Below are 144,179 nucleotides of genomic sequence, written 5' to 3' on the forward strand. Positions count from 1 at the left end.
GGGTTCAAACACCAATCTACAAACAGTTAACTTTTTTTTTTGTTACATTTGTACCCCCCACTTTCCCACTCATGGCAGGCTCAATGCGGCTTACATGGGGCAATGGAGGGTTAAGTGACTTGCCCAGAGTCACAAGGAGCTGCCTGTGCCGGGAATCAAACTCAGTTCCTCAGTTCCCCAGGACCAAAGACCACCACCCTAACCACTAGGTCACTCCTCCATTCCTTAACTATTTTGAAGTCAAAGCTTTTAAATTTCCCCACAAATTATATTTTCATCACTTTTTTTAAGTTTATATTAATTCAAATGCACTTGAAGTACTTTATAGATCTTCTTCAACTTATGTTAGGCAGAGCTTAAAACAAGCGGGGGATAATCTGCCTGACATGATCATGTTTTGCCACCCTTTACCCCCTACCCCAAGGAACCCTAATCTACCCTTTTAAAATGTCCATGGGTAAAAAATATAATCCACTCTGTATGCCCAAGTGGGATAGAAATATGCCCTATGAAGCACAGTCCTTCCCGCAATAGAAAATGTTTTCGCAGAAGACATGCTGGTAATAGGAATTCACAGGATCCCCTGTGCAAGTTTTGCCAGTTTTGTCTAGCACTTTTGCTTATTTTTCCATAAAATCAAAACATTGCTGTCTGCATCACTCAAACATAAATAACTTTCCAATTCATTAACAGCCTTCAAAAGAGACATTGATCCATAAAAGTTGCTCATAAAACTGCTAACATCCATTGTCATTCTTTTGGAGAGGGGCACTTCCACAGATGTGATGCTTTTGTGGTAATGTGGATTGTGGAGGATCCTGAGTTGTTGATGTTGATGGTCTCAAGCCTTCTATTTTGATCTGGGTTTGATACAACTGTCTCAAAGATTTGGTTCCCTGTGTTTTACATCATCTGGTAAGACAATTGGATTGTCTTTCAGATGTGGATTTAGAAAGGAACCAACACTGTGCAGTGGATGAACAAGAAAATGTCAATTAAAGTGTTAGAAATGCGCCTTGATGCCATCAACAATGGATGAATCTGTTGCAATAATAGTAAGATGCTTGAGCAACTGGGCATGTGGTGGATGCTGCAGATGGATCAGCAGACAAGACTCTTTGCCACATCAAAGGCAGACAAGATACAAATGCTGTCATTTAACAGTGCTTCATTTACATCCAAAAGCAGCTTCTGCAATTTTTTATCATTGAATTCAGTTGACAGGTGTCAAGATGAGTTGTTTTTATAGATACTGTTTCATCCAGTTGGAACAGCCTGTTTAAGGTTAGTCTCAAAACTTTTATAGAGTGACACATGGCAAAGTTTGTCCCCATTCCCACAGGCTCTGTCCCCATCCCATCCCTGCCCCATCCCCACGGGCTCTGTCTCCATTCCTGCTGTTACCGCATGTCCCTATGCCTGTGTCATTCTCTAATCCTTAGTTTCAGCAGAAGTACATTCCAAAGAGAAGATACTACAATATTAAAAGCTGTTTTATTTGAAGAAAACCAAAATCTTGAACAAAAGGATGGTGCTATAAGTTAGAATCGGAGAAAGTCATGCAGAATAAATGTTCTGTGGGAAATAAAATTCTCTGGCAATGAATTCTGTAGTTTAATTAATATTGAGTAAAGAAATATTTTCTCTGATTTGTTTTATGTACTACTTAGTAGCTTTATTGTGTGCCCCCTAGTACTTGTATTTTCAAAAAGTAAATAAGTGATTCATATCTACCCATCCATTCAGTATATTATAGACCTCAATCATCTCTCTCCATAGCCTTCTCTTCTCCAAGCTGAAGAGCTCTAACCTCTTTAGCCTTTCCTTATAGGGAAGTCATCCTATCCCCTTAATCATTTCTATCACCCTTCTCTATACCTTTTCTAATTCTGCTATATCTTTTTTATATGCGGTGCCAGAATTGTACACAATTTTCAGTGACCAGAGAGGTATAAGATTAATTAGAAGATATTAAATTATTTTCTCTCTATGTACTCTTCGTTTTTTTTATCACCCTCTCCAGCTGCCTGTCACCCCAGGCACATCTGTTGTTATAGTCAGTTGTCCCCAATTAAGAGGACAAGAAGGAAAATATCACTATAGGCTATTTTCATCAGCAATTTAATTTACCATAGACAATTTTGAGAGAAATAAATACAAAATAAAAATATAAAATGTATAGTTTATGGTGCATTAGAAACGGATTAACTGATGTATTTTTGTTGGGTTGTTAGATTTTAGGAAAAGGATGATCAACTTAGAATAAGAATGTCCAAGTCAGTACGTCACATATGGATGTCCATTCCTCAAGCATTTTAGCACAGGCAGTCCCTATTCTCAAATACATGAAAAATGGATGCCCAAGTGCTTGTATATTCTTGTTGTGATTATAGCTTGCTGCCTCTTGTGAAACGTGTCTCCATTTGGAAGGAACATTTCTGTTCGAAAGTATTTCTTTAAACACTATGGAGGGAGATCATCAAGGAGAGATGACTTACAGAGTCATGCAGCTGAGTCTTTATGGTGGTTATATTGGTAGCTGCTCTATTCATGTTTTGGATGTCTGAAAACCAGCATTTAGACATCTATATTTGCATGGATATCCAAATACTAATTTTATAAATCCAAGATATGGACACCTAAAACTGCAGTGCATCCATATGGCAAGGGAGTGTGTTCTGGGTGTGTTTTGGGAGGGATGAGAGTGAGAGATGAAAAGATGGTAGGTAGTCAATAGTTAAGAGGGGGATTAGAGGGGGGAAATGAGAGGTGAGATATTGTTTGATGTCTATTGCATATATTTAAAGTCTGGTGTCAGCTTTGTAGTAAACAGTAACACAAGCACATTCTACTACCAATCACCTTGTGGTAGTTACTAAAATCTGAAAATATTGAGGTTGTAAATAGATATTTAGGGCTTCTGAAGTTTTAAGCAATAGATACCTGTAAAACACCTCTGATTCAAAAATTTTAAATATGCATTTAGGGGTTATACTTTAAAAATCACCTAAAGTTAGTCATCAAGATGATGTGCACTAAATGCAAATTCTATATCAGCAATTGTGCACGCAATTGCCATTATAGAATATTAGACTAAGTCCACAGTTGCACACCTAACTTTAGGTGCGATTACTTACACCTACACACATCTAATTGTAAGCAGTTAAGCGTGTAACTGTTAGTATTCTATAACCCACATGCATAAGTACTAGGCATGCCCTGACCTGCCCATGCCCCTCCCACATCCATGTCCACTAGCAGTTGCGCACTATGGGTTTTGAGCGTACAAGTTGCAGAATCTTGACTAAGAGCAGATACATGTGTAACTGCTATTCTGTAGCAATCAGTGCCAATGTCAATTATAGACAATAATTGCTATATCACCAATTAGCTAATTATCATATTAAGTTATGTGCACAACTGACAGTTTTACATAACTTGCACATGCAACTTTGTGTGGTAAGTGTAAAATTGTGCCCACAAGTTTATAGAATTAGGGAATTATTGGATAAATAACAATAAACACCACTTTTCCCTAATGTTCCCCTCACCCCTCTCCTGACTTGTCTTATATGGTCTCTTCAGTATTTTAGGCAACAGCAGAGAGGAAATCAAAACCACAATGAATAAAACACAACAATAAAACAGTACAGTGGACCTCAAGAAGGGGTGGGACAGTTTTATTGAAGGACCTGATATGGGCCATGTTTCAGCGAGATGCCTGCGGCAGAGGTCTGTGGTAAAAATACTTGAAACATATAAAACATATGACTAAAACAAATCTATAAAAGGAACACATTAAAAATCAAGAATCAATGTATAAAAATAAACTTAAGTTCAAACAAATCCGCAGTCAAGCGGAGAACTCGAACGCCCCACAGGAGAACACAGATATAGAAAAAAAGTGGGATGTTTGACCACGGCAATACAAGACCTGGAGAGATGTATCTTAAAAATACTTGTTTATTGATGAAAAAAGACTCGTTAGGCCTGCATCAGGAGTCTCACTGATGCGTGTGTTGGGACATTCTATTTGTCTACGAGCAAGTTCCTTTGCAAAAGGTCGTCTTAAAGGCCCATTTCACAGATCAACACATTACGTGTTTCCCAACGCACTCAGCTGTTTTCCGGCATTCGAGACTCACTATACGGAACACCGTCGAGTAAGACTCCTGATGCAGGCCTAACGGTCGAAACACAACGGTTGTGTTGAGTATTTTTTCATCAATAAACAAGTATTTTTAAGATACATCTCTCCAGGTCTTGTATTGCTGTGGTCAAACATCCCACTTTTTTCTATACCTAAAAATAAACTTAAAAATAAACAAGGCAATAGTGGAGAGATGAAATGAATTCTTTGCTCTGTGTTTTAACAAGGTATATGTAACTGAGAAAACCATGTCAGAAATAGAATTTAATGGTGATGATTCTCAGAAATTGAAACAAATCTCACTGAACATGGAAGATATAATAGAGAAAATTGGCAAAGAATAGCAAATCTCCCGAACTGGATAGTATTTACTCCAGAATATTGAAAGAAATCAAACATTAAATTGTAGACCTGGAAAGGATCTGCCAACTTAGAGCCTTTTCTAAAGCACAGCCAAATCTATACTCACTGAAATATCTGTTTGGATTTGCACATGTAAATATCAGCTTTCCGAAATGGAATGCAATATACATGTATAAATGCTGGTATTTAAATATACAAATTGTGAATAAGCCTTCTAAAATAACCATCATAGTTCATCTAGATTTTCAAAAAGTGCTGATAAAGTCCTCCATTGGGAACTAGTTAAAAGCTAGAAAGCAGACAATAGGGCTAAGTTGTCAGTTTTATCAATGAAGAAAAATGAGTAGTGATGTGCCTAAAGGATCTATATTGGGACTGGTGCTTTTTAACATATTTATTAATGATTTAGAAAAGGGAACAATGAGTGATCACATTTGCAAATCCCAAAAAAAATCATTCAAAATTAAGTTTTGGAATTTATTGCTGAAGGATCTGTTAAAAGCAGTTAGCATAACTGAGTTTAAAAGTAATTTGGACAATTCCTGAAGGAAAAGTTCTTAAAGCATTATTAAGATAGATCTAGGGAAAGCCACTGTTTATGTCTAGGGTTAAGCAAAATAACATATTAGAAATGAGCACCCAGAACATTTTTGTGTTTCGTTCATTTGGAATTATTGTTGGTTCCAACAAATATTGTTAAGTGTGCCCTTTTCTTAAAGAGGGCTCATTATAGGCCAGATTTAAGTAACAGTACCCAAAGTTACGAGCCATTAAGATACAGTGTTGCGTACATCTGGTATCACTATAGAAATAAGTAGTAGTAGTTGTAATAGTATCCTTGTTAAGCAAGTATTCTGTAAAGAACACTCTCCACATTGTGCCCTTTAGGGGTATACTACCATAGTGCACTTCCCACACCTAACTTTGGACATGAGGACTTATGAGTCCCAAAAGCTGGTGTAAATCCTGGTGCTCAAATGATGACAGTTGGTGGTGCAAATCCAAGTATTCTATAACATTGTGCATAATTTCTGGGAATGCCCTTGCCCGCCTATGCCCCTCCTGTGGCCATGTCCCCTCTTGAATCGTGTGGTATATGAAATTAAGCACCCATGTAATAGAATAGGGTATAGGGCAGATGCGCATGTAACCCTCAATTAGTGTCAACTCCAATAATAATTGATTGTTAGCAACTAATTGAGGGACCCTTTTACTAAGATGCATGGAGGGGCATAATCGACCAGAAACGCCTATCTCCATGGGCGTTAATCTCCGAGAACGGGTCCGTGAAGGGGCGGAGTGAACCGTATTTTTAAAAAAAAAATAGACGCCCATGCTTTATTCGCCAAGGTGTGAGCTGGGCGTTTTTGCTTTTCACCGATAATGGAAAATGAAATCGCCCAGCTCAAAAACGAATAAATGCAAGGCATTTGTTCGTGGGAGGGGCCAGGATTCATAGTGCACTGGTCCCCCTCACATGCCAGGACACCAACCGGGCACCCTAGGGGGCACTTTTACAAAAACAAAAAAAAAGGTAAAAGAGCTCCCAGGTGCATAGCACCCTTCCCTTGGGTGTTGAGCCCCCCAAATCCCCCTCAAAACCCACTGCCCACAAGTCTACACCAGTACTATAGCCCTAAGCGGTGAAGGGGGGCACCTACATGTGGGTACAGGGGGTTTGGGGGGGGTTGGACGACTAGTAGCATTAAGCAGCACAATTGTAACAGGTAGGGGGGGGATGGGCCTGGGTCCACCTGCCTGACGTCCACTGCACCCCCTAACAACTGTTCCAGGGACCTGCATACTGCTGCTTGGGAGGAGGGTATGACATTTGAGGGTGAAAGTAAAAAGTTGTGAAACATCATTTGTTGTGGTGGGAGGGGGTTAGTGACCACTGGGGGAGTCAGGGGAGGTCATCCCCGACTCCCTCTGGGGGTCATCTGGTCATTTAGGGCACGTTTTGGGGCCTTATTCGTCAAAAAACAGGGTCCAGGAAAAGTGCCCTAAATTCTAGCTACAAACGCATCCATTATCGGCGAAGGGCGCCCATCTCTGTTCGGGTGATAACCACGCCCCAGTTCCGCCTTCACCACGCCTCCGACACTCCCCCGTCAACTTTGTCCGCATCCGCGACGGAGTGCAGTTGAAAGCGTCCAAAGTTCGGCTTTCGATTATGCCGCTTTATTTGTTTTTGTGAGAAGAACGCCCATCTCCCGATTTAGGTCGGAACTTGGGCGTTATTCTCGTTCGATTATAAGCTGTATAGGCTCCTACGTGCATCCAACAATCACCAAATTGGAACCACCACCCAGCTACCGCATGCCCTGGGCAGTAATTCCATTTTTGATGTAGGTCCAAAACACGCTGTGATAATTGGCAGTTTACGCACACTGGCTGCTTACCGCTCGGTTAACGTGGCGGTAAGGTCTCAGGCCAAAAATGGACATACACTGGTTTTAATTTTGCCGCACGTCCATTTTCAGCCACAAAAAAATGCCTTTTTTCCAGGCGCGCTGAAAAATGACCTGTGCACGTCCAAAACATGCACCTAAACCAGCGCAGATCTCTTTTAGGTGCACCTTAGTAAAAGGACCCCAGACTAATTAGTTCCATGTACATCTGAGATCTGCACCCAAATGACTTATACAGAATCTGAGGGTGGGTGCACGTACTGCATCCTCTTTGTGCATGGGGGAAATTCTAATTATGGCACCTCCATAAAATGATGCTGTTAGCATGATTCTATAAACTACACCTATGTTAGGTGTCGTTTATAGAATATGCTCACGCACCGTTCTTGTGACTAAAATTTAGACACACCCATTTAGACCATCTAAAACCAGGTGCGCCTAAGTTAGAATACATCCGATGATCGTCTGTTAGGCGCACATCAGGTGTATTCTATAATAGTGCACATAGCTTTTTGAAAAGCCCACAACCCACCCATTCCATGCCTATGGCCATGCCCCCTTTTTACTGTGCACATTAAAATTTACTGCACCGTGTTATAGAATATGCCTAGAAAGTTGTGCATATAAATTCTAATTAAAGCCAATTAGTGCCACAAATTGGTTAAGTACTAATTACCAGTGCTGATTGGCTTGTTAATCAATTAAGTTGTGCATACAATTTGTCTGTGTGGCTAAAATAGTGTGCACATCTTAAGGTGCCATATATAGAATTTGGAGGATACTGCACACTTTTTGCCAATAGGGTGTGCATATGTAATGGTTCACACACATGTGATAGTTTGCACATGCACCCTAGGGGAAAGTGTACACTATATGCAGAGAAGGTGCTCTATATGCATATAGGGGGAAATGCTATATATCAGGCTTATTTTCGAAAGTGATCACCAGGCATCTTCCAACATAAATCGGGAGATGGCCGGCGATCTCTCAAAAGCAGCGAAATCCGTATAATCGAAAGCTGCTTTTTTGACAGTATCGCTGCTTTCCCGTCGCCGAGCCGGCGAAAGTTCAAGGGGGCGTGTCAGTGATGTGGCAAAGGCGGGACATGGGCAGGCGTGGGTGTGGCTACCAGATGGCCGTCTTTCGCGGATAATTGAAAAAAAAGCGGCATTAATCAGTATTTCACCGGTTTTACTTGGTCCTTTTATTTTCACGACCAAGGCTCAACAAGGTGCCCCAACTCACCAGATAATCACCGGAGGAAATGGGGAATGACCTCCCCATACTCCCCCAGTGGTCACCAACCCTCTCCCACACTAAAAAAAAAAAAAATAAAAACCTTTTTTGCCAGCCTGTATGCCAGCCTCAAATGTCATACCCAGCTCCCTGACAGCAGTATGCAAGTCCCTGGAGCAGTTTTTAATAGGGGCAGTGGACTTCAGGCAGGCAGACCCAGGCCCATCCCCCCTACCTGTTACACTTGTGGTGGTAAGTGTTGAGCACTCCAACCCCCCCCCAAAGCCCACTGTACCCACATGTAGCTGCCCCCCTTCACCCATAAGGACTATGGTAGTGGTGTAGAGTTTTGGGGGAGGATTTGGAGGGCTCAGCACCCAAGGTAAGGGAGCTGTGCACCTGGGAGATATTTGTATATTTTTGTAACGTTTTTAGAAGTGCCCCCTAGGGTGCCCGGTTGCTGTCCTGGCATGTCAGGGGTACCAGTGCACTACAAATGCTGGCTCCTTCCATGACCAAATGCCTTGGATTTCGCTGGGTTTGAGATCGCCGGCATTTTTTTCCATTATCGCTGAAAAACAAAACCGGCCATCTCAAACCCGGCGAACTCTGCCATTTGGCCGGGCTAAACTGTATTATCTAAAAAAAAAGATAGCCGGCCAGCTATTGCACCGCCACCAAAATAGATCACCGACGACATTCGATTATGCCCCTTGTAAAGTGGATCCTCTTCCCTCAGCGATTGCAGCTCTCCACACCTGAAGAACACCTTCCAGTAATGCTCCTTTCTCCCTCAGAACAATGAAGGTTTTTATTGCCTAGGAGGGGCTTCCCTCCTTCCCTCAGTTGTGGCACCAAAACACAAAATAAAGCACGGTTATCATTCACCTTTCTCAATCAGGTTAGTTTCCCAGTCCAGGCTTCCACAGCTGCTTCCTCTCCCTCCCTCCTGGGGAAGAGTGGCAGCAAATAATAAAAAAAAAAAAAATACCCAGTTCAGTGTAGCGGGGTTTGCCAAAACACAGTTCACTTTTAGCCAAGCTTTACCCCCCTGCTCAGTTTAGCCAGGCTTTCAAAATACAGTTCAGTTTAGCCAGGCCTTTTAAAACACAGTTCAGGTGTAGCCAAGCTTTCCAAAACACAGCTCAATTTAGCCAGGCTTTCAAAAAAACGTAGTTCAGTTCTAGCCAAGCTTTCAAAACACAGCTCAATTTATCCAGGCTTTCAAAACACAGTTCAATTTTAGCCAAGCTTCAAAAACATAGCTCAGTCCAGCTAGGCTTTCAAAAAAAACACATAGTAATGGCTTTGCGCGGGGTCAAAGCCTAGGGTCCCACCCTCTTGGTCAGTCATACTCCTACCTGACCTCCTCCCGCTTGATCCGGCTTGGCCCCGCTACTTCCTTGGCTTTCGCTGAGCCAGAGCTGAAAAGTCCATCGGCTCTTCCAGGGTGTTCTCCGGTTCAGTCAACTCCATAGGGCAAGCCTCACTCTCTCCCTCTCTCTCCTCAGGAGCCCAATCCATATTCTCCTCGCCCCGCCCTTCTCCCAGCTGCTCACCCTTTCTTTCATTAAAGCTCTTTGGTGGCTCTTCTTTCTCCACCCACCTGTTCCACCACCTCTTCCACCAGGTTGGAGAATCAGCCTTATTCCTTCCCCTGCGGCCCTCCTCTGGAGACTCCTGGGAATGCACATAGTTTCTTTTATCCCCGGTCTCCCTTGGGGCATGCTGGGAGTTGTAGTTCTTTATTTCTAGTTTTTTCCTGGGGAATACCTGCCTATAACGGGGGTATTCTGGCCTATCCCAGGTTTCCTTTGGGGCCTGTCCTACATACTCTTTACACCCTCTATGGTGCCTAAATCTAAGCGCATCCATTCTCACTAAATAAAGGCAGAAATCCCAGCAGGTAGATTTAAGATCACCGGGCCATATTCTATAACTATGTACATAAATTTGGGAACGCCCATTTCCCTGCCCATAACCACAACCCTTTTACCTTTTACCTTTAGAAATTAGGCTCACTGTTGCAGAATATGCTTAGTGATTTGTGTGTGTAAATTCTAATTAGTGCCAAATAGTGCTCATTACTGCTTGTTAAGTGCGGTTCTCAGTGGTCATTAGCTTGATAAGCTTGTTAAGTTACGCACATTGATATAGAATCTGTTTGGATTTTGGCGCGGTTCTCTAGGCGCGCTAGATAGAATCCGGAGGATAGTGTGCACTCTGTAAGAAGAGGTGCACTATTACCAGCAGATGACATTTGTTTCAAATGATAACCCATCCCTATGAAATATAGCTACTTTTGGGGATCCTGCCAATATTTGTGAGCTGGATTTGCTGCTGTTAGAAAGAGAATACTGGACTTGATGAACCTATTATCTACTGTGCCCTGAGTCTGAAAATGTATGAAGAGAAAACACCCCCGCTGTGTCACAGTGTACAAGATGAATTTTATAACTATTTAGAAAATCACGAGTAACAGAAATTCAGTTAAGTCTCCTTTTATCAGATTCTTCAGGTATTCAAGCTCCTCTCCTCCCATATCGTTTCTGACCATCAATGAATAGTAGAGATGGGCTATCATTTGAAACAAATGTCATCTACTGATAAGAGTGTACACTATGGATAGGATAGGAGGGGAAGAGCTGCCACATGTCTTTTTTTTTTTTTTTAATAAAAGGTTTTACAGAGTGTGGCAGAAAAGCTGGAAGTAAATGGAAGGGGATATTGACCTATGGATACCTTTTTTTTGGTTTGTTTTGTTTACCATCTACTGTACATGAATGTAACTCACCTTGACCTATCAATGAAAAGATTTGAGCTGATAAAAATAAACAAGTCAGGAAGAAGGAAAGGGAAAGATCAGAACTTGTGGTGGAGAAAGGTAATATTGGAACAAGGAGAAGAAAGGAGGTATTTCTGGGTTATTGGGGCTTTTGTTTGAGGACTGCAAGGATGGGGAGTTATCAATATGGACTACCATTAAGATGTGTTATTTTACTCTTAATCCCAGTTATTAGTGACTAACTCATTGCATAAAATAGAACCTGTGCTAAGAAAGCAAGAGTTGGTGGTTCAATAGCACATTGATAACTACACCCTTTAATTGGTTAGTACTTTATTTTTAGCACAAAAAAGGTACATCTGTAAAGTTCACCTATTTTAGCTGCTTCAGCGTGCCTACTGGAAGCCTGTCTTCTGAATTTGTAACCTTTGGATCATCTTTCTCTGCACAAATCCAACAGACTGCTAAAACATGTAGTGGAGGAGTGGCCTAGTGGTCCTGGGGAACTGAGTTCGATTCCCACTTCAGGCACAGGCAGCTCCTTGTGACTTTGGGCAAGTCACTTAACCCTCCATTGCCCCATGTAAGCCACATTGAGCCTGCCATGAGTGGGAAAGCGCGGGGTACAAATGTAACAAAAACAAAACAAAAAGCAAGAGTTAGTGGTTCAATATTACATTGATAACTACACCCTTTAATTGGTTAGTACTTTATTTTTAGCACAAAAAAGGTACATCTATAAAGTTCACCTATTTTAGCTGCTTCAGCGTGCCTACTGGAAGCCTGTTCTATAAAGAAAATCAGGTGCCAACTTATATCAGGGGCGTAGCCAGACAACAGATTTTGGATTGGCCTAGGGAAGAACTGGGTGGGCACCAATTGTTATCCCCCCTCCCCCAACCACCACCCAAAAAAATATCTCAACTGGTGGAAAAACGCTTCTTTCCACCTTGGCAATCTGCAGCAGGCATGCGCTGAAAACTGAACATAACGCAGGTGCCGGTATCATGGAGAGTAGCATTTTCATTACCATCAGGAGGAAGTCTTCAGCTGGCCGAGCTTGGGATCCCACCAGCTACCACTAAACTTGTGCTACTGTTAGGTGGGCCTGAGCCCTAAGTGGGTGAGCCCCGGCCCACCCAGGCCCACCTGTGGCTACGCCACTGCTTTATATAATGTAACAATGCACCTTGTGAACATTCCTGGGTGTAGGGCCGACCTTTCTGAGAAGTTCTGAGAGAAGAGGACATTTCCCTGGTAAGTGAACACTATTTTGACTTGTGCTTTGGGAACCTAAAGATTGGGGTTTAAAGGAGGAATTGAATGTTAATGATAGGCAAAATAAAAATATAAAAAGCAAATTTTATCAACTAATCTCCATAGTCTTTTCCCTTTAGTTTTAAAAACTTTGTACCACAGCATTAACAGACTCTAGCAGGCATTGCATGTGTAAAGGAGAAAAGGATAGTGATAAGCGTGGACTACCGTCCACCTGGCCAGGATGAACAGACGAATGCAGAAATGTTAAAGGAAATTAGGGACGCAAAAAACTGGGCAACACAATAATAATGGGTGATTTCAATTACCCCGATATTGACTGGGTAAATGTAACATCAGGGCACACTACGGAGGTAAAATTCCTTGATGAAATCAAGGACAGCTTTATGGAGCAGCTGGTACAGGAGCCGACGAGAGAAGGAAAAATTCTAGACCTAGTCCTTAGTGGAGCACATGATCTGGTGCGGGTGGTAATGGTGCTAGGGCCGCTTGATAACAGTGCTCTTAATATGATCGGAATTAATATTAGCTTTGAAGTAATTATAGATAGGAAATCAAATACGTTAGTGTTTAACGTTAAAAAAAGGAGACTATGATAAAATGAAAAAACTTCGAGGAACGGCTGCGAGGGTCAAAAATTGACATCAGGCATGGATGCTGTTCAAAAACACCATTCTGGAAGCCCAGGCCAAATATATTCTGAGTATTAAAAAAGGAGGACAGCTGGCATGGTTAAAAAGTGAGGTGAAGGAAGCTATTAGAGCTAAAAGAAAATCCTTCAGAAAATGAAAGAAGGAACCGACTAAAAATAATAAGAAACTGCATTTGACTTGACATTCCTTATGCTAAGTGCTAATAAGGAAGGCTAAGAGGGACTTTGAAAAAAAGATTGCATTGGAGGCCAAAACAAATAGTAAAAATTTATTTAGGTATATTAAAAGCAGGAAGCCGGCAAAAGAATCATTTGGGCCGCTGGATAATAGAGGAGTAAAAGGGGCAAGCAGGGAAGACAAAGCCGTAACAATTAATTAAATTCTTTGCTTCAGTGCTTCACGGAGGAAAATTTGGGTGGGATACCGGTGTCGGAAATGGTATTCGAAGCTGACTAGTCAGAGAAACTTAATGAATTCTCTGTAAACCTGGAGGATGTAATGGGGCAGTTCTACAAACTGAAGAGTAGCAAATCTCCTGGACAGGATGGTATTCATGCCAGAGTACTTATAGAACTGAAAAATGAACTTGCAGAGCTATTGTTAGTAATATATAATTTATCCTTAAAATCGAGTGTGATATCGGAAGATTGGAGGGTGGCCAATGTAACGCCGATTTTTGAAAAAGGTTCCAGAGGAGATCTGGGAAATTATAAACTGGTGAGTCTGACGTTGGTGCTGGGCAAAATGATAGAGACTATTATAAAGAACAAAATTACAGAGCATATTCAAAAGCATGGATTAATGAGACAAAGTCAACATGGATTTAGTGAAGGAAAATCTTGCCTCACCAATCAACTACATTTATTTGAAGGGGTGAACAAACATGTGGATTAAGGGGAGCCGGTTGATATTGTCTGGATTTTCAGAAGGCGTTTGACAAAGTACCTCATGAAAGACTCCAGAGGAAATTGGAGAGTCATGGGATAGGAGGTTGTGTTCTATTGTGGATTAAAAACTGGTTAAAAGATAGAAAACAGAGAGGAAGGTTAAATGGTCAGTATTCTCAATGGAAAAAGGAAGGTAGTGGGGTTCCCCAAGGGTCTGTGCTGGGACCACTGCTTTTTAACATATTTATAAATGACCTAGAGATGGGAGTAACTAGTGAGGTAATTACATTTGCTGATGACACAAAGTTTTTCAAAGTCGTTAAATCGCGGGAGGATTGTGAAAAATTATAAGAGGACCCTACGAGACTGGGAGACTGGGCATCTAAATGGCAGATGACGTTAAATGTGAGCAAGTCAAAGTGATGCATGTGGAAAATAGGAACCTGAATTATAGCTATGTCATGCAAGGCTCCATGTTAGGAGTCACAGACCAAGAAAGGGATCTAGGTGTCATCGTTGATGATATGTTGAAACCCTTCTGCTCAGTGTGCTGCTGTGGCTAAGAAAGCAAACAGAATGTTAGATATTATTAGGAAAGGAATGGAAAACAAAAATGAGGATGCTATAATGCCTTTGTATCGCTCCATGGTGCGACCGCACCTCAAATATTGTGTTCAATTCTGGTCGCAGCATCTCAAAAAAGTTATAATGGAATTAGAAAAGGTGCAGAGAAGGGCGACGAAAATGATAAAGGGAGGAAAGGCTAAAGCACCTAGGGCTCTTCAGCTTGGCGAAAAGGCGGCTGAGGGGAGATATGATAGAGGTCTATAAAATAATAAGTGGAATTGAACGGGTAGATGTGAAGCATCTGTTTACGCTTTCCAAAAATACTAGGACTAGGGGGCATGCGATGAAGCTACAATGTAGTAAATTTAAAACGAATCGGAGAAACATGTTCTTCACTCAACGTGTAATTAAACTCTGGAACTCGTTGCCAGAGAATGTGGTAAAGGCGGTTAGCTTAGCAGAGTTTTAAAAAGGTTTGGACGGCTTCCTAAAGAAAAAGTCCATAGACCATTATTAAATGGACTTGGGGAAAATCCATTATTTCTGGGATAAGCAGTATAGAATGTTTTGAACTTTTTGGGGATCTTGCCAGGTATTTGTGACCTGGATTGGCCACTGTTGGAAACAGGATGCTGGGCTTGATGGACCTTTGGTCTTTCCAAGTATGGCAATACTTATGTACTTATGTACTTACTGGAGTCTCTCTTGGGCAGTCTCAGTCATACCCTGGAATAGTTGGTGCCTAGTGACTCTACTTGGGGAAGAAAGGTATTAGTGGGTGGGATTTCTCTCCTGCCCCCCCCCCCCCCCCCCCCTCTAAGAAAAAAAAAAAAAAAAAAAAGATCACAGGTGAACAAGGCTGGCTAAAATGTTAAACAATTTATAAAATTATATACAACTTATACTATATGAAAGCATTAATACATTTGTTAATGAAAAGTAAGCCTTCTGAGTGAATAGTGTTCAATAAATCAATGACTAAACAGCCTTTAAACAGTGCTTTTGAAACTAATTAATCTCCTTGCCAATGTGGCACTTTTAAACACATCTCCATGGTTCCTTGTTAGTCTTTTTATTGAAGTGGAAGTATTACCTATGTCCCCTTTGCTCCTTCACTGATTCTTTTCCCTTGTCCAACCTCACCAGGTCCCTTAGACCTTACCCTCCTGCTGGTGCACTCTGAACTGATGGCTGCTGAACATCCAATGACAGCTGAGTCAGGCTCTCAAGGTCTGCTCTGCCACTGGGCCTTGGTCATCGACTATGCCCCAGAGTCCTTCCACCTCACCATGCGTATGCTTCCAGAAGCCTATGCCCTGAGCCTGCTCCCAAAGGCTGCTCCATTTCTTGACCTCAGACACCGAATGTGCCCTCAATGGCCTTTTTTCTGCTATGAACTTTCTTCCAAGGGCCTCCTTGCCTTGAGCCTGCTGCCAAGGGCTGCTCTACTGCTACCCTCAGGAAGGGCTCGCAGGGGTCCCTTCCCTGCCAGGTTCAAAGCTGAGTCCAGCTCTTTTGTGAGTCTAGCTCTTTCTGATTCCAGCTCATTAGAGCCTGTGATCTGCAGTTCTAGCTTTCACTCAATAGAGGGGGGGGGGGGGGCATCCCCTTTCAGCCAGAAGGCCAAGAGACCAGAGATACTGCACAGAATCGTTGTAGCACTGAATGACTACTGGGTCTGAAAGCCAGAGAGGTCATGGCTAGACATATGTATGTTTTTAAACATAAGCATTTACACCTGTCAAAGTATGTCTAGATTGGGCAGATAAATGCACAAATAGCATTTTATAGTTTACACTCAAAAGTGTTTAGCCCATCCATTCACTACATAGACTCTGCCCAGATTTCACCCATGTGAATGCCCACCTGCAAAGAACATGCTATTGCAGCCCCCATTGTCTTTCTATTTTTTTTGTCTTGTTTTCTGTTACTCTTCTCTCTATATGCAGCAGGGGCGTAGCCAGACACCCAATTTTGGGTGGGCCTGGGCCCAAGATGGGTGGGCAGAAGAACCTCGCCCCGTCCCACAGGTGATTTGGTCTCTCCTTCTCTCGCCTGTATTCCATATGGTCTCTCAAACATCCCCCCTCTACCGTATACCTTTTAAATAGCAGATTTTCACCAGCAGCGAGCAGCAACTAATACACACTGCTCATGTTGGCCCCACACCCTTCCCTCTGATGCAACTTCCTGTTTCCGCCTAGGCAGAAATACATCAGAGGGAAGGCTATGGGGCCAGTGCAAGCAGTATGTATGTCACTGCTCACTGCAGGCGAAGATCTGCTACTTACAAGGTATGCAGGAGGGACACTTGTTGGGAGTTTTCGGCTGGTGGGGCTTGGGATCCCTGCCAGCCACATCATAGGTATGCTGCTACTGGGTGGGCCTGAACCCAAAGTGGGTGGGCCAGGGCCCACCCTTGGCTACGCCACTGATATGCAGGCTCAGGACAGAAAGAGGAAAGTGGATGAGGAAACAGCTAAATGCTTAAAGGACAAGGCATTTCTCAATAGATAAAGGAAAACACATTTCGAAATGTTTACAAGTTTGAAGGTGGACTGGTGGGGATGGGTGTCATTGACACACACTGTTCAGCAGTGTTGTGGCCCTGTATGGGAAGACAACTGTCCTTCAACTCATTAGAATCCAAAGTGGGCCCAGCTTAAAAGTTAATGAAGACCACTGCAATAGAACGTAGCAGGATTAATGGCATTTGTGTGTTTATATGCTTTTATACATGCGTAAATGACTATATGGTGATGGAAACGAGGGTAGGCTCGGTGCCCATGTAAGGCAGAGCCACATAGTAGTTGAAGATAAAGGGGAAGAGCATTTATTAAAGCTGGTAGGTCAGGGGACCTGTTCCATTCACAGGTAGGAGGAAAAAGGCAACATAAAAACTAGTCTGTAAATATAACAATGTCCTCGTGTGTCCTGCTACTGCAGGGCCGCTGTGTACCTTATAACCTTAGTCCAGCAGCACACTTTACTTGTCCCTTGCCTGGTTCCTCAAAGTTATCAGGGAAGTCTCTAGCACTTAGGTCAAAGTACAAAATCTGCAAGGTTCCCAGTGGAGCTTGGTCTACCTGACTGTAGCAGTGGCAGCTTACATATAAGTGGTAGAGGCACATGCCATAGGTGTAGCTGCTTCTCTCTGGACCTCCTTAATCTAGCTATGGCCTCAGCTTATATACTTCCTGGACCATGCCCTCCTTGTCCCACCCCTCCCAAGACACTTCCCCTTTGGGCGGGACTATGGGGTTTAAGGTGGCTCTGACACTGTGAGGGACTGAGAGTGCTAATAAGGGAGAGGAGCAGCATCCTATTGACTCCCTCACAGACTAGAATATCAGTATTTGTATATGTCCTTACCGCTTAAATCTAGGTGGCCCATTTAGAAAAGTCATCCAGTTGCATTAAATTTAGCTGGTCAAATTTCGACTGATGAGACCAAAGAGAATATTCAGCCAAAAAAAAAAAAAAAACTTAGCCAGTTCTCTTATAAACTCATAGGTCTCTGAATATTGATGTCACCCTTTTTAAAATAAATTGTGATTACTATTTGTATTTACAGTATATCTGACAGTTCTGGGGCATACATCTGGTTCACGGACAACTGACTGCTCCCGGTTAAGAAAGCAATGTATACATGAAGCCAACAGATGTGGAAATTTCTTGAATTTATTTGAAGACTCTTGTAATATTACAGGTACTGTAAAAACTAAATAATGTGCTATGAAGTCTATTATTCTAAAAGCATTTTAAAATACATTGAAATACATAGTTAGATGCTGTATTTAAGCACAGTAGGACTGATTCTATGCATTTATATAATCAAAACAAAGAAATATATCACAGCTATATTTGCCCTATATAATAACTTGACCTTTTTGATTAACATAGGGACCCTTTTACAAAGCTGCATTAGGTGCTAACATGAGCTAATGCAGCAAAAATAACCTAACACAGTACATGCTAAAGCGTTTTGCATTAGTTTTCCCATCTGCACATGCTAAGCCCACAGTATTTATTTTTGGAGGGGGCTGTGTCAGAGGTAGAGAATCGACATGGATGTGCTAATTGGCTAGTGTGCTGACATCACCATCACACCAACTGGTTAGTGTATCCATAACATGGGAGCCCTTATCACCTCATCAGTGGGAGGCAGTAACTGCTCCCATGTTAATTTTTTTTTTTAAATGGCCATATGCTAATGCAACAGTGCACAGCCATAAATGTAAAAAGTAGAAAAAAAAACCCTTTTTAAGGGTCACACTAGAAATGGGCTTAGCGCACAGGAAAGGCCCACATAAGAGCATACTAAATGTCACGGTTGGGGAAGGTGAGCCCTTGGACCGTGATAAGGTTGGCTGTACCTGTGTGGTGTGAGTGCCCCACAAGCCCTCATTGACAGTTATTGATGGGACCGACTGGCAGGGTCCGAGAGCTGGAGAAGGCAGGACCTGACTTAGACTGGCTGAAGCATAGGACTAGGCAGTGCCTAGCAGACTGGCTGGAACATGACAGGGACCATCTAGAGGTTAGCTCTTAAAAGAGCCCTTGGGGGCTGGCTTGATGGAGTCGAGGCCAGGGAGTAGCTGGAACAGCAAGGCTGGAGACAGAAACAAGCAGGGCTGGAACACAGGAACAGGCAGGACTGGAACAATCAAGGCTGGAAGCAGGAACTGGACAGGCAATGAACACTGGAGTATGAGCAACTCTGGAAGCCTGTTGCTGAAGCACTAGAGGAGTGTAGAGCACTTCCTTATATATCCCTAGCCAGGAAGTGAGGTCATCTGTCAATGCCCCATCTAGGGCTATAAAAGGGAAGTGCAGCAACTAGGAAGTAGAAGCTCACAAGGCTTTTAGGCACAGCATGCTCTATGACTGTAGCGGCTTCCTGAACCAAGTGAGGGGCATGAAGCTAAGCCCATTTAGTAACACAACTTAGTAAGAGAGAACCTTAGGTTTTTTTGAATGGCATGTTCATAGATAAAAAAGGGTTTTATGCTTACACCTATGCTGTGCCGAATATCAAATATATGAATAAATGTATGCAATCATGAGGGAAGAGTTCCCAGGGAAGGTGTTGGAGCAAAGAGTAAGTATGCCAATGACTTTTCATGGGAAAAACTACCCATGCTAATAAAAGATTTGTGCTCTTGTTTTTCCCAACGCAATTTCAAAAGAAAAAGTTTCCCTTTTAGTACTGATGTCAAATATGTAGGTAAAAAGTACCCCCAGAATTTTCAGCTCTTTGCTTGGTTTAAAAATTATCCCCAGTTTTCTAAATTGCGTACAGTAAATTGTTGTAATTGAGGCCTAAGTTATTTTCAAAAGTATCCTTAAAATTGAGGCAAGGTAGTAGCATAAGTAGAGAATAGTAAAGGACCAATAGACCAACCCAATCTGTCCACTTGTTCCCATATATCCTGATCTATTAAATAATCAGGTACAGACTGCCTTATCTAAAATTTGACCATGCCTATGTAATCCCCTGGAAAATTCAGTGTGAGAATTTCCCCAGGGGATTTCTAGAACTGGTGTAGAACTCTCCAGATTTACTGGGGGGAGGGAGAACAGCATGAAGGGGCGGGTGAGTAGCCCAGCCCAGATGGAGGTTTAGGAAAGAATAAGTGACAAGGGTTGTCATAGTTGGGGTGGAGTTGGAAGGATATAAAAGTGATAGGATTAGAGAGCACAAGGTCTTTGGTTGCCTTCACCTCCGCCAGGACCCATGAGTAGAGGGGGTATCCTGATCAGGCCCAATAACCTAAGGCTAACTAAGGAGTAATTGCTGTTAATAAAAGCTGTAACTTTGAGGAGTGCTCTGGGCTGGTAGACAGGGTTAACTCTCTGGGAGCAGAACAGGAAGGGCTTGTTTGGTGACAGAGGCAGCAGCTGGTGGAAGTATACCTCTGCAGGAAGGACAGACAGGGAGGTCTGGCCCTGAGTGGGTCTGGCGGCTGGGTTGGGACAGCTTGCCATGAAATAAGCGGGAAGCCACAGCCTTGGGTTGTTTTGCTAGAAAGGATGGGTATTGGAGGACTGGTGGATACTGTAAATATGTAAATAATCTACAATTTATGATGAGACTATTAACTTAGTGGTTGGAACTTTACACCAAAAGTCTTTGATACAATACCTCCTTTCAGCAAAGTGAACTGTTTGTTATAACAAAAGTATGAAGTTTGGATTATCTGTCTATTGCAGTGTTCCAGTAAAGTTGAGTTTGCGTTTCATATAAAACCTAGATAGAAGAGTTTCTTTGGAGTGAGAGTGAAATCAATTTACCTACAGACTGGCAAAGAAAATAAGCAAAAGTGTGGCTTAAAACCCTACAGCCTACTGGAATTATTCCGGCCCCATCTGCGCCCAGCTCAGTGAAAATAAAACTTTTGTTTTGTGGCCCTGGTTTGGGTACCTTACCTGAAGAGCTAGCCAGTGCCTGGAACTTTGTGGTGAGACCAGGGTTACACCTAGGTAGGCCAATGGGCTGGTCATGTGGACGTGGAGGCTATTATTATGGGCAAGATGCTCACCTTCTGCTTATCTCACTATGACCTAACCAGGCATCTATTTACCTTCTTCCTCTTTCTTCCACCCAGTGGTGGTGTTTTACATCAGATAAAGGCTGCAGGGCTGTACCTAGATCTGTGTAGGCAGTGAGGCCGCACAGGTCACAAGGCAGACAAGGGCAAAAAAAAAAAAAACACTCCCCATCCATGCAATGGCAATGTGCAGTGGATGAGGCAGGGATGCTAGGGGCAGTGGTGTGCTGGAGCCAGCTCGCACGGTTGTTAAATTTTTTACCAACTTGCGAGCCGGTTGTTCCTGAGGGCGAGCTGGCTCTCCCTCCCTCCTAAAGGGTCCTTCCGCTCACTCGCTCCATCCTACAGGGTCCGCTGTCCAGCGAATACTTCGAGGCAGGCAGTCTTGCATGCCCGCTGCCGGTGCTGACCCTCCCCCACTGCCGGATCGCTCTTAAAAATGCCCACCAAGACTTCCAGCGGCGGTCTCGCGAGACTTCTGCTGAAGTCTTGGAGGCCGCCCTTGTAAGTCTCGACAGCCATTTTGAACAGTGATCCGGCAGCGGGGGAGAGTCAGCGCCGGCAGCAGTCAGGAAAGACTGGGGATCTTTCCTGCCTGCCCCAAAGCATCCGTTGGACAACCTCGGTGGGTGGAAGGGGGGCAGGGGAGAGAAGGGAGTCACTGGACATGGGTGGCTGGAGGAGGGGGGCAGGGGAGAGAAGGGAGTCGCTGGGCATGGGTGGCTGGAGGAGGGGGCAGGGGGAGTCGCTGGACATGGGTGGCTGGAGGAGGGGGGGCAAGGGAGAGGATGGTCACTGGACATGGGTGGATGGAGGGGAGGGCAGGGGAGAGAGAAGAAATGCTGGACATGGATGGAGGGGAGGGAAGAGTGAGGAAGGAGATGAGATACTACTACTACTACTACTACTACTATTTAGCATTTCTATAGCGCTACAAAGCATACGCAGCGCTGCACAAACATAGAAGAAAGACAGTCCCTGCTCAAAGAGCTTACAATCTAATAGACAAAAAAAAATAAAATAAAATAAAGTAAGCAAATCAAATCAATTAATGTGAACGGGAAGGAAGAGAGGAGGGTAGGTGGAGGCGAGTGGTTACAAGTGGTTATGAGTCAAAAGCAATGTTAAAGAGGTGGGCTTTCAGTCTAGATTTAAAGGTGGCCAAGGATGGGGCAAGACGTAGGGGCTCAGGAAGTTTATTCCAGGCGTAGGGTGCAGCGAGACAAAAGGCGCGAAGTCTGGAGTTGGCAGTAGTGGAGAAGGGAACAGATAAGAAGGATTTATCCATGGAGCGGAGTACACGGGAAGGGGTGTAGGGATGGACGAGTGTGGAGAGATACTGGGGAGCAGCAGAGTGAGTACATTTATAGGTTAGTAGAAGAAGTTTGAACAGGATGCGAAAACGGATAGGGAGCCAGTGAAGGGTCTTGAGGAGAGGGGTAGTATGAGTAAAGCGACCCTGGCGGAAGATGAGACGGGCAGCAGAGTTTTGAACCGACTGGAGAGGGGAGAGGTGATTAAGTGGGAGGCCAGCAAGAAGCAGATTGCAGTAGTCTAAACAAGAGGTGACAAGGGTGTGGATGAGGGTTTTGGTAGAGTGCTCGGAAAGAAAGGGGCGGATTTTTCGGATGTTGTAAAGAAAGAAACGACAGGTCTTGGCAATCTGCTGGATATGAGCAGAGAAGGAGAGAGAAGAGTCAAAGATGACCCCAAGGTTTCGAGCTGAGGAGACAGGGAGAATGAGAGAGCCATCAACAGAAATAGAAAACGGGGGGAGCGGGGAGGTGGGTTTGGGGGGGAAAATGAGAAGCTCGGTTTTGGTCATATTTAATTTCAGGTGGCGTTGAGACATCCAGACAGCAATGTCAGACAAGCACGCTGAAACTTTGGTTTGGATGCAAGGTGAGATATCAGAGGTAGAAAGGTAGAAGATGAAGGAAAAGGAAGAGAGGAGAAAAACACACATGGATGAAGAAAATAGGCAGGAGCTGGAACCCAAGTCAAGTCTGCGGAGGACCAGAAATGAAGAAGAAAGGAGGAAAGGAAAGAAATAAATGGAAATGAAGCCCTGGAAACGGAGTTAAGAGGACAGATAGCAGCAGAATCGGATACTGGGCCAGCATGATCAGAAAAATAAAGTCACCAGACAACAAAGGTAAAAAAAAATCATTTTATTTTCATTATAGTGTTTGGAATATGTTCACTTTAAGCATCAGGTGTTCAACATTAAAAGTTTATATTTATTTGCTTATTTATGGCATTTTATCGCATATTAAACATGAATTAGATTGGAACCTGGGATCATTTAAATTTTTTTCCCTGAAGTAATGCATTGCCCCCCCCCCCCTCGGCTCTCTCCCGGGCTATAGCCATCTCTGCAATTTGGGGGGGGGGCATAGAGGGGGACCTGGGCGAGAGCCTGTTGTTAAACATTTACCAGCACACCACTGGCTAGGGGTGTGTCACCTATGGGGCAGTTCTGCTGGAGACACTACTGAAATGTTCCTTCAGCAGTAGGGAAGGCACTTCTTTTGACCGCCTATGGCTCACACCAGGGCCCTGCCAAGGGTCTCTGGTGCCCCCCTGTAGACTATCAGTTGGCGCTCCCCCCCCCCCCTCCCGTTTCTTCATTAGATGTTTCTGGGTTGCTACCTGTCTTTCCTTTAGACTGAAAACTACAGGCCCAGCCACACCCTTCAATGTCAAGCATATACTAGAAAACTGTAAATTAGCTTACACAGGAGAACAGTTTAAAAAAATAAACACAATTCCTGCTGTTTCTTAACACTGCTCTCCAGAGAAAGCACTGCCTTTATAAAGAGGCTTTTCAGTGGGACTTAGCCTATTAAAAACTATTAACATAATTAGGAATGGCCAGCCCTTGTAACTGCAGAGACCAAAGCTTTGAGTATGCATGTTCCTGTCTTTGTTACTGGGGTCTCTTCATCTCATTTACACCTTCTGACCTCCCTGGCTCACTGGGAGCCCAGTCTCTTGGAGTAGAACTGCTGGCTTTTTTTTTTTTTTCTTCTTCCAGAGATTATATCAGTAACTGCTAAGAAGGTCATGATAAAATGAAAAGCATAAACCAGGGATACAGCTGGGGACTTTCCTGTTCTTTTCTGTCCCCTGATTAGGAAATCAAAGCTGCCTGAATGATTCACACTTTTCACCTGATTTTGTCCTTTTTCACTAATCATGTAGCAATTTTCCCTTGACTGACAGTTTTCTTTATAATTGGCCCTGATCTAGTAGGGTTCTGATAACCAGAAAATCCCCTCTGTGGGTCCAAAGGCTCCAGCGAATCGTTTCTCTTCCTCTGGACCGTCTGTGGGATGTGGCAAACCCCTGTTTGCGCGAATAGAGGCTGCCTCATCTAAATGCTCAGTAATGGTGTGAATATTCTATAAGGAGTGGAGTTAAGGACTTGAGATAGCAGATTCTAATTACTCTTCACTTGCTAGAGTATCAAAGCGTAATTACTGTTCATTTTATGCTCCTGAGGAAAGGAGAAGTCAAAGCAGGGTTCTGGAGCCTCCCCTGGAGATCCTACACTAAGCCTTTATCTGTCTTTCTGTTTAAATAGGTTGAATGTAGCATGTTAAATTGCATCCTAGAAGCAAACACATTCCACAAACAAACACACTGCACTATCTTCTAAATAAAGAGTGGATGGCATCTGTAATGCCAAGCTTCTGCTCCCCCTTTTCTGGTTCTGATGTATCTTTTTAATGTGAGCAATAAATATCTGGAGGAAATGTAGTAAGCCATCCGCTTTAGTGCAGCAGTTCAGCTTTTGAAAGGATTTTCTCACCTTCCACAACGGAAGCTGCTGCACTCGCTATCTGCCACCTATTTGACAATTTCTGTCACCAATTAGCAGCTAAATCAACATCAGCAAAAACAAAAAAAAGTTAAGACGTCTGTGGCTTTTTGGCATATATGCACGTACATATATGTGTGTGTGTGTGTGTATATATATATATAATTCAGACCGGACAGACGTGTCACGTACTCCGCATCTGCGCGTGGGAAGAGCTGGGCGGTGCCAAAGAGCCGTGCGCAGGAAGGCAGTACAGCGCATGCGCATAGGCGCCGACACGGTAAGTTTTATTTTTTTTTTTATTTGGATTTTGAAATACAACTGGACGGCAGCGCCGGGCACGGTGCCCTTGAAGGCAGGCGCCCCCCTGCAGTGCTTACCCCGCTTACCGGGTTGGCACGGCCCTGGCTCACACAGTTCAGATTTCAGTTGTTTGAACTATGTGATCTCTGAAGATATAGTATGAGGTGCAGTACAACAACACAGAACACTGGAGGTTTGGAAGAAGCATCTCATTACTACCAAAAGAGCCTTTACCTGAAAAGCACAGGTGTTGAGTTGAAGGAAAAGCAGCATAATAAAGATGCCTGTGTGGTAGCATGGGTGGTGCCCAAGCATAGATCCCTACACATTTTGCACAATTGTGGGCACTGGGAGGTTTTTCTGACTAATGATGGCCTGCTGTTACCCTGTAAAAATACTTTATGACATTGGGTGTTCAGGTGTCTGAAATTTTTCCTTCCTTTTCCTTGTGCTTTATTTAATTATTGGTGGAATATTCACATTTAGTTTTGACTCAATATTTGCTGTGCTTCAGCAAACACAGCCACACAGAAGGTTGCAAGTAAACCAAAACACCTTATTTATTCAAAACAGAAAGCAAAACCTGTTCCCTTCATAGGCAAAAATAACCTGAGGATCAAAGTCTTTTGGAAATTGAAAACATAGAGTCCTGTTTACTAAGCCACGCTATAGATGCGCTAACATTAACATGTGCTAAAAATTAGTGCATGCTAACACTAGAGACACCCATAGGAATATATGGGTGTCTCTGGCATTTAGTGAATGCTAAAAATGCTAGCGCACCTTAGTAAACAGGGCCCTTAATCTACCTGCAGCCTGTCCTGACAGGCTGTACAGACTCCTGGCACCAGCTTACTGCTCTAATAGGAATGGTCATCATATCTGGAGCTGTCACAGAGTCTGGTATGTAGTGCCACTGTCATATCTTTAGGGGGTGGAAGAAGGACAGTGACCACTGGGGGATTAAGGGGGGGGGGGGGGGGGTCATGCCTTAATCTCTCCAGTGGTCATGTTATAGTCATTTAGGGCACCTTTTTGAAACTTAGTCATGTTTGAAACAGTTCTAGACAAAACCATCTCAATTTTTGCCCTAGACATTTTGGTTTTGTTCCATTGTAGCAGAAAAATGTCTAACTTTTGGGAACACATGAGTCAAAACACACCCCCTTAAAATTTGGACAAACTGCAGAGAAAAACATCTCAAATCAGAATTTTGAAAATCACGCAGCTTAGATGTTTTTCGGACATTTTTCTCTTTTGAAAACGATCACCTATGGGCAATAACATACTCTAAAAACGCCAGTATGCCTTTGTAAGCAGGGCCCCAAGTAATGAAATGGATGTCTAGACAAAAACAGTTTAGGGCAGCTCATGGTTCTTATGTAAGTTTTATTATGAGGAGATATAACCCATAACATCAGCATATACAGTAAATAGAACACATTTTAAGCAAGCATCTTCTTAGCTATAAAAAGGTTTCTCTATGCAAGCTATAAAGATCATTATCTCTGGTCCCCTCTTGTGGGATAAAAGCAAATATGCTCTCTGTTCGCTTCCAAGTGAATTAAACACCATTTCCCATGTTCCTGGCACAGCATCTCTGTAAAACTGCCCAGAAGCACATATCCAGTACCTCATTGTCTGTGAGGCACACCAGCTTTTAGGAATGCATACAAGAAATAGTTTAAGAAGCAACTCCAGCCAGGAAGGGTCCCAGTAAACAAGCCAGAGAAACAGACATTTTTACTTACAATTGTAGACAGAGAGAGAGAAGTTATAGTGGTGTCACACACTGGCAGTGGCATTCCTGGGGGGGGGGGGGCAGTGGGTGCAGTCTGCCCCGGGTGCACACCGCTGGGGGGGTGCCGCGCGCGCCTGTCAGTCGTTCGTTCCATGCTCCCTCTGCCCCGGAACAGGTTACTTCCTGTTCTGGGGCAGAGCGGGAGCATGGAACAAATGAAGGACAGGCGCACGCGGCACCCCCCTAGCGGCGTGCACTTGGGGGGGGGGGTTGTTTCGCAGGGGGGTGTCCTTTCGCTGGGGGGCGGAGCCTATCGGTGATCCGCCCCGGGTGTCAGCCCCCCTAGGAACGCCACTGCACACTGGTTAATCAGAACTTCTGCTTTTGTGATGTATCATTTTTATGGCAACAACTAGCAGATACAGGGCAAGGACAGGCAAAGGTTATATCTAACTAGCAAAGGATTATGGGGCTTTATGACAGCTTAAGGAAATACTGACATTCATGGTACTAAAATCTTTTAAAATTAACTTCTTAGTAAATCTCATGCAGAGTTGAGAGGTAGCATAATGGTTAGTGCAGCTGCCTGAAAACCAAAGGATCCAGATTCAACTCTCACTTTTGCTCTTTCAAATTTTTTTGTTATTAATTTGTGAGCTCTCCAGGGACAGAAAATACCTACGGTACCCAAATATATATAACACCCCCTTAGGAGCATTCCTGGGTTTTGGGCTTGACCTAGCAGATGTCCCCTTTTAGGCAGGCAGCATTGGTCCCTATTGGTCCCTGGGGCAGAAAGATGTTGATAGGTGAGATTTCTCTCTTTTCCCCCAGGGCAATCCAAACAAAATAACTCCGAGTTTAACTCTCTTAAGATTTCAGTCCTCTGTCATCTGTGTGACTTGCTGACTATTGGAAGAAAAGAAAAAATGGGAGAGAGAAGGGAAAGATGGTGACTCAGTGGGGGGGGGGGGGGAGATGCCAACTATGGGGGAAGAAGAAAGGAAAAGAGAGGGGGATGTTGACTATGAGGAGGAAGGCGAGAGAAATGGAGAAGATGCACTGTTAGGGATAGGTAATGAAGAGGAGACGGAGATGCTAGATTACAAATGTGGGGGGAGAGAGAGGGAGATATAAGATGGGCTACAAGGGTGGAAGTGGACAGAAGGGGGGAGAGAGAGAGAGAGAAAAGATGATGGGTTACAAGAGTATGGGGTGGAGAAAAGGAAAGAGGGAGAGAGGGGATGCTGAGCTACAAAGGTGGAGGGAGAGAAGATGCTGAACAGGATGAATCATGTGGGAGAGACCATGAAAGGTTGTCAAGATGAGCTAGAGGAAGATAGTGAGTACAGAGGGTTTAAAATGTGGCAACGGGGAGTGGGTGACAGATGGGAATAGGAGACTGAGGAAGGAGTAAGCAGAAACAGAGCCGCCGAGAGGCAGAAGGTTCTGCTCCCTCAGTCTGTCTCTCTTCTGCTCCTGTGGATCGGGACTCAGGTGATTGCGTAAACAAACTGAAGGAGAAGCAGATGCAGGTAAGTGCAGGGAGCGGTGTTGGCAGCGGCGGCCTGAGTGGGGGAGCAGGGGGGGGTGGAGGGGCAGTGGTGGTGGCAGTTGCGGTTGCAGCCTGAGTGGAGAGGCAGCCCTGTCCCAGGCTCGGCCCTGTCTCTTGGTGGCCCTGAGCAGAAATGGGAGAGTTAGAGACTGAGAGATGGCGATTGAAAGTTGATAGGTAGATGAGAGATGTGGTAGCCATGTTAGTCCACTCTTATAGGTTATCAATAGAAATCAAACAAAATAGAACATGGAAAAGAAAATAAGATGATACCTTTTTTATTGTACATAACTTAATACATTTCTTGATTAGCTTTCGAAGGTTGCCCTTCTTCCTCAGATCGGAAATCATAGGTAGATGAAAAATAAAAAGAGAAAGTGTGAGAAAGATGGTGACATTTGAGTGGAGAGAAAGGCAGAACAGAAAGGGAAGAAAGAAATAAAAGGGAAGGATAAATATGTCAGAGACATATATGAGGGAATAGAAGAAGACCAGAGGAGAAAGAAGAAAGGACAAATAGTAGCCACTGGAGAAAGTTGTCAGAAGACAGACATGTAGTTTGTGTAGAGATCTATAGACGTCCCACTTGTTCTGTTTGACCAATAGTAGGTATATTGGTGTTCTAGTGCTCAGTGTAATATTTGTAGTGCTGCCTATTCATAGGTAAGGTTCTTGTTGTTTGAAACTTAGGAATCAGCGCTACTATTTTATGACAGGTTTGCTACATGTATATTGAGTTGGGATATTTTTTCAAGTTTTGCATTTCACAGTGTGCCTGGTAGTAGAGAGATTTATGTTTCTATTACTCAGGTGACATGAGAATCAGAATGAGGTCCTTTTACTAAGGTGTGCTAATGGATTTATCGCATGCTAATGATTAGAGTGCACTAAATGATAAAAAAACCCATTATATTCCTATGGGCGTCTTATCATTTAGCGCATGCTCATTCTGCTAACGCACCTTAGCACCCAATATTTTTTGTGTGGTGACTTCTAAGTAGACTACCTGTTGATGGGGGGAGGTTGGAATTTTGTGGATGCGGAGCATATTTACACTTATAAGAAGTACAATAGGACCGCTGCTTTTTAACATATTTATAAATGATGTAGAAATGGGAGTAACTAGCGAGGTAATTAAATTTGCTGATGACACAAAGTTATTCAAAGTCGTTAACTCATGACAGGATTGTGAAAAATTACAGAAGGACCTTACGAGACTGGGAGACTGGGTGGCTAAATGGCAGATGACGTTTAATGTGAGCAAGTGCAAGGTGAAGCATGTGGTAAAAAAGAACCCGAATTATAGCTACGTCATGCAAGGCTCCACGTTAGGAGTTACGGACCAAGAAAGGGATCTGGGTTTCATCGTCGATAATACACTGAAACCTTCTGCTCAGTGTGCTGCTGCGGCTAGGAAAGCGAATAGAACGTTGGGTATTATTAGGAAAGGTATGGAGAACAGGTGTGAGGATGTCATAATGCCGTTATATCGCTCCATGGTGCGACCGCACCTTGAGTACTGTGTTCAATTCTGGTCGCCGCATCTCAAGAAAGATATAGTAGAATTGGAAAAGGTGCAGCGAAGGGCGACTAAAATGATAGCAGGGATGGGATGACTTCCCTATGAAGAGAGACTAAGGAGGCTAGGGCTTTTCAGCTTGGAGAAGAGACAGCTGAGGGGAGACATGATAGAGGTATATAAAATATTGAGTGGAGTGCAACAGGTGGAAGTGAAGCGTCTGTTCACGCTTTCCAAAAATACTAGGACTAGGGGGCATGCGATAAAACTACAGTGTAGTAAATTTAAAACAAATTGGAGAAAATATTTCTTCACCCAACGCATAATTAAACTCTGGAATTCGTTGCCGGAGAATGTGGTGAAGGCGGTTAGCTTAGCAGAGTTTAAAAAGGGGCTAGACTGTTTCCTAAAGGGCAAATCCATAAACCACTACTAAGTGGACTTGGGAAAAATCCACAATTCTAGGAATAACATGTATAGAATGTTTGTATGTTTGGGAAGCTCGCCAGGTGCCCTTGGCCTGGATTGGCCGCTGTCGTGGACAGGATGCTGGGCTCGATGGACTTTTGGTCTTTTCCCAATGTGGCATTACTTATGTACTTATAATACTGTGTCACACCAAACATCTTTGAAACATTTAAATTATGTTTTTACAGAATTAATATTTCTTATTGTTTTTAATTATTTATGTATGTGATTTAATTAATATACAAACCAATCAATTAGAACTTGTTCATGTAATACCCCTTTACCTGGGCACTCATGGGTCTGTGGTCCAAGTGGGCTGGAACTCCTGTGAAAGGCAGACTCTGTCAGACCCTAACTCATTCACTCACTTGGCACGTAGCACCTCCCACCTGGGGAAAGAAGTGTTAGCGGGTGGGATTACCCTCTTCTCCCCCAGGAATGCCAATACAAATCCAAATTCTGCTATGGGAGATAAGGCTGGCTGTTAAGTTAGTCAGTTTCAAAAGACACTTATATTCTCTAAAAGTCCAAAATGACCACTCCATAGTCAGCAGCTTAAAACGCAAACAGTTTATTCTTCAACTTGAAACCACAGAAACATTCCAACTGCATAGAAAGTACTCAGAAACAGGACTATTTACACTTTGTACAGCTCCAGTCCATGTCTAACCCCAAAGATAGTGTTCCAAAGGCTGTGTTCCTCTCAGGTCCAGACCCTCGAGGCCTGACCTCCACCCAGAGTGACTTTTGCATTGGCTCACCCTGACTATGGGATGGGCACTCCCTGGCTCCTATCTCGTGCTCCTAGGCTGGCTCTTTCCACTACCCACCCAGAGCTTAGCCAAATGGATTCAATTCTTTATTAAATGGGGTCCCCCTTCTTTTTCTGGTCACTTGGCAGGAGCTTGCAGGCAACCAAAGACATAGTAAGTATATAAGTACATAAGCATCAGACCAAGGGTCCATTGAGCCCAGCACCCTCTCACCGACAGCAGCCAAAAGAACAAGCGATTTGTCTCGCCCATCCTAGAAATACTGTATTATTCCCTCGTACGATACAATGATGGTAGATATAGACCTGAATGGTCCATCCAGTCTGCCCAACAAGATAAACTCATTTTACAAACAAGATAAACTTATTTTACAGCAAGACCCATAGCAATAAACAGAAAACCAAAAAACAAGAACCCAACTTCCCCTCTCAAGCAATGGCGTAGCCAAGGGTGAGCCTGAGTGGGCCTAGGCCCACCCACTTTGGGCTCAGGCCCACCTAGTAGCAGCACATCTATGATGTGGCTGGCAGGGATCCCCAAGCCCCACCCGCTGAAAACTCCCAACAACTGTTCTTCCTGCATACCTTGTAAATAGCAGATCTTCGCCTGCAGTGAGCAGTGACTGATACATGCTGTTCGCACCGGCCCCACAGCCTTTCCTCTGATGTATTCCAACTTATGCGGAAACAGGAAGTTGCATCGGAGGGAAGGCTGTGGGGCCAATGTGAGCAGTGTGCAGTGCCTTAGCGAGAGCTAATGACACCCGGGGCGGGTCACCGCGGCGCACCCCCTCTCCGGAGCGAACCCCCTCCTGGACCGCATTCTTACCTGCGGGAGGGCCGATCCGCCCCGAGTGCACGTCACTCGGAGCTGTGTCAGCCCCGCTGGTTCCATGCTCTCTCTGCCCCGGAACAGGAAATAACCTGTTCCGGGGCAGAGGGAACAGGAAACCAGCGGGGCCGGCACCCCCCGAGGGCGTGCACCCGGGGCGGACTGCCCCTTCCGACCCCCCCCCCCCCCTCCTACTCCACTGGCAGTGTGTACTAGCTGCTGCTCGCTGCCGGTGAAAATCTGCTATTTAAAAGGTATGCGGGGGAGGGGGAATGTTTTATAGACTATATGGCATGCAGGCAAGAGAGGAAGAGACCAAATCACTTGTGGGACAGGGTGGAGTTCTGCCCACCCACCTCGGGCCCAGACCCACCTAAAATTGGATGTCTGGCTACGCCCCTGCTCTCAAGGGCAACTAACTCGTTTATTAACAATTAACTTCACCTCCCCTGTCACTCTTCCTTTCAGTGCACTTTCTTTCTGCTTTTTATTCCAAAGCTACTCCCCTCGGGCTCAGCATCCTCCCACCCGGAGACCTCCCAGTCACTTGCCCCAGTGAATCTCTGCAGGGACTTACTCTGCTAGTAACCCCTAACCTAATAGGGAATTACATATAGAAAAAATATATAATATATTCCCAAAAGCATGTCAGGTAAATATAAGGAAAAATAAGTAGTTACTGTCTAACTAAAGTGCACAAGCATAGGGATCCAAGATTTATAGTATGGAAGATCAAGGATAATTCTTACAAAGAAAAAAAATAAAGCACTGCAAATCTTTCTTATAGAGCTAATCATTCTCAGATTGCTCAAACACTGATAGTAAACCACTCCCAGTTAGTTGCTTGGTTGCTAGAGAAGTAAGGTGAAAAGGATCAAAGAAACATATTTAACAGATTAATATCTGATGACACAGAAAAATCAAATTACAAAAAAAAAAAAGTAGTACCTATCTGAAGGACACGGTGGTAACTTTGTAAGTCTAAATGCTTTGAAAATATGCCTCCAGGTCTTATTTAACATAAATTGCTTACTGCATCTCTGGGTGTCTCTGGAAATGTCTGGAAAGACCCAAATCTTGAATTAATAGAAGTTTGTTTTCTCTTCTAAAAAATAGTCACAGGAGCCATTGCTTATCTGGGGCTAAAGGTACAACTTCAAGCAATGTAGAACTAGCTGGAACGTCACTCTCTGATGTCTCAAGCAAAGTTGAGACATCTAATGGAGCAGCAGCTTCATCTAAAATTTGTTGAGCATTACTAGTCTGTTTGGGACACAGCAAATAGTAAATCTGAGGAAAAGATGATATATTTTCTTCTGGAATATTCAAAATTTCAACAAGATACTTTTTTAACATATCTCTTAAAGTAACATTTATAAGATGGGGAAATTTTTTTTTTAAACGTAGATTATTGCTTCTCAAGAAATTCTCCAAAGACTCACATCCCCCCCCCCCCCCCCCCAGTTCATAACACCTTTTACAATTGTATTTTGCAAAGTTCGAGTTTCCATATCTTTTTCTAATTTTTTCAATACGGTCAGTCAACTTATTCAAAGTCAGAGAGTCTTTATGAGCTTTTTGTTCCAGTTTCTATACTTTTTGAGCCAAACTATTAGTCTCAGAGATGAGTCTTTCCTAATTCCACAATCAACTGCCACGTAACATCCAGAGTAATTTCAGTAGGCTAGTAATAATAAATTATAGCAATTCTGACATAGATACAATTCTCGATGAAGTATCTGAAGTCTGCTCACCCACTTCTTTGATAGCAGCCATAACGGAGAAGGATCAGAGACTATTTTCCAAGACAATCATTCCGGCTAATAGTACAATCGTTGATATTGTCAGAACTAGACTACTGTAATGCAGCATATGCAGGATGCAAAGAAAGCCCACTAAAATCATTGCAAACCATCCAAAACATGGCAGCAAGGCTGATATTTAAAAAAACTGAAATATGAGAGAGAGCAACCCCACTACTGGAAACATTACATTAGTTACCAATCAAGGCAAGACTATTCTTCAAAATAAGCACCCTCATTTATAAGATACTATTTGGAATGTCTCCAGATATATGCTAAACCTAATCGAATTATCCCCAAAAAATGCAACCCAGGAACTTACTTCTCCACCTACCAAACTTCAGAAACACAATCTACAAAACCATCTACATGGCCGGAATTAGCTATCTAGGCTCAAAATGGTGGAACTGAATACCCAAGGCCATAAGAAGCATCACTAATTATCTACAGCTTAGAAAAGAACTGAAAACCTACCTTTTCAAAAAAATTCTGTAACTAACAACACAAACTGCATATGGCTAAGAACACCTTCTAATTGAAATTTCATCTAACTGTAAAAGTGTCAGTGTAAAATTGTAAGCCACTTTGAACCTGAACTTGTTTTGGAAAATAGTAGGATACAAAAATTTATAAATAAGTTAATAAAATAAGATAACATCCCACTGGTCATACACGGGCTCCAGTTGCACACCAGGAATTCCCATAGAGTGGGACCAGGTGGCATTGCTGGAAGGTGGTTGTTCTTCTCCTACTCACTCCTGGGTAGTTCCAACAACTTGTGGTTGGAGTACTCCACTAGCGGCTGCTGGAAAACTGAAAAAGCACAATTGCAGGGGGGTTGCTCTAATGTTGAGGCTTAGCGTGACTTGAAGCCCTAAGGATGCAGCAGAAATTCCACTACCTAATAGCATCTCAAGTGTGGTTGCACTTGACTCACTGAGCTGTAATTTGGGATTCTTCGCAAATGTATCAATTGGACCCCCCACAGGGGTGTACCTCCGCTGAGTGGGGTGTGCAGGCACTTTCCCCATTTCTCCTCTGAGGAAATCAACAGAAAAGAGCCTCAACTTTTTAGGTAAGAGTGGCCATCTTGGACCCCAGATCGAAATGCCATTCCTTCTTATTGTTTTCATTTTTGATGTATGTTTATATATGTCTGTATAAATGTTTTTTTAATAGATATAGATTTTTTAAAATAAGATTAGCCATTATGGATTGTTTTTCAATATTATTTGTAAAAAAAAGTAGAGGAGTGGCCTAGTGGTTACAGCACTGGTTTTGCAACCCAGACGTGGCCTGTTCAAATCCCACTGCTGCTCCTTGTGATCTTGGCAGGGGCGTAGCCAGATAGCCAATTTTGGGTGGGCCTGAGCCCAAGGTGGGTGGGCATGAAATTTCTCCCCCTCCCCGGTACCCCTCCAGTTTGATCTTCTGTCCACCCCTCCCTGCCCACAGACCCCAAATATTAAATACTTGAGCTGGTGGGATCCCTAAACTCTGCCAGCTGAAGATTTCCTACTACTAATCGAGCAGCCAGCACTCTTCCAAATGGCAGCCAGCAGCACTTGCCTCAAATTGATGATGCTGCCGGCAGGCCATGCATGCTCAGTGCTTTTGCATGTGTGAAAACTGAGCATGTGCAGAAGGGCCGGTCTTGGTGTCAGCTCAAGGCAAGTGCTGCTGGCTGACATTTGGAAGAGCGCTGGCTGCCCAAGGACAAAAAATCTTCAGCTGGCAAGGTTTGGGAATACCCACCAGCCATAGCAAGAGTGTCACAATTTTGGGTGGGCCTGAGTTCAAAGTGGGCCCACCCAGGCCCACCTGTGGCTACGCCACTGGATCTTGGGCAAGTCACTTAACCCTCCATTACTTAGATTGTGAGCCCTTCTGAGACAGAAAAATATCCAGTGTACCTGAATGTAACTACTACTGAAGCTACTACTGAAAAAGGTGTGAGCAAAATGCAAATAAATATTTATACCGCTTTTTCCTTTGTTGCAAAAAATTATCAGTTAATGTTAAATTATGCATTTAATTTTTCCTCTGGATTATGCATTACTTTAAGGGCCCTGTTTACTAAGGTGTGCTAGCATTTTTAGTATTAGTATATATTTCTATGGGTATCTTTAGTGTTAGCGCATGCTAAGTTTTAGCACATGCTAAAAACAGTAGCACGCCTATAGCGCAGCTTAGTAAACAGGGCCCTAATGTCTATCTAATTGCAGAGATAAAGTGGTTGTATTTTTAAATAACAGAAAAGTTTATATCACTGTGTAATATTCCTATGCCCCTACCCAGCTATTCCTTCATGCCACCTGGTTGCCAAAACTTTCTGGGGAGGACACTGTGGTATAACATGTATAAATGCTGAGAAAAACAATGGTTAGTCCAAGATTTTGGGCCCTGTTTACTAAGTCGCGTTATAGGTGCGTTAACATTTTTAATGCAAGTTAACCATGTATGCACATTAACTGTGTACACACCTACCATATCCCTATAGACGCCTACACTGTTAGCGTGCGCGCTAATTATAGGCGCATTAAAAATGCTAACGTGCCTTAGTAAACAGGGCCATTTTGAATAATGTTGCAAATTTGTACTACTATAGGTGATATTCTTTAACATTTTTTAAATTAAATACTTGAATTTTCTAAATATATGTACATTAAATTGCAGCTTCCTTTTTATCCACAAATGAAGTATTGTGTGTTTAAGAGTAAGTTCAGTTCCAGCCCTCGTCCACCCCCATTTCCTGCCCTGTCCCACTCCTGGCCCTGACTCTGGCCCCACCTCTCCAGTTTCACTTCCGTTTTGTCTACAAATTTAGAGGTCCTTTTACCAAACAGCGTAAAAGCTGTCCCGTGGTGGCATCGGCGTGCAGGTTACCATGCGCCGAGGTCATCTTTTACCACCATCGGTAAAAGGGCCTTTTTTTCAGGAAGACCGGTAAACGGCTGTGCGGTAAGCAAAATATTGCCATGCGGCCATTTACAGCTGGATCCCTTACCGCCATCTATTTAAAAGGTGGTGAGGGCTCCAGTGCTAGCCCGGTGCTAGAAAATAAAAGTATATTTTCTAACGCTGGAAGTGGCACGCGGCAAAAGCAGGACTACCACTGGGCTCCTGGGCAAGCCAGGAGGGAAGCCTGATTTGCTGTGCACCAAGCCCGCTCTATCCCTTCCACCCTTTTGTAAAAGGGCCCCTAAGCCCAGTATATAAAGGACTACAGCACTGGTTCATGAGAGTGGAAGAGCCCTGGTTTGAATAAGGTAGAAATTGTTGCTAAGTTTGAGAAAAGTAAGGGCCCTGTTTACAAAGGCACACTAGCATTTTTAGCACTTGCTAAAAATTAGCGCGCGCTTTGTAGATGCCCATAATATTCCTATGGGCATCTCCACCATTAGCGCACGCTAAAAGCACTAGTACACTTTTGTAAACAGGGTCCTAATTGTTTTTGTGCATGATGGCTCAGGGTCTATTTCTTTAAAGAATTGTTAATGTTTTTGTTTTGAACTGCATTAAGGTTTGCATTATGTTTGAAGGTGACTTGAAATAACTCTTTGCCCCAAAGGCTTTCATATGAGCTTGCTAATGTTGTGTAGTCCCTATCGGGTCCTCTTTACAGAGAATGGAACAGTTAAAGGGGTGAAGGGATTCCAGGAAGCACCCCCAGAGGAATGGAGTGGGGGGGGGGGGGTCCGGGTTATTATCTGGGCCACAGTGAGAGGGACTGCCAGAGTTTGCATAGAAGTGCACCAGGAGGAGTTTATTGCAATATAGATATAGATCACAGCTGCCATGTAGCCAATCATATCTCAAGCATTATGAAGCAGCTCCCCTGCCATCCACACTCTCTGGTATATCCACTCTGTTGTAGAAGTTAATATCATTGGCACAGAGGTGCAGTCAATCTCTTAACCCCTTCTCACTTTTCATGCACAAAATATTGAACAGAACTAGCCCCTGGATCAGTCACTGCTATACTCCATTTATTATATTTTTCTTCATAGTAAACTTTATTTACCACCAAGATCTGCAATTTATTTCTAAATTAAACACAATAACTATAAATATTTCTAACTCAAATGCTTTATCAGCTTTTTTTTTTTTTTTAAATAAGATGACAATTGCAAGGAGCCAGATTTAAAATCAGAAAAAAGATTGGTAAAAAAATGACTACCAGATGTAGTCACTGTATTTTGAGAGAGGGCAAATTCTGACCACAGCTTTTATTTCCTACAATTTGTGTTAACCCTTATATAGAAACAATTGTAAGATACTATAAAAATATCACAGGACATTAACCCAAAAGGTCTACCTGCAAACACTGGCTAAGCCCACACTTTGTACTATTTTTAATTTTTCTATTTTTTCTATGGAGTTCTTTTTTCCTTCTAAACATTATAGACTTTTATGAATGTCTCTCCCTCCTTTTGTCCGACTATTACATTTAACTTTAATAATGAAAATGCATAGCCTGGAAAGACTCACGTATAATAAGGTACGCTGAACACTAACTAGCACATTGCAGTATATTTGAGTTAAATCTCACATTTCAATTATTAGTATTATGATTATTCACAATGTTTATACAGCTGTGGATTCAATATGCAGAGCATACAAAGGCTGTTGATTTTAAATAAGCATTTATTTATCTCCACAGAAAGCTATCTGAAAGACTGGGGAACAAAAATAAATGATTTTAAGTGTTCTTTCAATTTGTACCAGAATATAATAGGTAACCAAGGAAAATGGCAAGAGCATCAATAATAATATGAACTAAACATATTAGATGTAATAATGCATGAAATAGTAAAATGAAATAAAATGCAATTATATATCTGAATGAATATATATATATATATATATATATATATATATATATATATATATATATTCATTCAGATATAATCTAGCCCTGCAACAAATGTAGCAAAAAGGTCTGGGTATCATTATTGCTTATCATTATTGCTTATGTGCAGATGTAAATAAGAGGTCATTCCTATTCAGTATATCTTTCAATCTAGTGTAGCAGGGTGCCAAGATTCTATGGGGCCCTTTTACTAAGCTGCGTAAATGTCTACATGCGCCCAATGCATGCCAAAATGGAGTTACCACGTGGCTCTTGCCGTAATTTCATTTTTGACATGCATCTGATATGCATGTCTGAAAAAATAATTTTTATTTTTGGATGTGCGTATTGGACGCGCGCCAAGTGGCATTTGACGTGTGTAAGTCATTACCGCCCGGTTACCGCATGAGACTTTACCGCTAGGTCAATGGCTGGCGATAAAGTCTTAGACCCATAATGGATGTGTGGCAATTTTCATTTTGCTGCACGTCCATTTTTGCTAAAAATTTTAAAAAGGCATTTTTTTACAGGTGCGCTGAAAAATGATTCTTCGTGCACCTAAGACACGTGTCTACACTACCGCAGGCCATTTGTCAGTGTGCCTTTGTAAAAGGGCCACTATATCATTAGTGTTGCAGACAGAACATTCTGGCCCCTGCTCAAGAAAGCAGCTGCCAATCAAAGGGTAACAGTATGTGGTACAATCAGAGACTTTGGTCAAATAAGATTCAAATAGGAGTTTTATGACAGGAGTATAAAATCCAGTTACAGGGGAGAAGCCATGTCCTTCATCCCCAAGACGGGGTCCAGAGAGGGATCTAGCTACAAATGAAGTAGAGTAGCAGTGAGTGAGGAATCCTACCCAGGGGTCCAGCAAAATCTTAGCTTCTCATTCAAGGGACAAAAGAGTAGGAACAGTAATTATAGTGGTTTCCAGTCTGTTATTCAACTGTCCCCTAGAGCTTCAAGAAAAAGACTGAAGAGTTCCCATTTTGCAGTAAACTGTTCAGAGAGTCAGTTTGAGCCACAGCTGGTCTTCCAAAGAACAGGATGCCCTAAGACAGAAGAGGCCAGTAGCAGGGACACTGCTTCCCAAACTTAGTCAGAGAAGAGTAAAGGTCAAAGCTGCCATCTGTAAACCCTATTCTGGGAAGAAGCTGATGGCTGCAAACAGTGACATTGATGAGCACCAACTTCCTATCTCTGTCAGGGGATAATTCATACTCTCAGGGAATAGATATTCAGCCCACAGCAGTGCCTGGACACTGGCATTGAATATCTGGGTTTATGCAGCCACCTATCTCATAATGTGGTTAAGTGCAATATTCAGCAATTAGAAACATAGAAAAATGTAGGCAGATAAAGACCATCAGGCTAATTTTCGAAAGAAAAGGGCACCCATCTTTCAACACATCGGAAGATGGGCGTCCTTCTTACAGGGTCGCCCAAATCGGCATAATCGAAAGCTGATTTTGGGCGTCCCCAACTGCTTTCCATCGCAGGGATGACCAAAGTTCCCGGGGGCATGTCGGAAGTGTAGTGAAGGCCAGACTTGGGTGTACCTAACATATGGGCGTCCTCGACCCATAATTAAAAACAAAAGGGGGTGCGTCCCTGACGAGCACTTGGACGACTTTACTTTGTCCTTTTTTTGTTACGACCAAGCCATGAAAAGGTGCCCGAACTGACCAGATGACCACCGGAGGAAATCAGGGATGCCTCCCCATACTCCCCCAGTGGTCACTAACCCCCTCCCACCCTCAAAAAAATAGTTTAAAAATATTTTTTGCCAGCCTCAAATGTCATACTCAGCTCCATCGCAGCAGTATGCAGGTCCCTGGAGCAGTTTTAGTGGGTGTAGTACACTTCAGGCAGGCAGACCCAGGCCCATCCCCCCCTCCTGTTACATTTGTGGTGGTAAATGTGAGCCCTTCAAAACCCACCAGAAACCCACTGTACCCACATCTAGGTGCCCCCCTTCACCCGTAAGGGCTATGGTAGTGGTGTACAGTTGTGGGTAGTGGGGTTTGGGAGGGTCAGCACACAAGGTAAGGGAGCTATGTACCTGGGAGCAATTTATGAAGTCCACTGCAGTGCCCCCTAGGTTGCCCAGTTGGTGCCCTGGCATATCAGGGGGACCAGTGCACTATGAATGCTGGCTCCTCCCATGACCCAAATGGCTTGCATTTGGCATGTTTTGAGATGGCCAGCCTCGGTTTCCATTATCGGCGAAAACCGAGGTCGGCCACCTCTAAGTCCGGCGATCTCAACATTTAGGCTTGGATTTGGTCATTTCTGAGATGGGCGTCCTTAGTTTCCATTATCTTCGAAAATCAGAAATGACCAAGTCTAAGGACGACCATCTCTAGGGACGATCTTTATGTCTAGATTTGTGCGTCCCCGACCGTATTATCGAAACAAAAGATGGACGCCCATCTTGTTTCGATAATACGGGCTTCCACGCCCCTTCACCGGGACGTCCTCAGGAAAATGTGGGCACCCCTTTTGATTATGCCCCTCCATATATCCAATCCAGTCTTCCCCTCCATGCCACTATTCTCCCTGTCACTCCCTTAGAGATCCTATGTTCTTATCCCAAGCTCTCTTGAATTCAGATACTGTTTTTATCTCCATCACTTCCACCAGGAGGCTGTTTCATTAATTTACCACCCTTTCCATGAAGAAGTATTTCCTCAAGTTACATATAAGTCTATCCACTTTCACCTTCATCTTGTGCCCCCTCATTCCAGAGTTTCCTTTCAATTGAAAGATACTCGACCCCTGTGCATTTATTGCCACATATCTTTCCTCTTCCACTTTTCTACAGTTTAGGGATCATTTTTAAAAGAGAAAAACGTTTAAAAAGTGGCATTTAGACATTTTGCTTGCCAAAACGTTCAAATCGCTATTTTCGAAACCCATTTTCTAAACATTTTGCTATGCAGTTCATCCACATTGCATTCAAATCACTAGGGGGCATGTCAGGGGCATGTTGGGGGGCAGTGTTTGGGTGTTCCTAAGACTTGGACGTTATTCAGCCATAATGAAAGAAAACAAAAACATCCAGGGCTACAATTGAGATGTTTTGGTCTAGACCTGTTTTTATCACAACTAAGTCACAGAAAGGTGATCCAAATGAATAAATAACCACTGGAGGGATTGAGGCATGACCCCCTTTCTCCCCCAGTGGTCACTGACCCCTTCCCATCCCCCAAATAAGTGAATGAAATAGTACATACCAACCTCTATGATAGCTGTACCCACATATAGGTGACACCTGCAGCCATAAGGGTTACTGTTGTGATGTATAGTTGAGCACAATAGGGTTTTAGGTGGGTTTTGGAGGGCTCACCAAACAATATAAGAGGGTAATGATGAGATATGTACCTGGGACGTTTTATGTGAAGTCCACTGTAGTGCCCCCTAGGGTGCCCCAATACTCTGCTGGGATGCCTGTGTGGTCAGTCTACTGCCATGATTTTTGGGTTTCTGCCAGGTACTTGTGACTTGGCTTGGCCACTGTTTGGGAAAACAGGATACTGGGATAGATGGACCATTGGTCTGACCCAGTATGGCTACTCTTATGTTCTTATGCAACAATGCTGGCTCCTCCTACATCCCAATGGCTTGATTTTGTGCATTTTTCACTTGGACTTTTTTTTTTTTCAAAAATGGTACAAAAGATAGACACACTAAGTACAACAACGTCTAGGAAATGGCCAATAAAAAATAGATTTTTCCGGTTCAAAAATGATCACGTTCACTACTCGATTTTTGGACATTTTGGAAACATTATCCAAAGTCAGATTTAGACTTCATATTGAAAATGCCCTTCTTTATCACAAAGACCACTGGCCATTTTAGTAGCCACCCTCTAGAATGACTCCATCATGCTTATATCTTTTTGAAGGTGAGATCTCCAGAATTGTACACAATATTCTAAATAAGGGTCTCATCAGAGTCTTATACAGGAGTATCATCAGCTCCTTTTTCTTACTGGACGTTCCTCTTGCTATGCATCCAAGAATCCTTCTAGCTTTCACTGTCGCCTTTTCTACCTGTTTAGCCACCTTAAGATCATCACATATGATCACACCCAAGTCTCGCTCCTCTTTCATGCACAAAATTTCATTACTCCCTAAACTGTACTGTTCCCTTGGGTTTTTGCAGCCTAAATCCATGACCCTGCATTGTTTTATCATTAAATCTTAGCTGCTAAATTCCAGACCATTCCTCTAGCTTCACTAAGTCCTTCCTCGTGTTAGCCACACCATCAGGGATGTCTACCCTATTGCAGATTTTGGTATCATCCACAAAGAGGCAAACCTTACCAGACAGCCCTTCAGCAATATTGCTTTCAAAAATGTTTTAAAAATATGGCCCAAGAACCAACCCTTGGGTCACACCTTTTCATCAGAATGAGCTTGCTTTATCACTATCCTCTTTCGCCTTCCACTCAACCAGTTCCTAACCCAGTCAGTCACGTTAGGGCTTATACTGAGGGCACTTAGTTTATTTATTAGTCATATATACGGGACTTTGCTAAAATCTAAATACACCACATCTAGAGCTCTCCCTTGATCCAATAATCAGATTTGTCTGCCTCTAGTGAAACTATGTTGCCTCGGGTCCTGCAATCCATTGGATTCCAAAAACTTTACTATTCTCTATTTTAAAAGCGTTTCTATTAATTTATTTATTACATAAGTTAGACTTACTGACCTGTAGTTCCCAACCTTTTCCTTACTTCCACTTTTGTGGAGGGGACCACATCTGCTCTTTTCCAGTCCTCCACATAAGCACACCATATAAAGAGAGGACTGACTTTTTTGTGGACCAATTTAAACGCTAAAGCTTGGGGTCCTTTTACTAAGGTGCGCTGAAAAATGGCCAAAGGTTTGCCTGCTTTGTGAAATGTACATTTTTTTCTATTCTATTTTGCAGAGTACAGAAGAAAATACATTTCTGTTTTTCTTACAGAGTCTGGCTTTCTTGAAGAGATCTATATTTCAGTTTTTGTGGACATTTTTGTGGTTCCCTATTTTGTATCACACGTGGGTCTGTCTGTGTTCTGCATATGTGAATGAGGTGACGGATTCTGCTAGTATGTAGTGTTTTGTGTAGGAATGTGTAACAATCCAGCTTGTTGCAGTTTTCCAGTAGCAGGTATATTGGTGCTCTAGGGTCCACTGTAATATTTATAGCACTGTCTTTTCATAGGTGGGTTAGGGCTGTTGTGTGTTAAGTTTTCTGTATAGGTTTTGAGTGTCTTTTTGTAGGGTTCTGTGTTATTTCATAAAGTGTCTGGCCCTATTGTTTTTGATATGCTGGCTTCATATTCAGCATTTTAGTCTGGTACGTGTGTGCTTGTTTTTTTTTTTTTTTTTTAAGTAACAGAAGGGAGAGTCCAAAAGTACACAGATCCAGACAGCAAAATAAAGCTGTGCTTTATTTTGCTGTTTTTTTTTTTTTTTAAATAGCCATGATGAATATGTATGAGATGTATATATTCAAATAGATATGCAAATATATGAATCCACACCCCTTGCCCCCCCCCCCCCAATGAAACAGCTAAACTATGCCCATGGGGTGGGAGTGGAACATTGTAGGGGGTTGGGGGGATTTCTTCATGGCAGTAAGCTGGGGGGAGGGGAGACGGAAGGAGAGGGCATTGTCAGGGAGATGGGAAGGGGATCAGGGGAATTTAAAAAGGAAAAACTTTATGCAGGTGCCATCAGATATTTAGTGCCAGCATCTGTATAGTTAAGCAGGCAGAATTAGTTCAGATTTTGAGCTGTCTTATAGTTTCCTACTTAGCTTTGCGGGTGCTGGCACTGAATATTACTGGCACCTGCCTAATTGCTGGCTTCTCCCCAGTGCCGCCCCCTGTACCACCCCTGACCTACCCATTTTTTAATGGGCAGCTAGAGGCGATTTCCCACAACACTGCCCAGTTTAGTGCCACTAAATATCAGGGATTAGACAGCCCCAGGTGATTTAAGTGAGCAGGATCCTCTCCTGCCCGCTTAAATCATTTTGAATATTGGCTGGAGAGTTTTTAAGCTCCACATGTCTTCTAAAATTAGCCCACGTCTGTCTCAGAAATTTGGCAAAATCTAGTCCAAGTGTGGAAATGGCACAGGATGGCACTTTCTATGCCGACGAAACTGTGAATGTTTTTTTTCTCTATAAACTTAATCTAAAATTCCACTTTCATAAATAATAATTTTTTTTATTGCACAAATAAGTAGATGCTCTCTTAAATGCCATAAATATAAACTGGAATAAGCAGTTATATAAGACGTAACACTAAGTTGTACCATATCGTTGATACATGACGACACATTGTAAAAACATGCTCATAAGAGGTTAGGGGTCCTTTTACTAAGGTGCGCTGAAAAATGGCTTGCAGTAGTGTATGCACGAGTTTTGGGCACGCACCAATCCATTTTCATTGCGCCTGTAAAAAAGGCCCCTTTTTATTTTTGCCGAAAATGGGCGTGCGGCAAAATCAAAATGGCAATGCGTCCATTTTGGGTCTGCGACCTTACCGCCAACCATTGACCTAGTGGTAAAGAGTCACATGGTAACCGGATGGTAATGGCCTATGTGTGTCCGATACATGCATCCAAAAATAAAAATTATTTTTTGGACGTGCTTATTGGACGCGCGCCAAAAATGAAATTACCACAAGAGCAACACGGTAGCCGAGCAGTAACTCCATTTTGGCACACGTTGGGCATGCATAGATGCTTACGAGGCTTAGTAAAAGGACCCCTCAATTTCCTGAGCATCCAGCATGCACATTCACTACTATGATCAAATGGTCATCTTATCCCACCACAGACTTACAACTGAGAGGGCCTATTCATGTAAAGTAATATAAGATTTGCCTTCTTGTAAACTGTCTCATAGTGTAATCTACCTTCTTTTAGCTCAGCTGATATCCACAGGGCTATGTTGGCTGCCAAATGTCTATTAACCACATATTAAAACATGTATATTATTGTTCTTCTTACACAGGTGCAAACTGCAAAGTGAAGGACGCAATGCCTTGTAACTTAACTGGTCATTATTTAGCTGAACATTATCCAGGGTTTATGGACTGTATCTGTAAAGAAGATACTTCATGCAATATAAAAAGAATGTTTGGTAAACAGTGCGCTCTCAAGGAAGGTAAATAATATATCTAAGGAGATAAAGCATTGAACAGTTGGTATTTTGATTGCTTCTAAAAGCATATAATAAGAACCTGATAAAGATTCTTTATTATAAGAAGGCAGACATAAAGGAAAGCTGTATATGTTTAGGAGGATTTATTCTTATATAATTTGAACTTTTTAACGAATAAGACTTTTGTTTGTTGAATTCAGGATGTGCAGCACCATGCTTGCTTATTATAAAGATGGATCTCAATAATAGTATTACTTTGTATTTACACATTGGCTTGCATACAAATGGACTTTATAAAATGTTAGTTTTTATGTGGTGGTTTGCTTAGTAAGCCCATAGGAATAGAAACAGAGACAAGAATTGTTCATCATTTATTTGTGATGGGGTTAGTAGGACCCAGATATCTGAGGAATCAAGTTAGCATAAAAGATAGGTTTTAAGTTTAATTTTTAACCAGAGTGAACTGGAATCTTGGACATCAGATGGCAGCATATTCCAGAAAAGTGTGATTTAATCTTAATTATATGTCTTTTTCTGTGATCCGACTAGGATATCGGCAGAATACCAACATCTATAAATAAAGAATGTGCTAATAATGAAAAGGCATGGTAACAAGTTGTTTCATGTTGCAGCACAAAGTAGTATATGACATTTAGGCACCTGATTCAAAACAGCATGGTAAGCACTTACCAGTTGAATTAACACACGGTAACTATCAGTGCACAGCCATAACAACATTTACCACAGGGCCGGGACACACAGATGATAATTTTATGATAGAGCGCCTAGGTTCAGTGAGCAAGAACATGCCTAGGGGTATGTTTTTTCTAAGGTGCGCTATAGGCGCGTTAGCATTTTAACACGCATTAATGGTTGACGCATATTAAACGCTAATGTACCCATAGACATGTACACAAAACATACAAAATTATCAACAACTGTTGCAAAATATTACAAATCTTTATTAAATACTTTCCTTTAACATTTCTGTTTATCTATTGTTATCTGAAATCCTCAATCACTTTCAAATGCAATCACTCATATGAAACACGTTCAACTATATAAAATCACATTATTACTTATACAAATGATACATCAACCCTGAATGGTTGTACCACACACAATTCTTGAGATTTAAATAATTATATATCTGTTAAACCATTCTGCAACACTGTTATTGGTAGGAATGTGCTACTTTCCCACACCAAACATTATAACGTCTTTAGAGCATGTTAATGGTTCATCCAAGTGCTTCAACAGTCCCACATCATGCTTATATCTCTTCTCTTATGGGTTCTTGTTATTTTCCCCAAAATGTTTGATGCACTTCTGACTCAAACTGATCCATATAGCTTCATCCTCCACAACAAGCTCTAATATGGAATGTTCTTCAATTATGTGGCCATAATCAACACAGGATAGATGCTTTGTATTCTTTTATACAAAATATTTTCTTCGTCAGGCACTACACCGTGTCCTTACAATGAATCACTCTCGTTTCCTCTGTCCATTGAGGCAACCTCATTCAGACCCTACACGATCATGTTTCGCTTTTTAAAGCGTCTTCAGCGGTCATTAAATCGGCTCTACCAGGTTGTCGAGCACTCAACAGTATCCGATGTGCTGGTGGTAACGTCTACAAGAATGCCCACACATGCGCATAGAAATGTATAGGCACATTAGCATTTAACGTGCTTTAACTTTAAAGGTGCGTTAAAAAGGCTAACGCACCTTAGTAAACATACCCCGGTTGGTGCTATTTAAAGGCACACAGGTGCTTCTATGAATTTATAAAATACCAATGCTTCAAGCTTTCTTCCAATGGATCCTTTCTCCATTTTTAAAGCACTTATGGGGGTCTTTTACTAAGCCACTGTAGTGTTTTTAGCTTGCGGTAGTAAATGCTGGTGAGTAGGAATATAATAGGCACCTTGGTGTTTACGACCAGCTGATTTCTACCACGAGCAAAAAGCATTACCACAGTTTAGTAAAAGACCCCCTATAAACACTGGCAAATTAGCATAAACACTGGCATGTTAAATGCACAATATTAATAAGGAAGGCACATTAGAAGCAGGAAAACTGTGAGGGCGTCAGTTTGACCACTAGATCATCACAGAGTAAAAGGAGCACTCAGAAAGAACAAGGAAATAGTGGAGAGACACAATGAATTTTTTGCTTTGTTCTTTAATGAAGAATAAATAAAGGAGCTATCCATGCCAGAAATTGTATTTAAAGGTGGTGATTCACAGGAACCAAAACAAAATGTTGTGAGTCTTCAAGATGTAACAGACTAAACTGACAAGTTAAAAAGCAGCAAATCACCCCAGAGTACTGTTTATGTTTATTAAAATGTATAGTCTGCTGTATCCAACAATCACAGCAGGTTACAACCAAAACATACATAACAAAAACACAATATCATAAACTTGTATAGACAAAAAGATTACTAGAATGTCAATTCAGAGTGTTAATATATCTATCTGGTAACATAAATATTTCACCCTAAGAGGTGAAATAAGCAAGTGAAAATACATAAGTCTTAAACCTCTTATTAAATTCTGCGGTATTAGTAACTAATCACAGATTCAGAGGTAATGCATTCCAAAGTACAGGACCTACAACATAAAAAATCCATTCCCAAGTCTCACAAAGTCAGACCTGTTTCTGACTTGGAATATCCAATAAACATTGGTTCATTGATCATAGAGCTTGAGCTGGTTTGTATATACTTCATGATAATGTTATCACATCAGGGACTTCATTATTAAGGGCTTTATGTATGAAGAAGGCACTCACACATGGCTTCTGAAAGTTACAGAACACTGGGTAGAGTCCATACTGGATTCTGTAGGGTGACATCACCCATATGCGAGAGAGAATGGCCTACTTGCCCTCAAAGAAATTTTCCACAAATGCGCTTTGCCATTATTCATACATTTATTTGGCTTTCACAAAGTGCAATACAATACCCAGGCAAAATGCAGTATAATTAGCAGCATAATTATGCAAATCAATTCATTACTTATCAATGTAAAATGGATGAAGCTGGTATAGTTACATTTTTTTTGCATTAAAGTTTTATAATTTGTAGGAACATTACCACAAAAAAGACAGTGCATGTACTATATGTAAATGGCGTAGTGTTGTGATAAAGGTATTTTCATTTTTGTGCTATTCCTAAGGAACCCTCAGCAAATTAGTATATTAACTCCTATTTAATGTAATGGGGGGGGGGGGGGGTAATGTTCTTAAGCCACATTATTTGCCCCTTAGGGCGCTAATACAGCTTCTTTTGCTCTACCACGGTGATATTTAGGTCACTGTGGGTTACAAAGTAATAAGATGTAAAAACATGCAAATGCATATAAATCTGCTCATTACTATGTAAAAAAAACTATAACATGACTTGCAGTGTGTGCTTAAAGGCAGAAAATCATTGTATTTTGGCTGGGGTTATTTTACTGTGCCGGGAGCTTTGGCCCTTAAAGCCACAGTTCAGTACTCCTGAGCCAGAGTCTACAGAGCCTGTGCAATCTCCCCACTCCCCCCTACCCCCACAAAAGACTCTCCCAAAAGGGCCTACCAGTAGATTCCTTGGTGGTCTAGTGGTCTTGCATTACTATTATTAGGAGTCATGTTTCCCTAGTAGTATGAGACTGTTAGGGCACCATTTTGGAGATGGCACCAGCCAGGGCAGGAGTGACAGGGGATTGCTCCTATCCAAAGTAGAGAGTTGCACAGGGACAAAAATCTAACCCTGACAGTTTTTGCATTGCAAGAAACTCAAAACAAAAGACAGAGAGATAACTTAAGCCAGAATGGTATGGTAGTGGTACCTATTAAATTCTAGTGGTCAGCTCCTTCTCCTTCCCTCAACCCCCCCCCCCCCCAAAAAAAAAAAAAAAAAAAACTAATGCTGCTCCCTCTCCTTCCCCAAATCTTCTCCCTATAAGTTCAGTGCTGATCCTGCTCCTTACCTGAACCTGTCTTCCACAAGTCTAATGCTGCTTATTCCTCTCCTTCCCTGACTCCCCCCCCCCCCCCCACACCATGTCCAACGCTGCTTTCTCTTTTTCCTCCTCAGTCTGTGAAACCTGCGATCTGCCAACCCTTGCAGCATTAACAGACTGTCTGGGCCAGCATCAGATCCTTCCGTTGCGTCCTCCCCTGTGACAAAAACTTCCTATATATGCAAGGGTGGGACCCGACAGAGAGAAGGATCCGGAACCAGCCTATGCAGCCTGTTAACGCTGCAAGGGCAGACAGACAATGCAGGTTTGATGGACCGAGGAGGGAGAAAAGAAAGCAGCGTTGGACTCGGGGGGGGGGGGGGGAAGAGGGAAGGGGACAGAGAGGGGCATAATCGAAAGGGACTCCCACATTTTCCTGGGGCCGTCCTCGCAAAACGTCCCGGTGGAGGGGCGGGGAATCCCGTATTATCGAAACAAGATGGACGGCCATCTTTCGTTTTGATAATACGGTCGGGAACGCCCAAATCTTGACATTTAGGTCGTCCTTAGAGATGGTCGTCCTTGGGCTTGGTTGTTTCTGATTTTCGGTGATAATGGAAACCAAGGACACCCATCTCAGAAACGACCAAATGCAAGCCCTTTGGTCATGGAAGGAGCCAGCAATCGTAGTGCACTGGTCCCCCTGACATGCCAGGACACCAACCGGGTACCCTAGGGGGCACTGCAGTGGACTTCACACATTGCTCCCAGGTACATATCTCCCTTACCTTGTGTGCTGAGCCCCCCAACCCCCGCCCCCAAAACCCACTACCCACAACTGTACACCATTACCATAGCCCTTACAGATGAAGGGGGGCATCTAGATGTGGGTACAGTGGGTTTCTGGTGGGTTTTGGAGGGATCACATTTACCACCACAAGTGTAACAGGTGTGGGAGGGGGAATGGGCCTTGGTCTGCCTGCCTGAAGTGCACTGCACCCACTAAAACTGCTCAAGGGACCTGCATACTGCTGTGATGGACCTGAGTATGACATTTGAGACTGGCTCAAAATATTTTTAAAGATGTTTTTTGAGGGTGGGAGGGGATTAGTGACCACTGGGGGAGTAAAGGGAGGTGATCCCAGATTCTCTTTGGTGGTCATCTGGTCAGTTTGGGCACCTTTTTGTGACTTGGTTGTAAGAAAAACAGGACCAGGTAAAGTCGTCCAAGTGCTCGTCAGGGACGCCCTTTTTTTTCCCATTATGGGTCAAGGACACCCATGTGTTAGGCATGCCCAAGTCCCGCCTTCGCTACGCCTCCGACACACCCCCATTAACTTTGGTTGTCCCCGCGACGGAAATCAGTTGCGGATGCCCAAAATTGGCTTTCGATTATTTCGATTTGGGCGACCCTGTGAGAAGGACGCCCATCTTCCGATTTGTGTCGAAAGATGGGAGTCCTTCTCTTTTGAAAATGAGCCTGAGAGAGAGAGCAGTACTGGCCTGTGCAGCAGGAGAGGAGAGATAGAGACATGCTGCACAATTTTTTTAAAGAAAAACACTGGTATAAGGTGAGAGCGAGGCTGGCTACGCTTCCACGGGAACTCTGCAGGAACTGCTTCTGTTTCAATGGTAGTCCCATAGCCCCAAAGAGGATTCCCGCAAACTCCATTCCTGTGCAGGTCTCTAGTCCAAAATCAAACTAGACCACCAGGGAAACTACTTTATGGAGGTGGGGCCTTTTGGGGGGGGGAGGAGCTAGATAGGGTGTGGGAGGAAGTTATTGGGGTGGGGGGATGGCACAGGCCCTGCAGTCTCTGGCCTTGGAGCATCGGGCTGTGGTTCTGAGGCCCAGTACTCCTGAGCCACTGGAATAATGCTGCTTGTGAGGTGGCAGCTTGGATGTGCATAAAATAGCATTTAGACTTGTATATAGCATACTTATCTAATTTTATAAAGCCAGGATATACACATCCAAATCACAAATATGTGTTTATTGCACAGGGGCATGGTCTGAGCATATTTTGGACAGGACTAGAGTAGGGCAATGCCCATTTCATTATAAATTAATACTAATTCAATCATCACCTGGTACTTGCTAATGGGGCTCTCTTTAGAGCATACCCAGTAGCTCAAGCCACAGATGAGATAAGTGCCTTTTGCATCTATAATAGAGAATTTGGCAAGGGATATTTCAAATATATTATATAAAATCTTTATTAAAAAATTCAGTAAAAAAGATTTATGGAGAGGTTTTTTGACTTATGAAGAAGCTCGCCAGAGGTTCGCATCCGAAAAATTGATTTTCAAATAGTGAACTCTGCAGTAAGGCATTCACATCGAGAGTGTTATATGTGAATGCCGAGCAACTGAAGTCTTTTCCTCCCATTTAAAAATGTATTTGAGAGAATTTCAATTGCTATACGTAGATAGTGGAATTATAAATTAATACACATTAAGCTGATTGGAGCACCTTAAAATGGTAGCATATGTTAAATTTTTTTAGAATTTAACAGCTGCTTTCAGAACTTCTAGGTTGTATAAAGGTACTTGTTTTGTACAACACTCTACTAGAGGGGTTAGAGGATGCTGTCCCTTTAATCTCCTGGTGTTCTTTGCCCCTCTCCCCTCCAAAAGTGATTCTGGAAAGTAATAGTAGGTTCCATGACAACTTGGGGAATGATAGATGTGTAAGTTTCTAAAATTGCACATCTATAATCTGGAGCACATACTTGAAATACCAATGTACACATTTATGTGCCAGCACAGACATGTGTATGTTGTGTGCTGGTCCTCTGATATTTTAGACATTGACACTTGTAAAATGGGTGCTGCCACTGCAAGTAACTGGTGCATATAGGCCCATAACACTCAGAGCTGGAACCCACTCACCCTCAGATCCCTCTCCCACCCTCTCATATCCCACCTTTAATGTGCTATAAAGGAACACAACACCACACCACCTTAGAGTAGCAAAAGGTTGCAGCTTTGTTTATTAATACATATATGGCAATAGAACAATTAATACATATAGGTAATAGAACAATTCAACCCAAACTACAGTGGTGGAAATAAGTATTTGATCCCTTGCTGATTTTGTAAGTTTGCCCACTGACAAAGACATGAGCAGCCCATAATTGAAGGGTAGGTTATTGGTAACAGTGAGAGATAGCACATCACAAATTAAATCCGGAAAATCACATTGTGGAAAGTATATGAATTTATTTGCATTCTGCAGAGGGAAATAAGTATTTAATCCCTCTGGCAAACAAGACCTAATACTTGGTGGCAAAACCCTTGTTGGCAAGCACAGCGGTCAGACGTCTTCTGTAGTTGATGATGAGGTTTGCACACATGTCAGGAGGAATTTTGGTCCACTCCTCTTTGCAGATCATCTCTAAATCATTAAGAGTTCTGGGCTGTCGCTTGGCAACTCGCAGCTTCAGCTCCCTCCATAAGTTTTCAATGGGATTAAGGTCTGGTGACTGGCTAGGCCACTCCATGACCCTAATGTGCTTCTTCCTGAGCCACTCCTTTGTTGCCTTGGCTGTATGTTTTGGGTCATTGTCGTGCTGGAAGACCCAGCCACGACCCATTTTTAAGGCCCTGGCGGAGGGAAGGAGGTTATCACTCAGAATTGTACGGTACATGGCCCCATCCATTCTCCCATTGATGCGGTGAAGTAGTCCTGTGCCCTTAGCAGAGAAACACCCCCAAAACATAACATTTCCACCTCCATGCTTGACAGTGGGGACGGTGTTCTTTGGGTCATAGGCAGCATTTCTCTTCCTCCAAACACGGCGAGTTGAGTTCATGCCAAAGAGCTCAATTTTTGTCTCATCTGACCACAGCACCTTCTCCCAATCACTCTCGGCATCATCCAGGTGTTCACTGGCAAACTTCAGACGGGCCGTCACATGTGCCTTCCGGAGCAGGGGGACCTTGCGGGCACTACAGGATTGCAATCCGTTATGTCGTAATGTGTTACCAATGGTTTTCGTGGTGACAGTGGTCCCAGCTGCCTTGAGATCATTGACAAGTTCCCCCCTTGTAGTTGTAGGCTGATTTCTAACCTTCCTCATGATCAAGGATACCCCACGAGGTGAGATTTTGCGTGGAGCCCCAGATCTTTGTCGATTGACAGTCATTTTGTACTTCTTCCATTTTCTTACTATGGCACCAACAGTTGTCTCCTTCTCGCCCAGCGTCTTACTGATGGTTTTGTAGCCCATTCCAGCCTTGTGCAGGTGTATGATCTTGTCCCTGACATCCTTAGACAGCTCCTTGCTCTTGGCCATTTTGTAGAGGTTAGAGTCTGACTGATTCACTGAGTCTGTGGACAGGTGTCTTTCATACAGGTGACCATTGCCGACAGCTGTCTGTCATGCAGGTAACGAGTTGATTTGGAGCATCTACCTGTATACGTATATAATACCTTCTTGACAAACTCTGTTCCCGGATTCACCCAGCCACTCACCTTGTCAGCAGAGCAGCCAAATTCTTTGTGATCACCTTGAAGCATCCCTTAGCCCCACCCTGGAGCAGGCATGGATCTCTAGGCCTGTTTACCCAGGTCACCTGACCCAATAGTAAATCTCATGGCTCATATCCTATGAGCCAGAGTCTCTGTAGCTTGGGTAAGTGTCCGCTGCAACAAAGGCTTCCACCCCTGCTACCATGACCGAGCCCTAGAGCATCAGCACCTGAGGGGTGGGTGGGCGGCAAAGCCACCTCTGAGGAGCAGAAAAGCCCTGTGCCTCAGACAAGCAGCCTAAAATATCCCAACCCCTCACCCCCCAAAATCCCTGTCTGCCCTGCATGACCAGTCAATCCCAGGTTGCATGATCCTATAGTCCTGTAACCAGGCCAATGGGGAGCCATGCAGCACTACTGTATGACCCATTGCTCAGTCTTCCCTCCTCTTTCCTTTCCTTCTCCCAATTCTCACCACTATTCCCTGCCTAGCCAAGACCCAATAGTGAGTGGGCACTGCCTTCAGTTAGATTTGCCCTTGAGACAGACTCTCAAGCTTCTTAATAACACTCAGAGTTGGGACCCACTCACCCTCAGATTCCCCCCACTCCCCCCAACCTTTCTTGCCTGATCCTTAGTGCTCTATAAAGGAACACAACACCAACTTGGAGTAGCAAAAGGCTGCAGCTTCATTTATTATTACATATATGACGATAGAACAATTCAGCTTGAGCTACATATAATAACTTCCTGACAAACTCTGTTTCTCCAATCACCCAGCCACTCATCTTGTCAGCAGAGCAGCCAAATTCTTCATGACATTACCTTGAAGAACACCTTAGCCCCACCCTATAAAGCAAGGGCCCCTGGAGCAGGCATGGACCTCCATGCTTGTTTATCTGGGTTACCTGACTCAATAGCAAATCTCATGGCTCATTCCTTATGCGCCTGAGTCCCTAAAACTTGGATAATTGCCACTGGAGGCCAGGATTGAATCCTACTGCCCCCCCCCCCCCCAAAAAAAAAAAAAACCCCTCAAAGATGCAGCCTATTCGGGACTCCCACAAGCAAACAATACTCAATGGCTTTTTGTAAATCAGTGAGGAACAAGTCCCATCCTACATCCGATAGGTGAACCCCATCCCTTCCAAACAACCTCTCACACCTGGGATCCATAAGTACATAAGTATTGCCATACTGGGAAAGACCAAATGCCCATCAAGCCCAGCATCATGTTTCCAACCGTGGCCAATCCAGGTCACAAATACCTGGCAAGATCCCAAAAAAGTACAAAACATTTTATACTGCTTATCCCAGAAATAGTGGATTTTCTCCAAGTCCATTTAATAATGGTCTATGGACTTTTCATTTAGAAAGCCATCCAAACCTAACTGCCTTTTTTTAATTAATTATTTATTTTTTATTTATTTGTTGCATTTGTACCCCCCCCCCCCCCCGCCCCCCACCTTATCCCACCTCTTTGCACATTCTCTTTACCACATTCTCTGGCAACGAATTACAGACATGCTTCAATTAATAACCACCCCTCACCATCAATCAGATGCCTATCTGCCTATTCACTTTTGCCAGTCCACTCGTTCATTTTCATATGTCCAGGCACTGTGGTCTGGTAATAATATCTGAACACCCCACCTGGGTCACCGAGGAACAAGGCTAGAACTGGCCTCATATCATCATTCATTGCATCAGTGTCTTTTGCCAGACCAGGAATCCACATCATTCCCACCCAGGTGTAGCATGAAGAGATCCGGATGATGTGGTCTAGAATGTAGATCATAAAGGAGTGGCAGTAGATGGCTCCAACTCATGCCTTGCACTGCCAGTCACGAAATCCGCACACCATGAAAAGCCAAGCCAAGATGTAATCCACCTGGTAAGGGCACGGCACGATGGACAGCCCAGTGAACAAAGGAATGACCGATTATCCAAACTGAGATGCCCCGACAAGCCACATGTGAAAAAGACGATCTGGTCAAGGGCAAGAAGACAGAATATAATTGAAAAGATAGGAAAAACCAACACTAACATGCCCCTAACTTGGAATTGAGCAACAGACTCATAGAAAAAAAACAGAAAAAAATGAGAGGGAGGTATCCTGTAGATTTTTTAGGAACTGGACAACATTCTGGAGAAGGAGGAGCCTATTCCAAAAGAATGAACTCCACCTTAACCAGAATGGAACCAAGCTGCTGGCACAAATATTTAAAAAGGAGATAGAGTGGAGGAGTGGTCTAGTGGTTAGTGCAGTGGACTTTGATCCTGGTGAACTGAGTTCAATTCCCACTACAGCTCCTTGTGACTCTGGGCAAGTCACTTAACCCTCCATTGCCCCGGTACAAAATAAGTACCTGAATATATGTAAACCACTTTGAATGTAGTTGCAAAAAAAACACCTCAGACAGTATATCAAGTCCCATTTCCCTTTCCCTCTTAAACTAAAATGTGGGGGGCGGTGACAGTTGCCCAGGAGTGCATGGTTCGGTGTGGAGTATCCTTGCAGAATACTATTGAAACAGGACATTTAGAGACTACCAATAGAGAGGTTTCATGATGAAAGAACGCCAGGAGTGTTTAATTGGTGAACAGAGTAAAAGATGCAAATTATCCCCATCAGCTTCAAAGCAGTTTGTAGATGCTAGGAAAAAACACAATTTGAAGTGTCTATATACAAAGTTAGAAGCCTAAAAAATAAGATGGGAGAGTAGTATTATATAGCACTAAATGAATAGATAGATATAATATGCATCACAGAGACCTGGTGGAAGGAGGACAATCAAAGAGACACTGTGTTATCAGGGTACAATTTATATCACAATGGCAGAGATGATCAAATTGGAGGGGACGGGTTGTGCTATATATTAAAGAGGGAATTGAGTGAAACAAAATAAATATTCTAAATGAAACAGCAGCATGGAATCCTTGTGGATAGAAATTCCATATGTGAAGGGAAAGAGTATACTGGTAGGGCTGTACTACCATCTGCCAGGATAGAACAAACAGACAGATGAACAAATGTTTACAGAAATTAGGAAAGCTGGCAAACTGAGAACATTATAATAATGGGTTATTTTAATTACCACAATATTGACTGGATAAATGCTACATCAGGAAGTGCTAGGGAGGTAAAATACTTAGATGTAACAAATAACTGCTTCTTGGAGCAACTGGTCCAAGAACCGACAAGAGGGGGAGCTATTTTAGATCTAGTCCTTAGTGGAATGCAGGGCATGGTATGAGAGGTAATGGTATTAGAACTGGGAACAGTGATCATAGCATGGTCAAATTTGAGCTGATACCTGGAGTGCTCAATAAAGAAATCTAGCAGCATTTAATTTACGAACGGGTGCCTATGACAAAATGAGGGAAATGGTTAAAAAGAAGCTGAAGGGGTTGGCCACAAAGGTTAAGGTTTTAAATCAGGCATGGACCTTCATGGAAGCCCTGACCACATGTGTTCCACGTATTAATAAAGGTGGAAAGAAGAGCAAACGACAACCAGCATGGTTAAAAGGTGAAGTGAAAGAGGCTATTAGAGCCAAAAGAGCATCCTTCAAAGAATGGAAAAAGGAGCTGAATGAAGAAAATAAAGAAGCAACATAAGCAATGTCAAGCTAGATGCAAAGAACTGATTAAAAAAAAGGCTAAAAGAGAATATGAAGAAAAACTTGCCGTGGAGACAAAAACTCATAGTAACACCTTTTTTCAGGTACATCAGAAGCAGAAAGCCTGTGAGGGAATCCATGGGACCATTAGATCATGAAGGAGCAAAGGGGACACTGAGGGAGGACAAGGCCATAGTGGATGGATTGAATGAATTCTTTGCGTCGATCTTTATGGAAGAAGATGTAAGAGATCTACACACTCTGGAAATGGTTTTCAAGGATGATGATGCGGAGGAACTGAAAGAAATATCAGTGAACCTAGAAGACGTACTGAGCCCAATTGACAAGTTAAAGAGTGAAGGCCTGGATGGCATACACCCCAGGTACTGATAGAACTTAAACATGACATTGCTGATCTGTTATCTGTAACCTGTCGTTCAAATAATCCATAGTACCTGCCAATGTAACGTTGATTTTTAAAAAGGTTCTAGGAGTGATTTGGGTAATTAAACACCGGTAAGACTGATTTCAGTGCCAGGGACAAAAAAAGTAGAAACTATTATAAAGGATAAAATTATGGAACACATAGACAAACATGGTTTAATGGGATAGAGTCAGCATGGGTTCAGCCAAAGGAAGTCTTGCCTCACCAATTTGCTTTATTTCTTTGAGGGCATAAATAAACATGTGGATAAAGTTGATGCAGTTGTTGTGATGAATCTAGATTTTCAGAAAGCTTTTGACAAAGTTCCTCATGAGAGACCCCTGAGAAAGTTAAAGAGTCATGGGATAGGAGGCAATGTCCTTCTGTGGATTAGGAATTGGTTATTGGACAGAAAGCAGAGGGTAGGGTTAAATGGCCATTCTTCCAAATGGAAGCAGGTGAATAGTGGAATGCTGCAGGGATCTGTAATGGGACTGGTGTTATTTAACATATTTATAAATGATATTGAAAACGTGATGATGAGTAAGGTGATGATGACACAAAACTATTCAAAGCTGTCAAAACACATACGGATTGTGAAAAATTGGAGGAAGACCTTACGAAACTGTACGACTGGGCATACAAATGGCAGATGAAATTTAATGTGGACAAATGCAAAGTGATGCAAATTGGAAAGAATAATCCAAATCATAGTTACCTGAAGATAGGGTCCACCTTAGGAGTCAACACTCAAGAAAAAAGATCTAGGTGTCATTTTAGACAATATGATGAAATCTTCTGCAGTCAAAAGAGCAACCCGAATTCTAGGAATTATAAGGAAAAGGATGCAGAATAAGACCAAGAATATTATAATGCCTCTGTACCGCTCTATGGTGTGACCTCACCTTCAGTAATGGGTTCAATTTTGGTCACTGTATCTCAAAAAGAACTAGCGGAATTAGAAAAGATTCAAAGAAGAGCAACCAAAATGATAAAGGGGATGAAACTCCTCCCATATGAGGAAAGGCTAAAGAGGTTAGAGCTCCTCAGCTTGGAAAAGAGACGGCTGAGGGGGGATTCGATTGAGATCTATAAAATCCTGAGTGATATAGAACGGTTAGAAATGAATCGATAATAGTCTCTACCATTTTTCCTGGATCTACTCTGGAACCTTGACAGACCCCTTACCCACTCCAGATGATCCAGTTCCTGCTTCCGCTGGCAGTGGTAAAGATATAGATCCCTTATTTGCCGTTCCCTGAGTCATATCTCATGGGGACGATGTCTCAGTCTCTGCAAAATGTTGAATACTGGCAGCCGAGTTGCTTGTATGGGCTACTTCAGGCCTTGAGGAACCTACTGTCCATGTTGTCTCCCTTCTTCAGCTGGAACCCTGGAACTGCTATCCACATCCTAGGCATCTGTGGAGACAAAACAGAGCCAGCAGAAACTGACTCATCCACAGCCCCTCCTGCCCTGGTACTCCTGGAAAGAAACCATGCCACCCCCGTACTAGAATCCCCAGCACGCAGAGCCACATTGCCACATCTTCCCCACTAGCTTGAGGAAAAACCTGTATTCCCCATGCTAACCCCAAAGCAGGCAACTGCCACCTCTGGTGCCATTCCGGGCCTCACAGGGTCATCATACTCCACTGGCTCTGAGGCTGCCACCCCCATGTAGCTGTCTGAGGCCACTCCAATACTGGCTGTATCGTACCCCCCTTGAAGAACCATCACCTGCGCCTATCCCTTGGATAAACTGTGCTGCCTGAGGCCTCCCAGCTGCACCGGTACTCCTCTGTACTCCTCCCACACTGGAGTCTTCTCCCACTGCATCAGAATGACCTCCAGGGGCTGCCTGAATGACCACCTCTCTCCTCCCACTACTGCTCAAACCATGTTTTCCCGCTAATCTGTTGGCTCCTAAATCCCTCTTGATCTCCCTGCATTACTAATTTTAGGCAGGCTTCTTTTTCCCTTCCTCACTCCAATCAAAATACCTTGCTTTCCCCACCTTTCCACACTCAATGAGGCAGCTTCAATGGCCATCACTGATAGGATATTCGCTTTGGATTTTCATGCCAGCATGGCCATGGAACAGAGAGGTGGAGGAATGTCAGCACCCATTTGCTCTGGACTCTGATCCTTGTCAAAAGAGTTCCCTGCCATAAGGGACACCTCCTTTGAATCTTCACAAGCTGCCTCCAGCACCAGATCCTTCACCCCCACCAGCAACACCTCGAGCCAACAACCAAAAGCAGGCTTCAAACCCACAACACTAAGGTCACAGGCAGCAACTCTAACTGCTAAACTACAGCTCTGCCTAAAGCAAAGCGTGTTGAAGTGGGACTGGCACCTGGATTCCTTGGTTCACACCCTACTGCACTATCCACTATGCTACTACAGCTACCTTCAAGGGGCAGGAAAGCCCTGTGCCTCAGAGGGGCAGCCTGAAATATCCTGACCCCTTCCCCCCCCCCCCCCACCAATCCCCATCTGCCCTGCATGACCAGCCAATCCCAGGTCACTTAACCCTGTATTCTTTTTATCAGGCCAATGGGGAACACACACTGCTCCTGTCTGACCCTTTGCTCACACTCTTCCCTTTCTTTCCCTTTCTTGTTCCTGATGCTCAGTGCTACTCCATGCCTAGCTGAGACCCGATGGTGAGTGGGCTCTGCCTTTGGTTAGGTTCACCCTCGAGACAGACTCTTGGGTTTGTTAATTCTTGCACATATTTAAAAATATATACTGGCAGATCCTTTTCTAAAATACTACCACAGTTTGACCTGCCCCAACCTTGACATCTCAAGTCCAGTTTGTAGGTTCTTTCGAAAATCTGCCTTCACATATGCATACATATTTTAGACAGATTTTGTAGGTTCATTATTGCATATTAATGTATACTTAAATTTATTTCTGCAGAACCATTAAAACCATCTACCAAAAGTATTCAGTCAAGCTTTATACAGCAAGCAGAATACAACGTAACACCAGATGCCGAAAGGGGAAATGACTGTGGTGTTGCAAGACAAGTTTGCCAGCAGTCTCATCACTGCTACACCGTGTATGAGAACTTTAAAAGACTGTGCAGTGCTAAGCTGGAATATTGTGATCTCCAAACCTCTGGACCACCCTGTTTGATAGCATGGAATGAGCTGAGTAAAACAGTTCTTGGAAATTGCAAATGTCCAGATCCAGGCCATGAACACTGTTTAAAAATCTGGAAAACTGTGTTTAGTAACAATTGTTTGATGCATATACAGGCCAGTCATGCTTATACCACTGACAAATATGATGAGTGGAAAATTCTAGACAGGGACACATGTAAGTAGTGAACAGCTTAACAGTTTATGAATCTGTGATGTGGAGGGGCATTTTCGAAAGGGATGTTCAAGTTGCAATTTGGACGTCCTTGCAAAACGGCAAAATCCAGGGGTGGGGAAACCCATATTTTCAAAACAAGATGGACGTCCATCTTTCGTTTCAAAAATACCGACAGAGATGTCCACATCCTTAAATTTGGACGTCCCTAGATTTGGTTGTCCCTAGACATGGACGTTTCTGACTTTCGGCGATTTTCGAAGCCAAAGACGTCCATGTTAAAAACAGTCAAATGCAAGTCATTTGGTCGTTGGAGGAGCCACCATTTGTAGTGCACTGGTCCCCCTGACATGCCAGGATAGCAACCGGGCACCCTAGGGGGCACTGCAGTAGACTTCTTAAATTGCTCCCAGGAATATAGCTCCCTTACCTTGTGTGCTGAGCCCCCCAAAACCCACCACCCACAATTGTACACCACTACCATAGCCCTTATATATATATGGGTACAGCCGGTTTGTGGTGGGTTTTGGAGAGCTCGCTGATCCCTCCACAAATGTAGCAGGTGGGGGGGGGGGGATTGGCCTGGGTCCGCCTATCTGAAGTGCACTGCAGTGCCCACTAAAACTACTCCAGGGACCTGCATGCACTGTCATGGGCCTGAGTATGATATCTGAGGCTGGCATAGAGACTGGCATGACATATTTTGAAATATGTTTTTTGAGGGTGGGAGGGGGTTAGTGACCACTGGGGGAGTAACAGGAGGTCATTCCTGATTCTCTTCGGTGGTCATCTGGTCATTTCGGGCACCTTTTTGTGCCTTCTTCGTAAGAAAAACAGGTCCGGGTGAAAACATCCAAGTGTTCGTCAGGGGCATCCTTGTTTTTTCGATTATGGGTCAAAGACGTCCAAGTGTTAGACATGCACAAATCCCGCCTTCGCTACACCTCCAACACACACCTTTGAAATTTGGCCGTCCTTGCGAAAGAGTGCAGTTGGAGATGGCCTAAATCGGGTTTCGATTATACCTATTTGGACGTCCCTGGGAGAAGGATGTCCATCTTCTGATTTATGTCGAAAGATGGACGTCCTTCTCTTTTGAAAATGAGCCCAATAGTCACCAGGATTTTCAAGATCAAGATATTAGGTAGAATTCTAACAGAATTTATTATGCAAATGCTTTTTCAGAATATTAAGATAGTTGGTCTGTATAAAAAAATAATCTAGTGACCTTTTTGTTCATAATATCCAGGGTGTTGGCTATGCAAAATGATGACAGTGTGGCCCTAATCCAAAATGGAAAACCTGGGAAGTACAAGAGTTTTTTAAATGTAATTTACATATGAATATCTCTTTCCGTTTAGCTAAAGTCTGTGAGTTCTTTCATAACGTGTATGTTTAAGCTACATTGAGAGGAAGTGTCCAAGGGGTATGCTTATGTCAAGAGAGGAAAGGTATGTGCATAGATGAAGAGTCCAAATATTTGCATAGACCACGGGAATAGCCCTGAAAGGCCTGAATGGGTTGCATCTCCTTACCCTACCCCAACATACTTGAGGCAGGCCCACCCACTCAGCAACCAAGATAAATAAGGAGAATTGGAGGCAGTGCCAACACCTAAACTGCCTAGTACCAATCCTCTTAACATTAGACCTCAAGAAAATATCAGTCCTGGCTACATCACTAGCATAACATTTTCCAAGAAAAATATACCTGTAGTAAAAGCAGTTACAAGTGACTATGCATAGTTTCAAATCAAAAGTGCTCTTGTATTTATTTATCTAAAACGTATACCCCTTCAAACTGTAGGACTGCACTCAAGGTAGGGAATAACAAGATAAAGCTCCATAGGGACAAATATCATCAGCAATAAATATACAGAAACAGCAAATAGCAATAAAACTAGCTAGGAACCAAAAGTACTTTCAAAATAGCTACGATTTTACCAACTTTTAAAAATGCAAATAATCATCACAGTTCTAGGCTATACATGAAAGTGAATTGTAAATGGCTGATTGTAAAGATCATGGAGACTGAACTGACAATTAAAGTAGGTCTAACATTTCTACATAGAGTAGAGTAGAATAGGAGTAAGAGTAGCCTAATGAGAAGAGCATTGGGCTGCAAATCCAGGGAAGCCACGATTCAAGTCCCACTGACACTCTTTCTAATCTTGTGAAAATCATTGAAGAAGTCATTACTTCAGGTACTACCTTACCCCTCAGAATGTAGGCACTCTCCCCTAGATTCTATGAAAGCATTCAAATTTCCATGCATAAAAGTGCACACTATCCTGAGATGTACGCACAACTAAATTGGCTAATGAACCAATTTAGCACCAATAATTGGGTGCTAACAATTATTGTTGCTAATTGGCAACACTTTGGATCTGCACATGCCACCTGAGGCGAAGCTAACATGCCGCCCCCCTGGGCCGAGATACCTCCCTCCCCTAGGTGTTTTACCTTGTCCCGGTGACATTCCAAACCCTGCAGCAGCGGCGATTCTAATACGCTGCTCTGCCACCACCAGCACCCGCATCTTCCTTTTACTGCAGCTGCCTGAGCCTCTGATGAAACAAGACGTTACTTCAGAAAGTTGTCCACAATAAAGGAAAGAGGCAGGTGCCAGCAGCGACAGGGCAGCATATGGGAATTGCAGTGGCTGCAGGGTTTGGAACGTCATGACAAAGTAAAACTCCGCGAAGCCACTCCCCGAGATGCCAATCCTGTAGAGCCTCAGGTGGCCTAATGATCAGGCCGCCCCTGGAGGTTAGGACTCTTCAGCTTGGAAAAAGAGGTGACTGAGGGGGGATATGATAAAGGCCTATAAAATACTTAGTGGTATAGAATAGGTAAACATAAATCGAATTTTTACAATTTCAAGAAGTACAAAGACTAAGGAACATTCAAGGAAATTACATGGTACTATTTTTAAAACAGACATGAGGAAATATTTTTTTCACTCAACAAATAGTCAAGCTCTGGAACTCGTTGCCAGAAGATGTGGTATCAGCAGTTAGTGTATCTGGGTTTAAAAAAGATTTGGACAAGTTTCTGGAGGAAAAGTCCATAGTCTGCTATTGAGATAGACACAGGGAAAGCCACTGCATGAATCCTGCTACTAAACATAGTAACATAGTAGATGACGGCAGAAAAAGACCTGCACGGTCCTTCCAGTCTGCCCAACAAGACAAACATATGTGTATACTTTACCTTGATTTGTACCTGCCTTATTCAGGGCACAGACCGTACAAGTCTGCCCAGCAGTACTTCCCGCCTCTCAACCACCAGTCCCGCCTCCCATCACCGGCTCTGGCACAGACAGTATAAGTCTGCCCTCCACTATCTTCGCCTCCCAACCACCAACCCCTCTTCCCCCCACCTGCTCCGCCACCCAATTTCGGCTAAGCTTCTGAGGAGCCATTCCTTCTGCACAGGATTCCTTTATGCATATCCCACGCATGTTTGAATTCCGTTACTGTTTTCATCTCCACCACCTCCCGTGGGAGGGCATTCCAAGCATCCACCACCCTCTCTGTGAAAAAATACTTCCTGACATCTTTCCTGAGGCTGCCCCCTTTCAACCTCATTTCATGTCCTCTCGTTCTACCGCCTTCCCATCTCCGGAAAAGATTTGTTTGCGGATTAATACTTTTCAAATATTTGAACGTCTGTATCATATCACCCCTGTTCCTCCTTTCCTCCAGGGTATACATGTTCAGGTCAGCAAGTCTCTCTTCATACGTCTTGGAACGCAAATCCCGTACCATTCTCGTAGCTTTTCTTAATGTTTTCTGTCAGGTTTTTGTGACCTGAATTGTCACTGCTGGAAGCAGGATGCTGGGTTAGATGGACCATTGGTCTGACCCAGTAAGTCTATTTGTATGTTCTTATGAGTATCTTTTACCCAATTTCAAGTGAACACACAAATATACTTTCACATTTAAAATGGGTGCTTTATATCCACAGACTTTGCAGATGTGTGTGCTAGATGTAAATTGCCCCCGCTGCATTTCTGTCATCTCATCTTAAAAAATAAAGGATATAGTACACCTAGAAAAAGTACACAGAAGTTCAAAGTATAATATTAAGCTATTGAACAAATTAAATAGGAGGAAACATTTTAAACAATAAAATCCAGATCCCTTCAACTTGGAAATAAAGATAACTGAGAGGAGATGTGGTAAGTGCAGGAAATCATGAAGTGTTATGAAAGTAGATAAGGGACTGTTTATTTTAAAAAGATAAGAATAAAAGGACATCTGATCAAAGGATTAGGCAGCCAGTTTCAAACAAACCCAGAAAAGTATTTCACACAATCCAACAGATGGAACTCGGGGATTGTATAAACAATAATAATTGGGTTTAAAAAACTGATTACACCATGAATTCTCAATCCAGTCCTTGGGACAGACATTCAGAGGCCGATGCAGAAAGCCTGGCAGTAGAGCTGCAGTTATACCACAAAATTAGCTTGCACAACCTACCACAGCATGCTGTAAGCAATGTGCATGCAAATTACTGCAGGTTAAAACTGTGACAGTTATTGACAACTCATTGCAAAATGTCACCCTTCATATCAGTTCCTGAGCCACAATTGGTTCTGACAGTGACAGGAAGGGCGACATTCAAAAAAAATAAGTTGCCCACTCTCAGCATCAGCCCAATCCCTCTTTGCTCCCCTTCCCTCAACAGGACAGGCACTGGATATCCCCTCCCCCCCCCCCCCCCCCCCCCATAACAGGATATAGGCATTGGAGAAGGCATAGGAGGAAAAGAGGAATAGAAGACATGAAAGGGCAGTGGTCCAAGCTGAAAGCTGCTATAAATATGGCAACAGATTTTTCTACAAGAAAAGTAAACAAAAACAAGAGAAACGGGAAGCCTATATGGTTCTCCAAACATGTGGCCAAAAAAATCATGGCAAAAGAGACTGTGCTCAAGAAATACAGAAGAACACAACAATAGGATCATGGAAAAGATTATCAAATTAAACTGAAAGAAGCAAAGAGAGACATACGGGGAACTACAACTAGTGAAAATACAAGTGGAATAAAAAAAAATGCAAAAGATGTAAAGAAAGATGACGACCTTTTTCAGATATGGTAATGGATTTGAAAGACTGAAAGATGCTTAGAGTAGCTATGTGGAGATTGATGAGGATAAAGCAAACGTGGTAAACAAATACTTCTCTTCAGTGTTCACAGAAGAAAAGCCTGGAGAAGGACAGCGGTTGGCTGCTGAGGGTATATATACAGTGGTGGAAATAAGTATTTGATCCCTTGCTGATTTTGTAAGTTTGCCCACTGACAAAGACATGAGCAGCCCATAATTGAAGGGTAGGTTATTGGTAACAGTGAGAGATAGCACATCACAAATTAAATCCGGAAAATCACATTGTGGAAAGTATATGAATTTATTTGCATTCTGCAGAGGGAAATAAGTATTTAATCCCTCTGGCAAACAAGACCTAATACTTGGTGGCAAAACCCTTGTTGGCAAGCACAGCGGTCAGACGTCTTCTGTAGTTGATGATGAGGTTTGCACACATGTCAGGAGGAATTTTGGTCCACTCCTCTTTGCAGATCATCTCTAAATCATTAAGAGTTCTGGGCTGTCGCTTGGCAACTCGCAGCTTCAGCTCCCTCCATAAGTTTTCAATGGGATTAAGGTCTGGTGACTGGCTAGGCCACTCCATGACCCTAATGTGCTTCTTCCTGAGCCACTCCTTTGTTGCCTTGGCTGTATGTTTTGGGTCATTGTCGTGCTGGAAGACCCAGCCACGACCCATTTTTAAGGCCCTGGCGGAGGGAAGGAGGTTGTCACTCAGAATTGTACGGTACATGGCCCCATCCATTCTCCCATTGATGCGGTGAAGTAGTCCTGTGCCCTTAGCAGAGAAACACCCCCAAAACATAACATTTCCACCTCCATGCTTGACAGTGGGGACGGTGTTCTTTGGGTCATAGGCAGCATTTCTCTTCCTCCAAACACGGCGAGTTGAGTTCATGCCAAAGAGCTCAATTTTTGTCTCATCTGACCACAGCACCTTCTCCCAATCACTCTCGGCATCATCCAGGTGTTCACTGGCAAACTTCAGACGGGCCATCACATGTGCCTTCCGGAGCAGGGGGACCTTGCGGGCACTGCAGGATTGCAATCCGTTATGTCGTAATGTGTTACCAATGGTTTTCGTGGTGACAGTGGTCCCAGCTGCCTTGAGATCATTGACAAGTTCCCCCCTTGTAGTTGTAGGCTGATTTCTAACCTTCCTCATGATCAAGGATACCCCACGAGGTGAGATTTTGCGTGGAGCCCCAGATCTTTGTCGATTGACAGTCATTTTGTACTTCTTCCATTTTCTTACTATGGCACCAACAGTTGTCTCCTTCTCGCCCAGCGTCTTACTGATGGTTTTGTAGCCCATTCCAGCCTTGTGCAGGTGTATGATCTTGTCCCTGACATCCTTAGACAGCTCCTTGCTCTTGGCCATTTTGTAGAGGTTAGAGTCTGACTGATTCACTGAGTCTGTGGACAGGTGTCTTTCATACAGGTGACCATTGCCGACAGCTGTCTGTCATGCAGGTAACGAGTTGATTTGGAGCATCTACCTGGTCTGTAGGGGCCAGATCTCTTACTGGTTGGTGGGGGATCAAATACTTATTTCCCTCTGCAGAATGCAAATAAATTCATATACTTTCCACAATGTGATTTTCCGGATTTAATTTGTGATGTGCTATCTCTCACTGTTACCAATAACCTACCCTTCAATTATGGGCTGCTCATGTCTTTGTCAGTGGGCAAACTTACAAAATCAGCAAGGGATCAAATACTTATTTCCACCACTGTATCACCGCCATTGCCTTGACTTTCTTTCATCTCAAGCTATTCTTGATCCACTTCAATCTGGCTTTCGCCCCCTTCATTCAACTGAAACAGCGCTTCACATACTGCATACAGTTCAAGCTTCTCCTTCTAACCTACAAATGCACTCGATCTGCTGCCCCTCCATACCTCTCTACCCTCATCTCCCCTTATGTTCCTACCCGTAACCTCCGCTCTCAAGACAAATCCCTCCTTTCAGTACCCTTCTCCACCACCGCCAACTCCAGGCTCCGCCCTTTCTGCCTCACCTCACCCCATGCCTGGAATAAACTCCCTGACCCATACGCCAGGCCCCCTCCCTGCCCATCTTCAAATCCTTGCTCAAAACCCATCTCTTCAATGTCGCCTTTGGCAGCTAACCACTATTCAAGAAATCTAGACTGCCCCAACTTGTCATTTCGTCCTTTAGATTGTAAGCTTCTTTGAGCAGGGACTATCCTTTTTGTTAAACTGTACAGTGCTGCGTAAACCTAGTAGCGCTATAGAAATGTCAAGTAGTAGTAGTAGTAGTTGCTAAAGTCTCCAATGATCTGTTCCTGGCCAGATCCAAAGGTCACTATTCTGTCCTCATCCTTCTCGATCTATCTGCTGCTTTTGACACTGTTGATCACAGCCTATTCCTTGATACGCTGTCCTCACTTGAATTTCAGGGCTCTGATCTTTCCTGGTTTTCTTCTTATCTCTCCCAGCGTACCTTTAGTGTATTCTCGAGTGGATCCTCCTCTACTTCTATCCCACTGTCAGTTGATGTACTTCAGGGATCTGTCCTAGGACCTCTTATATTCTCCATCTATGCTTCTTCCCTTGGTACTCTGATCTCATCCCATGGTTTTCAGTATCATCTTTACGCTGATGACTCCCAGATCTACCTCTCCACACCAGAAATCTCAGCCGAAATCCAGTCCAAAATATCAGCCTGCTTGTCTGACACTGCTGCCTGGATGTCTCAGCGCCATCTGAAACTAAACATGACCAAGACTGAGCTTCTTATCTTTCCCCCTAAACCAACCTCTCCTCCTCCCCCATTCTCTATTTCTGTGGATAACTCTCATCCTTCCTGTCTCATGAGCTCGTAACCTTGGGGTCATCTTCGACTCCTCCCTCTCCTTCTCTGCAGCGCAGGGTGACTAAAATGATAGCGGGGATGGGACGACTTCCCTATGAAGAAAGACTAAGGAGGCTAGGGCTATTCAGCTTGGAGAAGAGACGGCTGAGGGGAGACATGATAGAGGTATATAAAATAATGAGTGGAGTGGAACAGGTGGATGTGAAGCGTCTGTTCACGCTTTCCAAAAATACTAGGACTAGGGGGCATGCGATTAAACTACAGTGTAGTAAATTTAAAACAAATCGGAGAAAATGTTTCTTCACCCAACGTGTAATTAAACTCTGGAATTCATTGCCGGAAAATGTGGTGACGGCGGTTAGCTTAGCAGAGTTTAAAAAGGGGTTGGATGGTTTCCTAAAGGACAAGTCCATAAACCGCTACTAAACGGACTTGGAAAAATCCAAAATCCCAGGAATAACATGTATAGAATGTTTGTACGTTTGGGAAGCTTGCCAGGTGCCCTTGGCCTGGATTGGCCCCTGTCGTGGACAAGATGCTGGGCTCGATGGACCCTTGGTCTTTTCCCAGTATGGCATTACTTATGTACTTATATTCAGCAGACTACTAAAACCTGTCATTTCTTTCTCTATAATAAAACCAAAATTCGCCCTTTCCTTTCTGAGCACACTACCAGAACCCTCATCCACACTCTTATCACCTCTCACTCAGACTATTGCAACTTGCGTCTCACAGGTCTCCCACTTAGCCATCTCTCTCCTCTTCAATCTGTTCAAAATTCTGCTGTACGACTAATATTCCGTCAGTGTCATTATGCTCATATTAGCCCTCTCCTCAAGTCACTTCACTGGCTTCCTATCCATTTCCGCATACAGTTCAAACTCCTTTTATTGGCCTATAAGTGCATTCACTCTACAGCTCCTCAGTACCTCTCCACTCTCATCTCTCCCTACATTCCTCCCCGGGAACTCCGTTCACTGGGTAAATCTCTCTTATCTGCACCCTTCTCCTCCACTGCTAACTCCAGACTCTGTTCCTTTTATCTTACTGCATCATATACCTGAAATAGACTTCCTGAGCTGGTAAGTCAAGCTCCATCTCTGTCCGTCTTCAAATCTAAGCTAAAAGCCCAACTTTTTGATACTGCTTTTAACTCCTAACCCTTATTCACTTCTTCAGAACCCTTATTTTATCATCCTCACTTTAATATTCCCTTATCTCTTGTTTGTCCTGTTTGTCTGTCCTAATTAGATTGTAAGCTCTGTCGAGCAGGGACTGTCTCTTCATGTTCAAGTGTACAGCGCTGCGTACGTCTAGTAGCGCTTTAGAAATGATAAGTAGTAGTAGTAGTAGTAGTATTGCACCATTCACAGAAGAAAACATTTATAAACAACGTGAACATCTGAAAGTAGACAAAGCTCTGGGGTCAGATGGGATACATCTCAGATAACTGAGAGAGCTCAGAGAAATCCTGGCAGGACCTCTTAAGGATTTATTTAATAGATCTTTAGAGATGGGAAAAATTCTGTGGGATTGGAGAAGAGCGGATGTGGTCCCTCTTCACAAAAGCGGGAAAAGGGAAGAAGTGGGAAACAACAGGCTGGTAAGGCTCACGTCACTGGTAGGAAAAGTAATGGAGTCAATGCTGAAAGAAAAGACAGTCAACTTTCTAGAATCCAACAGGCTCATTTTCAAAACAAAAAAGTCCAAAAAATGTCAATGTCACAGAAGGAAACCTTTCTCACAAAAACATCCAAGTTGCAATTTTGACACCACAATTTTAGTCGTTTTGATCCACAGTTTGTCCAAATTTCAAGGGGGCGTGTGAACATGTTTTGGGTGGGATATGGGTGGAACTAAAAGATAGACTTTTTACCACAAAAATGGAACAAAATGAAAATGTCTTGGGTAAAAATTAAGACATTTTTGGCTAGACCTGTTTCAATCATGACTAAGGTCCAGATGCACTAAACCTAACAAGCCAGCAAAGTGGTTTTTATACCAGTACTAGCCGGTTTAGTGAGCAAGGAGTAAAACGAGACATGCCCAAAAGGGTTCTCCAAGCTCTTTTCTAATCACGGTAGCAACTAACAAAAACGTAATTCAAAGCTATTATAATGAGCTAATTACTATACAAATGTGCATGCAAAGCGATGCATAGCCATTTTCCGACCCGATGCAAAGAAGCAACCACTACATTTACCGTTGAAAATTTAACAGGAGGTCTGAAGCTGTCGGTCCTGAAAGTTCTTGCTAGTACTCCACAGTCACAGGGTCTTCTTGTGCAGAAGACATGAGAGCAAAGTCAAAGGCTTCCGAGAGACAAGCAAGGGGAGAAGGGAGAGGGAATGAGAGAGCAGAAATGTCTTTGCCCTACAGCCGCCTACCCTTCTGTAGGCTATATGCGAGCAGTCCCGAGCACAAAAAATTAAAAAAGCTACACCGTCTGCTAGCCGTCTCCAGTCGGGCATTGCTGCTGCTGAGCTTGCCTTGCAAAGGAGAAGGGGAGGTTTCGAGATCTACTGCCCCCCACCCCCCCCCCCCCCAATCAGGCAGGAGACTGTAGGCTTAGAAGGAAAGTGCAAGCTCATGGCATCAGTGGATGAGCGGCTCCCCACCCCACCCCAGGAAGGAGAGTGCAGGTTCCCAGCAATAGCAGACTTCAGCAGTTTTTGAAAAAAAAAAAAAGCTATGCCAGCTTTCAAACATGCAGCTCGTCTGTAGCATGCGCAAAGCAGTCACACTTAGCGATTGGCTGTTCTGCGCATGCTCAGCTCGCCAACTGGCTTCCCCCATATCGCATGCAAATGAGCTGGGTCGCAAACGCAATGAGCAGCTAATTTGCATGCGATTCTCTTTGGGAATCCCTCTGTATTTCCAAATCGGTAATGTTTACCGATTTGGAAATCCATACGGATTCTTAACGGGGATCTTTGTTTATCTGGGCCTCAGTAAACAAAAGGTGCCTTAAATGACCAAATTATCACTGGAGGGATTAAAACATAATCCCTCTTATTCCCTCAGTGGTCACTTACCCCCTCCCAACCCCCCAAAATTTGAAAGAAATGGTACATACCAGCCTCTATGACAGTTTAACTTGTTGTGGCCAGTCCTATTAGAGTAGGAAGCAGGTTCCTGGAACAGCCTAGGGGTTGGTGCAGTGGTCTGTTTAAAAGGGGACCCAGGTCTATATCCCATTTTAACTGGTACACTTGTAGTGGAAAGTATGAGCCCTCCAAAACCCATCAAAAACTTACTATACCTACTTATAGGTGACACCTGCAGGCATAAGGGCTATTGTAGTAGTGTACAGTTGGGTACAGTAGGTTTTTGGTGAATTTTAGAGGGCTTACCATAAAATATAAAGGGGTAATGGTGTGATGTGTACCTGGGAACTTTTAAGTGAAGTCCACTGCAGTGCTCCCTAGGATGTCACACTGCTCTGCTGGGATGTCTGTGTGGCCACTCTACTAAGAATAATGCCCCCCCCCCCCCCCCATACATTTCAATGGCTTGTTTTTTGTGTGTGTTTCCTGTGGCCTTTTTTTTAATATATTTTTTGTAATGGTCCTAAAAGATAGATGAACTGAGCACAAAAATGTCTAGGAAATAGTCATTTTTAAAACAAAAAAATTGGACGTTTTTCTAGTTTGGAAATGATCATGTTTGCTACTGGATTTTTGGACTTTTTTGCAAAACGTCCAAAATCGGATTTAGACGTCATATTGAAAATGCCCCTCCACATGAACTAAAGACTTTGAAGACATATATGGCTATGCCCAAATCTAACCAATGCTTGTTATTTTTATTTAATTACTAGTCTGTACACCCTGATTTTATGTATACCTCACAAATTAGATGGCCAATATCTCCCATTGTAACAAAGTGCATCTGGCCCGCTTTTGTTCTCAGGGCCTCAATTCTGCCTGAGGCCATGAAGTTCTATAATGGAACCTAGGCACCTAAGTACCATAACAGAATACAAGAATAACCCAGTATCAGCATTCCTTTTAGTTCTCCTCACTGATGTTAGCCATAGAGATTGTGTATGAGCGAGTACCTAAATGTGGCAGGTACCCGCATAACTTAAATTATTTTGCAACTTATGTATGCAAATGTGAGACACACCTAAATCATGCTCATTCTATGTTCCTGTGTACACTCTCTTGCAAATACCCGCTCTGTAAGTTAAGAGGGTATTTGCAGAAGAAGTTCTAGGTGCCCTGCTAGCAGGTATGTGATCACATATGTGCTTAAATGTTATTATTCTAAATGTGTGTTTACACCCATAACATGTATGTAACTATGAGGCCCTTTCACTAAGCTGTGGGAAAAAGGGCGCTTTTTACTGCAATGGGTAAAAAGCCCCCAAAATGTGGTAAGATAACTCTTACCACATGGCCATGCAGCAGGGAGCACTTATCGCCACCCATTGAGGTGGCGGTAAGAGCTCCCACAGTAACCTGGCAGTAACCGGGCAGTGGATGGCAATGGCCAATTAGCACTGCACTAGAGAAAAAAAATTTCCGGAGTTCCAAAATGGCGCGTGCTCCAACCAGTTCTACTGCTGGTGGTGCTGCGTTGAGCCAGCGATAGTTCCGTTTTAACATGCGGCTCTAGCATTCCAAAGGCAGGGCAGAGAGGGCAGTCTGCCCCAGGTGCAGGCAGCAAGGGGGTGCATGGAGCAGTTGTGCCTCTGTTGGCTCCGCCGGTTCCCTGCCCCCTCTGACGTTACTTCCTGTTCCGGGGCAGAGGATGATGCGCTTTGGAGGGAGGTGAGTGATGTACCAGGTGGGCATAGCGGCAACCTGCCCAGGGTTGCAGCCAACCTAGGTATACCACTGGTGTGCGGTAAGCCTGTGTTGGGCTTACCGCCACTTTGTAAAGACCCCCCTTTGAGTGCCTAGGTTACAAAATTTCCATTTTAGGGCCTACTGTTATATCAAATACCTGGATTGGAAGTCCAAGCAGGTTCCTATGTGTCTTTTTGCAGTTTTCGTGGGGTTATTTTATACTCATGACTGAAATGCACCCTTATACAGGTAAAGTACTTAAAGGTCTGGATTTTATAAACTACACATATTTTTGGGATCTGCCTGACCTTTGTTCAAACTATGCCCTTGAACAGACCTCTATCTGGGTTTCATTAAAGCACACACCTTCCTGTCACTACATATACTTTTTACTCACCTAACCCATGAGGTAATTTTATAAGAAGCCTTATACACATGTAAAACAGAGTTCAAACCTTGAAAATCCTTTATAAAATTAACCCCTTACTGTTTTCTTTCATTTCTTATTTTGTTAATATTCTCACATGAATTTCTTATTTTCTTTCAGATGATACTAATATAGATCTTAAATTAGAACTGGATACTCCTTCTAAACAAGGTATTTTTTATTGTATTTTACTTTTTTATAACCACTGCTGCTGTTCTGACACTTTGCATTATGATCCATATATTTGGGGGGTTTATTCAGAAGCCCTATTTCTGATTTCCACATGGCCTTTATATGGGCAAAAGACGTTTTGTAAGACTATAGTGCCATTTTGAGTCCGCAGGACTGACTGGGGTTCACTGCTGCCCGAACCTCCAGGCATCAAGAATGTCCCCAGGTAGACCTGGAAGCCTATAGGAGGGTGATGGGTTTTTTTTTTTTTGGGGGGGGGGGGAAAGGGGATGCTTTTCAGAGAAGAAGGATATATTTATGAGGGGGCTTTGGGAGAGAGGGTTGCGTTTGAGAGATGGCTTTGGAGAGAAGGGGAGGTTAAGCTTTTATTGCCTGATGTCTTAGAGATGCAGCCTTGTGGCCATGCTCTGCAGGCAGGAAAAATAATGCCAAGTTTTAGCTGGTCTTATTTTTCATGAAGTAACACAGATTACGGTATTTACCCTAAGCTGTGATATTCAATTTATATAACAAAGAGGTGTGAAGATGGTGTGGTGAGAGAATAAGAACTGGGACTGATGAAGTTTATGTCAGTTTAGATGTAAAATTCCCAGTAAGAGACTTAACACTGCCTGCTGATCCATACTGAATCTGCATGAACCTATTGTACCTGTACAATTTTTAATAAATATTGTAGCCATTATTAAGTTAAGAATTAAAGTTGGCCCATCAAGCTTAGCATCCTGTCTCACACAGTGACCCAGTCCAAGTTGTAAATACCTGGCAGGATCCCAAAGAATACATTTCTTCATTTTGGCTCACTCCCAGGATTAAGCGGGATGGCTTTGTCAAGTCTACATGATTAATAATGGTCTACAGCTTATCTTCTAGGAACTTGTCTAAACCCTTTTCAAACCCAGCTTTATCTACTGCCTTGACAACCACCACCTGCAAGAAATTTCATTGCTCAATTGTGTGCTGAGTGAGAAAATATATTCTTTGTTTTGTTTTTTTTTTACCCAATATTCTCTCTTATTAGTTTTATGGCATAACCTCTAGTTTTAGAACTGTGTGAAAGGTTTTCTATGAACAGCACCTGTTTCAATGCAGCTATGAACTTTTGATCTTGTTATAATCTGTTTCATTAGTCCACCGCTTCCTATCCTGTAAGTTTTTTAATTTCTCAGGCGTCTTTGTCAGTCACTTGAAAATTTAGATACAATGCAAGGGGCAGTTATTAAGCTACGTTAGACCACTTACCTATATTATTTGCCTTTGAACACATTTTAGAGGACTCTAATGCTGGTTTTGATGCCCTAGTGCACCATTACTTGGGTTAGCCCAAGGTACATAGTAATGACATGCAAAATATGTAAATGAATGTAAAGCAACTCGTTACTATGTAAATACTATAATACGGCTTGTGGTGAACTCTGGGTGCCTTGCACAAGCTATGTTATAGCCGGAAAAAAACACCAGCATAAAGCTGGCATTACTTATCACCCAAGAGCACCAGGACACAAAGCCACTGCCCGATGCATCCAGGCCACAGCACATGCAAGATGGCATCTGGTCTCCCCTCCCTAAGCAAAAACCTACTCCAGAGATCCCCCCAATAAGGCTACTTTGAAATACAAGCCCCTCAAACTTGACCCCCCCCCCCCCCCATCATGATTCCCCTCGGAAGTCCTTTCATTCATCAGAAAACACCCCCTAGAAAACACCCGCCACCACCACCACCACCACCACCTTCCTGAAGGCCTCCGGGTCTGCCGTAGCAAGTCCATGGTGTCTAGTGAGGTCCAGGCAGGAGCAATCCCCAGTCATGCCTGCCATTTCTGATGCCAGGATCCAAAATGGCAACCCCTAGTGGTAGTCTTATCATGGTACTGTTACTAGGGAATATGTTTCATTATAAAAGATCCTTTGACTTTATACAGAAACATGAACCCTAGCTATAAGAACATAAGAGTAGCCAGAATGGGTCAGACCAATGGTCCATCTAGCGTAGTATCCTGTTTCCAAACACTGCCCAAGTCAGGTCACAGGTACCTGGCAGAAACCGAATTATTAGCAACATTCCATGCTAACAATCCTAGAGCAAGCAGTTACCTCCCCATGTCTGTCTCAATAGCAAACTATGGACTTTTCCTCAAGAAACTTGTCTAAACATTTTTTAAACCCAGATAAGCTAACGGCCATTACCACATCCTCCAGCAGAGTTCCAGAGCTTAACTATTTGTTGAGTTAAAAAATATTTCCTACAATTTGTTTTAAAAGTATTTCCGTGTAATTTCCTTGAGTGTCCCCTAGCTTTTGTACTTTTGGAACAAGCAAAAAATCGATTTACTTCTACTCGTTCTACGCCACTCAAGATTTTGTAGACTTTAATCATATCTCCTCTCATCCGTCTCTTTTCCAAGCTGAAAAGCCCTAACCTTTTTAGCCTTTCCATTCTCATTATCATTTTGGTCATTCTTCTTTGAACCTTTTCTAATTCCGCTATATCTTTTTTGAGATATGGCGACCAGAACTGAATGCAATACTCAAGGTACAGTTGCACCATAAGCGATACAGAGGCATTATAGTATTTTCGGTCTTATTCACCATCCTTTTCCTAATAATTCCTAGCATCCTGTTTGCTTTTTTGGCTGCTGCCACACACTGAACAGAAGATTTCAGCGCATTATCTACAATGACACCTAGATCTTATTCTTGAGTGCTGATCCCCAAAGTGGACCCTAGCATCAGGTAACTATGATTCTGATAATTCTTTCCAATGTGTATCACCTTGCATTTATCCACATTAAATTTCATCTGCCATTTGGATGCTCAGTCTTCCAATTTCCTAAAGTCTTCCTGCAATATTTTATAATCCACGCGTGTTTTAACAACCTTGAATAGTTTGTATCGTCTACAAAATTAATCACCTCACTCGTCGTTCCGATTTCCATATCATTTATAAATATGTTAAATAGCACTGGTCCCAGTACCAATCCCTGTGGCATTCCACTGTTCACCCTCCCCCATTGAGAGAAATGACCATTTAACCATATCCTTTGTTTTCTGTCCAATAACCAATTCCTAATCCACACCAGAACCTTGCTTCCTATCCCATGACTCTATACTTTTCTCAGGAGTCTCTCATGAGGAACTTTATCAAAAGCTTTCTGAAAATCTAGATACACTAGATCAACTGGCTCACCTTTATCCACATGTTTATTCATGCCTTCAAAGAAATGAAGCAAATTGGTGAGACAAGACTCGTTTGGCTGAACCCATGCTGACTCTATCCCATTAAACTATCTTTGTCTACCTGTTCTGTAATTTTATTCTTTATAATAGTTTCCACTATTTTGCTCGGCACTGGCATCAGGCTTACCTGTCTGTAATTTCCCAGATCACCCCTTGAACCCTTTTTAAATATTGGTATCACATTGGCCACCCACCAATCTTTAGGTACTATTGACAATTTTAATGACAGGTTACATATTACTAACAGCAGATCATCAATTGCATGCTTGAGTTCTTTGAGTACCCTTGGATGTATGCCATCCAGTTCAGGTGGTTTTAATTTGTCAATTTGGCTCAGTACATCTTCCAGGTTCACCGAGATTTCTTTCAGTTCCTCTGCATCATCACCTTTAAAATCCATTTCCGGTACAGACAGATTTCTAACTTGTTCTTCCGTAAAGACAGAAGCAAAGAATTCATTCAATTTCTCCAATATGGTCTTGACCTCCCTGAGCACCCCTTTTGTTCCTTTCAGGCTTATTTTCGAAAGAGAAGGGAGCCCATCTTTCGACACAAATCGGGAGATGGGCATCCGTCTCACAGAGTCGCCCAAATCAGCATAATCGAAAGTTCACGGGGGTGTGTCAGAAGCATAGCGAAGGCAGGACGGGGGGTGGGGGTCCTTACATGGACGTCCTCGGCCAATAATGGAAAAAAGAATGGCGCCCCTGATGAGCACTTGGCCGACTTTACTTGGTCTATTTTTTCTTGCGATCAAGCCTCAAAAAGGTGCCTGAACTGAGCAGATGACCACTGGAGGGAATCGGATATCACCTCCCCTTACTCCCCCAGTTGTCACTAACCCCCTTCTACCCTAAAAAAACAACTTAAATTTTTTTTTGCCAGCCTCAAATGTCATACCCATCTCCCTGGAGCAGTTTTAGTGGGTACTGCAGTGCACTTCAGGCAGGCGGACCCAGGTCCATCCCCCCCTACCTGTTACACTTGTGGTGGTAAATGTGAGCCCTTCAAAACCCACCAGAAACCCACTGTACCCACATCTAGGTGCCCCCTTCACCCCTTAGGGCTATGGTAGTGGGTAGTGGGTTTTGGGTTTTTAGGGGGGATTAGCACCCAAGGTAAGGGAGCTTTGCACCTGGAAGCAATTTGTGAAGTCCAGTGCAGTGGCCCCTAGGGTGCCCGTTTGGTGTCCTGGCATGTCAGTGGGACCAGTGCACTATGAATGCTGGCTCCTCCTATGACCAAATGGCTTGGATTTGGTCATTTCTGAGATGGGTGTCCTCGGTTTCCATTATCGCTGAAAACCGGGGACGACCATCTCTAAAGTCAACCTAAATGTTAAGATTTGGGCGTCCCCGACCGTATTATCGAAACGAAAGATAGACGCCCATCTTGTTTCGATAATACGGGTTTCCCCGCCCCTTCCCGAGGTCGTCCTGCGAGGATGCCCTTAGGAAAACTTGGGCGCCCCGTTCGATTATGCCCCTCCACATGATCTAATGGTCCCATGGATTCCCTTGCAGGCTTTTTATTTCTGATGTACCTGAAAAGGTTGTGACTGTGAGTTTTAGCCTCTTTGGCAAGTTTCTCTTCTTATTCTCTTTTAGCCTTCTTTATTAATGCTTTGCATCTGATTTGCAAGTGCTTACGTTGCTTCTTATTTTCTTCATTTGGGTCCTTTTTCCATTCTTTGAAGGACAATCTTTTGGCAGTAATATCCTTTTTTACTTCACCTTTTAACCATGCAGGTTGTCCTTTTCTCTAGTTTCCACCTTTTAACCATGTAGGTTGTCCTTTTCTCTAGTTTCCACCTTTGCAAATATGTGGAATGCATCTGGACTGGGTTTCCAAGATGGTATTTTTGAATAACGTCCATGCCTGCTTTAGTGTCCTAACCTTAGAAGCAGATCCTTTCAGCTTCTTTTAAATCATTTTTCTCATTTTAATATAGTTGCCCTTTCAAAAATTAAATGCAGCTGCAGTAGATTTTCTTTGTGGGTTCATCCCAGATAGTAGCTCAAACTTGATCATGTTGTTATCACTGTTTTCCAGGGGACCCAACACCACCACCACATCTTGCACTATGTCCTGCATGCCACCAAGGACCAGATCCAAAATGGCTTCTCCTCTCATCAGTTCCTGGACCAGTTGCTCCAAGAAGCAGTCATTTATTACATCTAGAAATTTTATCTTCCTGGCACTCCCTGATGTAATAGTTATTGGGGTAACTGAAATCATCCATTATTATACCATTGCCCAATTTGTCAGCTTTCCTAATCTCTGTAAACATTTCTTCTTCCATCTATTTATTCTGTCCCGGCAGACGGAAGTACAGCCCTACAAGAATACTCCTTCCCTTCACACATGGAATTTCTATCCATAATGATTCCACACTGCTATCTGTTTCATGTGGATAAACTCATTACCTATGGTATGATGTGATACTTCATATGTATACCTGATCTTGATCTGTCCTTGCTATTTTCAGGGCACAGACCATAGAAGTCTGCCTGGCACTGTTTTTGTTCTAAATTTCTGAAGTTGTCCAAGCCTCCTGAAAAGCTCCACTGCAGCCCATCCAAATCTATTCAGCCACAATCAGGGCACAGACCGTAGAAGTCTTGCCCCGCACTGGCTTTGCTTCCCAATTAACTGTGTTTTGACCTAATCTCCACTAAGCTTCATTGGATCCATTCCCTCCAAACAGGATTCCTCAAACTCAAACTTCAAAACAAAAAATCCCCAAGCTCTTAACCTCCATTTTACATCTGAAGAGTAAACCCTGCTACTACTATCAAAGGCAATAGAGAGAAGTATTTCCCTTTCCCAATCCAAATAATTTCAAATTTCTCATTATTTAGTTCAAGCAGAATGGGAAAAAGAGGAGAGCCAGGGGGATTCTCATAAACCAATTCAAATGGATCACTTCCCTTCACTACAGTTTGTGTTCTTGACGATAAAAACAAATTTATCAAAGCTGCTGTACTACCCTCTGTCCCCACTGACCTCACTATGCATAGGGATAGAGTGACCATATCAAAAATAGCAGATAGATTAAGGCAGATCAAAATCCTTGATTTCCTTTGATCCATACATCAATGAAAAGCCTCAGTAAGTGAACATAGAGTCTTGGTACTGAGTCAAGAATGAAATCTTGACAGAGCTGAACCTAAATTATTTGCCTCTTCTAAAAACTCATGAAATTGGACTGTAACTTAAGACTTCAAAATTTGAACTAGGTCTATAGTTCACAACTGATCTAGGATCCAAACCAAAGTTTTTAAAATAGATTTAATAAGTCATATTAATCACAATTAAGATCTGTAATTGGGCCATTCCATTTATTAAAATGTGTTATTGGTCTAATGCAGCTTAGTAAAGTGGCTCATTAGTCTGGCATTGTTATATGCCTGGCATGTGGTAGGAATATACATTCAGTTTATGTTGTTAGTTTTGAAAATGTTATGCACGTAAAGAATGAGGAAAAGTAGGAGTAGTGAAACTTCAAAGGTGAGCAACAGCAGTAATAAAAAGACTGGGATTCAACAGAATGAAGAATCCAAGATGTAAAACATTGTAATTTATTATGATGGCTCAAGAACACTACCTTGTTTTACATCTTGGACTCATCATTTTATTCAACCTCAGTCTTTTTGTTACTGCTGATGCACCTAAGGAAAGCATACTAAATTGACTTTATGGGTTCCTTTTACAAAGGAGTGCTAGCATTTTTGGCACATGCTAAAAATAAGCACAGACCCTGGGGAACCCCACTAACTACCCTTCTCCATTGAGAATACTGACTATTTAACCCTACTGTCTGTTTTTTATCTTTTAACTAGTTTTTAATCCACAATAGAACACTACCTCCTATCCCATGACTCTCCAATTTCCTCTGGAGTCTTTCATGAGGTACTTTTGTCAAACGTCTTCTGAAAATCCAGATACACAATCGGGCTTATTTTTGAAAGAGAAGGGCGCCCATTTTTTGACACAAATCGGGAGATGGGCGTCCTTCTCTCAGGGTCGCCCAAATCGGCATAACCAAAAGCCGATTTTAGGTGTCCTCAACTGCTTTCCATCGCGGGGATGACCAAAGTTTACGGGGGTGTGTCGGCAGCATAGCGAAGGCGGGACTGTGGCATGCTTAAGAGATGGACGTCCTCGGCCGATAATGGAAGAAAGAAGGGCGTCCCTGATGAGCACTTGGCCGACTTTGCTTGGTCCATTTTTTCTTGTGACCAAGCCTCAAAAAGGTGCCCGAACTGACCAGATGACCACCAGAAGGAATCGGGGATGACCTCCCCTTACTCCCCCAGTGGTCACCACCCCCCTCCCACCCTCCAAAAACATTTTTTTGCCAGCCTCTATGCCAGCCTCAAATGTCATACCCAGCTCCATGACAGCAGTATGCGGGTCCCTGGACAGTTTTAGTGGGTGCAGTGCACTTCAGGCAGGTGGACCCAGGCTCATTCCCCGCCCACCTGTTACACTTGTGGTGGTAAATGTGAACCCTTCAAAACCCACCAGAAACCCACTGTACCCACGTGTAGGTGCCCCCCTTTACCTCTTAGGGCTATGGTAGTGGTGTACAGTTGTGGGGAGTGGGTTTTTGGGGGGCTCAGCACACAAGGTAAGGGAGCTATGCACCTGGGAACAATTTATGAAGTCCACTGCAGTGCCTCCTAGGGTGCCTGGTTGGTGTCTTGGCATGTCAGGGGGACCATGCACTACGAATGCTGGCTCCTCCCACAACCAAATGGCTTGGATTTGGTTGTTTCTGAGATGGGCGTCCTCGGTTTCCATTATCGCAGAAAACTGAGTACGACATCTCTAAGGATGACTTAGGGACGACCATCTCTAAGGTCGACCTAAGTGTTGAGATTTGGGTGTCCCCAGCCTTATCGAAACGAAAGATGGACGTCCATCTTGTTTTGATAATATGGCTTTCCCTGCCCCTTCACAGAGCCGTCCTGCGAGGACAGCCCCAGGAAAACTTGGGCGCCCCATTCAATTTTGTCCCCCAATATCAACCGGCTCACCTTTATCCACATGTTTGTTCACTCCTTCAAAGAAATGTAGTAAATTGGTGAGGCAAGGTTTCCCGTCACTAAATCCATGTTGACTTTGTCTCATTAATCCATGCTTTTGAATATGCTCTGTAATTTTGTTCTTTATAATAGTCTCTACCATTTCATCCAGCACCGACATCAGACTCACTGGTCTATAATTTCCCGGATCTCCTCTGGAACCTTTTTAAAAAATTGGCGTTACATTGGCCACCCTCCAATCTTCGGTACCACACTCAATTTTAAGGATAAATGACATATTATTAACAATAGCTCCGCAAGTTCATTTTTCACTTCTATCAGTACTCTGGGATGAATATCATCCAGTCCAGGAGATTTGCTACTGTACAGTTTGTAGAACTGCCCCATTACATCCTCCAAGTTTACAGAGAATTCATTAAGTTTCTCTGACTCGTCAGCTTCGAATACCATTTCTGACACTGGAATCCCACCCAAATCTTCCTCGGTAAAGACCAAAGCAAAGAATTAATTTAATCTCTCCGTTACGGCTTTGTCTTCCCTGATCGCCGTTTTTACTCCTCGGTCATCTAGCGATCCAACCGATTCTTATTTTTATATTATAATCAAAAATATTTTATGATTTTCTTGAAAGAAATAGAAAAGCTTTGGCAAAAAATGCCAAAATAATTTGAAAATTAACCCAAATTATGAGCATATCCTTTCCATGTGGTGTCTCTCTGACATTAGATCTTTATTGCTCTTTTTGTGCACAGTCTGTCCATTTCAAGTAAATTACCTGTATGATTAATAAGCTCCCAATTGGTTCTTCCTGAACCTTGCATCATATGTGCCTTCACTTGGGACATATTTTGTTCTGACATTACTCTAGGGGCCTGATGCACAAAGGCAGTCACAAAATACGAATGCCTTGGTAAAATTTAGAGACTCGCAAACAGCAAGCCATGAAAAAAGGGGATTACATGCAAATGAACTGCATGGATCCCCCTTTGTGCATCACTCTGTGTTTGTGAGTTTGAGCTGTCAAATGCATTGGACAGCTCTGATGCACCATGGTGCTCCAGTTGATCCTGCAGAGACAGAGGGAAGTTTTGAAAAGTTTTGTGTTACTTTGTGGGTAGACACTGAGGGGCCTTTTACGAAGTGGCGGTAAGCCCAACATGGGCTTACCGCACGCTATTCCAGGACTACTGCCGTCCCAACGCAGCTGCTGGCAATACTTCCGGGTTGAGTGCATACCATTTCTGGGGAAAAAATTAAAACCTTAGAAATGATTAGCATGACAGTAACCTGGCAGTAACCAGGCATCGCTATGCGCTGCTCGATTATTGCCGGGTTACATCGGGAGCCCTTACTGCCACCTCAGTGGGTGGCGATAAGTGCTTCCCACCACATAGCCACGTAGTAAGACTTATCTTACTGTGTGGCCATTTTTTGGGGGAGAGGCTTTTTACCTGCTGCTTTATAATGTTCCCTGGCATGTGTGGAAAATGGCCCCCACCTCTACCGCAGGGAACTTTTTCCTGCAGCTTGGTAAAAGGACCCTCTATTTAACTGTGGAAATCTATTTCAAAGATGCCCACAAAGGATTAAATTCTATAAATGGTACCCAAATTTGGGTGCCCAAAAAAATAAGCACTAATTCCTGGATTCTGTATAGCGCGCCTAGAGATCCACGCTGAAATCTAAATGTATTCACAACAATGCGTGTAACTTAATTGGCTAACAAGCCAATCAGCATTGTTAACAGCACTTAAGCAATAATGAGAAATAATTGGCAATAATTAGAATTTACACGAATAACTCGCTAAGTGTATTCTGTAATGAACTGTGCCCAAATTCTAATGTGCACAGTTCAAAAGGAGTATAGCCATGGGCAGGTAGTAGGCAAGGAAATGGGCATTTCATGGGCATTCAGAAATTTACGTGCACTGCCATAGAAAATGGCCCAGTCAGCGTAAATCTTTGTGCAGGGATTTACGCCACATTTTTGTTGGTGTAAATGGATGCACATAGTTTTAGGTGCTGGGGTATCAACTAAGTGCATTCTATAAATCACACCTAAATCTTATAGAATACGCTTAGGCGAAAATGATTTCTGTGTGGATTTTCTAGGCACCATATATAGAAACTCCCCCTAAGCGCTATTCCATAAATGATGCTTGGCACTGTTAATAGAATAGCGCTTACTGCCGGGATACACCCAATTTTAGGCACAAGGATTTATGCCAACTGAAACTGGTATAAATCCTCATTCCTAAACTGGGCCCGAATCTGCCTTATTCTATAAAATTGTGCACAAATTCTAGGAATGCCCATGACCCTCCCATGCCCCACCCATGGCCATGCCCCCTTTTGGATTTGCATGTAAAATTTATGTTCACATCTTTATATGTGCTGACAAAGATGCACACGTAAATTCCAATTGGTGCCAATTAATGCCAATAATTCAAATCAATTCAATCTAATTTCTTCTACCCCACAATTTCCCCAAATAGAGTTCTATGTGGTTTACAGGAAATAAACTGAACATTCCCAAGAACTGAAATTATGAGTACATTTAGAATAATCAATTTTTATCTAATACATATTTTTGAGAATAAAAAAGCTTTAAGAATTTTACAAAACACTGCATAATTAAACATCATCCTAATTTTAACTGGTAATTGATTCCACCACTGGTAATTGATAGCATTGAATTATTGGTACTAATTGGCTCATAGTTCAATTAAATTGTGTACACAAATTGGGCATGCACCTGAATTTGAGCACCATATATAGAATAAGGGGAAAATGTGCAATGGATCTAGAAAAGGAGATAGCAAAGAAAAACGTCTTGATATGTCAATAAAAGCAGTGTAGATAGGACAGCAAAGATACAAAGGATGGAAAAAGATAGTGAAGGCAGTAAAGATAGCACTACTTTTATAAAGATATCTTAATGAAAGGAAGAAATATAGGTGGACTTGTAAAACTGAATGATAAAACGGAAGAGTATACGAATATTAGCAAAAATCACCTCAGTAAAGGATGAGCGTCTTTTGCCAAGTATTCACCTATAAAGCAAGAAAGTGATGTACAGTAGGCAGAGGAGTAGATATCATTCCATCTAAAGAAGAGCAAATTAACATGGAACCAGCAAAATGTTCCATTGAACAAGGGCAATGGAATCAGATGGGAAACATCCTAGGATACTAAGGGGCTCATTTTCAAAAGAGAAAAACATCCAAATCAGTATTTTTGAAACCTATTTTTTCAGATGTTTTTCTATGCTGTTCTTCTGCAGTGCATCCAGATTTAAAGGGGGCGTGCCAGGGGCGTGTTAAGAACGGGACGTGGGTGTTCCTAACACTTAGACATTTTTCAGCCACAATGGAACAAAACAAAAACATCCAGGAACTAAAACTAAGATATTTTGAGCTAGACCTGTTTTTATAACGAATTAGGCACCTAAGAGGGGCATAATCGAACGTCGCCGGCCAAATAGATCACCGGCGATCTATGTTGGCGGCGGCGCTACAGCTGGCCAGAACCGTATTATCGAAAAATATGGCCGGCCATCTTTTCTTTCGATAATACAGTTTAGCCCGGCCAAATGCCGTGGAGTTCGTCGGGTTTGAGATGGCCGGGTTTGTTTTTCAGCAATAATGGAAAGTTATGTCGGCCGTCTCAAACCCCGGCCAAATTCAAGGCATTTGACCGTGGGAGGAGCCAGCATTTTTAGTGCACTGGCCCCCCTGACATGCCAGGACACCAATCAGCCACCCTAGGGGTCACTGCGGTGGACTTCAGAAAAGCTCCCACATGCATAGCTCCCTTACTTTGGGAGCTGAGCCCCCCAAACCCACTACCCACAAATGTACTGCACCCACTAAAATTGCTCCAGGGACCTGCATACAGCCTCTAGGACTTATTGCTGCTGTATAACTTTAGCACACCAGTTCACACCTGAAGACTAATCTCTCTGAAAAAGTCCTTTCTTGAAATAACCACGTTTACTCACAGTTAACTGCAGATCAGAGGTTGTGCCCCACTGGCAAAGAGTCCCCTAATACTAAGATTAGCAGTAGGTCAGAGCTGGCACAATGGTGTACAATGCCCTCTTTCAGCACCATTCAAGGTAAGAACTACGTTCTCTAACGTGGGTAACACAGGAAAGGGAACTAAAACTGGCTTACAAAAATGGGCACTACTGCATGGACTACAACAGGAAACAAAACAGGGCACATTCTGACCCAGTTAGCAGGGGGGAAAACCACCATGGGAGTAGAGCCCAGTACCCTACACCCACCACAATGCATTGCTAATGTGAATCTGCAGGGCACCTAACAGAAAAGGTGTCACACTCACCTGAGAGCCACATCGCAACCAGGGAAAGGCTGTCGGAGGATACAACACATTCTGCTGTCATGGAGGTGGGTACGGCATTTGAGACTGGCATACAGGCTGGCAAAAAAGGTTTTTAGTTTTATTTTTTTAGTATGGAAGGGGGTTGGTGACCACTGGGGGAGTATGGGGAGGTCATCCCCATTCCCTTCAGTGGTCATCTGGTCAGTTGGGGCACCTTTTTGAGGCTTGGTCGTGAAAATAAAAGGACCAAGTAAAGCCGGCGAAATACTGCTTAACGCCGCTTTTTTTTTTTCATTATCGGCGAAAGCTGGCCATCTGGTAGCCACGCCCATGCCCGCCCATGTCCCGCCAACACGCCCCCTTGAACTTTCGCCGTCGAAGCGACGGGAAAGCGGCGATGCTGTCAAAAATGCCGCTTTCGATTATACCAATTTTGCCGCTTTTAAGAAATTGCCGGCCATCTCCCAATTTGTGTCGGAAGATGGCCGGCGATCACTTTCGATTATAAGCTGGTAAATGACCACTGGAGGGAATAAGAAGTGACCCCCCCAATATCCTCCTAGGGGTCATTGACCCCCTCCTATCCCCCCCCCCCCCAAATGTGAATAAAAATATAACTTACCGCCTCTAAGACAGCCTCAGAGGTTATAGTCAGTTCTATTAGAGCAACATGCAGGTTCCTGGAATAGTGCAGCGGTCAGTGCAGTGCACTATGGAGTGGGGGACTCAGGTCCCTATCTCCCTCTACCTGTCAAACTTGTGGTGGAAACTATGACCCCTCCCAAAGTCACCAAAACTGTACTGTACTCACATATAGCTGTCCTCTTCACCCATACGGGCTATTGTAGTGGCGTACAGTGAGGGGTAGTGGGTTTTGGAGGGCTCAGGGGACAAGATAAGGGTGCAAAGGTGAGATGTGTACCTGAGAGCATTTTTATGAAGTGCACAGAAGTGACTTCTAGGGTGCACCATTGCTGTCCTGGGATATCTGGGGAACCAGTTTACTAAAAATATTGGCTCCTCCTACATCCCAATGGCACTTATGCATTGTTGTTTTTTTGAAAATGGACCAAAAAAACAAAACACCCAAAACACAGAACCTTGAAAAGATAGACTTTTTTTTAATGACCTTCTTTTCTATTCAGATTTTGGACGTTTTTAGCAAAATGTCCAAAGTCGGACTTAGACGTCATATCGAAAATGCCCCTCTAATTGAGTTAGTAGAAGTTTGACATTATCCCTCTTCATAAAAGCAGAAGTGTGGTCAAGTTAGAGGATAGTGGAGTATCTTTAATACAACGTTAGTATACAAGGTGAAAGGTATTACCAGAGGGGGATCATGTCACACAAATATGATGAAATTATTCGGGATAAAAGAGAAAGGGGCAATCAATGGATGCACTAAGTTCAACATACAGAATCCTAACAAATGAGATAAAAAATGTAGACATAGACCAAATACATAGCTTTAAAAACTACTAAATACAGAGAGGAAAGGACAGAGTTTACTCCAAGGAAATGGAAATGATCAATGGAATGTCTCAGGAATTCAGTCCTGGTCTGTATCATAAGTCCACAAGTGACATGAACTGTATATCCTAAAGGAGGAGAGGTGACATATGACAAAACATTCAAATACCTCACAATTATTAAAAACAAGCACAAGCAGCAACCATTTCTAATGGAAAGTATATTTTTAAACAAAAAGCCATTTATATAAGGATAAAAAGGGATAGAATAGAAGGAAATATTTTTTCACAGAAAAGGTGGTGGATGCAAGGAACAACTTGTCAATGGAAGTGATGTAGGGGAAAACAGTAATAGATTTTTCAAGAAATCATGGGATAAGCACAAAGGATCCTTATTTGCAAGAATGTGAAGATAAAGCCAAGGAAGCTTTCTATTATTACAAGAATGGAGAATGGGCCTAAGCCTTGACGTGTTTTATTGGTCCTCATACTGTTTCTACAGTCATTTCAGAAAAATGATGTAGCAGTCCTCTTCAGTTCCATAGAACCCAATGAAATATATAAGGTTTTTAAGGAGTTGCTCAGACAGCTTGGGCACTGCTGCTTTTTAATTGTTAGAATTGTATCTCAAATATAACACAAGTGAGCTTTTCAGTTTGTTAATGATACATGATTTTCAAATGATTTCTCTCTCTTTAGATTACAAAGGCCCTCGATCCTGTTTAGATGCTACCATGCTTTGCGTCTCAGATTCGATGTGTAATAAACAATTGGCTCCTCGCATTAAAGCTTGCACCCTGACTGGAGATCAGTGCGACATGCAACAATGCCAAGTAGCAATAAGAGCTTTCTATGAAAACATTCCATTTAATGTTGCTCAGATTTTGGCTTTATGTGACTGTGATCAATCCGATATCACCTGCCAGCAAGCCAAGGAAAATCTTCACAGCACACCATGTGCTGTTAATGTGGATCCTTCCCCTCCTTGTCTTAACGTAATTCACAGCTGCCTGATGGACACATTTTGCAGGTTAGTGAATAAATGGTAGTGACAATCCTTATTTAAGTTTTGCATTCATTTTCTGATGTCATTTATAGTGAAGACATGCTAAAGCTGGCCTTAGTGTTCTGGTGGGATTACATTAAAAATCAATGGATCCTCAGCATATTTCCTCTCAGACCTTTTTTTATATACTTCAACCATAAATCAGCAAGTGATTTTTGCAACTTAGTAGCCATTATTGTACTACTTTCTTCTGGAAAAGGGCTACCAAAATAAGTTCCTTGAAACCAAACTTACCAGCTTATTTTCGAAAGAGAAAAACGCCTATAGTGCGACCTAAATCGGGAGATAGACGTTCGTCTCGCAAAGGCACCCAAATCGGTATAATCAAAAGCCGATTTTGGGCGTTTCCAACTGCACTCCGTCGCAGAAACAAATAAAGTTGACGGGGGCGTGTCGGAGGCATGGTGGAGGTTGAATTGGGGCGTGGTTATCAGCCGAGGAGAGATGGGCGTCTTTAGCTGATAATCGAAAAAAAAAGGCATTTTTACTGCGATTTTGGGTCACTTTTTTTTTGGACCCTTTTTTTTCACAAACAAGTCCCAAAAAAGTGCTCCAACTGCCCAGATGACCACTGGACGGAATCGGGGATGACCTCCCCGGACTCCCCCAGTGGTCACTAACCCCCTCCCACCAAAAAAACCCCACTTTAAAAACTTTTTTCCCAGCCTGTATGCCAACCTCAAATGCGGTACCCACCTCCATGACAGCAGAATGTGTTTGAGCCTCTCACAGCCTTTCCATGGGTCAGATGTGGCTCTCGGGTGCCCTACAGGGTCACATCAGCATTGCATTGTGGTGGGTGTAGGGTATTGGGCTCCGTGATTTCATTAGCTTGTGTTACAGTCTCACGATGTTGGTAGTTGGTAGGCTCTTCTCCCATGGTGCTTTTCCCCCTGCCTACTGGGTCAGAGTGTGCTCTGTTGTGTTTCCTGTTGTAGTCCATGTGGTAGTGGCCAATTTTGTAAGCCAGTTTTAGTTCCCTTTCCTGTGTTAGCCACGTTAGACAACTTAGTTCTTCCCTTGAATGTGGCTGAAAGAGGGCATTGTACAGCATTCTGCCAGCTCTGACCTACTGCTCATCTCAGTACCAGGGAGACTCGTTGCCAGTGGGGCACAACCTCTGATCTGCAGTTAACTGTGAGTAAAGGCGGTTATTCCAATAAAGGACGTTTTCGAAGAGATTAGTCTTCAAGTGTCAACTGGTGTGCCAAGGTTATATAGCAGCAACCAGTCCTAGAGGTCTGCGTGTATGCAGGTCCCTGGAGCACTTTTAGTGGGTACCGCAGTGCACGTCAGCCAGGTGGCCCCAGGCCCATCCCCCCCACCTGTAACACTTGTGCTGGTAAATGGGAGGCCTCCAAAACCCACTGTACCCACATGTAGGTGCCCCCTTTACCCCTAAGAGCTATGGTAGTGTTGTACATTTGTGGGTAGTGGGTTTTGGGGGAGGGGGGTTGGGAGCTCAGCACCCGTGGTAAGATGTGGGAGCTTTTTCCGAAGTCCACCGCACTGACCTAGGGTGCCCAGTTGGTGTCCTACCAATCCTGGCCCCTCCCACGACCAAATGGCTCGGATTAGGACGTTTTTGAGCTGGACGTTTTTAGTTTCCATTATTGCTAAAAAAAACAAACGCCCAGCTCAAAAACGTCCATTTTTTCGAAAATACGGTTCAGCCCACCCCTTCACAGACCCGTTCTCGGAGATAAATGCCCATGGATATAGGCGTTTCCGTTCAATTATGCCCCTCCACATGATGCTATCAAAAAGGACTGGAGAGAGAAATTTATCAGATACATTCAAACATATCAAAAGTATAAATAATACACAAGAAGCACTTTTTCACTGAAGCATAGGTCTAGAACAGCCTTGTCCAAGTTCAGTCCTTGAAGGCTGCAAGCAGACCAGGTTTTTAGGATATCCCTAATGAATATGCATGCAATGGATATAGTGGGCATGCACATTTATTTCTTATGCATATTTATTACAGATACCCTGAAAGCCAGTCCAAGGAGTGCACTTGGACAAGCCTGATATAGAATGAGATCTCACATTCTAGGACTGATTTTATAACAGAATGTCTTTGTGAGGAGTCCAAAAAGACCCTTATTTTGAAGCATATTTTATAAAGGCAACATAGGCATTTATTTGCCATTATAAACCTGATCCAAAACAGTGCAAATTCACAGCTGCTCCAAAGAAGGTGTACATGTGGGAGTATATTATTTTATAAACTCTGCTTCCTGTCTACCCATACCCTGCCCCTGGATATGCCTACCTGCAGATCACAAAAATATAGGTGCATGTAGTTTTTATACATGTATACATGTTTTATAAAAGTCCTTTTGTGCATGTAAAACAGGTTCCAAGAAGGTAGACTGAGAAAAAATATATATATATTTCTTCACAGTATGGTTGGTAGATATATGGAACAACTTCACAAGGCACGTGGTAGGGGCACAAATATATTCAAATTCAAGAAAGAATGAAATGAGGAAGTGAAGATGAAGTCAACAAGACTGATATTCTATCCCATTAAAGTTAACCACATAAGTTATCCAGTTACCTTAAGGCCGCTTTTATCAAGCCACGCTAGTGGCTTCCAATGCAGAAATGCTGACAAAGCCCATTCACTTTGACATTGCCGCATGGGAAGTACTAATGCGACTTGATAAAAAAGGCCCTTGACTAGATATTCAGTAATTTGTTCCAATAAGTCAGTGCCATTGATTATATCACTAATTAAAGATATCCAGGTATCTTTATCAGGGTATTTTAGGCCTTCTATATCTGCAGCTGACCTATCCTGATAACTTTAAATGGGGAGTGGTTGAATATCACCACTATCCAGCTAAAAGTTGATTCAACACCTGTCATTCCTTTGACTTTGGTTAATTTTTAAACAGACAACTTTTCACCAAACACTGAGATGTCTGGCCAAAATTTATTCACTTGCTGGAACAGAACTTAAAAGTTAAGGCCTTATCCAGGAAACTTCCGAAGTAACCCAGGTGAGTCCTGTTGAATATTGACTGTAAAGATTTTAGAGTAATCCAGGTGTATTCCGCCATAGCCTTAGTGATTCCCACTGGCTACTACTACTACTTAACATTTCTAAAGCGCTGCTAGGGTTACGCAGCGCTGTACAATTTAACATAGAAAGACAATCCCTGCTCAAAGAGCTTACAATCTAAAGGACAAGTGAACAGTCAGTCTGATAGGGGCCGTCAAATTGGGGCAGTCTAGATTTCCTGAAAGGTAAGAGTTAGGTGCCGAAAGCAGCACTGAAGAGGTGGGCTATGGGGGTGCTGTTATCCCCATGCTTCCTTCCTCCATTTCTACTTCAGGATTCTTGGTCAGGATCCCAACGGCTAAGATCAAGGTGTCCAGATACTATATAACTTCTTTATTTAAACATAAACACCATAATGAGGTATTTCCCACTTTAAAACTTTGGGCTTCCTCTTTCTAAACTTACAGGGGCTGGCTTAGAAAGTGGTTTAGTCCCACACAGTTTATAGAACAATACCTTCCTTTTGCACACCTTCTCCCAGACTTCCTGCCTTTCTCCCAGTTAATCCAAACTTTACATTGTACCTCTTTTTCCAGCAGCTTTTACTCCCTCTACAGTGTGCAGAGGTCCTCGTCTGCTCTATGGTAAACTCTATACCAGGTTTTCTCAGCAACACAGACTATTCAAACCCCACAATCATGGTATCTAACTGGGATGATTCAATCATTAAATCCTAAAAATTTATTGCACCTCTGTATGAGAAAAACAGTTATTGTTAGGCAATCTTCTCCATGATATTCCCAGGAATTAAAGAAATTAAAACAAGACCATCGCCATTTGGAAAGGGCTTGGCATAAATGGAAGGACCCTTCTATGAAACTTTCTTGGAAAATCCACTACAAAGCTGTAAGTTACTCTAGCTAAAAGATCTCATTTTGCTAATCTCAATCTTAAAGTTCTATTCAGATGGTTCAAAAACTTACAACATCTCCAATACTTGATGTTACTACACTAGCAAGTCAGCCTAATGCCCAAATTGGCAACAGTGAAGGGCGAACAAGCAGGTACACACTGGCACAGATCCCTTGAGAAAGCAGTAGCGAAACTGGTGACTGTCGGGATCAGCTATACCTTCAGTTAAGTGTGACCACTATTGATAAGTACATGCTTAGTTGCCGATTATTTTGCTTGAGTCCTACCTGGGTATATATTTTCATAACACAAAGGGTGAACATCCCTACAACCGATTCACTATAAAGAAAAAAATGAAAAACTACTACAAAAGTCAATATAAATGCAGATGTAGATAGGAGGGTTTTTTTTAGTCAATGATGATCTGAGTCACAGACGGGATTTCTCCATGTTTTAAGCTGCTATTCAGCAGCATATCCCAGTGACGAGACCATTTACCCCATTACAGTCCAATACAATATATATTCATGTGAACGCATTGTCTACTTTTGAGTTTAGGGAAGTAAGGATGGGCAGTTTAGTAAAGCAGGTAAAGGACAAAAAGTAATGAATTTGATATACTGTGGTGGCACAGTGTACTTTAGTGAGCTGCTGCCAACATTCTCATCAATGTGTAGGCATGGGCCAGGATGCGGGGGGGGGGGGGGGGGGAGGGGGGGAGGACCACTCAGTTTAACATTGCATGGTTAGTAGAGGGGCCCCATAATTAGTTTCTATTGTATATTGTATACATTATGATTTCAGCAATGGGTTTTTTTTCTTTCTTATGAAAAACAATGCAACAACAAAGGTAACTCACTGCATGTGACTCTACTTATGTATGGTGCTTGCACATGAATGGTGCTGGGATCCTGGGGGACAATGCTGCACACTCACCTTGCCAGGGTGCCTCTGATGGTCTGCCCTGCCCTCATGGATATGTTGTGGATGGGTGGGGGGGGGGGGGGTGGAGAAGGTGGTGGTGGTGGTATTTAAATATTTATCTTCTGTGCCTGAGGCACAGTAGAATCAGGAGCTGTGTCTCAAAGATAGTAAAATTGGGCTCCTGATGGAGAGAGATAACTGTACCCACTGAGGAACATTCCTTCATGTGCAGAGGTATATATACGCATTTTGCACTTGGAGAGAACATCCTGCTGTTGCCGCTAGTGTCACACAGTACTTATAGTGAGAAAACTAGTAGCATCAATAACATTAAAAACTGGGCAAGCTCACATTTGTTAAAGTTAAATGATGATAAGACTAAAATATTATGGTTTTAGTAATTCTGTCAGGCATACCTCAATCTATTTTATTGGGTCATGATGAACAGTTGCAGGTCAAAGAAACTTCCAGGGTTCTGGAAATTTTAGATTTCACACTTTTTCTTTTGAACCTCAAATTAATAATCCCTAACAAGGAAAGTTTTCTTTAAACTTAAGTAACTCAGACTGATCCAGTCTTAGTTTCTCGAGAAACATTTTGCCCTGTTCAGCTGTTAATTTTATCTCATTTAGATTATGATAATTTTGTCCATGTTGACATTTCATAAAAGTTATTAAGTAGGCTCCAACTTCTTCAGAACACAGCTGCAAGACTGATCTTTAGATGCAAATGGTATGAAAGGGTCACTCCCCCTCCTGATAAATCTTCACTGGCTCCCAGTCAGAACACAGAACATTCATAACATTTCATGTATTGTTTTTTTTAAGCTTTTTATGACCAATCTTCTGAGCATGTGATTGTCTTACTGAACAGAACAAACTCAGCTCATGCCTTTTGTTCTCAAGACTGGAAGTTACTTAGTTTTTGATCTGCTAAGGGAGTCTACTTTCTTATAAATGGCATTTGCATAACTCTTTTCTTTTTCAATCTGTACTTCTTTGAAATAGCCTTCCCCTGACCATTAGGCAGAAAAGATCTTATAACTCATTCTGTAAGCTGTCAAAACCCTTTTTTTGTAATGTTTTTTAACCATATATATCCACTGTATTTATTTTTAACTTGTATTTTCCCAATGTTGTAATTGGCTTCTTTAAGTTGTATACCACTCAGGACCTTTGGGGAATATGAAGTTTATAAAAGCCTAAATTTGATTAGCTTTTCCCTTTCTCCTGCAGCTCTGGCACAACTTGCAGTCAACTAAGTAGATGCCTTTGTGCTAATGACTTGGTTCCACTGTACCCTACTTCTAGCCAAACTTTCAGGTACCCTCTGTTTGTTTTACCACAATTCAGGCTTCTCCCAAAACCTTCCATTTGGAAACCTCCTTTTAACCTGAACTCTGCTTTTTCCGACATGCAGGAAGACTTTCCCCCCAGTATCGCTCAGCCTACACATAAGCTGCTTTTATACAGCTGTACCTTTACTGGAGCATAAACTTACAAGAGTTATTCATTTTGCCCACCCTATTTGAAGAGCCTTGGCTTCCTTCAAGGGTTGAGGCTGCTTGGCACTTGGGAACTCAATCCTCGTTTTACCTCTCAGGTTCTAACTGCTCCTTGTGGTCATCTGTTTCAAGCCATGGCACTGTTACCTGCCTTCTCCCTTCCGGGCCTAAGGGACTGCCTGCCCTGAGGCTGGTAGGATAATTCTTATCCCAGCCTTCCATCTTAGAGAAACCTTAATATGTTCTCCCTTTCTATAGCCTGTGGCTCCCTGTCCCTTTATCTGTCTCTGTATTACCCCCCCCCCTCCCCCAGGTTTCTATGTCCCTTTTGAAAAATAACGCTTCGTTTAAAATTTCATCTCCGTTAGCAAGGCAACTGTTAATTACTGCAACTATTATGTTGCTGACAGCCAACCACACCACTGCTAATTAGAGCAGCTGATAGCTACTGAATTAGTGGTCTTTTCCCACGCTTTCCCCAGACCTCATGGGACTTGTAGTCCTCACTTAAAGGAAAATCCACATGTTTACTTAGGGGTCCCTTTACAAAGGTGCACTAAAAATAAGCGTGCGCTAAATGCTAGAGATAGCCATAGGAATATATGGTAATACAGAGAGTCTCTAGCGTTTAGCACACGCTAAAACACTAGCATGCTTTTATAAAAGGCCCCATTAGTTCCCATCACCTTAAAGCAGGTCCTCAAGACATACTTAGCCAGTCAGATTTTCAGGATACCCACAATGAATATGCATAAGATAGATTTGTATGCCCTACCTCCATTGTATGCAAATTTATCTCAGCAAAATAATGTGTTTTTAACAGAATCTTAGTTTTTAAGATGATTCTTCATGCATTGGAGTAGGAAAACTATTCTGGTACTAGCCAAAAAAAAACCCCAAAAAACAAAACACTCTCTCTTGTCGATTCCCATCACACCCTACTTGGAGATGGGAAACCATTCTATGATTTTTTTAATCAAAAAATTAGATAAACCAGAAATTATGAAATATACAACGCTAAAGAACAGATTTTTAACAGTAAAGAAAAAATAATAGACATTCGTCCACAATAAATGCAAAAAGATCCAAGAAATAGAAATTAAATTAACAAAGTAAATTGAAAATAAATCCCAAGACTATCGTATACCCATAAAGTTCTCCCCAGCCTGCCCTTACAGCGTGCGATATAGGACTATACAATGACATTATTTCCTCTTTAGCAACAAGAAATTCTTCTAACTGCTTGGGTTCAAAAAAATGAAATTGTTTACTCTGAAATATCACAAAACATAAACAGAAATTTGAGCACAGAATTGGCGCCCAAAGCTAATATCCTCGGCTGAAAGGAAATATTTGAACTTTTGAAACCAAGAACTGTGTGTCCAAATGTCTAAAAGAAAGCTTCAAATCAGCATTGCGATCTGTCTCCAGAGCAAAGGATACCACCATAGTTGTTCTCTGTGTAATTACTTCCAATGAGGATTCCAGGAAGGATGTGAGATTCATATTATCTCCATATTGTCCTCGAAGGGTCTTACCAACAGCTTTCTCCGAGACCAGTATAAACTGGGCTCGTGTGATAGGGGGCAATGAATCACCAGAGATCCCCAGAACCTCAATTAAATATTTCTTAACCATATCTACAGGTGAAATAAGAGGAGACCTGGGAAAACTGAGCAGTCTCAAGTTATGTCTCCTAATTTGATTTCCTAGGTTTTCCAACTGACAATGAGTAAAATTCTTATCTTTAACTGAGGCTAAACCCAAAAATTCCAGGGTTTGAATTTTAATCTCTAGGAAATTCAATTTAGAAGACTGCTGAGCAGATGCCTGTGCCTGGAGAAGAGCAGCTTCAGACAAAGCCTTAATATCCTTAGTATTTTCCAAAGTCAAAGTTTGTAAAGACGAATTCATGTCAAATGCGAGGTCCCACAGTGACTCCAATGTCACAACGGCTGGTTTAACAAAAACCCACGAAGATAAAGCAGGAGTAGGTAAGCTGGAAACCTGGGAAAGAGTACTCACAGTTTGTTGAGGCAAAATTAAAGCAGCATTTTGCAATAACTCCTGGCCAGAGTCCAAACTTTCAGGTGCTATGAATGTGTGCCTTCCCTGCTCACCCAGATCTTTACGGAGGAGAGAACCGGGGTCAAGACCATCCAGAGCTCCACTACTTCCTGGTTGCAGGGGTGCTGCCCACTCAACAGGGCTTAGGGAAGCCCTGTCCACACTGCTGACCGACGCTGACGAGCTGGTACTGACAGAAGGGGAAGAAGCCTGTACAGGTCCCGCTGGAGCTCTGAATCTGTTGAGAGTCGCCTGTTTCAGAGCCAGAGTTGCACGGGAGTCAAGGGGAAACACCCACATCTTCCCTCTCCTCGTACCCATATTCAGACAGGTAGGGAGTCACTCCTAATCAACAATTCAAGACAAGATCCAGGGAGCTGTTGGTACAATGTCATTACGATGCCATCTTGGATCTTGGAAAGCTATTCTATGATTTAACAAAGATCATAATATTTTATTAGGGACATAAGGTATAGCCAATGTGGCCAAATATATAGAACATAAGAGTAGCCATCCTGGGTTAGACCAGTAGTCCATCTAGCCCAGTATCCTGTTTTCCAAACACTGGCCAAGCCAGTTCAGAAGTACCTAGCAGAAACCCAAATCGTGGCAACAATCTATACTACAAATCCCAGGGCAAGCAGTTGCTTCCCATGTCTGTCTCAATAGCAGACTATGGACTTTTCCTCCAGGAATTTCTCCAAACCTTTTTTAAACGCAGATACACTAATGACTGTTACCACATCCTCTGGCAAAGAGTTCCAGAGCTTAATTATTCGTTGAGTGAAACAATATTTCCTCCTAGTTCTTTTAGAAGTATTTCCATGTAACTTCCTCAACTGTCCCCTTAGTCTTTGTACTTTTGGAATAAGTAAAAAATTGATTTACTTCTACCCATTCTACACCACTCAGGATTTTGTAGACCTCAATCATATCTCCCCTCATCCATCTCTTTTCCAAGCTGAACAGCCCTAACCTCTTTAACGTTTCCTCATATGAGAGGAGTTCCATTCCCTTTATCATTTTGGTTGCTCTTCTTTGAACTTTTTCTAATTCCACTATATCTTTTCTGAGATATGGCGACCAGAACTGAACGCAATATTCAAGGTGCGGATGCACCATGGAGCGATACAAAGGCATTATAGTCTTTTCAGTCTTATTCACCATCCCTTTCCTAGCATCCTGTTTGCTTTTTTGGCCACCGCCACACACTGAGCAGAAGATTTCAGCATATTATCTACAATGGCACCCAGAACTTTTTCTTAAGCAGTGACCCTCCCAAGGTGGACACTAGCATAATTTAACTATGATTTCGGATTACTCTTTCCAATGTGCATCACCTTGCATTTGTCCACATTAAATTTCATCTTCCAATTTCCTAAGGCCTTCCTGCAATATTTCACAGTCCATATGTGTGTTTTAACAACCTTGAATAGTTGGATGGAATATGATCATAATAGCCTTTATGGCCAAGAGTCAGTAATTGCAGATAAAGAAGTGGGAAGTGGACCTTTTGCTTCAGAAGATAGAAGTGGATACGTTCCGCTTATTATATTTTTAAGGTCTTTTTTAAGACCAGCATATATTGAGATCATTTTTCCAATTTTAGAGCATTGAAGACTCCTGAGGCAGGCCTGTGGCCGAAACACAGTACTGAGTTGAGTCTACAATAAAGTTGATTCATTGTATATCACCATAACTACAGCTTCCTGGAGTCATTGGTCTACTTCCCATTTCTTTACCTACACTTCTGACTTTGTGGGATTTTGTGTTCATCCACCTAGGTGGAGCACTTACCTTATCACAAGAGTCAGTAATTTAAATACAATTCTAAATGAAACTGGAAGCCAATGAAAATGACATGCACAGAACTCAAATAAGCAAGATAGCATGATATATATTAGTTAATTGCAATTATATGTACTCAAGCCTGTTGATTTTATTGTATGTCAAATGGACTCAGTTGACTTCCTGTGTTCCCAAGTCTCACCCTGCTCCAGAGGGGTAGCTGTAGGATAGTTAAGGTTTTTTTGGGTGGTTTACCTTAAAGGGGAACATAGAATGTTATGTCGCGTATGTCTATGTGTCTGCAGACTGACTCTCGCTATGGCCTAGTCCCTCACTATGACAGAGCGCCCATGTCACCTCATCCCTACACATCCCCCCCACAGGACTCTAGGAGCCCTCTGGAAAGGATGGCCACACACACTAGTAGTCATGTGTGCCAGCCCCCCTGAGGGGGCCCAGCAAGAGGGGAATGTAGAAATATGCTAGCCCTTGCTCTCAGTAAAATACAGGCCAATAGCTCAGGCTAAGAGCTAGGCCTCTTAAAATCAAAAATCATCTCGGATACAAAATATATTTCACTGCAGCACAAGCTGAAATGAGTTCCCAGAGAGCTGGCAAGGGAGGGGACATTTGTTCTTGTCAACAATCCTGGGACTGGCACCTGCAAGAAGTCATGAGCTAAGATGTTTTGGCTAATGCAAGTTGGTAGAGGGTCAGGTGCAAGTAGAGGGAGGGGGAGCTGAGGAGGACAAAATGACCTGTGATGTTATTTCTTCGCAGATGTTGTCCTAAACATAATTTGTTTATACTTAGAGTTTGGGAACATGTGAAGTCATTTCTTATCAACTGATAAGGGCCAAGAGCTCTGGTGAGAAAGCTAGGGTCCATTGGAATGAATAGGGTCAAAATGGTATAAAAAGGGCAGCCTAGAGGGTATTAGAATCAGAAGACTCTAGAAGGCTAGAGAGAGAGACGCGTCGTGAAGTGCTGCTCTACCATGTGACTGCCTAATTTGCCTGTACTATCTTTGGGTAAAACACTGATGCTAATAAACTATATTACTATATCTACTGACTACTGGGTTTCTTTCTAATTGAGGAGCCTGCTGCTGCTCTGTGTAAATCTGTCATGAGCAGACACAAGGTTGGGGTAATTACGTAATTGGAGGGAACATGCAATCCTTTACAGGATAGGAGAAAGCCCATAGCTTCCGCTGTCCGACAGAGATGGCAGACCTAATTATATTTTACAAGGGTCATGTGCATTTCATCAATTTTGTGCACACTAAGAGGGCAATTCTATAATAGGTTGCCTCTAGGTGCCAAGATACCATTATATAATACTAGAATACTCAATGGCAGGTGTAAGTGGATGCGCTTAAGTTCAATAAAGAATGCATATAACGGTCTGTCCCAGTATGGCAACGTTTATGTTCTTTATGTTCTTAAGTTATGCATATAAGTGGAAGATATACCCATACCCCAACCATGCTCCACCCACACAGTTATGTGCTATAGCACTTACTTGCATCTTTACAGAATAGCATGTAGTACACTTACATCCACAACATTTTCTTATAAGAGAGATACAGGTAGGCAGGTTTCTGCCAGGTAATTGTGACCTGGACTGACCACTATTGGAAACAGGATACTACTGGGCTAGATTGACCATTGGTCTGCCATTGGTCTGACCCAGTATGGCTATTCTTATGTTTTTATAAAGACAAATAAATGTATAGGTACATAACTCCTTATTAGATGGTACAGGAGAGTATAGAGACAGGGGAGTAGCGTGATCAACAGGACACTTCCAAGTTCGACCAAGGAAATGAAAAATGGAGAGAAAATCTTTTAATAGTGAATGAAGTACAATGGATAAGACTCAACACGGCACCATGTTTCGGCAAACACCACCTGCCTCAGGAGTCTTGAGGTAGATTACAGTTCGATGTTGAACAGGTTACATGAACACTTTGTCAGGAGAGAACAGAGCACAATATTAGATTCTCTGTTGTGTCTTTATTTCATTCTCATCTCAAGACTTATTAAAATAGTTGCTGTTCAAGAAAACCAAAACATATGCTGTCAGTTGCCCAAAAGAGGTTGAAAAATGTATAAACCTAACTGTATAGTTAGCATTTTATAAAACCTATGCCATAGTATATACATTATAAAATGTTTAATTTTTATTTTTCAGAGAAAAATTTGAAACATTTCAACTGAAATGTTGGGGACATGAGATTAACTGCCAGAATGATGAGAGTTGTTTGTATAATGTTAGAAAAGAGGATTTTACGTGCTTGGGAAATGACGCCTGCAGAGCAGCATACATTGGTATTCTGGGAACTATTCTTCAAGTACAGTGCACATGTAGTACTGTACCAGCCAGTGATCGATACATATGTGAGCTGTTTCACTACATGCTTCATGGCACATCATGCTTCAGTAAGTTACTTTATAGAATCAGCGGTGTTTATGGAACCTAATGACTGATCAAGCTACTATTCAGACCTTTTTGGTGTAATCCCAACTGACACATTAGTTTACCATTATCAGCTGCAACTCCACTAGCTGTTCGATTTCCTCTAATGGTTGTCTTGTCATTGTGTCATTACTTAACATCTTCAATAATCAATTATTTGATTTTTGAAAGTCAGAAAGCAGCAACTTAACTCTACCATTACTTCTGTTTTCCTAGCAAACCTTATACAAATTTAAAGCAGCTCCTCAGAGCTAAAATATATGGAAGAAAATTTCTATACTGTCCACTTTTTGCAAAGTCCCTGTCTACTTTTCACCCACAGACTCTGTTCTATCAAAGTAAATGAGTTAATGTACTTTTATTTAAAAATTGCCCAAGAAAAATATATGCACTTTTTTTTTTTAACATTTAGATTGGGCTGGGGGATTTATCCACACGGGCTACCATTAACCCATACTATTTTACCATTAAGTCTAGTTACTATTAATGTCTTGTTGCATAAAATGGGACCTGTGGTGAAATAACACATCTTAATGGTAGCCCACATTGATAACTATGCCACTTAATTACTTGCCTTTTCCAATTCTGAGCTTAAGGCAGGGGCAGACTGACCATTTGGGCAACCGTGCAGTGCCCAAGGGCCCAGAGCAGTTGGGGGGGGGGGCAGTACCTCCTCTCCACATTAACAACATCTCTATCCCATCTGTGTCCAGGTCTGGCATCTCCTCTGTCTTTCATACCCTTCCCCCCTGCGTTTACCTCATGTTCCTTTCTTCATACTGGGTCCCAGCATAGAACTTTTCCTCTGCTGCAGCCCACCCTTGCAGAAGCAAGAAGGTACATCAGAAAGGGGCAGGCTGCAGCAGAGAGAAGGTTCTGGTCAGTGGCAGACAGCCTATGCTGGGATCCTGACCAGCAAAAGGAACTTTTGAGGTACAAATGGGGTGGGGGGGGGGGGAGAGCTGAACCTGAGGATGGAGGAGAGGAGAGAGGGGGAGATGTTGGTCTCGGAAGGGAAAAAGATGTTGGACCTGGGGAAAGGAGGGAAGGAAGGAAGGAGAGATATTGGACCCAGTTGTGGGGGAGGGGGCAGACATAGTGCACCTGGAAGAGGGAGAAAAACAAGAGAGAGAGATGTTGCATCTGGTGGGGGGGGGGGGGGAGATGTTGGCTCTGAAGAGGGGGGAGAGAGAGAGAGAGAGATGTTGCATCCGGGGTGGTAGAGGGAGAGATGTGGGACAAGGGGAGGTCCATGACCCTTATTGCTCAGGGGCCCAGATCCCTATCAGTCTGACCCTGACTAAAGGTGAGTTGTAAATAGATACACAAGTTATATTCCTATCCAAGTGGGCTTAAGATCTCGGTTGTATGTGAAGCAATGCAAGGTAAAGTGGTTTGCATGAGATTTTAAAGACAGTTAGTGACAGAAACAGAATTTCAACCCTGGCTTTCCTGTTGCTCAGCCTGTGGCTTTAACCACTAGGCTATCCTTTCACATTTACACCTCTTTTAAGTGTGGATATTTGTTTTGACTGATCAAAATAAGTGTGCTTTTCAAAATAGAAATATGATGCCTATTGTTTCATTCCCTACCTCAACCCTGCCTTTATAAATGGCTCCCCCAAATAGAGATAAAATTATACACATACTTTTACCTGTACATAAAGTGGGAAGTTAATTTTTTTTAACTCATTTATTTCTGGACATAGTGGTATCTTTATAAACGTTTTCCACAAGTCAAGCATATTTTGTATGTGGAAAATATTTTCTCAAAAATTGCATGGATCTATGCATGTATATCAATGTTCATGCCAAAAGACTCTATGTATTTATATGCACACTACAGATAAGCATTCCTTGGAGGAGTAGTTTGGACAGAGATGGGGCAGAGTAGCAAATCACATGTATATTTTATAAAATATATTGGTACACACATGGGGATAAATTCCATAAATGGCTCCTAAAAAATCAGCACCGAAAAAAACTTTAAGTTGTATTCTATAAGCCACGCCCATGACCCTCCCATTTCCACACCCACTTTTTTCAGAACACACTTAAGGGTCTTTTTACTATGGTGCGCTGAAAAATGGCCTACAGTAGAGTAGGCATGGGTTTTGACCATGTGCAGGATCATTTTTCAGTGCACCTGTAAAAAATCCTTTTTTGGGAGACCTTACCACCAGACATTGACTTAGCGGTAAAGTCTTAAGCATTAACTCGACTGTAATGGCCAACATGCATCAAAATTACTGCCCGCTTGCCAGAAAATAACAATATTTTCTGACGCGTATATGAGACGCGTGTGAAAAATGAAATTACTGTCTGGACCATGCAGTAGCCGGGTGGTAACTCAGAATTGACGTTACGTGGCTTAGTAAATGGACCCTATAAACTTTAGTCTGTCATGGGCCTGAAGCCTGGAACAGAACTAAGGGACCTTGTGATTGATCTGAGTGGCAAAAAGATCCACCAAAGGGGTGCCCCACGCTCGGACTAAGCCCATGTTCAGTGACCACTCGTGAGGTTGCATTGTCCTGCTCAATCTGTTGTTTACACCTGTCAGCTGTCTCATTTTGAATAGTGTTTTCTTCCATAGCTAGTTAATATGGGAAGCGAAGGTGAGTGAAAAGTCAAGCAAGACCCCTAGTACTCTGGTTTCAGATTCGACTGTAAAGATTTGACCATTGGTCAAGGATATTGATGATGAGACCTCAACTCCCTGATTTCGGAACAACAGGACCTTGGTTTTTTGCACATTCAATTTCAGTTATTGGTCAGGACCCCGGTACTGACAGCAGTCATCAGTGCTTTGTTTGTAGAAAAAAAGGTGCTGGTACTCATTATGGGTGGGGTCACCACACATGGCTCCGCCCCTATGATAGCCAAACCCCTTATATCAGCCATGGCGCATATAAACAGACATCATTGAAAATATTATATTAGTATAGGAGAAAAAAAATAATGTGATTTTTTTTATTATAAATAATTTCTGTAAGCTGTTACAGATCCAGTATACCCAGCAGATATATGACAGCAGATGTAAATTCTCAAATTGGACATATTCCAAACACCAAAATTAAAATAAAATGATTTTTTCTACCTTTGTTGTCTGGTGACTTTGTTTTTCTATCCATATTGGTCCCAGTCTTTGATTCTGCTGCTGTCTATCTGTTCTCTTAACTCCGTTTCCAGGGCTTCCTTTCCATTTATTTCTTTACTTCCCTCTTTCTTCTTCATTTCTTGCCCTGCATCAATAAGTAAAAGCTGGGTCCTCCTCTATGGAATTGACTGGAGGAGGTATAACGTGGATCCAGCTTTTGCCTATTTGCTCCATCCATGTGCAGTTTTTCTCCTCTCTTCCCTTTCTCTCATCTCCGTCCATGTGCATCTTCTTCTTTTTTCTTTCCTCTCCTCCATCCATGTCTAGCACTTCTCCTCTTTCCTCCCTTCCATCCATGTCCAGCATTTCTCCTCTCTCTTACCTCCCCTGTAGCCATATAAAAATAATTCTCTCTCCCCTCTCCTCCATCCAAGTCCAGCATTTCTCCTTTCTCCCCGCCAACCCTCCATCCATCCATGTCCAGCAATTCTCCTCTATCTCCTGCTCTCCTCTCCATCCTTTTCCAGCATTTCTCCTCACTTTCCTGCCCTTCCATCCCATTTATGTGCATCTCCTTCCTGTCTTCCCTCCCCTCCATCCATGTCCAGCATGTCTCCTCCCTCCCCTGCCCTCCCCTCCCATGTCCAGCGATTTTCCTCTATCCCCTGCCCTCCCCTCCCATCCATGTCCAGAATGATTCTCCTCTCTCCCCTTTCCTCCCCTCCTATCCAAGTCCAGCAATTCTCTCTTCCCTGCCTTCCCCTCTCATCCATATCCAGCAATTCTCCTCTCTCCCCTGTCCTCCCCTCCCATCCATGTCCGATTCTTCTCTCCTCTCTCCCCTCCCCTCCATGTCCAGTGATTCTCCTCTCCTCCCTCCCTCCCATCCCCTCCACTCCATGTCCAGTGATTCTCCTCTCCTCTCTCCCCTCCCCCTCCCTTCCAAGTCCACTGACTCGCCCCAGCCTCCACCTGCCCCCAAGATCATTCAAACCCCAGCCCCACCTGCCCACCCTCACCTGCCCGCTCCCTTCCATTCGTGCACCCGGCTGTGCTCCCTGCGTTGCAAACCTTTTGTTTACCCGAAGTCGCGGCGAACCGGCAGTGAAAGCAGCAGGCAGGCAGGCTCGCCTCCTCATCGCTCGCTTCGCTTCCCTTCCCTCTAGGTGCATCCCGCCCTCACGGAAAGGAAATTACATCAGAGGAGGGCGGGACACGCTGAGAGGGAAGCGAAGCGAAGCGAGCGACGACAAGGTGAGCCTGCCTGCCTGCTGCTTTCACTGCCGGTTCGCCGCAACTTCGAATAAACAAAAGTTTTGCAACACAGGGAGCACGGCCGGATGCACAAACGGAAGGGAGCGGGTAGGTGAGCCGGACCACACAAAAAAGGTGCCGGTACGCCGTACTGGCGTGTACCAGCACAAAGAAAGCACTGGCAGTCATACTACTCACTGCAGACTGAGTTGGATCTATGTTTGTTGCTATCAATGGTAAGAGAAGTAGGATGTCATCCGCATAGGATAATAGTAGTGCATTAACAGACAGATGATCAAAACCTCGTGCTGTTCCAAACAGTGCTCCAAAAATAGCGCTGGAACAGCGCTGGGCGTTATTAGACCTATGATCAGAGATAATTGCATGTAAATTTAAGCACACAATTATCTCTGATTGTGGGGTAGAAGTGCCGGAGAATTGTGCCTGAGCATGCGCTCAGCACAATCCTCCCACTCTTGTTTGACAAGTCTGGGCTGTCAAAAACCCAAACCTGTCAAACACAGGGGCTGGAGGTCCATGGGACAACCAGGCCCCAACTACCCCTGCCCTGAGCAACATGGGGCTGGAGATCTGGCAGACCTCTGGTCCCCCCCACGATCCCCCCCCAGGTTCAGGGAGGGCTGGAGATCCGGTGGGTCTCCAGCCCCCCTTAACTCCCCCAGCAAAGGGTCCCTAGTGGTCTAGTGGGTGACCAACCAACCCCCCCCCCCAATGACAAGGGGGCTGGAGGTCTGCTGGACCTCCGGTCCCCCCCCCCCAATGATCCCCCACCCCAGGTTCAGGGAGCGCTGGAGATCCAGTGGGTCTCCAGCCCCCCCTAGTCCCCCAGCAAGGGGTCCCTGGTGGTCCAGTCCCCCTACCTTGTGTGTTAGAGGAGGGAGGGTAGCCTGCCTCCCTCCTCTTCCTGCAACACCGCAAAATTGCGGCAACCAGCCCTGCCTGAACCTGGGGGGGGAAATGGTCAGGGGGGACCTCCAGCCCACATGTCACTGGGGGGGGGGGGGTTGGTTGGTCGCCCACTAGACCACTAGGGACCTTTTGCTGGGGGAGTTAGCGGGGCTGGAAACCCACCGGATTTACAGCCCTCCCTGAACCTGGGGGGGGGGGGGATCGTCGGGGGGACCGGAGGTCCGCTGGACCTCCAGCCACCTGTCGCTGGCAGGTTTGCTGTTGGGGAGAATGGGGTCCTGCCAGCATGCAAATGCATGCTGGACAGGGCTCACCATTCCTCCCCAATGATCTGCAAACCCTAACGCCAGCTCGGAGCTGGCGTAGGGTTTGCCGCAGCCAGTGACCCAATCTTTAGCACGCTGGCTGCTGATCATTGGGGATGAATATGTGTAGCCCTGTTTAGCATGCATTTGCATGCTAGTTGCATTCAGTGCCCTTGAGCGCGTTTGCTTCTGATCCATCCCCCTGTAAGTCCCAGGTGTTAAATTGGGTGTGCATCTAATTTACACACATACCTTAACTGCTTAATGAGCCAATCAGTGATGATAATTGGCTAACCACCAATTATCAACACTAATTGGAATAATTGGAATTTTACGTGTGCATCTTTTTAGGCGTATTCTAAACAGAGGTGCATGTAAATCCTAACACACTTAGCTGAAAAGGGGGCATGGCCATGGGAGGAGTGTGGGCATGTGCGTGTCAGGGGTGTTCCACAAATTTGCACGCATGCTTATAGAATTCTGGGGAACGTTCCTATATTTAGAAGTGGGTATTTATATCGGGTTTTCAGTGGCATAAATGGTTGCACCTAAAACCACGCCTAACTTTAGGCACTGTTTATAGAATAGCGCTAAGTACTGTTTTTGGATGTGCCTATTTTTTAGACACCATTTACAGAATCTGGTCCTATAAGTGTCTATGGTTCTCTGTAAACCTGCCTTTCAAAAAACCCTCACACAAATGTATAAGTCTCCAAGTCAGTTATAAGTCTGTGAGTGTATGTGCAGTACAAATATGTGCATATTTTATAAAATACAAGCAGAGCCAAATTTTGAAAAAGGACTGTTAACTCAGTTTGGTAATTTCGATTTCAGACCAGGCTACAATTCCAATTCCTAAAATCTTCCCATCACTTAAAGGCACATCAGGGAAAGAAGTTACATTATCTGGATTTCCTTCTTTCTTTAATGGTGAGTTAAGTGAAACAAATGATGTTTGATCAAAGATTTTAAATGATATGTTGTTTATTAATTTCTATGTGCTCATTTCTAGGTGCAGTGATCTATATCATGGCATATACATCTGGTATAATTCTCATTTTTGGAATAATTCTATTGGCTATACTAAAGATAAGGTAATTTAATTGAAGGCTATTTGAATAAATGTCATAAAGCATCAATGTACTGTAGATATGTTATCTGCACAAAATTATGCATTAAATGATAGTGTTCACTTTGGTCCTGTAGCTTGTTTGGATGGTAGATTATTTCTCATGAGTGAAGTAGAGATGTGTGGAGGTTAAAGGCTATAAATGGTTTCTCCTCTAATTTTATCATTTTTTTTTCCTGTTGATACCTTTTTGTAGTTCTCCTTCCCCTTTTTCTTCTCCACTGTTGTACTCCCTCCATCTGTCTCCAGTGCTTCAAAATGTCTTTGTCTGGGTTTCTGCCAGGTACTTGTGACCTGGTTTGGCCACTGCTTGGAAAAATGGATACTGGGCTAGATGGGCCATTGGTCTGACCCAGTATGGCTACTCTTATGTTCTTATGACACTTCTCTCCAACATTCTATCTTTTCCAATTTTCCATCTTAATCCTCTGACTATTCATTTCTATTTTGCTGCCTCCCTATCATTTTCCCACCCTATGCCTCTGACTTTATCTTTAGCTCCCTCCCATACTGCATCTTCCCCTTCATCCCTATATCTCCCTTACCTTCTCTTCTCTTGCCCTTTTCTTTCTCACTTTCAACCACACTATCTTCCTATCTCAACAGCATAACTTCCATCTCTGTCTTTTGCACAAACCCTCTTTTCCCCTATATTTCTGTATCGCTCTCTTAACACTGCCAGTCGTTCAAGTCAGTTTCAGCATGCCCCTCCCTGCACACTTCTGGAAGGGTGGGAACAGTTTAGGGGACACACCTCTCCCCTAAACAGGAAGGGCCAAAGAGCAAGGAGAAATGCTTAACAAGGGGATCATGAATGAATAATATGTCTCTCATTGTCTGTGTTCCATGCATTGAAGCAGCCGCTGTTCTTATTTTTCTATCCTAGCATCCTGTGAGATATTTTGTGAGGTAGTAAGAATGGGGAGCAAATAACATATGCTTTCTTTAAATATGTGAAGTCCTGGGGAAGACCTAAATCTAATTCTAGTGACTCCTAAATCCTGGGATCCCTTAAACCCTGATTGGTAGTAAGAATGAGGTCTGCACCTCCTGCATCTCTGAATTAGTGTTTCTTTGAACTACTTGAAAACATGATGGAATATTAGTACAAAACCTCTTATGATTTGCAGTTTTTAGAGAATCTCATAAGTATCTTAAAATACTCCATGTCCTGCTGATTGTACAGTATTAGATTTCCCTGGTGTTTTGTCACAAGACTAGCATCATATCCACATCAAATGGTTCTAAACATGTCACCCATTTCCAACAATTTATTATAGTTTATTATGAGGGGCATTTTCGATATGACATGTAAATCCAATTTTGGACGTTTTGCTGAAAATGTCCAAATTTCAAGTGGTGAACATGGCCATTTTTGAACCTGAAAAAAGTTTTATCTTTTTGTTTCAAAAATAGCCCATTTCCTAGATGTTTTTAGATGTTTTGTGCTTAGTGCATTTTTATTTTATGACCATTTTCGGAAAAAAAAAATGTACAAGGAAAAAACATACAAAAACAAGTCATTGGAATAATATGTGTGTGTGTGTGTGGGGGGGGGGGGGGGGGAACAACAGTCTTAGTAGACTGACCACACCCACATCCCAGCAGAGCAGTGGGACACCCTAGGGGGGCACTGCAATGTACTTCATATAAAAGGTCCCAGGTTCACACCTCACTGTTACCCCCTTATATTGTATGGTGAATTCTCCAAAACCCACCAAAAACCTACTGTACCCAACTGTACACCACTACAGTAGCTCTTATGCCTGCAGGTGTCACCTATACATGGGTACAATAGGTATTTGGTAGTTTTTGGAGGGCTCACACTTTCCACCATAATTGTAACAGTTGGGATATGGGCCTGGGTCCCCTTGTCTTCAGAGCATTGCACCGACCACTAGACTACTCCAGGGACCTGTTTGCTGCTCTAATAGCACTGGCCATAACATCTGAAGCTGTCACAGAGGCTTGTATGTACTGTTTCATTCACATCTTTGGGTGTGAGAGGGGTCAGTGACCACTGGGGGTGTAAGGAGGAGTCATCCCTCCAGTGGTTATCTGGTCATTTAAAACTTAGTCATGATTGAAACAGGCCCAGACTGAAACACCCAACTTTTAGCCCTGGATGTTTTTGCTTTGTTCCATTGTGGCAGAAAAACGTCCAAGTTGTGGGAATACCCAAATCCCGCCCCCAACATGTCCCCACCATGCTCCCTTGTGATTTAGAACACTGTAGATGAACTGCATAGAAAAATGTCTTTGAAGTGTGTTTTGAAAATAGTGATCTGGATGTTTTTGCAAGAAAAATGTCCATCTGCCACTTTGTGCTGCTATTTGGACATATTTCTTTTTAGAAAATGCAGTACTGTTTAAGTAATTCTTCAGTTTGATGATAAATTTTCTTTTTTCTATAGTGTAATAAATGAATAATTCATAATATTATTTTTATTGTTTTCAGAAATCGTAGAACATCAAGTCAAACAAGAAATCTTGAGCAAGTCCTCACATCTGAGAGTCTTATGGTGCATTAGGAACATTTATTAACATTGTTGCAAAATGTCTTAAATGCTATTCTTAGCAATGCATTTTGTTTTGCTTATAAAATCTGTGCAATGAGTAGACATTCTATAAATTGGTATCTCCTTTTAGGTGTGCCAGTGTGGTGCGCTGTACACCAATTCTATAATGGCTTCTGTAAACCAAGGTGCCATTATACAGTACCAGTATGTCACCATGAGTGCATCTCGATTTAGGCATCACCATCTATGCCATGTCCACTGTTTCCTCTAAGCTGAGCAGGAGTCCTCCATTTACAGTCCTGCCAGTGGGTGGTACTGTTTCACTATCACGTGTTCAACAGTGAGGGACAGGCAAGCTCTGCAGGACTCCACGGAGGCTGCCTCTCTCTAGCCATTAAAAACACATTATTGATACACCTCCCCCAACTGGCAGCAGTGCAGGTGGAGGACTCCCACTCAGCTTAGAGGGAATAGTGGCCATGTCAATGACAGGTGTAAATAGGTGAGCCCACAGGCACCAAATGCTGATCTTAACTGATAGCATTATATTATTATTTTTTTTATTTAGATTTTGCTCACACCTTTTTTAGTAGTAGCTCAAGGTGAGTTACATTCAGATACACTGGATATTTCTCTGTCCCAGCAGGGATCACAATCTAAGTTTGTACCTGAGGCAATGGAGGATTAAGTGACTTGCCCAAGATCACAAGGAGCAGCAGCGGGATTCCAACTGGCCACCTCAGGATTGCAAGACCGGTGCTCTAACCACTAGGCCACTCCTCCACTCCATAAATTACATGTGTCACTTGGAGACATGCCCATGGCCTGCCATGCTCTTGCCTATGTATATGCTACCAGCAGTTACATGTTAGAGCACTTAGGCATTGTATTATAGAATAGTGCCTAGTGCATATTCACACATAACTACCAATTATGGAGTCTATGACAAGTGAAAGTGGTGTGTACATCTAGGAGCCAATTTATAGAATTACCTCCTCCTTATGGAGTTCAGTTGCAATAAGTTAGATCTAAGATGAAATGAATTATTGCTATGCAGAATGTATGTATTCTATACTTATTATAAAATAAGCATTTTCTCTCTCATTTATAAATTCAAATACACACTCTGTAAAAAGTAAACAGCTAAGAAAGTCAAAGTAAACTTCTGTTATGGCCTTTTGATGTTTATGTTACTTTTAGCATTTTTCTGTAGCTTTAGATTGGACTACTAACACATCTAATATAATAATTTGTACCGTCAACGTTCCATGGCTGGTTGGCTGTCTAGGTTCGTAACATCCTGATGTCAGCTGTGAAAGATCCGTCCCTCCTCCAGGGGTTCTCAGGACCTCGCCGCCTCCTTTGTGACTTCGGCTATGGGCCAAGCTGCATGCCCAGCCCCCCATAGCCCACTGTAATCCATGGGGTATGCCTTGGGGTGACCAACAACTCCAAAAGCAAATCAGTCAGTTTTTATTTCCTTGGTGCGCACAGTCCAGCAGTTCACAACAAAGACAGGAACCAAAAATAATCCCTTTTCAAAGGAATCAAGTACAGCAGGGTAAAAAGCAAGATAAACCCCACTGCTTCCAGCACTCAGTTTGTTCCCCCCTTAAGCAGTCCTACAGCCCAGCGCTCCCCCCCCCCCTCTCTCTGGAGAGTGGCTGCCAGCTGCGGCAAACAAAACACAAACCACTGCTACATGTCTTCTCCCATTGCAGTGGCAAACCGTTCAAAACAAAAACCTCTTCCTTTTACTTTGAGTAGTTCACACAGGGGAAAACAATAATCCCCCACCCCCCCAAAAAAAAAAAAAAACAGCACACGTTTCCCTCTGAGTAGTTCAGTAGCACACAGTTCAAAACAGCCTGAACTCTATGGGGAGATATAAGGGTCCCACCCTTTCTGGGTCACACTTTCATTATCACTGACCCTCCTCCCACATGACCCTTCTTCTTTCCCCTTTCAGCCCAGCTGCCATACCAAGAAGCCACCTGCTTTCTCAGCTTTCTTCCCAGTGACTGAGCCCATGCTGCTATGTCCATCGGCTCCTCCAGGCTCTCCCCTCTCTCTCTCTCTCTCCAGCCTCTTGCCACTCCATGGGTTCCTTGTCCCACCCACTTTTCAGCTGTTCCTCTTTCTCCTGATTGCCCCCTGGGGATAACTCCCTGGCCTTGTCAAGGTGCTCCCCTGGAGGCTGCTGGGGAGGATAGTTCCTGTACCAGGGTTTCCCCCGGGGGCTGCTGGGTATTGTAGTCTTTCTCCATCCTCCATTTTCACGCAAGGAGAAACCCTTTTCTTTTCTCTCTCTGGGGAAGTAGTAAAGGCAAGCTCTGTTCTATCTCCCTTTTCTCTTGACCCTCCTCACTTCTTCCCCTTCCACTTCCATTTTATCCACCCCCTCGTCCTCCTCTTCACACAGCAAGCCTCCAGCGTTCCACTCCCTCTCACTGTCCTGCCCTCGCGTAAAGACAAAATGACGTCAGAGGGCGGAACAGTGAGAGGGAAGGGAACGCTGGAGGTGAGCTGATGACAGGATGTTACGAACGCAAGACAAGTGAAGGCAACAGAACACTGGACATGGAGGGGAGGACAGAATCGAGGGACATCGAGGGGAGGAGAGGGCAGGGCAGAGGAGAATCAACATGGATGGGAGGGGAGAGAATCGCGGGACACGGAAGGGAGGCCAGGGCAGAGGAGAATCGATGGACATGGATGGGATGGTAGGAGAGGAGAGAATCACAGGACACGTATGGAAGGGCAGGGTAGAGGAGAATCACTGGACATGGAGGGGATGGGAGGAGAGGAGAGACTCATGGGACACGGAGGAGAGGGCAGGGTAGAGGACAATCGTGGGACATGGAAGGGAGGGCAGGGCAGAGGAGAATCGTTGACCATGGAGGGGAGGCCAGAATCCTGGGATTCGGAGGGGAGGGCAGGGCAGAGGAGAATCGCTGGAAATGGAGGGGAAGCCAGAATTGCGAGACAAGGAGTGGAGGGCTGGGCAGAGGAGAATCGCTGGACATAGAGGGGAGGTCAGAATCAGGGGATATGGAGGGGATGGGAGGGGAGGGAAGAATCGCTGGACATGGGAGGGCAGGAGAGAGAGGAGAAATCGCTTTAACGAGAGCCTTAAAAACATAATCACCATTACAAGATAGCCTTGCTAACGCCCGTTTCATTTTTTTTGAGAAACGGGCCTTTTTTACTAGTTTTCTAATTACATTGTACACATCGAACAATGGCTATTGAGTTTTAGCACAGACATTAGACGGAGGGTGATTTAACAGAAGATTATGGGGTCCTTTTACTACGCCAGGCTAGAAAGTGGCTGGTGCTGTGAGCAGCATGTGGGTTTGCCATGTGCTCTGGTCACATTCTAGCATGGCTGAAAAATGGCCACGGTTGGTTTTTTTTTTTTTAATGGCCATGCACAGACATGCTTACTCTCTGCCCCCCAGACATGCCTCCCATGGCAAGAAACTAAAAACATTTTTTACTGCAGGAGTAGCTGCTGCCCAAGCTACTGCAGGATGCCTCAGCGTGTCCCATGATAGTGTCAATTTACCGCGCAGTAGGCCTGTATTAGGCTTACCACACCTTAGTAAAAGAGCTCCTATTTGCCCTATTCATTAACACATTCTAAGTTTTTAAAATAAAAATACACACATTATTTAGTGTGAATCCCATTTTGCTTGATAGGGCCTTTATGATAATAGCATGAGTTTCCCCACTCTAAGAGGTTAGTGCATGTTTGTGAACAGGGCTCAGTATTTCAGAAAGCCTTACAGTGCAGTAACATGCTCTTGGAGGTCACTCTTGTCTTCTCTTTAGAAGAGACTGATGCAGTACTATATTCTGGTCGTGAGGTATTTCACAAATGAATATGGAACCTATATCAAAGTGTAAAAAAAAGAACCATGATTGAATATATTTGGAACTGATTTTAAACTGGCTTCAATACATTGTGACTAGAGCCCCTGCAACCTTCTCTGATGAACAGAGAACCTTCATGGCACCTCTGTTGTATAAACCAATAGAGATAATGTGCAGGCAAAAAAAAAATCATTTTGTTTCATTACCCATATTCCTCTGGATTCTATATAGTGTGACAAGTTACGTGCGCAAGTCCAGTCATATTCTGGATTTCCACATGCAACATAATTAGCTAACAAATCAATCAGTGCCAATAATTACCAATTAACAAGCAATTATTGACACTGATTGGCATTAATTAGAATTTACATGCACAACTAAGCATATTCTATAAAACATGCGCGTAAATGTCAAGGTGCATAGTTGAAAAAGGTGTTGCCATGGGATTGGAATGGGTGGGTAATGGGCATTTCTAAAAATATGTATTCTTATAGAATACACCCGGTCCATGCCTAATTTAGTCATAGGCATTTACACCAAGATTTTACTTGGCGTAACTTTTGACTAAATTTAGTCGTGTGGCCGGGTGCTAGGCGTATTCTGTAAACTGCACCTAAATTTAGGTGTAATTTATAGAATATGCCTAGGCATATTTTTTTCAATGCTGATTTTTAAGGCGTGATATATAGAATCTAGCCCGTTCTGTACATTTTATTAATAGTGCAACTAATTATCAATAGGGGCAATATTCTTCAATAGGCATCCCCTGAGCACTCCAAATAGACACCTATTGAGTAATAGTGTATGCTATTAAAGACCCAAGGAAAAAGCCTCAACATTTTGGGTCTTTTCCTTTCATTTCAGGGTAAACACAATGGGGTCCTTTTACTAAGGTGTGCTAACAGATTTAGTGCATGCTAATGAATTAGTGTGCATTGAGGGGTCCTTTTAGTAAGCTGTGGTATAATGGGACCTGCGCTAGCATCAGCGTGTGTTTTTGATGCATGCAGAAGCCCCCTTTTATTGCAGCGGGTAAAAGGCTGTCTTTTGGGTTTTTTTTTTGCAAAAAGAAATGGCCATGTGATAAGTGAACCATTTGCTGCACTGTCATATTGGTGGGGGGGGGGGGGAGCACTTACTGCCACCCATTGAGATGGTGGTAAGGACTCCCGTGCTAACCCAGCAGTAACCAGACAGCAACATGTGCACCAGCGCTACAAAAACAGAAAATAGTTTTGTAGCACTGCAAATGGTATGCTCTGGGAGCGGGAACTACCACCGGGCTCCTTTGGTAGCCTGGCAGTAGTACCGGATTGGAGTTCAGCAAGCCTGTTGCCACGCACCAGTCTTTTAGTAAAAGGGACCGAGTGCCATGCAGCCCATAGGTATACAATGGGTTGTGTGGCATTTAAGCGCGTGCTAACCATTAGCACACCTTAGTAAAAGGACTCCAATGTGAGTGATGTCTCTGCTTGAAAGCTCATAGCAATAATTTATGGCATTTTGGATTTTGAGGGTAAGCTTTTGAAGAAGCCGCTTTTGGAGAAACAGATGGTTTCATAGAGCCTTTAGATTGAGCCTTTAAGCGTAAGTTTGTCACTTGTTTCTTTTGTAAAAGTTGATTTATGTCAAGTATGGTAAAAGTCTCCTGAATGTTAGGATAGATTCTATTAATGGGGAGGTTTTCTGACCGATGATGGTGGAATTATTGGGAGGCCAGTTATAATATCCCTAATGGGAGTATCAGGCTACTGAGGTCTTTCCTCCCTAAAGTTATTGATGTATTTATTGATATAGTAATACAGTGAAATTTGCAGGTCTTGGGGTGAGTCCTGATGTCCATTAGGTGATAACATGGAAAATGTAATTAGTACGCATTTCATTTATTTGAACATGATACAATCAATTTTGCTTGAACTAAAATTTGTATCTTCATTAAACTATGAATTAAGATGCATAGAAATGATTTATGAGGCATAAAAATCTTTGTCTTTAATTACATATTTCTATACAGACATGTGAAGTGAAACAAAAAAGAAATACCCAGAAAGCATCACACCAATCTTGAAGCATACATATCTATTTGCTAGCATTTATATGTGACATGTTATGCACTTAGGCCCAAATACTACATATGGCGCCTACAAAATCAGTGCCAAAACAACACGCTTAGCGCGATTCTGTAAGGGGTATGCATCCTTTATAGAATTATGCTTAGCACATAACCGTGCCTAAGGGTAGGCAGTTGGAGTTAGGCCTGCTCTAAGCAGACCTAAATGCATATGCCTACATTTAGGCACGATTCTATATTTATGCACCCAAATCTTGGGAACACCCCCAAAATGCCCCTAACCACGCTCCCATATAATTATGTGCTATGGAAGTTAGGAATAGATCCAATATGCACCTCCTAATTAGTACTGATAATTGGTTGTTACCACCCAATTTATCAGTTCAATTAAGTTACACGTGTAAATTGGGCACATGCCCAATTTCACGCACATAACTCTAGGCACCATAAATAGAATTTGGATGTTAACATATGACTGTGTGTAACTTTACCAGAGTTGTGTACTAACAGCATGCTAAGGTGGTAATTCTATAAAGTGAGTGCTAATAGGTGTCAAGTACATTCCTAAATGATCAGAATAAACACATATGTGTGCACATATATGCATAAATAACAATACCCTGGCAATATGATATTCTGTAAGTACATTTCAGTAAAGCACAAAAAATTCTTATAGAGGGTATATCTTCAATCAACTACCTTTTTTTGAAAACCCTTAACCATAGACCTCAGTGGCACCCCTTGTTGAATAACACTTTTCAATCAACAAGACTTATGCACCCACCTCCTCATCGGTCATATGGTGCTAATCTTAACAGCTTACTGAATTATTAAGAAACTTTCTTATGGAAAGCTATCATCTTCATATGTCTCTTTTGCAATAATACTCTATTTCAGATAAATTAAACACTCAGATACTCATCTTGAGATGTTAGTGTTTAATTTATCTGAAATAGAGTGTTATTGCAAAAGAGACATATGAAGATGATAGCTTTCCATAAGAAAGTTTCTTAATAATTCAGGTAATCAATAAAAATAAAAGAAAATAAAACAGAAAAGAAAATAAGATGATACCTTTTTTATTGGACTAACTTAATACATTTTTGATTAGCTTTTGAAGGTAGCCCCTTTCCATCAGATCAGAAGGCTTAACAGGTTAGAACTCTTCAGATTAGAGATGACTGAAAAGGGATATGACCGCGGTATATAAAATAATGGAAGTAAAGATTAATTACACCTTCAAGTGGACTAACGTGGTAACCACACTGCTTTATAAAAATTATTAGTGCCGTGGAGGTGAATCGAGTTTTCATTCATTCAAAAAGTATAAAGATCAGGGGGACAAGTGAAATTGCATGGAAATACTTTAAAAACAAATAGGAGGACATATTTTTATCAATCAAATAATTGTTAAGCTCTGGAACTTGTTGCCAGAGGATGTAGTAACAGTGGTTAGTGTATCTGAGTTTAAAAAAAGGTTTGGTCACGTTTCTGGAGGAAAAGTCCATAGCCTGTTATTGAGATAGACATGGGGGAAGCCACTGCTTGTCCCAGGATGGTAGCATGAATGTTGCTATGAATTGGTTTCTGCCAGGTATTTGTGACCTGGATTGGCCACTGCTGGAAGCAGGATACTGGGCTAGATGAACCATTGTTCTGACCCAGTATGGCTATTCTTATGTTCTTATGTTAATATAGAACGGTTATTTACTAAAAAATAGCATATTTAAAACAAATTTAAGAAACGTTAAAATAGCACACAACTGAGATGTAATAAGATTTGTTCAAGGCTAATAGTATTGCTGAAGAACCAATCCGTTAAGTGTTATTACCCAAGTATTCATCATAAAATCCTCACTCTGGCACACAGAGTTCTCTATTCTGGTATCCCTCCCTATCTTCTCTTATTATCCCTTATAAAATATCCCGCACTATGGTTTTTTTTTCTGAACATCGCCTATCTCTCCCTCTAGTCTACTATTCCTGTTTGAAATTCACTCACCACTCTGCCTTTTTCTACATCACCCCTCCCTGTAGAATTCCCTCCCTATATATCTTTGCACTGAGCAATCCTGCTTGAAATTTAGTTCTGCCCTAAAAACACACCTCTATACCATGGCTTTTCCATGAACCTGAAGAGGCTGAATGGGTCAGCATCCAGCACTGTGCTATTTCTTTCTCTCCTCTAACTCTTGATATTCTGATTTCTTTTCTTTGTAACTGTCCTGTTGTGTTATGTAGTTCCTTTCCTATTTCTATTATTTTTCGAATTTGTAACCCACTTTGATTTTTATTTGAAAGGCAGTATATCAAACACCCAATAAACTACACAAAACTAAACAAAAACCATGTAGACCTAGCAATCATTATTTTCTTACTTCTGGCATTGAGCAACATGGAACAGATCTCACCATTAGTATCTGCCAGGTATTTAAGAACAAACATAGCACAACAAAGGCAAAGTTGAAACAGCTTTGCAATGTCTAGAAACTTGGCCAAGTTTTCAAAATTGAAACTAAATGCAGACAAAACCATTTTTATTTTGTTGATTAGTCATCCTCGACAACTGCATTCAGTGGATCATATTTCAATCAATGGGACTAACTATAAATCGGGACCCAATTGAAGCTCTTGGGTGTTATCCTGGATAAAACTAAAATAAAACAAAAACAGTGGAAGGCAACTAAACAACAAGCCAGGATGTCCAAAATGGCTCAGTGTATCAGTTTATTATATATAAAAAAAAGTTCATATGCCAGTCTTCCAGAGGAGTATGCTCAATTGCAATAACAATACATCAGATGTTCTTCTAAAGCAGTATTCAGGAAGTAAGGAACCCCAACACTGCAATGTTTCGGAAATTAATGCCTTCATCAGGGAGTCCTTATAACAAAATACATGATGGAACAGTAAAAAATAATAATAAATATAAGTGGAAATTAAACACATGTGTGAATATAAAGACAAAATTAATATTTACAAACTTGTGAATCAAGAAAAAAACAAAACAAAAATAAGAATAAGGCAGAAAATTGGGAAAAAAGTGAACAAACAAATTTAAAGTATAAAATAAGAAGTATAGTATGAGTGTAAAAAAGTAAACAAACAGGAATGTGAATGAGTGAGTGGATGTGAAATGCAAAGAGATGACCCCCCCCCCAAAAGGAAGCATTCCTCAAAATACATCTGTTGCTAAGTAATCAATAATCTGTATCAAACCTATACATAGTGATGCATTATCATGTGCATTGAGGAGCGGAAAAAAAAAGCATGCTCATGAAAAGTGGCCTAGTGGTTAGGGTGGTGGACTTTGGTCCTGAGGAACTGAGTTCGATTCCCACCTCAGGCACAGGCAGCTCCTTGTGACTCTGGGCAAGTCACTTAACCCTCCATTGCCCCATGTAAGCTGCATTGAGCCTGCCATGAGTGGGAAAGCGCAGGGTACAAATATAACAAAAATAAATAAAATAAAATATATCATTCAGGACTTCTGTTACAAAGCCGCACTACCAATTCCCGCATGGCAAATGAGAGGAAGCCCATAGGAATTGAATGGGCTTCCTCTCATTTGCCGCACCGGGAATCGGTAGCAAGAGGCCCACAATGCACAAAGTATGAAAAAGGGTGCTATACTGGAAAAACAAGACAAGGATAAATTTACATAGACATAATATTAAACAACACAATGCCGACCACGATGTCACAGAACTTTACAAAACCAGAACACTGCATCAATGATTTTATGGTGAGTATACTAAAGGAAATTTTAAGACAATTCAGGAACATAAGTCCTTTGAAGTCAAAATGATGAAGTATTCTGACACCAACCAGACAGGACTTAACAGGGCTTTCTATCCCATTTTAAACCATAAAATTATACTGCTTTGTCACCCTCATCACCAATCTATCTCTCCCTGACTCTTATCCACCCAGCTCTTCCTTTTTCTCACCTAATCTACCCCTCCCTCTTTCTGTGAGCCCATCATTGGAATGCTTTTGTGTTTCATTTACATATTCTGATATTTGTCATTATTTGCTCATTTCTGATCAGAAGAAGGGTTACCTTCAAAAGCTAACCAAAAATTGTATTGTTAGTCCAATAAAAAAGGTATCATCTTATTTTCTTTTCTATGTTTTGTTTTATTTCTACCTATTTCATCTAAATTAATAAGGAAATTGAGACGCATTAGAGCAGGGTTTGACAAAGTTTCTTAGGATCTAGGATCCAACCCAAAATTTTAGGAACCAGACTTGGAATGACTGGAATTTTTATTTATACACATTTATAAATCACACATTCAATAATGTGCTCAAGGTGATGCATAGCAAGTTATTTAGTAAAGTGTACTCCTGGGTGAATTCTGTGCAACTGCGTAGCACAGAATATGTATAGAATTCCCAAGCCCCACAGAACGCAAGGAACTCTGTTTATTGTGCAGAATTTTGCCAAGCAACAACAGTTCGGTCTCTCCTCAATATCTTTCCCCTTCCCCCTAGAGTTTGCGAGACAGGAGGAGGAAGTGACCTAAGGTATAGTGGTTCACTTCCTCCTCCTCCTGTCACACAGTCTCTGTGGAGGAGGGGGAGAGCTCGCATCAGCTGCTTTAACTGTGCCATAGAGTGGGAAGGTAGGCAGACCAAGGATAATGCACCATGGGATGGGTAGGAGGGGTGGCAGAACAAAGTGAATGTTCAATAGAGATGGGGTGGGGTGTAAGCAGAGCAAGGCAAGAATGTGTCATTGGGATTTTGGGGAGGGGATAGAGAAAGCTGACAGTGTACTGTGGGGTTGGGAAAGGTGGCAGATAAATCTGAGAGTATGGCACTGGTGTATGGGGAGATAACGTTTGAGGGTGTGCCATGGGATGGTGGAGGAGACAGCTGGGAAAAGGAAGAAAAAGAATGAGAGGTGAGGGTGTATGCCAGGGTGGGGGGAGAATAAGAAGTCAAGGTGTATGGAGACAGAATGAGAGGTTGGGGTACTGCATGTAGAAGGCTTTGGGGGCAGACAGAAATAGGGATCTTGCTGGGAGTTAGAGGGACAGAGAACTGCAGTTGGAGTGTGAAATGGTACTGGTGAGACTAGAGCCTGAGGAGGGGATTTCAGGTCTTAGAATGGAGAAATTCTATGCAAACACGCTACAAATAATGCAGAATTTTCAAACAATTTGTTCAGAATTCCCCAGGAGTAAAAGTAGCAGGGACAGAGTGGCAAAAAGCTACTGCTCTCACCATTGCCCGAGCTCCTACAGCGTATTTGGTAGTAGAGAGCCTCTAGGCTGTGGTTAGTGGCACAATGGGGGAGAAGCTACTACCCACCTACTCTCTGAAGCTACAACTTTAGCCTTTCTCCACTTGCCCCCACTCCCAGCAACCACAGCCTAAAGCCTTGCCCCATTATCTATCCAGCCACCCCAGGAGCAGCCTCGTCATATCTTCACTTCCATCAGTAGCCTCTCTGAATCCCTCTTCCCCTCCCCCCCCACAAAAATACCCAGATTCTTTAAAAATTTAAATTGATCCTATCAACAAGGCTGCTGGAGAATCACCTCCTCAGTAACTGTGCTCCTTATGGGCCATGTCTGTAGTTGTTAGTTCCTCAGATATCCTCCTGGTTAAGAAGGCACCATGTGGGCTACCTTTCCAAGATGGATACCATCCCCCCCCCCCCCCACTTTTCCCTTTAGCACTCTCCTCTCTCTTTCTCGCGCTCTCTACCTCCCTTTTAGCTCTCTCTCTTTCAATCTCTCTCTATTCCACAAAACCCATAACTAAATTTCTCCATACCACTCTACAGATTTCTCTCTCCTCTATCTGCACATCCCTCCCCAGCTCCTGCACTCTAGCACACAGACTCCCAGTGCTCCCTCCCTCCCACCAAAGCACACAGACACCCAGCACTAGCTCCCCCCAAAAGCACATAGACACTCAGTACACTCTCCCTCCCTCCAAAGCACACAGACACCCAGCACTCCCTCCCCCAAAGCACACAGACACCCAGTGCTCCCTCCCTCCCCTGAAAGCACAGACATCCAGCTCCCCCTTCCTCCCCCAAAGCAGACACCCAGCACTCCTTTCCCAAAGCACAGACACCCAGTGCTCTCTTCTTCTCTCCCAAAGCACACAAACACCCTGCGCTCCCTTAACCCAAAGCACATACCCAGTTCTCACTCTCTTGTCAGTCCCCCCAAAGCACCCAGACACCCAGCGCTCCCTTCCCACAAAGCACACAGACACCCAGTGCTCCCTTTCCCCAAAGAACGCAGACAACCAGCGGTCCCTCCCTCCCCCCAAAAGCACACAGACACCCAGTGCTCCCTTTCCCCAAATAGCACAGACAACCAGCGGTCCCTCCCTCCCCCCAAAAGCACACAGACACCCAGTGCTCCCTTCCCCCAAAGCACAGACACCCAGTGCTCCCTCCCTTTCCCCAAAGAACACACCCACCCAACGGCCCCTCCCTTCCCCAAAGCACACACAAACCCAGTGCTCCCTTTCCCCAAATAACACAGACAACCAGCGGTTCCTCCCACCCCGCAAAGCACACAGACACCTAGTGCTCCCTCCCTTTTCCCAAAGCGCAGACACCCAGTGCTCCCTCCCTCCAAAACACACAGACACCCAGTGCTCCCTCCCTCCTTCCAAAGCACACAGACACCCAGCGCTCCCTTTCCCAAAGAACACAGACAACCAGCGGCCCCTCCCTCTCCCCAAAGCACACGAAAACCCAGTGCTCCCTCCCTTTCCACAAAGCACAGACACCCAGTGCTCCCTCCCTCCCTCCAAAACACACAGACACCCAGTGCTCCCTTTCCCCAAAGAACACAGACACACAGTGGCCCCTCCCTCCCCCCAAAGCACACAGGCACCCAGTGCTCCCTTTCCCCAAAGAACACAGACACACAGTGGCCCCTCCCTCCCCCCAAAGCACACAGACACCCAGTGCTCCCTTTCCCCAAAGAACACAGACACACAGTGGCCCCTCCCCCCCCCCCCCCCCCCACAAAGCACACAGACACCCAGTGCTCCCTTTCCCCAAAGAAGACAGACACACAGTGGCCCCTCCCTCCCCCCAAAGCACACAGACACCCAGTGCTCCCTTTCCCCAAAGAACACAGACACAAAGTGGCCCCTCCCTCCTCCCCAAAGCACACAGACACCCAGTGCTCCCTTTCCCCAAAGAAGACAGACATACAGTGGCCCCTCCCTCCCCCCCAAAGCACACAGACACCCAGTGCTCCCTTTCCCCAAAGAACACGGAGACCCAGCGGCCCTTCCCTTCCCACAAAGCACACACAAACCCAGTGCTCCCTCCCTTTCCCCAAAGCACACAGACACCCAGTGCTCCCTCCCTTTTCCCAAAGCACAAAGACACCCAGCAGCCCCTCCCTCCCCTCAAAGCACACAGACACCCAGCGGCCCCTCCCTTCCCCCAAAGCACGCAGACACCCAGTGCTCTCTCCCTTTCCCCAAAGAACACAGACACCCAGCGGTCCCTCCTACCCCCCCAAAGCACACAGACACCCAGTGCTCCCTCGCTTTTCCCAAAGCATACAGACACCCAGCGGTCCTTCCCTCCCCCCAAAGCACACAGACACCCAGTGCTCCCTTTCCCCAAAGCATAGACACCCAGGGGTCCCTCCCTTCCCCCAAAGCAAATATTCACCCAGAGCTCCCCTCCCCTCAAAACAGACACCTAGTGCACCTTCTCTCACCCAAAGCACACAGACACCCAGTGCTTCCTTCCTCTGTCCTTCCCTCCAAAACACACAAACACCCAACACTCCTTCCCTCTGTTCCTCCTCCCAGAACACAAAGCGACTCAGCACTTCCTCCTCCCACCCAACATCCAGACAGTCACCTTTTAATCCTCCCCCTTCTGGGCACACAGCCACCTTTTAATCTTCCCTGTCCCCCCCCCCCCCCCCCCTCCCGGCACACAGCCACCTTTTGCTCTCTCCTGCCATCCCCAATCCGGCACACAGACATTCATCTCTTGCCCCACTCCGTGGCACACTTGCATCTTGCTCTCTCACCAAGCCCCCTCCCGTAGCACTGATCAGAAGCAGAAGAAAGAGCAGCTCATGACAGGTCACAGCACCCTCCTCTGCCACTTTAGTGCTAAATGTAAAATTTAAACCACAAATCAATCAGGTTTGTCTGACATGACCTGCCACTAGTGAAGCCATGCTGGGGGGAAATAAGAGAAACAGCAAGCACTGAAAGGGAAACAAAAGGAGAGAGTGTGTGCTTGTGATGGAAGGGAAAGAGAAAGAATGCTGGGGAGAAGGGAAGCAGGAAGGAAAGAGAATGAGTCTTGGGGAGGGAGGGAGGGAAGGGATAGTGAGTCCCTTGAAATGATGAAAAGAAAGAAACAGAAAGAGAGAAAGAAAAGAGAAAGAAAGGAAGAGAGAGACTGGAGGGTAGCATGAATGTAAAACAGAGACTGTGGGGGTGAATCCTGAATTAGGCTGGTGGTGGTAGAGGTAATGAATTTTGGGGTCATTACAGATGTTTTATGGGTTTCTGCTAATATTACATATTTCCTGGTGCAATGAAATCTGCACTAGCAAACAGGTAGATACAAAAGGTCTGATATTTAAGGACTTATGTTCCTAACTTTGGAGCCTATTTACTAAAGGTTAGTGTACTAATGGACAATAGCATGCACTAAATGCTGCCCATCCTATTTTATGCCTATGGGCCACATGGCAATCAATGAAATGCTAATGTCCATTAGCACATGCTAAGCTTTAGCAAAAAAGTCCCTTAGAGAGTTATGTTCCTAAATTGGCCTCTTTGAAAATTTACTATGCTGAATTCCTAAATTTATACTCAAAATTTCACTAAAAAGTAGATGACAACAGGGTGGACTTACGGTGGGGAAAAATCTTAGGAGCTTAGCACTGATTTTCAGCGTTAGGCTCATAAGGTAGGCTCATAAGTCTAGGTAAATGAACGGTAGGCCTACATTTATAAGCATAATTTTTAGGCTTCTAAATTAAGATGAATCTTCTAGTGAAAATTCAGAGTGGCAACTTAGAAAGGGCATTCAAATTGGAAATAAGATGTCTGAAATTCCACTAGTATTTTGAAAAATGATCGTTTATGCACTGGTTATGTGTGGCATGGACATCCATTTTAGAAAAACAGAAGTCTAAAATATCAACAGGGCAAAACAGGTACATAGACATCTAGACATCTACAGTATGTGTGAGCACATGAACATCCATGTCATAAAATGGCAACAGACATTCATGTGAAGGAACACAATATCAGCCATTTAAGAAACATGAACATTTATTTTTTCTGAACCTGTCACAGACCCCAGTATCCCTTGCTAATGTTGCTTTTGAGGGAGGGGGCACATTAATCTCTGGGTGATTATGGGGTGACCACCCTTAATCCCTCCAGTGGAGCATTACTCAATAGGAACACTTTTCTGACACCTAGATGTCCTGGGTAGAAGGTCTAAACGCTGGCATCCTCCTTTTGGGAGACAGACATCTATTTCTCTTCTGAAATTGGGATTATACATCTGTATTTTGGACTCACTCTAGTCCCGCCCAAAACACATCCATTTGCAATATAGATGTTCTTCAGTTTTAGATGTCCATATCCCAAGCTTTGTAAAATTGAGGTTTAGACAACGGCATCTAAAACCTCAACACTGCTTCTAAAATAAACATTTTAGGCTCCTAAATTTGGTTGAAAATAGAACACAAATTTAGGAGCCAAATGTAGAAGCTCAGCTTTTTGTGAACACTGGGCCCAATCATTATCCCCTTAATTCTATAAAAGTCACCAAAAATTGCATGCACAAATTTGGGTGTGCACCCAATTTGCACGCACAATGTAATTGAATTACAAGATAATTAGCACCAATAATTTTATGTATTTATTAGGATTTATTTACTGCCTTTTTGAAGGAATTCACTCAAGGCGGTGAACAGCAAGAATAATTAAAACATAAGCAATAGACAAAACAGCAGTAAAAATATTCAAATACAATACAAAAAGTATGTCGTAGCATACTACAAAATTATTGGCAGTAATTAGATTTAATTGTCATTTATGTAAATTTAGGCGTGGGATATGCGCCTAAAATTTACTCCTGATATGAAAAAGGGGGCGCGGAAATGGGAGGGTCATGGGCATAACAGGGGTGTTCCTAAAGTTAATGTGCAATGGGTGTCGTCGTCGATAACACATTGAAACCTTCTGCTCAGTGTGCTGCTGCGGCTAAGAAAGCGAATAGAATGCTGGGTATTATTAGGAAAGGTATGGAAAACAGGTGTGAGGATGTTATAATGCCGTTGTATCGCTCCATGGTGCGACCGCACCTTGAGTATTGTGTTCAATTCTGGTCGCCGCATCTCAAGAAAGATATAGTAGAATTGGAAAAGGTGCAGCGAAGGGCGACTAAAATGATAGCGGGGATGGGACGACTTCCCTATGAAGAAAGACTAAGGAGGCTAGGGCTATACAGCTTGGAGAAGAGACGGCTGAGGGGAGACATGATAGAGGTATATAAAATAATGAGTGGAGTGGAACAGGTGGATGTGAAGCTTCTGTTCAGGCTTTCCAAAAATACTAGGACTAGGGGGCATGCGATGAAACTACAGTGTAGTAAATTTAAAACAAATCGGAGAAACTTTGTCTTCACCCAACGTGTAATTAAACTCTGGAATTCGTTGCCGGAGAAAGTGGTGAAGGCGGTTAGCTTAGCAGAGTTTAAAAAGGGGTTGGACGGTTTCCTAAAGGACAAGTCCATAAACCGCTACTAAACGGACTTGGAAAAATCCAAAATTCCAGGAATAACATGTATAGAATGTTTGTACGTTTGGGAAGCTTGCCAGGTGCCCTTGGCCTGGATTGGCCGCTGTCGTGGACAGGATGCTGGGCTCGATGGAGCCTTGGTCTTTTCCCAGTATGGCATTACTTATGTACTTATGTACTTATAGAATAATGGGGATATGCACCTAATATAGGCAAATGCATTTGCATCATGTTTCAGTTGATGCAAATAGCCACGCCTAAAGTTAGGCACGATTCCTGGGCATAAGCAGTATTCTATAAACTACACCTAACTTTAAGTGTGGCTTATAGAATAGTGCTTTTTTTGGTGCTGATTTTTTAGGTGCCATATATAGAATCTAGCCTTATATCTTCACCAATGCAAGGAAGGAAGACATTCCCACTGACAGTTTTCACCATTATAAATCTTTGTATTATTATTCCTCATATATTTTATAACAAATAGAAAATCAAAACTTCCTGCTCCTTTACCACAAAGCAATGCAATACAGCCAAACAATGTTTATATATATATAAGAAAGCATACATGTGTTACACAATAAACTTTAAAGAGCCATCACAGAAATCTCTCAATAGTTCATGAATGAAGTGATGCCTGTGCCACTTTGGAATTAGTCTTCTTGTTCAAAGCTTTGCAGATGAAGTTACCCGCTTCCACCACTTTGTGAAGATTCACTCCCTACAGAGAAAAAAGAAAATGTTATATTTACAACTACATTAAGTAGAGAGGTGTGGTAGCTGTGTTAGTCCACTCTTAAAGGTTATCAATAGACATCAAACAAAATAAAACATGGAAAAGAAAATAAGATGATACCTTTTTTATTGGACATAACTTATTACATTTCTTGATTAGCTTTCGAAGGTTGCCCTTCTTTGTCAGATCGGAAATAATCAAATGTGGTAGCAGATAGTATATATAAGTGAAACATCCAAACATTACTTTGACAGTCTGACAGGGTAGGAGGAAAAAAAATAGGTAGACTACAGCTCTAAACCAGGGCCTCCTGATTGGGTAACAAAAGGAAAGGCTGATTTGAACAATTGGGCTTTCAACAGAGACTTAAAATGCAAAAAGACTTCAGAATGAAGGGCAACGAGGAAGGCATTCCAAAGAGAGGGAACCAAAGAAAAAAAAAGGCAGAATCACGGGTAGATTCTAGACAAGAAAGATTAAAATTAACTGAGGGGGTAGAAAGACAGGAGACAGAGGCTGAGTGGAGAATATGAGAAGGGGTATAAGGGGAAATGCGAAGAGTAAGGTAGGAGGAAGTACCAGAGTGAACAGACTTAAAAGCTAAAGAGAGAAGTTTAAATTGAACACGAAAGAAAATGGTGCCTAAGAAGCAGGGAAACATGGTCCGATCTATGGGCACAACTATGAAAGTGAATAGAGGCTTTTTGGATTGTCTGAAGGTGAGAAAGAGAAATTTTAGTTAGTCCTTCTAAAGTTACATTAATCAAGTCAGGAAGTAATTCATGAAGACAAGAGTGTGGCACAAGAAAAATCATCAAGGAAACTATGAATAGACCAAATCCGATGAAGAAAAAAGAAACAAGACTTCACAGTGGCAGAAATATGGGGAACAAATGAAAGCTATGGGTCAAAAATGACTCCAAGATACTTAAGAGAATCAACCAGTTCAAGAGGAACACCGAATAGGGAAGGAACAATAGTAGGGGATGGTGAGCTTCCTGTGATCCATATTGCTACACTTAAAAATTTCTAATAATAAGAAAAGATACATCTTGGTGCTGCATTAATGTTGTCACCCTGTTATAAAGTATTTAGCAGATACGTTTTTGCCATTTTTAGCTGAGAGGAGGGTGCTGTGTGCACTACAACGTTTGAAATAAACTAATGGTTAGAGCAGCAACCTAAAACCCAGAGAAATCAGGGTTCAAACCCAGCTTGTTTCACAGATGTACTTTGTAAACTTGGATAAGTACCTACCCTTTAGAGCCTCAGGTAAAAACTATGGGATCCTTTTACTAAGTGGTGGTATGCATGAACACATGTTTACTGCATGCTACAAGGCACTACCGTGTGATGCGCTTAGGAGTCTCACAGTAGTTTCAGAATTGGTGCGCACTACTCATACACTACAAAATAGGATTAAATTTAGTGCGGGGGGGAGGCATTTGGAGGCGGAGAGTAGGCATGGACTGCGCTAATCAGGTAGCACAGGAAAATCGCCAAGTGCTGCCCGATTAATGTGGGGTTAGTGCAGGAGCCCTTACTGCCTAGTAAATAGATTGGGAAATTAGCGTGTGGCCATGAATGGGAAAATAGAAATCGCAGCCATTTTACAGCCATGCCCAAAATGGCCTCAGCACATGGGAAACCTACACACTAAAAATAGCACAGGCCACTTTATAGCACAGCTGTGTAAAAGGGCCCCTAAATTTAGCAAGCTACGCTATGGTAAGTAGAAAAAGATTATTAAGGGCAATCTATTTACTGAGTTTGCTTAAAAAGGTATGTTTGAAGCAGTCCCCATAGATTCAAAACAATATAAAAAGGAAAGGTCTCACTTAACTTTCTTTCTGAGAAGTTCTGAGAAAAAAGGACATTTCTCTGCTAAGTGAACATTATTTTGCTCTTGCTTTGGGAACTTAAAGATTAGGCTTTAAAGAAGGAATTGCAGGTTATTGATAGGCAGAATAAAAATATTAAAAAGCAAACTATCAACTAGTCTCTATAATCTTTCTCCCCTAGTTTTAAACTTTGTACCACAGCATTAACAGATAGCCTCTAGCAGGCACAGCATGACCTAATTTAGTCTTCAATCCCATCCACTCTCCCCAACTCCCGCCCACCCCTAGTACAACTCTTCATTTATAGTCAGTTATTCTAATTAGGATAACAAGGGAGGAGTACTTTTAGTTTTAATTACATTTCATTACTTTCATTACTTTCTAAGAAGAAAACACTAAATAAATCACACTGTATACCATATAAGCTAAAGGTTTTTTTTATGTTACAATAAAATTGTTAATACATATAGTAATGAAATGATGGCAGATAAAGACCTGAACAGTCCATCCAGTCTGTCCAACAAGATAAACTCATTTTTACATGGTATGTAATACTTTATATGTATACCCGAGTTTGAGTTGTCCCTGCCATTCTCAGTGCACAGACCGTAAAAGTCTGCCCAGCACTGTTCCTGTACTAAACGTTCTGAAGCTAACGTCGAAGCCCCTTAAAATTTACTCTCCAGCCCCTCCATATCTATTCAGTCACGATCAGGGCACAGACCGTAGCAGTCCACCCTGCACCGGTTTTATTCTCCAAATACCAGCGTCACCACCCAATCTCCGCTAAGATTCCATAGAACCATTCCTTCTAAACAGGATTTATTTGTGTTTATCCCACATATCTTTTAAATTAGCAAGTTTTAAATTAATGAAAAACTCAAAAATACTAAGATGGAGACAGCAGTCCAGCAGCAAGAGGGGGGCTATCCAGTCTTTTGCATGTATGATTATCTCCCAGTTGGTGAGCCACAAATTCTAACAGTAATTATTAGCTAATCACATAATTAGTCCTACAGGACACTACCCAGTGTTCTATTTTCTAGAAGCTTTTGGCAGCCCTGACCATGCACCTTCCCACCTGCTTCAACTGAGCGAGACCAGGCAGATCAATACAAAAGCTTAGAGGACACATCTCCTAAGGGAGTGGGATAGTATGTGGTAATATTTGTCCTGTTGTCCTCAGAGACCAGCTGCTACAGTTGAGTAACTTTGCTTTCTCAGAGAATAAAGCAGGACAACAATTAGTACACATGGGAATCCCTAGCTACCAGGCTCATCAAAAAGAACAAAGAATGAACAATAGGGACTTGCAGAAACCAATTAAACTAAAAACTCTTAGGAACAGTCCTGTTGTGTAGATGCAGCCTGGAACAGAATGAAAACAGGCCTAGAAGGGTAGAACTGGATTTTAGAACCCAAACAAATTCTGAAGAACTGTCTGACCAATCTGGTTCTAGGCAGTAGTGAGATGTAAATATGTGGACTGAAGACCATGTTGCAGCTCTGCAAATCTACTCAGTGAAGGCTGACCTCCAGTCGGCCACTGACACAATCATGGCTCTGACATTGTAAGCTGTGATATGGCCCTTCAGAGTCAGCCCAGACAAAGCATAAGTATAGGAGATACAATCTGCTAGACAACTAGACAAAGTATGTTTACTGATAGCTGTCCCCATCCTTTTTGGGTCAAAAGAAACAAAAAGCTTGGTGGGCTATCTAAGGGCTTTAGTCCGCTCCAGATAGAAGCTAAGGCTCACTTGCAGTCCAAGGTGTGCAGTGTGCTTTCGCCAGGATGGGCATGAGGCTTTGGAAAGAATATTAGCAGGACAACTAAGACAGAATTCCAACTCTACCTTAGGAAGGAATTTAGGATGTGCAGAGATCTATTCTGTTATGATGAAAGTTTGTGTAAAGTAGATCAACTACTAGGGCCTGAAGCTCACTGACCCTGCATACTGAAGTGACCACCACCAAAAACAAAACCTTCCAGATCAGGTACTTCAGATGGTAAGTGTTAAGCGGCTCAGAAGAAGCTTTCATCAGCAGGGTGAGGACAATGCTGAGGTCCCATGACACCGTTGGAGGTATGATGGGATGCTTCATCAAAAGCAAACTACACATGAAGCAAACAACTAAAGGCAAAGAGGGGCTTGCCTTCCACATGGTGAAAGCACCAGGTGCACTGAGGTGAACCCTTACAGAGTTGGTTTTCAGCCCAGACTCAGAAAGGTATAGAAGGTATTCAAGCAGTTTTTGTGTAGAACAGGAAAAAGGATCTAGGGCTTTGCTCTCACACCAGACAGCACACCTCTTCCATTTAAAATGATAAGACCTCTTAGTGGAATCTTTCCTGGAAGTAAGCAGGGTGCAATATGCATTACCTAAATATCTCAGCACTGAATATTAACTAATATGCATTGAACAAAATATGGCATTTGAATTAGTATTTGAGCTGAAGAATTATTACACATAAAGTATATGAACAACTAGACTACTGCATTTTATATACTCATGAATAATTTAGCACATAAAAGTAAATTTTGAAACAACGATACATTTTGAACCCACAGATCTCAGATTTGATAAAACAAATAATTAAATCTCAAGTCAAATTAAAAATAACTTACTGTATCAATTCCTAAACCATTAAGCATATAAAGTACATCTTCTGTGGCTACATTTCCTGTAGCACCCTTAGCATAGGGACAACCACCTAATCCAGCAACAGCAGAATCCACAACACTTACTCCCATCTAGAAAAATAAAAGAATAAAGAAATGCCATTTTAATCTCGTGTTACATAAATATTGGGGACAACTTTCATGTTATTGGCTAGATTTAATAAAGTACACTACTGTGTTAATGCACCAAACCACATGTACATGCACTATTAGTAAATACATCCCACTACATAAAATGGGACCCATAGTAAATAATGTTTATAAATGTGTGCTAGCATGCAGTACCATGGGAATGCACTTTAGTAAATCTAGTCCCATGTGTTTAAAGACAAAGTTAGCCTGGCTAACTCCTGTGGTCAGTGCTAAACCCGGATATTCAACGTTGGGCCATTTCCAGTGACCGGCATTGAACATCCGGTTTATTTTTGGCTGATTTGAACTTAACTAGCCAAGCTGATATTCAGCGCTGGCTGGTTAAGTTCAAACTGGCCAAAGATATTCCATCAATTGATGCGGCCGTATTTGGCTACCAAACATAGCTGGCCAGATGCTGAATATCGGTGCTGACCGGGTATGTCACGTAACATAGTTGATCATCCAGCTGGCTGCTAAGCGCTAATATTCAACTGAGATACCCAGCTATCTCACGCTGGTTATTAGCGCTTAGCTGGCTAAGTACCATTTAACCAGCCAGTTGCCATTCCTGGCTGGTTAAATGGTTTTGAATAACTGGGGGGAAATCTGTGAGTACTGTTTACCCCTAGACTTTGCATCAGTTTTTGAAGTGAAAGTATGCACAAACTTTTAATTTGAAACTTGTCATGGATAATTGTTAATAATGTCACTTGCCATGAAAACATGGGGATGACTGCACTTGCCATTTGTGGGAGTGATTTTATAAAGTGTGCTCACATGCAAATACTATTTTATGTGTAGAACAGGTATTTTATAAAGTTCTGTGGCCACAAGCATGCACATAGAAAATGTATGTCTACCTTCACATGATCTGTGTGTAGGCTTTCCCAGGGGCATGGCATGGGTAAAGTAGACAAAACAAGAGAGTGGAAGAAATAATTCCAAGAACTACCAGAAGTCAATATCTTCAAAAAAGCAATTTTATTCTCCAGAAAATGTAATATAAACTGTCCAGACCCAACACGGACCATGTTTCGGAAATATGCCTTCCTCAGGGGTCACAACTATATAATAAATAAACAAACAAACAAACAAACAAACAAACATAAATGAATACACATTCATGACTAATTAGACAAAGTGTTTGCATATAGGGCAAAATCATACATTCATAATACTTCTACATTCATAATAGGTATATAACTGTGTTATATACCTATATGATATGCTTTAAATTTGTCTAATTATTCAAGGTTTTTTTACTGTATATTTTTTGACTACATATTCATTTATGCCTGTTTATGTATTATATAGCTGTAAGAAAGGCATACTTTCGAAACATGGTCCATGTTGGGTCTGGACAGTTTATATTACATTTGCTGGAGAATAAAATTGCTTTTTTGAAGATATTAGACTTCTGGTAGTTCTTGGAACTATTTCATCCACTCTCTTGTTTTGCCTGGTTGATTTATTGTGGAAGTATTTACCTGTCATTTTTAGTCTGATGGGTAAAGTGGATGCACTGCTGCAACACACACACATACACACACACACACACACACACACACACACACACACATTTTCTAAAATGTTAATGTACTTGTATAGGGTACATATAGAAATGTACTTTGTAACAGGTATAAATTTGTGTGTTGTCATTTGTGCTTTGTTGGAGATGGAACTGTGAAGATATTTTATTTAAAGACATATAAGCACCGATATTGCTTTTACATATCTCAGTCTGCGAGTATGAATTCTGATTTTTGTACATTCTTACTAAAATCTACCTTAACATGATATTGGTCTGTTAACCACATGGTGGCACTGCAGCATTGCTTTCAAAAATACTGTACCCTTGATAGAAGTACTTTTCAAACAGATGGGCAAGGAAGAATATAAATTGATAATAGTAAAGTCAGTGTTGTCCAGGAAAGAGAATGAATATAGAGCAATGCTCAGACTGCCTGTGAGAATTACAGGCCTGCAGATACATTGTACTCATGAACCTGAAAGCTAATTATCAAAGGAAAACTACCCAAGCTTACTCTTGAGAATTTCTGGCAAGGCAGAACCATAGATATAAAAGTTCACACAGGATCTGCAGGGAAAATATGATTTTGTTTTCCATTTGAAAATTGCCCAAGAAAAACTTACACACAGGGATTTACACTAATATTGTCTGCGGGTACTTTTTACAGCCACAACACAAGTAATTTTAAAAATGCCACTGACATGTTGAATCCTACTGAGGGGAAATTTATAGTGAACCTATTTTAATATATATTTTTAATAGTAGGATAGTGTTGGTTATGTAGACATAACGTCATCTAGTCAAAGGCACTTCACTCTTTATGCCATTTGCTTTTTAAATGATTGTAAATTATTGCACTGATTTGATTCCAATTTACTTTGTTTAGCCCTACGATGTTTTATTATTGTTTTGTTCTATTCATTTGAAAGCTCCTTGAATCTGAATTTATCTCATACCTTTCTTAGTAGTTCAAGGCAAAGTTACAGTCAGTCAGGTACAGTAGGCGTTTCCCTGTTTCTGGAGGGCATACAATCTAAATTTCTACTAGGGATGAGCATTTGTTTGCAATGATATGGGAAATATCAAAAACATATCCCAAGTTGCTATCATACAAAAATGAACAGAAAAAACATTAAAAATGTGTGTTTTATCATATGCTTTTGATAGAATTCACACTGTTTGCAAAGGCAGTGGTCATTTGCCTGTGCAAAATATCATGCATGCACAAATGTCTGCACATGCATGCATAGAGGGGTTTCTATATATGGCGACTAAAAAATCCACATGGAAAACATTTCCCCCTAAGCGTATTCTATACGCAGTGCCTAGATTTAGGTATGGTATATAGAATACACTTATGGGCTCAGAAGGACGTCCATCTTTCGACATAAATCAGAAAATGGACGTCCTTCTCCCAGGGACGTCCAAATCGGTATAATCGAAACCCGATTTAGGACGTCTCCAACTGCACTTCGTCGCAAGGATGGCCAAAGTTTAAGGGGGCGTGTCGGAGGCATAGCAAAGGCGGGACTTCGGTGTGCCTAACACTTGGACGTCCTTGACCCATAATCGAAAAAAACAAGGACGTCCCTGACGAATACTTGAACATTTTCACCTGGACCTGTTTTTCTTACGACTAAGGCACAAAAAGGTGCCCGAAATGACCAGATGACCACCTGAGAGAATCGAGGATGACCTCCCGTTACTCCCCCAGTGGTCACTAACCCCCTCCCACCCTCAAAAAACATCTTTGAAAATATGTTGTGCCAGCCTCTATGCCAGCCTCAGATGTCATACTCAGGTCTGTGACAGCAGTATGCAGGTCCCTGGATCAGTTTTAGTGGATGCAGTGCACTTCAGACAGGCGGACCCAGCCCCAACCCCCCCAACTGTTACGTTTGTGGAGGAACCAGCGAGCCCTCCAAAACCCACCGTACCCACATCTAGGTGCCCCCCTTCACCCCTAAGGGCTATGGTAGTGGTGTACAGTTGGGGGTAGTGGGTTTTGGGGGCCTCAGCACAGAAGGTAAGGGAGCTATGTACCTGGGAGCAATTTATGAAGTCCACTGCAGTGCCCCCTAGGATGCCCGGTTAGTGTCCTGTCATGTCAGGGGGACCAGTGCACTACAAATGCTGGCTCCTCCCACGACCAAATGGCTTGGATTTGGTCGTTTCTGACATGGACGTCTCTGGTTTCAAAAATCGCCAAAAATCAGAAACGACCATGTCTAGGGATGTCCAAATCTAGGGACGGCAAAATTTAAGGATTTAGGCGTCCCTGGTGGTATTTTCGAAACAAAAGATGAACGTCCATCTTGTTTCGAAAATACTGGTTTCCCCGCTCCTAGATTTTGCCGTTTTGCAAGGACGTCCAAATCGCAATTTGGACGTCCCTTTCAAAAATGCCCCTCCTAGTTGATACCCTAGCACTTAAATCTATGCATCTCCATTTATACAAGCAAAAACATGGTGTAAATCCCGGTGTGTAAATATAGGCACAGAGGGCCATATTCTATAACAGTGCACGTAAATTCTGGAATGCCCATGAAACACTCATTTTCCCACCCATATCCATGCTCCATTTTGTCTGCACGCATTAAAATTTAGGCAGTGTGCATTACAGTATACACTTAGCGATTGGCATGTGTAAATTTTAATTATTGTCAGTGTTCATTATTGCTTAAGTGCTGTTAACAACGCTGATCGGCTTGTTAAGCCAATTAACTTAAGCACGTTATTATAGAATATGCTTGGATTTCAGCACGGAACGCTAGGCATGCTGTATAGAATTTGAGGGATAGTGTACACTCTTTCAGAAAGAGAGTGCCCCCTTTGCACATAGTGCACCCTCTTTCAAAAGAGTGCACACTCAAGGGTCCTTTTACTATGGTGCGAGAAACAGATTTAGTGTGCACTAAATGATAAGACGCCCACAGGAATATAATGAGCATCTTATTTTGCATATGTGAATCTTTAGTGCATCTTAGTAAATGAACCCCTCAATTAATTTGCTCCCGTGATGAAAAAGTGGCCAAACAAAAATGAATAAAACGAACGTTCCCAGAATTCACATGGGAAATATCACAAAATGAAAATTTTCTGGCTGCCATTCCTAGTTTCTACCTGAGACAGTGGAGGGTTAAGTGTCTTGCCCAAGATCACAGGAGTGGCAGTGGGATTTTAATCTAGCTTGCCTGTTTCTCAGTCTGCTGCTCTACACATTAGGCTACTCATCCTCCTTTGAGTGCCATACAGGAATATCTGAAAACATGTTTAGGGAAGCATCTGAGATTTTCTAATAGAAAACATTTAAAGGGCAATCCTATCAACTGAGCACTAGCATTTATGCACCTATTACATATATAAATGTTTAGAATACCAGCACTTCATTTACCTAATTTAATTATGCACCAATACAATAACTTAAGGCGAATAACAATTAGATCAATCAATAAAGCTATCAATAGTTTATATCTATCTATCTATCTATCTATCTATCTATCTATCTATCTATCTATCTATCTATCTATCTATCTACACACATACATACACACACATCAGTAAAGTGCAAATATACAAAACTGTATATGAATAATTCTATACTTGAAGCATTTCAGATGTATTATAATTAAACTCTCACATCCAAATGATAGTACTCTCTAAATAGACATTTTTTAATAAATGGCAGAACAGCATTTAATTTGCTCGTGCAGAATTAAGATAAGTTGCAAAGTTATGGCCAGTGCCTTCTAAAGATCTTCTAGAAATTACTAATCCAAGAGCATGAATAGAGTACAACTATATTTTAAACTGATCTTCTAATCTCACCATGTTGGAAAATACCAGACAACTCAATTGCTCATATATTTTGGCACTAAACCATGTTGAATCTTAAAAAAAATTGGAAGCAGTCTGAATTCTAATCTAGCTCTAATCAGAAGCCAATGCAATGTTATCATATATGGTGTACTTTGGGACTTATTTTTGAAAGAGAAAAATGTCATAAAAGTGTCATAAAGCACCATTTGGACAGATTTCTTCTCAAAGCGTCCAAATCGGTATTTTCAAAACCTATTTTGCAGACGTCTATCTATGCATTTTGTCTGCTGTGGGTCCAAATCACAAGGGGGGCGTGCTGGGGGTGTTTTGAAGGCGGGATTAGGGCATGCCTAGCATTTTGACATTTTAAAGCCATAATAGAACAAAATGAAAACGTATAGGGCGAAAACTTCAATGTTTTGGTCTAGACCTGTTTTCAGAACAAATAAGGCAAAAAAAGGTGCCCTAAATGACCACTGGAGGGAATCAAGGATGACCCCTCACTCCCCCAGTGGTCACTTGCTCCCTCTCACCCCCAAAACATGTGAATAAAAATTCACCAGCCACTATGAAAGCCTCAGATGTTATAGCCAGGTCCTTTAAAGCAGCTCGCAGGTACCCAGAATAGTGTAGGGCACTGTAGACAGGTGGATCCAGGCCCATATCTCCCCCTACCTGTTAAACTTGAGGTGGAAACTGTGAGTCCTCCAAAACTCAGTGCAAACCCACTGTACCCACACATAGGTGCCCCCTTCATCCATAAGTGTATAGTTAGAGGTAGTGAGTTTTGGGGGGTTCAGCAGACGAGAAAAAGGAGCAACGGTGAGATGTGTACCTGGAAGCATTTATGTGAAATCCACAGAAGTGGTCCCTAGGGTGCCCCATTGCTCTCTTGGAATGTATGGGGGACCAGTCTGCTAAAAATGCTAGCCTCTCCTACATTCCAATGGCTCGATTTTCTACATTTTTTGTACTTTTTTTCAAAAATGGTCTGAAAATATAAATGCACAGAGCACAAAACCGTGTTACAAATAGTATTTTTGAAAAAAAAGATAGACGTTGAAAATGGTCATGTTTTCTATTCGGATTTTGGATGTTTACCGTAAAACGCCCAAAGTCTGACTTAGATGTCATATCAAAAATACCCCTCTTTGTCACTTAAATATCACAGCATATTTTAATTGAGGAAGCAAAAAAGCTTGCCCCTCCATGTCTACTAAGCCGCACAGCAATGCCGACACAGCCCATTCAAAGTGAATGGGCTGTGCTGGCTTTAGCACACGGCAACCACTAGCACGGCTTAGTAAACGAGATCAGTGAGCAGGAGAGAGCTTTTACTTCTTTAAGCTCTTCAGTTACTCAACATTCTAATCATAGGTCACACAAAAGAGAGCGATGAGAGTTTAAAGATTTAAACCCTTATCAACTTGCCACCAAGGAATTCTCACAAATCATCTCGTTCGTACTTAAATCTCCATTACCCAACATGTTGTGGCCTCAAATATAAAACCACTTACGCATCCACCTTTCCCTATATTAGCACACATTTGTGGAATGGATTACCTAAATCTGTAAAAACTACTCATGATCATCCGACTTTCAGAAAATCACTCTGCCTCTGAACACACCTACACATGGGTGGCATAAAAGTATGTGCCTTTTTGCATCCCACATACATCTACACACATACTCCCGGATGCTCAAAACTGCACGCAGAAATTTTGGTGTGGTCCAAATTCTATGCACAATGTAATCAAATAACAAACCAATTTGTGCTGATAACTGGGCACTAATAATCAGTTATCAATGCTAATTGACAACAATTAGAATGTATATATGCACATTTTGATAGGCATATTCTATGAAGATGCGTGCGTAAATTCTAGTGTATGCATCTAAAAATGGACGTGGCCATGGGAGGGGCATGAGCGGGTCATGGTCATTTCAAGAATTTGTGTGCACTGTTACAGAATACGCCCAATCTGTGCCTAATTTAGGCAAGGGGATTTACACCAGGCGTGGATTCCAGTGCCATGTGCTATTCTAAAAACAGCACCCAGCTTGGAGCGCCATTTATAGAGTAGCACTTAGCACTTATTGTTTTGGCTAGAATTTTGTCTATAATATCCTTGGGGTGATTTTAAAGAAGTTTCAAGTTTATTTACATCTTTATATACTGTTCTTGAGTGATGGTTCTGAGCAGTTTACAATTTAATAAAATGTAAGCATAATAGGATGGAAAAGAAATATTAATTCTGACAGTAAAGAGATTTCAGAGAGAAAATGAGACACTACTATGTTACTTAAAAAATAAGGCTCAGTGTTAAATATGCTGGGGCCCAGGGCAGAAATTTGTGAGGTGACCCCCAAGTCCACCAGCAGGCTGTATATGCTTCTGCTTCAGGTAGGCTTTGGGGTCCCCTTTAGCATGGGGCCCAGTTCAACTGCCCTGTTCGCACCCCACTAATGCCATGCCTGACCAAAATGTTTCTTAATATGAGACCCCTTGCACTTTAAGGTAATTAAGAGAGTCATTATTCATTTTCCAGTAACATGATAAATATCTGTCAAAGGCTTATTATGTTATTATTAAATGTAAGATATGTCAAGGGTAAGCACACAGTAATTGATGATTTGATATTTTATAGGGATGTGCATTATTTTTGGGGACAAATAATAAAACATGACAAAAAGAAAAGTCATTTTTAGTTTGCATGCCTTTAAACAAACTCAATGACCATGGCAAAGGAAAGAGCCAAACTCTCATTCAGACACATTTGTTTTCACATAGGGCATATATGGTGCAGCTGTAAGAGGGAGAGAAAGCAGAACCATGAGGTTCAGGCAGGCAGTTAATGTTTCTCGGTGTCACAGAAAAGTGGGTCCAGACAACCTGCATATCCAAAGAATGCAAGCAGGGCAGTAAGGCAAAGGCAGATGGACAGTCATCTACCACTATTTATCACTTCTAAAGTTGTATCAGACATACACAGCACTGTACAGATACATATGACAGTCCCTGCTCCATAGAGCTCATATTCTAGTCTAATTGAATCACAATATTTACACAGAGTAGACATAGAAATAGTAATGAAGCAAAGCAAGAAAGATTTGGGCTCCTGAGAAATGTAGACCCAGTAGCAGCATTATAGGAGAGGAGCACAGAGGATGGACTCATCCTTTGTAGTCCACCAGCTATGAGAGATTTCTTTAAGTGGAGAGAACCAACAGCTGCAGCTCACAGTGAAAATCTAACAGAGCAGTTGTCTTCTATTGCTCCACTGAGGAAACTAAATCTGACATAGGCGCTGTGTGTGTGGGGGGGTGGGGGGGGGGGGTTGGAATACCAGCAGGTAAAACTATTGCCAACTGAGTACAGAAGGCGCCACATCCTGGTCCCTGCTGATGAATGAGTTACAGACTACGATGAATCATTATATAAGGAATGTCCAGAATCCTCAAATGCAGAAGGTTTTACAGCCATGGAGGGGCTAGGAAATCTATGGATCCATATCTAAATATCTAAATACTGCAATCAGCATTCTTAAAAAAAGATTAGCTGTGATGTTTGAAGAAAATCTATATATTCAGCTCAGCTATCTAGATTGCAAGCAGCACAGATAAAACAGATAGTAGTGAGTACCTTCACTATCCAGGCAGCTGCAGAGGGGAAATATGATAGGGACATTTAAATACCCATGCAGCATAAATGCTCAGGTGAGTCTCATTCAATTGAAAGGAAGCTCTGGAGTGAGGGGGCATAGGATGAAGATGAAAAGGGATAGACTCAGAAGTAACCCATGGGAATACTACACAGAAAGGGTAGTGAATTCATGGAACAGCCTCCTGGTGGAGGTGGTGGAGACAAAAATAGTATCTGAATTCAAGAATGTTTGGGATAAGTACATAGGATCTCTAAGGGAGTGACAGGGAGATTAGATGGCATGGAGGGGCAGACTAGATAGGCAACATGGTCTTTATCTGCCTTCATGTTTCTCTGTTTCACTATCTGGATAGTTATCCAGATAAGTTACAGCAGTGGCATACCAACCTTAGTTGCCATCTGGGGCAGAGCACCTTCCTGGGTGGAACATATATATCGTCTCTCTCCAGGTAACTTAATAGAATACCCATGCTCCATCCTTGTGCCTCCTTGGAACAATCTAGATAGTGCTAGAGAAGTCTGTAATGATTTTTCAGTTGTGCTATCTGTTAAGTGCTACTGAAAATCAATGGATAATGCCAGCTAGGGCAATCATCCAGTTAATGGCTGTCATTATTGGGATAATTGCCTTTGAATATCAAGCAACTAGTTGATAGTATCCTAAGCACTGGTGAGGAAGGAGGAAATTATGCTGACAAGGCCAAGAGCACTCACAGGTTAAGCAGGTGATAGAAAGTGTGAAAGATGCCTTGATGCGTGCCAATGAGCTAACAGCGAGCAGATCATTTGCATGCGATTTCCTTCATGCATGCCCGTTTTTTACCGATTCGCTAAGGGATCGGTAAGGGAAGGGCTCTTTCCTTGGAGTTAGTGCATCTGGCTCTTACTTGGATAGTGCTGCTGAATATTAGCACTAACCATAAAATTCGAAGCAGGCAGTTTTGTAGGTGGTCCAGCTGTCTGGGGGCAGAAACAGCACTTATATGGTTAACTAGATAAACAGGACCACTTAAAACACAGCCCCATTTTTGTCCAGTTTAACTTATGCAGTTAAGAGCTAAATATCACACTTAA

General features: G+C 42.7%; 1 protein-coding gene across 1 annotated transcript; it reads left to right on the forward strand.

Annotated features, from left to right (window-relative positions):
- The first annotated feature begins 28,035 nt into the window (after nucleotides 1–28,035).
- On the forward strand, nucleotides 28,036–111,984 carry LOC115464803 (GDNF family receptor alpha-like). Its single transcript, XM_030195163.1, has 9 exons — nucleotides 28,036–28,090; nucleotides 45,572–45,724; nucleotides 61,122–61,523; nucleotides 74,811–74,861; nucleotides 89,683–90,013; nucleotides 102,451–102,698; nucleotides 109,159–109,254; nucleotides 109,337–109,418; nucleotides 111,912–111,984. The coding sequence occupies exons 1-9, from the start codon at nucleotides 28,036–28,038 to the stop codon at nucleotides 111,982–111,984; spliced, it is 1,491 nt and encodes a 496-aa protein (XP_030051023.1).
- The last annotated feature ends 32,195 nt before the right edge of the window (nucleotides 111,985–144,179 follow it).

The sequence above is a fragment of the Microcaecilia unicolor genome, chromosome 3 (assembly GCF_901765095.1).
Source record: "Microcaecilia unicolor chromosome 3, aMicUni1.1, whole genome shotgun sequence".
Classification (NCBI taxonomy): domain Eukaryota; kingdom Metazoa; phylum Chordata; class Amphibia; order Gymnophiona; family Siphonopidae; genus Microcaecilia; species Microcaecilia unicolor.

Coding starts and splice junctions, on each gene's coding strand:
- LOC115464803 (XM_030195163.1), top strand. CDS start 28,036: ATGAATCATGTGGGAGAGACCATGAAAGGTTGTCAAGATGAGCTAGAG. Junction 61,524..74,810: donor AATTCTAGACAGGGACACAT/GTAAGTAGTGAA, acceptor ATTTTCTTTCAG/ATGATACTAATATAGATCTT. Junction 102,699..109,158: donor TCATGGCACATCATGCTTCA/GTAAGTTACTTT, acceptor TTTCGATTTCAG/ACCAGGCTACAATTCCAATT.